The sequence below is a fragment of the Drosophila tropicalis genome, unplaced genomic scaffold (assembly GCF_018151085.1).
Source record: "Drosophila tropicalis isolate 14030-0801.00 unplaced genomic scaffold, ASM1815108v1 contig_694, whole genome shotgun sequence".
Taxonomy (NCBI): Eukaryota; Metazoa; Arthropoda; class Insecta; order Diptera; family Drosophilidae; genus Drosophila; species Drosophila tropicalis.
In genome coordinates this window covers 1,481,420-1,601,161 of record NW_027173176.1, presented here as the reverse complement: position 1 = coordinate 1,601,161, position 119,742 = coordinate 1,481,420, and the positions used below count along the sequence as shown (strand labels likewise).

At 36.9% G+C, this 119,742-nt stretch overlaps 3 protein-coding genes across 5 annotated transcripts; 2 read left to right on the top strand and 1 right to left on the bottom strand.

Annotated features, from left to right (window-relative positions):
- Nucleotides 1–8,588: 8,588 nt before the first annotated feature.
- On the bottom strand, nt 8,589–18,546 carry LOC137579215 (5,10-methylenetetrahydrofolate reductase). Its single transcript, XM_068292920.1, has 4 exons — nt 18,499–18,546; nt 9,649–10,294; nt 9,484–9,581; nt 8,589–9,420 (listed from the first exon to the last, which is right to left on the bottom strand). Exons 2-4 carry the CDS (start codon nt 10,139–10,141, stop codon nt 9,049–9,051), a joined length of 963 nt encoding a protein of 320 aa, XP_068149021.1. The 5' UTR covers nt 10,142–10,294; nt 18,499–18,546; the 3' UTR covers nt 8,589–9,048.
- A 22,942-nt stretch (nt 18,547–41,488) lies between these two features.
- On the top strand, nt 41,489–42,614 carry LOC137579288 (uncharacterized). Its single transcript, XM_068293005.1, has one exon. The coding sequence runs from the start codon at nt 41,518–41,520 to the stop codon at nt 42,568–42,570; it is 1,053 nt and encodes a 350-aa protein (XP_068149106.1). The 5' UTR covers nt 41,489–41,517; the 3' UTR covers nt 42,571–42,614.
- Nucleotides 42,615–49,335: 6,721 nt separating this feature from the next.
- Nucleotides 49,336–79,435, top strand: LOC137579290 (uncharacterized). 3 transcript variants are annotated; one of them, XM_068293010.1, is made up of 4 exons: nt 49,336–49,435; nt 77,176–77,513; nt 77,871–78,596; nt 78,676–79,435. In XM_068293010.1, the coding sequence occupies exons 2-4, from the start codon at nt 77,351–77,353 to the stop codon at nt 79,185–79,187; spliced, it is 1,401 nt and encodes a 466-aa protein (XP_068149111.1). In that variant the 5' UTR covers nt 49,336–49,435; nt 77,176–77,350; the 3' UTR covers nt 79,188–79,435. The 3 variants fall into 3 exon arrangements, with proteins under 3 accessions (XP_068149111.1, XP_068149110.1, XP_068149109.1); XM_068293009.1 differs by lacking the exon at nt 49,336–49,435 and adding an exon at nt 76,751–76,895; XM_068293008.1 differs by lacking the exon at nt 49,336–49,435 and having other exon boundaries at nt 77,053–77,513.
- The last annotated feature ends 40,307 nt before the right edge of the window (nt 79,436–119,742 follow it).

Sequence of the window (119,742 nt, the reverse complement as noted above, 5' to 3'; positions counted from 1 at the left end):
CAAGCAAACCACCCAACAGAGACCCTAAGCTAAGTGCAATGAATTCGTTGTTGTTCGATGTTGTTCTTCTTGCTGGTGTTATTGTTGTTGTTGCGCTTACGTAAGCGCAAAAGCGGCAAAATGAAATGAAATGAAATTGTTGTAATGGGCGATTTTCATTGCGGCATTACACGCCACCAAAAACTCTTGCAAAGACACACAAAACAGCAAACCGAAAAATAACCCGAAAACCAAGCAAAACACCGACTTAAACTACACCCTGTAGCCATTAAACAAAGTAACCATGTTAATTTCATGTTGTCCTTGTTCAGATAATTTCAACTACATATATCCAATTAATAAAGTCTAAGCTTTTGATTTAATGGGAAATGACTTTATATATTGATTTAGAAGAGTTTAAGTTAATCAAATCAAATTCGAACTGTTTAAAAAGTTAGCCACTCTAGTATGTTTTTGGCAGCAATTCCAATTGGTTTTTGGAAGTTCCTATTCGAAATATTCCTATTTACTACTCGAAAACAAAGTTTGAAGCATTTTTATTTCGTCTATGGTAACAGCTAATAGATATTTAAAAACAAAACTTCTTTTTATTTCCAGTTTAATTTGATGTTATCTGCTTTTCTCTCCTCATGGCTAATATTATTGTCAACTTATAAGGAGAATATTGAAAAAAGATTGAGTTCGTTGTGACGTAAACGTTTTAATGATAAAACTGAGAAAGGCAAACGATTTGTTTTAGAATCAAAAAGGGGAAAACAGTTTTAAAATGCGTTTTCCATCAAAATTCATTTGGAAGTGATCTGAAAACTTTATATTTCTAGGCATTTTTAGCATTTTTTAGCTGAAAGAATTTTAGGGTCATCTAATGTATTAGGGATCCAAATGCCCTACAAATACAGGGTATTAATATAGCGAAATATTGTTTTCTTTTTTTTTCTTTTTCCTTGTGTTTTTCTCTCAGTGTACTTAGTACTTGTATACATATGTACATACATATATGTCTGTATGTGTATTGTTTCTATAATTACAGCCTATTTGCGCTCTATTCTCAGTACACATGAAATTTTAATGGCGGCCCCAAAGCTGCTGCTGCTTCGCTGCCTGCGACCCCTTGCTGCCTCCCTATAATACGATGGACTTCTAGAGAAATGCCAAGTTTTCTTTAGCTCTGTGTGCGGTCTCCGGGATTTAGCCATTTGGATCGCTCTTGGTCTTTGTCATTAGACAAGACCTGTCTGCCCGTCTGATTGTCTTGGTTAGAAATTTATATCTACATATGTATGTGTGTGTATGTTATGTGTGCCAGTAATTCAAATGTTAGGTTCATTAAGGGTCTTGAGTCAGAGAGTTGGTTTTCTTTTGTGTTGCCACTCATTTTTGCTTATTTCTTTCCTAATATTTTATGTATGACTTTATCTTTGCGAAACTACATGAATCGCTGGAATAACAGTTTTAAAGTTTTCAAATCAAAATCTTTAACTAACCTAGTGAAACGGAGTATACCTTATCATGGATAGTCTCTTCTATCGATAAGGAGTCATAGTTGAAGCAAGTCTCCAAGCGTGTCCAAAATGTACATAATTCAGATACTTGTGCGTCATTCACTCATTGTGGATGAGTAATTCCGCTTCCTTTTGGTAATGACAATACTCCAAAAAAACGTTACTCATTTCTGTAATATATATAAGTGAATTTGACCTGAATATATCTTAGTTAATAGCCCTATAAAGAAATGACAGTTAAATCAAATAAAAGTGGATTTAAAAATCTATAACTTAATTTCCCACATCTTAGGTCCGACTGGACACCTTTTTTTTTACATTTTTATGATTCCCAACTGCTTCGGAAAAGGTAAAATTTGACAATTGTTGTTCTTAGATGCAAAAGCTTACTTGATGGACATAAAGAAGGCTGAAAAAAATGTTGAAAATTGAGCCTATGACAGACTGAAGGAATGTTCAGATGCCCCCGGACTTTCCTTCCCCTCCATCCTTCTATGGAGTTTGAATAAAACAGATGAACATGATTTAAATTTAAAATCGAATAAGACATCATATCTCTTTCATTTCCTATATTTTCCTTTAAATAATCACTCTCAAAACTCATTCGGCCATTAATTTTCTCAAAACCAATGAAAATGCTGAAAAACGAGGACTATGAGAGAACACAAACCACTAAATATATAAAATATATATCTAATTCATAAGGTCGCAGATACTTCCTTTTGGAGCAGCACACACTTATATACACACACACACACACACACTCTATGCTTAATGTGGTGTGGCCTTATCTTTGCTTTGCTCTTTATAAAGCTTTATTCTCAAGTACGTTTCATTTGACTATCATTTATCCACAGTGAACGCTCGCTAAAAGTGTTGCCAGTTTGATGATCTACATAATTTTTGAGAACAAGTGTTTGGACTTGCTCTCCCTCTCTCTCTCTCTCTCTGTTTGCCCTGAAATTGTGCATGAAATATTTATGTGTATATATAACTTATCTCTACTAAACTAGAGTCAAAGGAAGGAGGTGGTGAATAGGGGAAGAGACGAATGCTAGCGAGAGAGATCTCCTCACACGCACATATGTTTCATATAGTGGCATAATTTATGACCAAGTCGAGAGCGATCAAAAATAAAATGATTATTTTCAGAAAAAAAAAAAAAACGAAGAAGGAAAAGCAAATCAAATTATAAACAAATGTTTTACGTACATTGGAAGAGCGCACCACCAGCACCATCAGCACCACCACCACCACCGATAGAACCAACAACAACAAAAATAAAAGACCAAGAATAACAAATATTAAAAACAACAACAAAAAAGAAACACAAAAATCAAGTAGTATGTAGAAAGAAAGAAAAGTTAAGGCAAAAAAAAAAAAAAAAAAAAAAAAATTAAAATTAAAAATAAAGAATAAAAAGGAAAAATGTATTTCTGCCTCCCCCGCCCCGCACACATCGCCCCTTTGCACCCTTCCACCTCCACACTCTCTTATTGGGCCTCTTTTTCTTATACATGTATGTATGTTGTTGTTGTTGTTGTTTTTTTCTTGTTGCCCCGTTTCCCTGGCGATATCTTTTGATCTTTTGGCTTGCTTGCAGATTTCAGATTGTGGCCTGTCAACTGAAGAATTGTGAATGCCGCCGCACTGCCTCTAGGGTGGAGGACAGACGGACGAAAGGACGGACATACTCCTCTCCAACAACATGAGAGATGATGATGATGATGATGATGATGTTGGACTTAAGCGGGGGTTGGAGAGGGAGTGAGAGAGAAAGGGAGATTCGTATCCGAGAATTGGCAAACATCAACTGCAATTGCAAACACACAGTGCGCGCAAGAAACTAAAAAAAAAAGAAAAACCTGACAGATTGTTTTGAATTGAATAGCGTAAATTTCAAACCCATCGCACACAATTTTGTTTCGTTTCGTTTCGTTCATTGGCTTTTTGCGAGCACCTAAACTAAATAAGTTTTTGTATTTTCAATTTGACGCAAATTGCCTCAACTTTCAGTTTGTTTTCGCTTTTCTTTCTTGATTTTTTTCAATTTATGTTTTTATGATTTTGTTTTTCTCCTTTGGCTTTACGTTTTTCTGGCTTTACAAAGTAGCCCAATATTCCCAGAAAATGGTTTATAATTTATATACACACATACATACATATATGTATGTATTTTTGTTTCTTTGCAATTAATTCTAGCAGTCGGTCGTAGTGTAGTGTGCGGTGTGTGTGTGTGCGGTGTTCGTTGATTTGGCATATGCATTTCGCTTTGAGGCAGGTCGCTAAACTGGCACAAAACACATCTACCTACATACATACATACATACATAAGTATGTATGCACGTAAACAAAACGAAACGCACACTTTCATGCGGACAGTACGTGAACACGTATTAAACAACAACAACAACAACAATATACACACATCAAATTGCAAATTGTTTAAATTAACCAACTAACTTGAAAACCTTATGGAAATCGTATAAATATTGCATCATATCATTTGACGACGACATTATCTTTAGAAATTCCTCTTCCTTCGTTATGACTAATTTCATATTTCAAAATTTTTTTTATTTTTCTCTCCATATGATAACAAAAATTGATGAAATAAAATATGCTGGCTCAAAGACTATTTTAAGAGTTTTAATCATGAGCGGATGAGGAAAAATTTCTCTCCTAAAATCAAAAATTTACCTATGAAAATGATTGATTTTGAGCTAGATACATACATACATACATACGTCATTTCATTTCTTATTTTAAATACAAAAAAAGCCCTGGATGGCATTTAGTGTGAATCCATGTAGTCCTATGTAAATGTAAAGCAGGTGCACTTGATTTTCCGTTCATTCCTTTAACCAATTTTCATTAATCAACTAGTTTTTATATGGTTTGAGATGTTTTAAACTAAACTAAGTTTTAAATACCTATGTATGTATGTATGTATCTCTTGACTATGAACTACAAATGAAACTGAGTAAAATTCTTCATCGAATGAGTCGTTTTTGATTGAAATCGAATAAAAATTAGGTACAGTGAAAGCTCTAGTCGCGGACATCTCTCGTAACTGGGCGAATTTTAAAGGAAAAATGCAAATAACTACTAAAGTATTACTAAGTATTACTTAATTTTAAACGATTTTGAATAAAAAAAAAAACCTTTCCATTAAGAATTTACAAATTTTTGAGTAGAATTTGTTTTGTTTGTTATTTTTACACCTAATACAAGATGATTAGATAGTTTAAAACTAGATTTGGTTAAACAAATTTTAATTTTTCAGTGATTGCCAAAGTATTAATGATTGTATGTTAATTTTTGAATTGTTTTCCAAGTTTAAACTATAAATTCACAATAGACAAAGCTTCAACCCTTTTAAATGTCCAGCTAAAGAACTTTACAAAACTTTGTGATATTATTTAAGTACACTAAAATTTTGTATACATACTTCACACCGGTTTATTTACTCGTTATTATTGAATTGCTTGACTATTTACATACATACAAATTTACATATATATATGTTTATGTATATATGTATACATATCATAGAGATACGCGGTTTAAGCAATAAATTTACAAAAGGGTTTACATTTGAAACCCTTTGGGAATAGCCAAAAGAACTCGAACTGTATGTATGTACATCCATAAGTTTTATTCTAAGAGCCCAGCGCACTGTGTATACACATAGATACATACATACATATGTATGTATTTATGTAGTGCACTTGTATGTATATGCTGCTATATAGAATTTACAATGTGCCACATGCTGTTTTGCTGGGCTGCCGCCTCTGCTGCCGCGTGTCTATTAATGTTTTTTGTTTTTTTTTTTTCCTTTTTTTCTTTTTCGGTCGTAAACAATTTGATTTTCTTTAATGCATTTTGGTTTTCCGTTTGGTCTTTTTATGTTTTTTTTTTTTTCATCTCAACAACATCTCATAAAAGTCATTAAGTGTTTCTGCTCTTGAGTGTAACGATCTTTGATCTCTTTTAAGAGACAGAGAGAGAGAGACCGAGAGGGCGACTTATTGGTTCAGCTCTCTTGCACTCAAACTACTCAGCGATCGTTCAAATGTTGCTCTTGAGTGACAGAGCACAAGATACAAAGAGAGGCAAAGAGAGAGAGAGAGAGCAAAAAATGAGAGTCGTCTCTTAAAACAAATTCAACTCAAGTTGATCGATCGCTCTCTCTCGTTCTCTGAAACAGTTTTCCACTCCACCGATATAGACAGCTGGTTCTGCCAGCTGATTTAGATCCAACCCGGCTGCCTGCTGTTCGTCCGCCTTCCTACCCCTCCCTTACCCCGTTCCCCACTCTGTGTCAGTGACTCCTCCACCCACTGATTGTTTGGTGGATCGCGTAGCGTAGCAAACAAAACGTGAACGTGACTTGGATTGCCTCTCTTACATTTTCCTCGTCCACCATACTTTTTCCATACCCCTCTCTTCTTCTCTCTCTCTCTCCATCTGCACTCGATTTTCCCCCCTCTTCATATACATACATATATATTTTTTTTGTATGTCATAAATAAAAATATAAAAAAAAACAGCAACAACAACAAAATGCTTTTGCTAGTTTGCTGTGCTGCTGCTGCTGCTCCTTTGTTCGTACGATCATTTACCGGCCCCAGTTACAGCCTCCCAATCAACCTCCCCTTCCCTACTCTTCTCTGTATGCCACATCTTTTGCTGTGAGTCTCTTACTCTTTCCTTCTCATCTGATCTGTTTCTCTCTCTCTCTCTCTCTCTTTTTCTGTGTGTACCAGTGCAAACTTTTTTTCTTATACTCTTTCATAGAGGGAAAATTGAATATTAACTAAAGTTGGCAGCGATTAATATATTAAGTAGATCTATTAATCAATTATATTAGGTTATTCCCTTTAGCTTTCAATGCCTGCACCTCAATTCGCATGCCAAATATATTAAATTTCATAAAATTAATCAAAAGTCAAATTTTAAAAAATCATTACTCAAATATTAGCCTAATTTCTAAATTGGTGTCTAATTTAAAATTTATCATCTTTTACCGTAAGTAAATAAAAAGTAATCAGGTTAAAAATTTGTCTCTAAAATTATTTGAAATAGAAGAAATACATATTAAAATTTAAAGAAAATAACAAAAATCAAAATTTATTAAAGTAAAGAAAATATTCTTTGGACCATACTTTTAATAGTAAAACACATAGAAATTTAATTTGTAAATTTATAAAAATTCTTTTCAATAAATACATTTTTAAATTGTAAAAAGAACATTTCCTTTACAAATGTATGGGACATTTTCAAAGTTTTAAAAATTAAACAAAAGAATTCCTATAAAAACTTAAATTACAAACCTAAAAAATGTGTGTGTGTGTTTTTGTTTTAAACTATTACATAAATTTATAATTGTACAATTTCCAAACTAATTGCAACAAATAAGGGAAAAATTTTGAAAGTAATAGGTTGAATTTATAAGATTTCTATAGAATATAGTACATTATATTTGCAAGGGTATATAAACTACGGTTAAGGCTAAAAGTTGAGCCCCAAGCCCTCTGGTTTTTGATATTTCTTTTTTATTTTTATTTTTTTTTTTTAATTTTGTATTTTGTTCGTTTGTCTTTGTTTGTGGCCTGTCGGACAACTCTTCGTTAGTCTTCTTGGCATGGGGGCTTTGCCGTGTTGCTTGCTGTTGCTGTTGTTGTTGTTGTTGTTGATTTGCGCTCTTTGCTTTGTTGTTTTTCTTGCTGTGGATGCACACAAACACACACATACACACACACACACTCATATGTGGATACTTGTGCGCACACACAGATACGAAAATTCATAGGCCTGTTTGGTTTGCTTTTTGGTTTTATTTATCGTGAGTTTCCTCATTTTACGCTTATTTGTTTTGAAATAAAATTAAACGACGCATAACAAATCAAAGAAAAGAAAGAAAGAAAGAAATAAATAAAACAACAACAACAACATCAACATACAAAGCAAAAAAAGAAAGAACTGACATGAAAGTAATGCTGCAAAGACATCAAATGTATGTACATACATACAAGCATATGGTATACCCTAACCGGATCTTTTCCATATTACAACAAGAGGCACTTCAATCAATTTTTTCCCATTTATTCATTTTTCGTCAATTTAAATTGCAAAATCTCAAGTCAGTCAGTTTTGCAATGAGTCTGTGTGAAGAGCCCGGCTTTAAGTAACTAACTTTGAGAACTAGTTAGATTGATACAATTTTCTATGGTTAGTGTTTTCAAGATGTTAGAAAACTTCATTCTGCTTTAAGAGCTTTTTGATTCCCACTTTTGGCCAATTACATATATTATAAGTAATTATCTAGGTCAAGTAAGATCTGTCATCAAGGTCATTAGGAATTCGGGTTTTAAACATATTTTTAATGACAAAAACTCATCAGTTTGTTTCTTAGTTTTATACAGAATTCTCAAGAAACAATTATCAATCTGCCTCCAGCAAGAATATGATAAAGAGAGAAGCCTTTAATTAATTAAGCACCTAAAAACTTTAAAGAATCCTTTTAAATTTAGTATGTATATATCCAGTTTTATTGTAGATCTTAAAAGGCTATACGAACATTATTAATTAGAATCTTTTGTTAGATTCTTAAGGACTCTAGCTAGATGCTAGATGTAAGTTAATATATCTAACTATAAGACGACTTAACCATGCATAAGTTGAACCTTAAAAGAGAAAAGAATGAGCAAAGGATTTTCCATTTATAATTATTTTATATTTTTGTCAAAATAGTTTATTTATATTTTCTTTCAAATTTCAAACAGGTTCACAGAAGAGCAATGTTTGTTTGTTTTGCAGAGTGCGCACATACACATACAACATACACACATACATATGTATGTATGTACGTAGAGAGATATGTTTTGTGTGTTGCTCCCCAGGGAAATGTTAACGGGAAGATGCTCGATGTGATGAGAGGGAATACAGAGGCTGGATGGTGGAGCGGTGGGGAATATATTTTCGCAAATCATTTTTCAAGCTTTCAGCTAGCAGCTGCAAAAATAACTAGCCGGATTTGTTGGTGGCAATGATGAGGCGTAGCCCTTGCCCTAATGCGTCATCACCGGGTCTAGCAACCCCTTCATGATTTTATGTCACCGTCACCTTCTTTCTGAGTATGTCGTCTTCTGAGTTGTGTGTGTGTGTGTGTGTGGCATCAAGCAGCGTTTATCCTTTTCTTCATGGCTGATCAACCGCAAGTTACAAATGTCAAATGTTGTTTTTGTTAAAAGACCTTTTAGTGTGTGTGTGTGAGTGTGTTTCTTTGTGTTCGAGTGCAAAAGCAACCCTTGGTTAGAATCAGGGTTAGGGTTTAGGTTAGGAAAGAAGGAAGCAAAGAAAAGGTGGCCGCCCATGACTCAACAATTCTATTATTTCATCAAAAATATCTACGCATTTTCGCAAATTTTGAGTGACATTGATGACAATGACATATAAATGGCAAACTTGTCGAGAGAGCTTGCATTATTTCTTTTTTTCTTTTTTTTCTTATTATGATTATCCATTTTTTATTTTTATTTTATTGAAGTATCTTTAATGTGCGCAATTCATCGAGAACCATTTGCACTGGTCTAAAACGATTCATGGTGAAAAATTGTATACCTTGTATACCCAAATTAGCAGTGAATATATCACGTATATTACGTACAGTTAGATCTACAAAGAATTTTAATATATCATCGGCATTAACTCGTAAATCATTCACTTCATTGGGCAATTGAGCGCCTGTGATATTCTTCACAATATGATAATTCCTCACAGAATCGGGCACCATAATACCAATTATAATGGGCACTGTAACATTCGCTTCACGGCAATCGTTGATAAACTGAATAATCTTCTGAGAACTATAGCATGTCTGGGTTATGATGAATTCACCACCAGCAGAGATCTGAAAAGAAGAGCTAAGATATATGGCTGAATGGTTTTATATGTATTTCAGATTGTGTTTTACCTTTTCCTTCAAATATTGAATATTGAGTATGGGATCGTTTATGGGGTTTTTATGATAACCTTCAGGATAACCGGGCACACCAATCGATAGGTTATCTGCTAAGAAAGAGGACATCATGTAATAAATCAAAAGAACTACAACAAGGAACTCTTCTATTTCTTTTACCTTTACGTTGCTGTCTTGAATATTCAATCATCTCTCGACCGTAGGTAAATTTTTGACCCTCGTGTATCTCATCGCCACGTACAATCAGAACATTACGAAAGTTTTTAGCTAAAAATTCATTTAAACGCTCCTCAGTCATACGATAGGCCGACAAATGGGTCAAGACTGGTATATGTGGTTCCATATGCTTGGCCAATTGCAGCGAATAATTCTCATCCATGGGTATATTCCAGTAGCTAATGCCCAGCCAAACTAAGCTGACAAATGCTGGCAACGTTGGCAAAAATTCATTAAAATCCAAGCAGGTGGGTTGATTTGCTGTCAAAGCTGATATCTCAATGCCATAGAAGAACTCTTGACGTGCCGTAAGACTTTCAATCAATGATCCCAAACCAATATCTTTAGTTCTTCCCTCACTCGATGACGACAATTGACATGGTGCAAATTTTACACACGGCTCATAGCCTGAACTTGAATTAACTGGCGAAAGCATTGCAAGTATTTGCCGATCTGTTCAGATGGAAATCAACTTAGACACTGATCTCTGAGCATTAGTGTGTGCAGCAGCGACAGCGATTATCAGCAATGATGCTCTATGAACTTTTGAATGTGTGGTAAACAAAACCGGCGGATTTTTATTATAATGCTGCAAGTCATCAAGCATGAACAACATTTATATTAATAATTATATGTTTGCAAGTAAATTTTAGCAATAAATAATATAAAAAATCTTTGATTAGTTTAGTTGTGAATAAATTTAGCCAAATTCTCATTTAATTACAATTAAGGTTTATAAAGATAGGAAAAAGGTTGAAGCAAAAAGAGTTTAAGTCGTTGGACGATGATGCGTGTTTTCCCAATTATGCTCAAACAGTCACAATAAAACAAATTTCTTTCAATATTTAGTGCAAAACAAAAGAGGAAAGGAAATTTTAAAACAACTTTTACCCTTTCTAGTCAAGAAAAACATCTTAAAATGAAATGCCAATAAAAATTGTTACAAAGATTCATGTCTATATATAGTTAGGGGAAAGAAAACCATGTATCTCTTCATAATTTCTTTAATTTCTGTATCTTGAGCCCAACCCAAAAGTTCTTAGTTGAAAACCTTTGACCATTATTGATACAGATCGTTGGCATTTAATCTCATGTATTTTCAATTGAAACCCATAAAAGATTGTTGAAAGTTTTGAACTTGGATCCTTTTTTAAAGAATCTTTTCATGGCAATTCCCTTAAAATTGAAATTGTACTTATAGAAATCGAGTGGATTATTATTATACAACGGAAGAATCTCGAATGATGCAGATCCGTGTACAATAAATACATTTTGGGATGCATGGAATTTTCCATAGAGTTGTTCACTGAGTCGATATTGCTTTTATACGTGTTACTTTTTTTTGGGGGTTGAAAACAAAAATCTGAGGGTGCGATGCATCTATTCATCTATCCACCACCGTGGCCAGATGCGGTGCCCGTGATGTGAGTGCCGGGCGGAATTATTTTACCTATGTATGTATATACTATATAGGCAGCAGCAGAAAGAGAGGCGAAATTTATTGCTTGTTGCTAAGCGCATGGCACAAAGGACACTCGTAACTGGGTGAGTGGGCTGGCTTGGCAGCTCTATAGCTGTAGCTGTTGCTCAGCTTTCCCACTGACTCACTGATTGACTGCCTGACTGACTGACTCACTCACGGAATGGCGGCTGCGTTTTTGGTTTTACCCTGTTGGCAAAAAGAGGGTTGATAATTTTTTTTTTTTTTTTTCGGTTGTTGCTGCAGAAATCGCATCATTATAATAGCTGAAATCTGTTTAAAGAAATGAACGAATGAATGGGTGACGACGACAACGACGTAGCAGCGGCAGCAACAACCCTCATGTGTGTGGTTATGGGCTATAGACTAGAAGCTGGTCCTTCTGGATGTTGGACCACCTTTGTTGATCTGAAAATTGCGTCATCGCAATGCTCGTTCGCTCGCTCGCCCCCTGCCTGAGCTATAAGACTAAGCGAACGTGCCAGGCACGCATCCTTCTCTCACTTACTCACTCATTCAGTTCAGCTTGGGCCCGTGGCAGCAATCTCGTATGAGTAACTGACATAATTAGGACTTAACTGGAAGTCACGCGCAGCGCATTGGTAATCCGAATCCTGCCCTGCTGTGGAGGACTCACACTCATTTTTTGCTTGCCGATATGAAATTCAAGGTCACAATTCAATCTAGTTGCCAGGCAAAAAGGCTCAGCCATCAGTTTCGACCGACGAATTCGTTTCAATGAAAGTCCTTTAAATTTCAAACCAGAAACCAGAGAATGTAATCATTATCTCATACATAATGCACAATTACCGACCAAATAATTGAAACTTTGCAAATGCACAGCTGAATATTGTAAATCAATATTCTAAAAAGAAAGTTTTAATACCTTTGCACTAACAAATTTCTTATAACTTTTCTTTTTTCTAATTTACACTTGAAATTTCTTGTTGGTTTTTAAATGAATTAAAGTAAATTATAGAAAATTTATTGCAAGTCCTCCTCAAGAGTAATCATTTTGACTATTTTGTAAACATAATTACTTAAATAGCAAAAATAACAATTTTTGGGATGATGAAACATTTTCAATGGGAATATTTATTTTCACATTTCCATTGTCATTTTTGTCCGGATGTCGATGGAAAAACAACATGATGATGATGTGTATATGAGAGGAAGAGGGTGAATTGAGGCGGTGAAGGTTAGCCTTGAAAAAAAAAGAGTTCCGCCCGAAACAAATACATATAAGGGAAAAAGCAAGTCAGCCAAGCGCCAGGGCTGAAAAAACCCATAACATATGCCGACCTAATGATACCCTATGCATTATATTCTCTGATGTAAGGACTTTGCAATTGTCCTGTCAAAACCATTTTTTTTTTTTGATTCTTTCTTTTTGGCTATACAGGGTATAGAAGGGTATACATATATACGATACTGAAATATATTTGTACGTATGTAATTTAATTATGGGCCCCGTCCGGGTGACGCGTATGGCGGGTGGCAAATTGCCAAAAGAGAAAACAGGAAGAAATACACAAAAAAAAAAAAAAAACACACACAAAATGTACGCATATCCTGCTGTTTAAAAGTCCTTTCGGCCTGCCCATCCCCCCGGCGCGTCGCTTCACTCTTTCTCTGGGCTTTCGTTCTTTTTTCTGCGCCCCCTTTTTTTTTTTTCCTTTGTTGGTTTGGCTTCTTTCTTTCTTCCTTTTTTTTTTTTTCTTTGGGTGCGTGTGTTTGAGTCAAGCTGTGCACATTTTCGGTTTGATTATCGAACACAATATTTTTTCCGTTTTGTTGTTCCTTGTTGGTCATAATTGACGATTGCGCCATGAGTTGCTACAATTTTGCGCGGAGTTTTTTTTTTTTTGTTTTCTGTCCCACATTTTCCACGCTTTGTTCAACATCCTTCGTGGGCATCCCTCCCATGCCAGAAAAACAATTTTCAATATTTCAAAAATTAAATATTCTCAAGCCATTTGTCAGAAATTCAGAGAATTATGAAAACAATAAAAAACAACAAAAATTAACCCATTTTTTTTTTTTTTTTCATCCAAACTTTGATTTGATGTTTAAGATATCTTATAAATGTTTATATATGTACATATATGTATGTATGTATGTATTTTTTTCCATTTCGAGGTAAGCCAAACTATTTATCATCTGCTGAAAATGGAAAGAGCAGCGCGACAAAGTAACCGTTAAAGGTCTTAAAAACCCCGTTAATAGCACGAGCGACACCCACACAAAAAAAAAGAAAAGAAGGAAAAAAAAATGAAATGATAATAATAATAATAAAAAATATATATATATATTTTTATACATACATAGATATATCTTTAGTATATATGAGGCTAGTACAATGGAGACGACAGCAGCCCCATAAATGGCTTTCCATCCAAGCGACCAAAAAACAGAAAGAAAACAAAAAAAAACAACACCGAACAAAAAGATAAACTCAAGCTAAAGTTTGTCTCTCTTTTTTTATGGCCTATTGATTTGTGACGCCTGCCTAATCGAAAAGCAAAGTCAAGAAATATATATATATAAAAACAACAACAGCAACAGCAACAGCAAAAAAAAAGGTGTACAAAAAGTATTGAGGAAACAGCTCAACTCGAAAATCCCATCAAGCGAAGCGACAGAAGCACTTTACAGTCGAGAGATATGTATGTATACATACATATAATATCTTCTATATGTTGGCTGTTTGCTATAGTTAGAGAAGTGACGAGGCAAAGGGGGGATGAGGTGGTGAAGGGTATATACATACAACCGAAATAGATTTATTATTCAATTCCGTGGTGTCATAAAGCATGCTTTAAACTTGCCATTTTCTATTTCGGTTACCGATATAAACATTGCTTTGAAGACTTTTCTCTTTCTCTCTCTTTCTTTCCTTTCCATCTTTTTATACCATACACCCATAGGGTGAAATGGTATATTAAAGTCGCCAAAATGTATGTAACAGGCAGAAGGAAGCTTCTCCGACCCTATAAAGTATATATATTCTTGATCAGGATCAACAGCCGAGTCGATCTAGCCATGTCCGTCTGTCCGTCCGTCCGTCCGTCCGTCCGTCCGTCCGTCCGTCCGTCCGTCCGTCCGTCTGTATGAACACGCAGATCTCGGAGACTATAAGAGCTAGAGCCACCAAATTTGGTATGTATACTCGTGTAGTATGCACATGTTCAGAGTTACTTGGAATTTCGGCCACGCCCCCTTACGCCCCCAGGAATCACATAAAACTGTTTTTCTTAAAAAGTATGACAGCTAGAGACATCAAATTTAGTTTGTATACCCGATTAGTTAGTGCGCGGAAATTAACTGTTCAAACTTTTTGCCACGCCCCCTTACGCCCCCAGGAATCACACAAAACTGTTTTTCTTAAAAAGTATAATAGCTAGAGACATCAAATTTGGTTTATATGCTCGTTTAGTTAGCGCGCAGAAACTAATTGTTTAAACTTTTTGCCACGCCCCCTTCCGCCCCCGGAATTTACATAAAAGTGATTTCCTTAAAAACTATGATAGCTACCGACATCAAATTAAGTATGTAGACTAGCTTAATAGACGCGCAGATATTGGCTATTTAAACATTTTGCCACGCCCACTTCCGCCCCCGCAAATTAAACAAAACTGATTTTATCAAAAACTAACAAAGCTAAAGTCACCAAATTTAGTATGTATACTGGCATAGTATGCGCGGAGAATTTATATATTTTCACATTTTGCCACGCCCACTTCCGCCTCCATAATTTAGAAAAAACCGATTTCCTCCTGTAGTTTTTTGACTATCGCATTCAAATTCGGCAGACTATTTTATCTTATCTATTTCTACCAAACTACCAAATTTTATTGAAATCGGACTAGAAACATGTAAAATATGCGTATGAACGTATTTTACTACGCGGTCCACAAGGCCAGAATTGGACGTTGGCTAGTAGCGGCGCTAGAGTGCTCGTGTGTTTGTAGAGTGAGCGAGATAGCACATAGTATAAGACATGTAAAAACAATTTAATAGACATACATTTGGTCTTCGAAATTTGAAATATTTGTTTCACCAGGTGTATGGTATACCCAAGTCGACGAGTCGACTTACTTGCTTCATTGTTTTTCTAAATCGGCTAGAGTTATTTCATACCGTAACAACATTTGTTTCAATGGTGTCATAAAGCTAAAATAGTTTCATTACGGTTTTGTTTCGTTTACGTAAAGATTTATGATGGCAAAAAGTTTCGCCTCTAGCCTAGATTTACCGAAACAAGTTTAGTATTAAAATAAATATATTGATATACCGTATCCCCAATTGATCCAAAATTTGTACACAAAGGCTTGTAGGATAAGCAAAAAAACTTCATTTTTAGTTGAGGAAATTTTCGAAATCAAAATAAATCAGAGTATTTGGAAAACGAATCCCAAGAGAATCCAATCCAAGAAAAGAGTATAATATGGTCTCTGGGTTTGAGTTATGTTGTAAGATATTTCGAAATCTTTGCCAAAAAGTTTTTAAATTCGCTATTTATTCGTTTCGTTTATGTATTTTGATTCATTTTATTATTCAACTTTGATTTTGGTTGTGAATACTCTTCACAAAATATATTTTTTAGGCAAATTGACTGACGGAATGAACGAATGGCAGGCTGACGGAGTGACGGACTGACTGAGTGGCTGACTGACTGACTGATGGCATGACGAAACTAACGAATCAACGGACCAAACGACAACCAAAGACATAAGTACAAACAACAACAGCAGCAGAAACAACAACAACAACAGAAAGCGCGGCCTCCTATTAAAAGGCCTGGCATCGCTTGAAATACAATAATGGGGATCTCGAGACCGGGCCTAAGTTTACTTTGCCTTTTTCACTTTTGATATTTTGACATTTTCATTTGACAGCTGATTGAAGGGCCCGAACGAAAGGCAAAGACAAGAGGCCTCGGCATAGGAGGCAACGGTGTGTGTGATACGATTTTGGGATCTATGCGGTGGCGACGATGGACAGACTCGACCAAAGTGGCAGTCAGTCGGCACAATCGGCAGAGGGGTAAGAGTAGTGGGTAGGAGTAGAAACGAGAGTGTATAGTGGCAACTGGCCAGGAACCATCACTATATGTCAGCCTGTCCATCGATGGTAGTGCTAGCAGCACTGCCGGTGCTGTTGCTGGCTGCCGATGATGTCGATGCGGCGGGTGTCAAGTGCCGCCTAGCTGCAGCAGTGAGGCAAAAATTTTAAAAATTTTCCATATAACATGTATGTATGTATGTACATATATACATAGCATAGGGACACATACCCACACACAGATAGAAAAGGGATCACAAATGTTTCTGCATGTGTTTCTTAAAATTTTGATCTATTTTCTCTCTTTTGGCAATTGAATTGCCAAATTCAAATTAAATTAACCAAGTAGTTTCAAATTGCCAAATAGAAGCGACAGACTTCTCGAATTTCGGCCCACTGTCAATTTTGTGTGAGTGCAAGTGTGTGTGTGTGTGCGGAATGGTGTGGCAAAAAGGCGGCGGCGGCGGCTCTCAAGTAATCGCAAAAACCCAAAGCGTTGAGCATATGAATGTGAATGTGTGTGACATGTTTGTCGAAAATGCTCAAAGTTGTTTGAAGTTAGAGGGAAATAGAGGTTATGTGCCTGGCCCGTTGCAGGCCGCCGCCACCGCCATCGTCGCCTAATGGCATTGCGTGCGTTTACTTTCAGCGTCAAAGTGGCCCCGGGTCTCGGGTACCGGGTTTCTCGGGCTTGGAATTGGTGTTTGCTGTTTAGGTTATTTTTTTTTTGGGTCGGAGGTTCTTTTATCTCTTTCTCTCTCTCATGGGCTCTTGGGCCTTTTATTTGGGTGTGTGTGTGTGTGTGTGTGTATTTGTCTAACTGCACTTGACAGTTGACTGGTGGAAGAGATATGGAGATGGAGGTCGCCACGCATTAGCCTGATCCAATTTGGGACACGAAAGTCCAAAAATTATGCTCTCTGCTAATTAGGTGACGGACGAAGACGTTTTGCTTTCATTGACTTGGATAACAACACCACAACAACAACAAGTAAATAAATATTGTTTTTTAGGGCTGCCTTAGTTAAATGTGAGTTTCATGTTGTCCCAAAAGTGTTAAATAAATAATCGAAATCAAAACCAAATGAAGAAAAAAATCTACGAATATTTATATAAAAAAAAGACCAGACCTTTTGGAACGAATAAATATCAAGCGAAACATTATTTTCCATCGACTAAATTCAACTAAGTTCTAGATTTTGCTACTTTAGCATGTGGTGACCCCGACGCGTACAACTTACGCTGATTTGACGAACCTTCTGGTCGCTCTAATGCTGATTTTTTACTGCAGATTTTAGCAGTTTTTTTTTTTATTTTGTTTTGTAATGTAAAAATCCCATAGGTTACTGCAGCTGCAGACACCCAGGAGGAAAGAAAAAAATAATATATGTATATACATAGTCAGAATTTGCAAGTTTCCCCCTTTGGCTTCGAGGACTTTCTTAAGTGCTTGAAAGCAATGCTGGGTCCGAAAGTACGTACTACGTACACTACATACATACAAATGAACATACATATATGTATGTATATATAGTCGTCGTTGTCGTCGCATACGAGTAAGTATAATCAACGTGGATGGCGAACAATGGGCCCAGGGTCCTGGAGAGGCGTTCAAAACGAATTTGCCACAGCACTTGGGCGCTCAAAAAGCCGTCTCAGCACTGTACAGAGAATGCAAAGGATGAGAGAGAGATCGAGAGAGGGTGAGGCAGAAGGATGATGAGTGGATGAGATGAGTGAAGTGTAGAGCAGCAGCAACGGGCAACAGCAGCGATAATAATGACGGCGAAAACAATTGCAACAACGGTAAACAAGAATTTGCTCGACACGCTCTCGACACGAGGAGAGGTAACAGCAGAAACAGAGCAGAGCAGAGCAGAGGCAAAGCCAAAGCAAGGCAAGGACTGCAGCAGGACTAACACGCAATCACGCGCAATCTTTGCTGCCCTTGAAGGGTGGGCGATTGCCATGGAAGTTCTGCTATGTTGCCATGGGGCTTCACTCTCATTCTCCCTGGCTATATGTGTGTTTGTGTGTTTATGTGTGTTACCTATTCATCCCGAAAGTTGTTTTTGTTTATCTGTCAACATACACAGGCAACATCATCGTCCTGGCGGCTGATGTTGATGCTCTGAAGCTGCTGCTTCGCTTCTATATAAACAACTCAGAAACGTTTGAATTTTACCGTGGTTTGAGTTCAATGAAAATTTAATGTAAAGTTCCATCAATTCTGACACCATAATACTTACCGTTCTAGAATATAACGACTTCAACGACTAAACTGGTTGAGAATTACAACTAAATGCAACAGTAATAGAAATCATTTGAGCCGTGATCTTCTCAGACAATTCCAAAATATCATGTCTCTCTCTTGTTGAATTGTTTTTGAAATAAGTTTCAACAAACTTTGTTGCACTGTGATCCTTTGCTAACTCATTCTAATTTCCCTTCACCTTACCACCTACAACCCCCCGCCCAAAACCACCCAGGCAATCTCAAGAACGGTAAGGATGATGATGATGATGATGACGATGACGGCGTCTCTGCTGGGCCCATGTTACAGTGCGCGTGTGAGAAATCATCTTTTTAATTTTCACAATCAAATGTTTTTCGTTATTATTTTCGTTGCTTCTTTCATTTCATCCATTCAACCAACCAACAAACCAAGTCAGTCAGCCGCATTTTCCTGAGCTGAGTGGCAGCTGTACGAAATTGAATCGAGAGTGTCCACAGAGGGGGGTGAAGGTGGTGGTGGTGGTGGTGTTGGCGATGGCGATGGTTCTGATGATGATGGTGTTGGTAGATGGGGTGCAGGCCACTCGGTTTTCTTTTTTTTTTTTTCAAACAAAGTATGAACGGGGACGAAAACGAAGAGAGAGAGAGAAAGAGACACGAGTTTTGTTTTGTGGTTTATTACACGCAAATAAATTACATTTATGTTTGTTTGTTTCCATTTCCATTCCCATTTCCACACACTCATATAGAGTTGTTGTAGTTTTTCCTATGCGATTTTCCCACATTTTCCCCCTCTCCCATACCCTTGTTCATTGTCAGCTCTCAGCTAATCACCCCCTTTGGTATTACCAGTGCCGATCATGGCCGTGGCAAAGGGGTATTTTTGGCATTTATTTCAGTTATATTAGAACTTAAGAACATAATTTGCCTATATTCGGACTAAACCCTCTTTTCTAAACTATTCCAGGTCTACGCCCATGAAGGGGCTGTTATTGTCGTCGGCTGACGTTGTCCGTTTTATTTCGTTTCGTTTCTCGATTGTTTGCTGGCTCTTTATTAATTTGATCATTTCATGATTGCGGTTGGGTTTTAGGTTTGGGTTTGGGGTTCGTTCATTTGCTAGTTGTTGTTGTTGTTGTTGTTGCTGTTGTTGTAATTAACCTTTTGTCTTTGTCGTTTGTCATTGCTGCTCATTTGTCTGTCCATTTCTCTACCTTTCTCCTTGCTCTCTCACTCTTACCCTAACAGTGCTATATATACATATGTATGTATATTCTGCCTGTTCCTGGCAATGTCCATGTGTTAATGGCAGCAAACGGTTGAAAGGTCCAAAGGGTCGTCGGTCATAGCATTTTTGACTCTTTGTTGTTGTTGTTGCTGTTGTTATTGTTGATGGTGTACCTAGGAGGTACCTTTTTATAACTTTGGTAGTGGATAATTATGCACTTGACATTTGATGAGGGCGTGTTGTTCTCCATTTTAATTGCTCATCTGATTTTTAGTGGTTAAAATGGCACACGCACACATACACATAATCACCCGTTGATGGGTGAAAGAAAGTGTTATAATAATGCCTGATAATTGAGCACAGGAACCATTATGGGACACAGACATTGGTGGTGTTTTAGGTGTGACCAAGTTGCGCAAAAAACGAAAAGTTTCCACAATAGTCGTCCCAAGGGCACAACTTCGACAGGCTAACTAGAGTGGTTATCAATTGCAAAAGTCGAGAAAGGGTTGAAATTACCAACTTTGTTTCGGTTTCAAAAAATATTAACCAGAATTTAATGACTTTCGGTTTTGAGAAGCAGAAACCTACTCCTAATCTAAATCTAAATGTCAAGTGATTCTTTCTTTAGCTTTAGAGCCTAAGAAATTCGTTGTTAAATAACATAAAAATTGTGCTCTATAAATTTTTGATTTCTATTCGAATGCATAATATAATTCTCGGAATATTTGTCAAATTGAAATTACTTGGCGTCAGAGCTTTAGCTTAATTTCTTTATTTATACGAGCATTTATTACGATTCCTTCCCCACCTCCACCCACCATTTTGGTATATGTATGTATGTATATTTCTTCTCGTTCAGCGTATTATATTCCTATATAAATTTACATTAACATTTTTTCGCATCATTTGAGCGGAGAACAGAAAAATGAGGGGGGGGCCGAAATTATACACGTATAAAAATGGTAAAAGAGAAATGGGAAATGGGAATGAAACGGAAAAGCAAAAGGGAAACGCACATTAAAACCAAACCAAACCAAGACGAGCGAGCACAAGCGATGCTCAAGCAAACGAAACTCATTAAAATTTTACGAACTTTACGTTTTTGGGCGGCAGTTTTTCTCTTTTTATGACCTTCTTGCCATACAGAAGACCGACCAGCCCAGACCAGCCCAGCCCAGCCCAGCCACAGTCCCCAGCACTTTGCCTAATTTCACACAGCGAAAGAGAGAAGAGAGAAAGAGATGCGACAACCAAGTCAAGTCAAGGACTCGCCAGAAGAAGAAGGAAACAGAAAAAAAAATATATAAAATAAAATTAAGAAAAAGACATTCGAAATTTTGATCACGTTACATTTTTTAATTGTTCCCCTGCGGGGTGTGCTCTCATTAAAAACAGAAAACCAGAGAACCGTGCTAATTTCAAGATTGACGAATTTCCAATACCCTTAGATTTAACGATCTGCTGAGACATAAAAAAAACTAAAAATAATTCGAAATGTTATGATCCCTTAGTAAATAAACTCTAAAAGTCAAGAATATCGATAGTCAAGCGATCAATTAAAATCCTTGTCATGGTTAGGGTATTGAAAACAGTCAAGGAAGAAGGCAAATTTGACAATTTGTCCCATTCTGGGGTAATTGAGACCTAACCAAAGATCTCGGTGTATATATATATATGGATATTTCCCACATTCAAATTGAGCAGCAAATTATTTAAAAGTTTTATTGACTTTCATTTATTGAGAATAATTTTTACTTTTTTTTTGTGGTTTTTTTTTTGTCCTTGGTTCTTTTTCGTTTTCTCGTCATGTAATAATTTCCCCTAAACCATTTTCCTTTTTTTTTTTTTTTGGTTTTTTTGATGGGTGGAGTGTTATTTTTTTCTGCTGCCACGTCAGCAATTTAGAAATTAGCCTCCAGCAATTTAAATGTTGTAAAAAAAAAAAAAAAAAAAATTGGGAAAGAAAAAAAAAAAAAACATAAAAATAACATGACGAAAGGCGACACCAGAAAAGCTTTATGGCATTCGGCCTGGGGTTATTTGTTAGATTAAACGCAAGACGATTAAGTCGTTTGAAGAGCGAAAATCTCAGACAAGGACAAGGATATAATTATGCGTATTTGAATGGTCTATTAACTGAGGATATTTGGCTTAAGCTTGTAAGCATTAATAAACGCGCAAAGTGGTAAGAGAGAATTGGAGAGTGAGAGACAGATACAAACCGGAAACCGGAAGGGGAAATGATGAAAGCGAACCTTAACGCAAACTCCAACACAAACCGTCATAAGGCAGATGAATATACATACATATATTTATATATATTCTTTGTCATTTCTCCTAATTACATACATAGTTTAGAATACTATATAGTTAAACAATCTAACCTAAAAATAAAACGAATTGGAATAGTTTCTTCATATATTTACACTCTTTGAATTGACTTTAAGGTTTTTTAAATTATGGCTTCATTTCAATATTGATTGACTTATTTATTTGGAATTATCATAATTAAGAGACTATCTGGCTTATATGTATATATGTATTAATTTAAACATTTGAGCAAACCATTGAACAATTAAGCTCTTCTTAGAGATAGACAGACATCTGCTTAGTAGGTTTTGTGAGAATAATTTGTTTAATAATCATATTAGAAATGCCAATTTATAGAATTAATTTTGTCTGTCTGTCGAGGCTGTTGCTGCTGTTGCCGGCCGTAGGCTTTTTCTTAATCCAAGTCATTATTATTTAGCACTTTGAATTGGAATAAATGGAATGGGTTAAACCTGTTACCTAGTATTCTGTCTTCCTTACGCTTTCTCTCTCTCTCACACACTCTCTTTCAACTAATTACGCAAGATGGAATGGAAAGTTTCTTTCAAGAAGAACAGATGTTGCGGTGGAGCGAATAAAAGTTAAGTATGGCAAAACCATGTGGCATGTGGCATATTGTATGACACAAATAGTAGAAGTGGGGGAAAATGAAAATGGAAAATTATGCAGAATGCACGTGACCCAACTTCATTTTTGCGCAAAAGCCACGCCTTCCCACCCATCCAATGTGAATGCGAACACAAACACGAGCGCGATTTATTCGATTTTCATTAAAACAAACAAAAGCGTCCAGCACATTTAATTGCTTAATTTATTAATAAACCAACAACAACAACAACAGCAACAATAAGAACCAAAAAAAAAAAAAAGAGAGAAAAAAAGGGGAGACTGTGAACATAAGCAGAAAAGAGAACAGGAAACTGGTCGAGCAAATTAGTTTTTCATCACGAACGCGTCAAAATGTTGCCGAGAAACTGAACGCTGGGTGGGAGGTGGCCAAAAGGAGAAGGTGGACTGCCATAATGATGAGGGTACACAAAAACAAAAGTCCTTTGGGAAAATTAACACTCTTTGATTAGGGGGCTCCAGGCCGCCGCCGAGCTGCCGCTTCCTCTGATTCTAGCCGCCCCCCAATCTGCTTATTACGCATACGCCATGTTGTCAGTCAATCAATGGACACTTGAGCCACGCCTCCATTGAAAAGGATGCTGCCTGCTGCCTTCTGCCTGCTGTTGGTCCTGTTGTTGTCAGGCAGGCAGGCAGGCTGGCAGCAAAGTTACGCAATTTGTTTGGCTTATTATTTTCATAATCAATATTCAATTTAGGCGCACACACACACACACACACAGAAGAAAACATTTGGCCACAGTGAGATGAAAACTTATGAAATTGAATTGAATTTGCTGCGGCATAATGCGAAAGTTTTTCCATCATCAAATTGAAACCAAGGTGGTAGCAGCAGCATCAGTTGCTGGAAATTTCCCTTGAGGCGGCAACGTCGACGGCAACATTTTGCACTGAAGTTAGTTATAATTAAACATGGAAAACGTGGCCAGGATGACGCCCAAGCCAAGCCAAGCCAAGCAGACAGGCGTTCAAATTGAAAAACAAAAAACCACCAACTTTTCTGCCCTCCATCCGTTAGCCTTTTTTGCATTCGATTATTACTGTTACTATAACCATCTCTCATCTCATTCTGATCTGATCTCATCTCATTCGTTAGCCAAACCATTCCATCCTATACCATTCCGTCATCAATTCAGCCCACCCTGGGGGAATATTTTTGCAATTCTGTAGTATAATATTTTGCTCATTTACACTTCATTGCATAGTCGATGACCAATGCAGGCCAAATCCGGACCATGACAACGAGAAGGACCCTCGAACCATTTCATCACCGCCACCACCACACCACCTCCTGCCTTACCTTGTCCCTGTGGAGTTCTTTTATCATTGGGAGCGGTTAGGAAACTTTTGATTGCTAACAGATGAAGGCACAAATGATGAGAATCAAATGAAATGAAATGAATTGTAATGAAACGAAATGAATCCACCAACTTCTCCCCCTCTTGAGCCTAGGCATTAGTTGTTAGTTTTTCTTATTGTTGATTGCCTGCATATAGAAAAATATCTCCATTCGTATTAGCTTAAATAATTTAAAATCATAGAAAATTTTACAAGATTTTGGTAGATATTTTATCAATTGCATTTGTTTTATTTCAACAGTTTGCCCCTTCTATTGAGGAATAAGTTCTGGGAGGGGTGGAAGAGATTATCAAGATTTGGTTTTTGTAATTCTGTTAACTTGAAAGATAAATAACTTGAGTGAAATATTTGTTAGCGTATTAGCATCGCAATTACAAGAGGAGGGAAGGGGGGAACAAAAAGTCTGCCATACCCTATATAGAAAGCAGTTTGCTGTGCTCTGCTCTGGTCGGGGCATAAATCTCTTTTTCCTCCCACCCCACGGCCATCCTCCCTCCTCCCCCACACACCTCTCATGCCACTTGCTGCCCTGTTTCGCCTTTAGCTTTGCCCCATTGAAAGTGTCTTGTGTTTGTGTCTTCAATAAATTTCAACACCCAAAACACACACACACAGACACACACAAGTGTAATTAATATTTCAAAGCGCAACATTTATCAAACAAACATTTTTTTTTTTTTTTTTTTTTTTTGGAAAGTTGCCGGCGATGAGCAAACAAACAACAGACAAAACAAAAAAAAAAAAAAAACCCAACAAGCAATTAATGTGGCACACTCTAAAACTTGAAAGCGAAACAATAAAAAGAAGTTTGGTAAATTAAACAAAAACTTTTTGTTTTTTGTGTATGTGTGTGTGTGTGTGTGTGTGTAAATGGAGGCGTTGTCCCAAAGACCCAAAAGCCAGACAATCGCGGTAGCCGCCAGGGCAGGGCAGAGCCCCTTGGGCCATGAGCTTTCAGTCGATCGAAGACAATCACAAATTGACAAAAACAACATCGAACAAAACTAAAACGTCGTCGCGACATCGAGTAAGGTTTCCCCCACCTCCCCACTGCTCCTCTACCCATTCGTGTTAACCGAAATTGTTAGGCAATGGTAAAGGGAGAGGGTGGATGATATATGATTTAACTATGCAGGATTTAATTTTATTAATGGGCATTAAAGAGTTATATTAGCCTAAAGTATAAAAATAACTAATAATGGTAACTAAATGGTAGTTTATACAAATATGAACATATACATATGTACGCGTGTGTAGGTGTCTTTTAAAAATGTTATATGTACTATACGAAAATTCTAAATAAAAAAAAATAGAACATGTTCTTTTGGTAGAACTTCTTTTTAGCCTTAATAGCAGCAGTTACAAAGTTTTGGTCATAACATTTAAAGGTCTTTAATTTGCGCTAAGTATTGCCCCTTACTATATTATGCATATATATGTACGTATATTTAAAATACAAACTATCATAGTTTAACTGTGACCAAAGTGTGAGTTAACTTTATAAACGTTCTATTATTGGCCAAGTTCTGATAGCAGCAATGGAAATTTCTTTACGTTCAAACCGAATCAAAGTCAGGCAACCTTTTACAATTTTTGGTTTTCAAAAAGGGACATTTCCTTTCCCAAGAACGATGTTTTACCTCTGAAGTTGCTGAGATCTCGAATGGTTTTAGTTCAATTTTTTCCAATTTCCCCTCAAAGTTATCGAATCCTTATCATATCCGATTTCACACCTCGAAATTTATACCTAACATTCTATAATTGTAAACAATTCGAAATTTGAGTGAAATTGGAAAAACAAGTATTGAACATAATTATGAATAAAAAGTAATAGAATTTTTATGCTAGAAGTTTTACGAGGTTGAAGGCTTAATTTTAGATAGGATTAAATCTGGATGTATGTACATACATATACATATGTATATTATAATATACTATATATACCTCTAAATATGTTTGTTTGTATCTACCTTTTATTATTCTTTGCTTTGTTGTTGCGGCTGTGTCTCTTTCAATTCTGACACATTTCTTTTACTCCTACCACTGGGTACTTGATACTCAGCATAGACACGTACATACATACATACATTTATATATATGAGTATATGTATATACCTCTGTCTACATATATCTTTAATGGCATATTCATCAGTCATTTGTGATAAAAATCGCTGAGCAAAGGCGCTGTGTGTCTAAGCCAGACAGAACAGACCGAACAGAGAGAAGCACAGTCACAGTCACAGTCAGACTCTAAGCCGGAGTTTGAGTCTCCTCTTTTCCCCTACTCTCTCTCTCTCTTTCTCTGTGACGCTCCCCCCTCCCACCCCTTGACATCGCTGTCTCTTTTCATTTTTCTATCTTTGTATTTCTTTGTGTCTTTGAGTGTTGGGTTTAAGTCGTCGTCGTCGTCGTCGTCGTAGTCTCTTTGGTTTTGGTTTTGGTTTGGTTTGGGGTTCGCGGGTTTGGGGTATACGGAGTCTCGCACCGTCATTTAGTTAAGTGGCAGTTGATTGGAACCAGTCGCAGTCATCATCATCATTTAAATCTTGCTTGCTGGCATTTTCCTTCTCTGTCTTTTATTTCATTTCTTCGTTTTCTTCTCTTTCTGCTTCTTTTACTCTAGTGTATATACATACATCTATAAGGTTTTTTTTTTCTTTGGGTTGTTTTGATTTGGTTTATACCCTCTCCTATCATCCTCCTACAGATTTAGTTTTTAGCATACATAATTTTTCTATTTGGTATCCATCTTTAACTGCAAAGCTGTCTCTTTATCCATCTCTCTCACTCACTCTTTCGCAGTTTCTGTCTCTCTCTATCTCATTCCTTCCTATCTGTGTTACTCGCTGGGCCTTTAACTGCTGTCATTAATGAGTTACAGATATTACACATTTATAGCTGACAGACACGCTTATCCACTTTAATCGTGTTTGTTTCCCCTTCCCTTCTGCCGTCCCCCATGCCAACCCCCGCCTTAACCCTCTTACAGTTCCCTTTTGCCCTCTATTATGCACACTTTTCTGTCTAGCTCTTTTCTTAGCGGGCTACTGTTTTTTTTTTCTTCTTTGGTTTTTTTCTTTTTGGTTTATTCTTTTTTTTTTTTTTTTGTGTGTTGTTGTTAATGATGACTTGTTTTGTTGTTGCTATTGTTATATACCTCTAGGCCTGCAGGCAAAGGCTTCGTCATCACTTAACTCGCACAGTGGTCAAGGGTTTTTCGATACTTTTGAAAATGCTTACGAATTACCTTTAGAGAATCTTGTACAATTGATGTATTTCATTTAAATTACTTTTCAATCATATTTTCCCAAGAAGTCATCAACAGTCATCGAAAGAAATTTCAGGGTTTATTGATATTTTGCTATATAGCTTTAAAACTTGTTTATTTCTAAAAATTATGAAATATAAAAACTTTTTATTAAACATGCTTAAATATTTTGAAATTTAGCTTCACATTTATCTCGAAATTTGGTGACTTTTTCTTGAATTAAAACTATTAAAATAAGTGTTGTGTTATTAAAACATTATCGCTTTTCTATGGCCAAACATATTCCATGAAATGTACCACTGTGCATTCGTCTCTGTCTTCTGTCTTGGGTCTTTGGTCTACGTCTTCGTCATCTTCATCAACATCAACATCGAAATCGAACTCAAACTCGTCCACTCCAATCATCAAGTCTTTAGCTCTTCAATCGATTTCGTGGCTACCGTATTTCTTTCTTTTTTTTTTTTTTTTTTTTTTTTTTTTTCTTTCTAGTTCATCCAATTTTAAGTTTGTTGTTGTTGTTGTTGTTGCTTTTCGGCTGGTCTTCTAATAGGCTTCTTTTTTGTTGTTGTCTTTGTTTCTTTTTTTTTTTTTTTTTTTGTTGCTGTTGTCTGACTTTCTGCCTGATTGATTTTCAGCTTATGGATCTAGTTACTGGCCTCTGTGTTGCTTGCTAGCTGGCTGACTGGCTGGCTATCTGTCTGTCTAACTGACTGTCTGTCTGTCTGTTGGCTGGTTGTTCTTCGCGCATTATCTACATTGTGGCTGTCGTGGCCGATTCCTTTAAATTACTTTAATTGATGGCATGCAAGTGGCTCGGTCTTGGTTTTGGTCTTGGTCTCTCCAACTTGGACACGGACACTCTCGTATACATCTTCGATTTGGATTCAAAAGATTCAAAGCTACAGATTCGGACTCAATGATTTCTTTTCATCGCTCACCGATCGACAATCTGTCGTGCATGAAATCGCTCTACCAATTAGAGATGATGATCAAAGTTGAGATCGAACATCATTTTGTTGTGTTCCATTTTCCTTGCCTCTAAACAGAGATAGTGATGGCGAGGGCGAGGGGAAAACAGAGGCTCAGATGAAAGCATAAAATTATCAGCTAAAGCATCAAATGGAGCATAGCAATTCCATTAATTCCAAGGCTTTGGGGAGTGAGTTTTACGTTGATTCTTCTAGATTTTCAAATCTGTAATCAACACTTGAAATAAAATGCAAGTCTAAAATTTGCCTTGATTAACGTTCAATTAAAAAGTGCCAATTTTAAATGATTAGATGCATTAATAATTAAGGTGATTTCAAGAGAGTTAAGCAAAACTCAAGTCTATACCTTTATTTACATTGTCGTAGAAGTTTATGGAAAGGAATAAAATGTTGTACACTTAGGAAAACTGATATTAACCGTCCTAGGAGTTTTGACTGAGTCTCAAGTTGGATTCGGAAACTAAATCAAAAAATATTAATTTCTATTAGCTTTCAATTATCATTTAAAGTTTCCAGCTTTAATTTAAAGTAATGGTTGAAAATAAAAGCTAAGAAGCGCATATAAGGATTAGCTATAGCGAATCTCCATGTAAGGTGGGGGTTGGATATGAAAAGGTATAAAGGACGAAAAGACGCAGAAAGGATATTGGTTATTGAAACTTTGTTTCACTAGAGAGAAAACATTTCGGATTTTGATCATATAAATGATACCTCGGCAAAAGCAAATCAGTTTTCCAACTCATTACACACACACAACGTATGAATGTATGGATGGATGGTTCGATGGATAAATGGAGAAGCCCAGGACACGCAAGGACACGGCTCAATAGCCACCCAGCCAGCTGTCAATGCTGATGAGAAAAGCGAACAATGCTCTTGCCCTCTCTCTCTCTCTCACACTCTCTTTCTGTATGGCAGAAGTAACTCTACTCTTATGGCCATAAATCAGGAATTGTAGCCAATTCAATTCATTCATTCATTCAAACATACATACTTATTCACATTCACATTCGTATTCACATTCAATGCGCTGACAAGTCGCAAAAGGCATTGGCAAAAGTTAATAACATGCAGAGGGGCACTTCTAATTCGGCCATACCCTTTGTGTATGTGTGTGAATGTATTATGTGTGTGTGTGTGTGTGTGTGTGTTTGAAAGGGATAATAAAACTGGAACTGGGAAGTGGAAGGACAAAAGACGACTTGGCAGAACCGGAAATAGTCAAACCAAGTGCCGAGCAACCGACTGACGCACTGACACACATTTCGCAAACAAAAGGACCTGAAGCAAAAAAACAAAATAAAAAACCAGGAAAAAACACAAGAAACAGAGAGAAGAGAAGGAACAACAACGAAATTGAGTAAAATAAAAAGCTCAAATAAAAATGCTTTGTCCAGGGGCGGGCGGACACACACACACACACACAAAGAAGCTAACCTAACTAACCGCTGATGATGGAAACCACCCTTAATGGCAAAGGGACATGCAGGATATGCCCAGGTTCTTTTGGCGGCATGGCAACAGGCAAAGACACACGGCTGCTGCTAAAACCAAAGCACATCGAAAGATCATAATAATGTGTGTGCATGCGTGTGTATGTGTGTGTGTGTTAAACTTGAAACCAAAACCAAGGATACCCGACAGGATACCTGCCAACTGCCTCTCAAAACGAAAACAAAACAAAAAAAAAAAAAAAAACCGAAGAAACAAAAAATAAGCGAAGAAGAAGAAACCGGAATGCGCCCGGACAGGCGATTGCATCATAAATTTGAAGTGAATCATCGAGGCAAGAAGAAGAGAACTAGAGTAAAGTAAATCGTCGCACCGACTAATATATACCATGCTACTGAAACCTTTTTCTACCCATTTCATGGATTTTGACGACTTCAAAATACCATTTTACCCCACTCTTGGCTGCATGGTATAAAAAAAAGGCCAAAAAAAAACATGTTAGCAAATGCAAAATGGAAAAGATCCCAACTAAACAGCAAACACACACACAAGAAGGATATAAACTTATTTGCATATTTCAGTGTGTTGCTTGAACCTGTGGGTGAATGCTTGCCTCTGGCAGATAACCTCTTCTCGACCTCACTCCCACGGAAAAGTTATGGCAAATGGAATTGACAAAAATTTAATAATCTAATCTATTGTATATTGAACGATGGCAAAGAGATGGAAAAAAAAAACACCCACATAGACAGAGAGAGAGAGAGTCAGTGACAAAGACAGAATAAGAAACTAGAGAAGCGAAAAAGGTAAAGCCAACAAAACAGGCTATAAAATTCAGCAGAAAGTGGAGCTCAGAAAGAAATCCAAAGGAAATGGAAATTCCACCGTAAAGTGTTACAACAAAAGAGAAATGGATAAAGAAATAAACGCAAGGTTTAGGAAGAAAGAATCCCAAAAGAAATATAGAATGTACAGAAACCAAAATCTAAAACAGAAAAGATAATGAACATAATTCAAAGGATTCGAAGATTGGATGCCCTTAATTGAAAGTCTTAGACCTGAAGATTGGTTTGAGAAATTGCAAAAAGAAAATGTCCAAATAAAGCGTATTTATGTAAAAATGAAAACTAAGATTAGAAAGAGGATATTCAGAGTATTTAAACATATTCGAGATGTGAATATAATCCAAGTGAAGTTTCCTAGATGGATATTGGAGTAAACCTAAAAGGCGAATATTATGTGCCATATATTCTCTATACACTTTTATTGAGGTAGTGTTGCGTGTGTGTTGTGTGAGTGTGTGTGTGGTGGTGTGATTAAGTGATGGACGCGTATGGACACATGCAGCGTTATATTTAGCATACACAAGCAGGCAAATGGATGGCGAAGTAGAAGGACCTATGAATACGAGTGCAAGAGTCGTATGTAAATATATGTTTATATATATGTATATATATATATATATATAGATGAAGAGAATGAACACTGAACACTGGCAAGAGTCCTTGCGCTTTTAATCATAAATAACAAAAGGCCACATGGCGCGAGCGCTCGTTCGCATCAGCAACACACAGGGTGTACACACTGTACACACACAGTACACGTAAAGCATTTAGCATTTAGCTTCAGCCAACAAAAGCCTTCCGCCGACGCCGCTTTTCTACAGCCGCCCACCCCTCCCGTTCTCTCGCCACCAATGTAGCCCTTTGCACAGTTAGTGGCCATGTTGACCAAGGATATTTCTTCCATTCGGCGGTGTGTGTTTGCCTGTTGATAATCCAATCCACCACCACCACCACTACCACCAGAGCCACCCATAACTGACTGACTGACTGACTGACTACTACATATAGAAGCTGGCTATCCGCTGTTGCCATGCGCTTTACATTTCCGCCTCATGGACGCCAAACATGCCACACATAGGCTGACCTGGCCAGAACATAACCGAACCAAACAGAAAAGAACAGAACAGAAGAAGAAACGCCTGGAACGCCTAGCTGTTCTATTCGGCTAGTTCGTTATCCTGGCCACAGTTAGGAGCTAAGCAACTGCGCAGTTTTTTGCCCTATGTGTGTGTTTGCTTGTGTGTGTGTGTCTCTATTTCTCTCTATATATGTATGTATATATATTTGTGTGTGTGCAGAATTTTTTGATATTAATAGCTTTGGACAGTTTTATAAAGGCCTTTCGGGGTTAACATGTTCAAGTGGTATTCATATTTTCCACTGACCGGACCTGTCACTTCTACTCTACTTCTCTTTTGCACCCAACTTCTGCTCTCAATGTGTGACAGCTGCCGCCTCAGCATAAAATTTATATGTGTGGCAAAAAAAATTGAGTGTAGAAAGCCCACTCTCTAACTTTGTGGCAATTTCGCGACACCAATGGTGGTCTGAGTTGTGGTGATGGTGGCGGTGGTACATCCAAATTTCATGTAATTTTAAAACGAAATTGTGAAAAGAAAATCGGCAATATGAGCTGGAAAAAGTTGTAAGAATTCTAAAGTATGTATAAATACATGGAGTAAAAGGATTACATCTTCAATGATTAGTTGAAAATTTTGAACAATTTGAACTCTCATATTCTCTGATTTTTTACATAATTCAATAAAACATTATCTTTGCATGTTAATTTTTTGTAAATAGCCTTGAAGCAAAACACCAAGAACCAAGAATACTGTCTAAAATTATGCAATCATTCTTTTGGTCCTACTCTTATACTTATGTAGGTAAATCTGTTCTGTTTCATCAATAATATTCCAACACTGTATTGTACAAAATTGTAGTGTTAATCAACAGTTGATTTAAAAGGAAAAGTTTCCCTCACATTTCTGAACATTTGCTTAAACAAAATTTTAAGCCTATTCTGCGTCATCTTTATCTTTAAAACTTGCAGTGTTGGTTAAGAGTAAAAAATGTGGCACTTGGTCTTAGACTTTTTTACATTCCCATGCATTTTCTCGAACAAACTTTAATGCCTTTTCGTCATACTAATCAGCATCTTTATCAATCTTCAACACTGCATTTTTAAAGCTTGTAGTGTTGGTTAAGAAGCTATGGAATGAGAAGGGAAAATCCCTTAATAGTACAGTATGTGCAACTGGTTTTGAAGCCCCGTTAAGCGTGTGAAAGGATAAATTTGAATGAGATTTAATCAAGACTCATTGAAATATGTGTGAAACTCACACACACACATACATCTTCTTTTTCCGACACATATTGTATTTCTATTTTGATCAAATCAACCACAACAACATATGTGCAGCAACTCGTCAAGCTTCTTTCTTTCAATTCCATCTCTTTCTAACTCTATATAACATGTACCCGGTATATCTATCTATCTCTCGTTTGTATCGCACGACAATCCCATGGTGCTTTTCCTTGCTTTGATGAAATTTTCCTTCAAGCATTTTGATTGAATTTTAAAGACAATGGAAAACAAAAGGCCCAAAAACACAACCAGGAACAGCCAGGACCAAGGAAGGAGGACGGGAGAATGGGCGGACGAGTAGAGGAGGGTTGCGCGCAATCTATTGAATAAGACGCAATGCGCGCGCGGTACAGCCAACCATCCAGCCACATCACAGGAGTTTTTCCTTATTGCGTCTTTAGCCAAAAAAAAAAGAAGACTTCAAAGCAATGAGCCCAGTGCGTTGCGTTGCGTTCAGTTCAGTTCAGTTCAGCTGGGTCGTCGTTTTTCCCCATGTTTTGGATATGATTTTTGGGTTGGAAAACTGCAAGCTTCGCATTGAGTACAGTTACACAATAATCCCAGTCAAGGCTGAAGCAACAACCGGGTAGGTTTTCGGTTTGGTTGTGTTTTTTTTTTTTTTTTTTTGTTAGTATTATTGGGTTGCCTTTTACCGCTTTTACTGCTGCTGCTGTTGCTGTTGCTCCTCATCTTCTCTTGTTGCGCAGCATAAATTACGCATTTCATGTTGCTACGACGTAGTTCGCAGTTGCCGCTGCTGCTGCTGCTGCTGCTGCTGTTTATGATTTATGTGCCGCGTGTAGCGATGACACAGAGGACCAGGATGAGGACGCGGACGGAGAAGACACGGCGGTGGTAGAGTACAGTTGCAGCCGCCCGTTTTTGCGAGTTAAGTGAAGTGTGGTAGTGTAGTGTAGTCCTGGTGGCTCTGGCGGCTCTGGCACTGAAAATTGCACGCAACACGCAACAAAAGGCGACGGCTGCTGAAAAATTTCATATGGAAATGACGCGAAAATGCCACTCATGCGTTTCCTTGATGTGCCTGCCTGCCTGCCTGGTGCAGTTTTTTTTTTTTTTTTTTTTTTGTCACAGGTCCTGTGTATGCTTATTGCCCACAAGCCACCTACCATCTCCTCCGCGCCATTTTTAAGTTATGCGTCATCCTTATCCATGTCAAAGGAGGTAGAGGAGGAGAAACAGGAGAAACATGCGTGTAAGCCGGTTATCGTAACGTCGTTTCTCGGTTCCATTCTGGCCACTTTAAATATCTTTATACCAATCACTTGGTGGACTATGAGTCAAACGGTTGTGCAAGGGCTAAAAGGACTAACGATTGGGGTATAAGGACATTTTGCGGTTGTGCTAGACCAAGTGGAATAAAAAGATCGGTTTTCGAAAGAAAAACCACCGTAGATTACGTACATACATATATGTATGTATATGTATGTGTATATAATGGTTATATGCATGTAAATTAAGCCGATAAGCTTACTTACACTCACATTTTATATGGTCAAGTTGAACTTACTTGAGTATGATATCAACAATACAACAAGGATTAAGGCATCAAGAGTTTCGTTTATATCGTTGACCCATAACCATAATGATTCATATATAAAGATAATACAAAACATTTTTCTTTCTGTGTTTGTGCTTTGCTTCTCCCTTGGTAGCCCTTAAGTCCGACATTTTAGTTTCTTATTAATTAATTACTCTGATGCATATCCTTTTGCTTGGACATTTTGCTTTGTAAGTTGGCTTATTACCATGCACCAGCGAGCTTTTAAAAAGTCATCCACACTCCACAAGCCACCCCGTCTCAGATTCAGTCTGACTCAGACTGGCTAAACTACGAGTATATGTAAATATTTTAATAATCTTGTAAAATTTTCAGTTAATGTAATGAAAATTACACTAAAGTTAAGCTGTTTGCTTGCTAATAAACAAATCTATGGAAATTATGAAAAGTTTTTGTTTTTAAATTTAAATGACAGAGTTTATACTTAGGAAATGAAATTATTTCTTGTACCAAAAGCAATTTGTTTAAGAAAATTTAGTCCTTTACGCATTAATGTATTTGAAAAGTCTTTTAAAGTGTTAACTTAAGAGGGTGAAAATATATTCGGAGAGTAGCATGAGGACAGTTAACTACCTTTGGATCCATAAAACATGATAATCGAGCATTAATTTTCCAACAATTTAAGTAAGATTAACAAAATATCGAAGAATTTCTTTTATAAACATGTCCCAGAGTAATTCTTTTGTGATTTAACAGAAAACATTTATTCCCAAATATGTTGAAGATGGTTTGTCGAGTCGAGTTTTATTTCAAAAGCAGTTAAAGTAGATAGCTTCTTACTTTTTCAAATTTAATAATTTTAAAATACAAAATAGTTCACTGAAATCGGAAGCCAATATGGTAACAATGAACATATATTATATAACTGTCTATCTGTCTGTCTACAAACATAATATGCACAGAGCACATAAATCTAAATATGCAAATAATTCCCTTTACCTGTTCACTTCGACATCAGCTGGCGGCTTTTCATTAAATTTTTCTCATTCTCTGTCGATGTTGTAGTTGTTATTTTGACAACTTTATGGTCAGGACGGACAGAGAGAACGGAAAGCAGAAAAACAGAAAAAACGGAGAGCCATTTAATATATGGCACATTCGTCCTGGCCGCCACCGCCGCCGCCAGCCGCATCTCACTTTTTAATCACTTTTCATGAGCTTTTAATTACACATACGCATAGTTAGCCCCGGTGTCCATGTCGCGTCCTTCGGTGCACGGGACGACAGAGAGGGAGAGGGAAAGACAGACCAAAACCAAACAGGAGGCAAAATGAAATAAAATGAAATGAACAAAAAAACGATAGAGCCGAGTGGTGTGGGGTGTGTGGGGATGGGTGGGTAAAAAAAAAAATAGGAGAAATTCCCCACTCATTTCCGTTATAATAATGTGTGAAAGGATATTAATTATGAAACAAGCGAATGGCAGGAAGAGCTGGGCAATAAAAACAGCAAGCGACAGGAACACCATGCGTGACCAACAACAACAATAACAGCAACAACAACAGCAACAACAACAAAAGCGACAAGAAAAACAATCTTGTGTATATTGTATTTTATGCGAAATGGGTAGCCACATGGCACACAGGGTGTATGGTTGTGGAAGAGGTATGAGCAGAAAAGGGGAGGGGAGAACTGAAACTGAGAATGGGCATAGCACATGAATTGAAGGAGGAGTATCCCAGGTTTTGTGTGGCGCGACTATGGGTGGTAAGGTGGTGGTGGAGCAGTAGGCGGGACGCCATGTAAGTCGGTGAGTTGGCGGTTAGGTGGTGCGCAAAGCGGAAACGGGAGCAACATGTGCAACATGTCGAACGGAAGTGTCGGCCATATTTCGCATACACGTATCCCACATAGAAAACTCCTAAATAGGCTCACGTCACATGCACACACACACACACACACACACACACACACACACACACACACACACACACACACACACACACATGTAGAGACAAATTACGAGCCTGGGCCAAGTAGATTTTTATGTAATGCCGGTCGGTTATTGCTTTCATACATTTATTTTATTTCATTTGGCCATACACACACACACACACACATACACGTACATACGTAACACACAGGACACACACACGCAGGATACACATAGAAAATTTCCATAATTCCATTTCACATTTCAATTACCCTAACTAAGTAGAAAAAAATGCAATAGCAACAACAACAATAACAAAATATTCACATTTGTTTAATATATATTAAATTGGTCTTAAAACTTGATACTTTAAGGCCTGTTTTTGCCATTTATAACCCTGATTTGGGATATTCAAATTCTAAATAAAATAAAGGGAACAATTGCTAAGTTGTATACCCTTACTTGCTATAGGGTGTTTATCCAAACGGTATTTAAATGGTTTTTAGTTATTTTCGGTATCCCTCTTCTCTCAGTGACTCATCAGCCAAAAGAGAAGACAAGAGAAGAGAGCAGAATTGGGAATTTTGTGAGTTAAAGTAAGGGAGCCGTCTGCCAGTGACAGCAACAGCAGAAACATCAGTCCCAATGACGATGACGGGAACTGTCGTCCATCAGAAGAAGATGAGTGTGGACATGAGTCGGAGCGAAGTTGAAGTGGAGTGGAGCAGAGGGGAAGGACTCTGTGCATTGAGTTGATCACGTTGCCATTTCACGTGATGATGCTGACAAGCAAGGCGGGTGGAAAACGTACAACAACGACGGATATCCATTCTCTTTTACCCATCCTTTGTACCAGCTGTCCTCATGTCCTTTTTGGAGCTTTTGGCTCCTGGCTCCTGCTACTGGCTGACTGCCTGGCTGACTGCTGCGTGTAATTGCCGTTGTAATGTCGCCGAAACGCGAATATAATTGCTAAAAATGTGTTGCATCAAACCCAGAGAGACGTGCCAATGGCCACCACCAACCAACCAACTCGGAGAGATGAGACAGAAAACAGGACGAGAGACTTTTACCATTTCGTTAGCCCATCGCCCCCGCTTCCCCACTATCCACCATTCACTCTCAACGTTTTCCATTTGAATTTAATTTTAATTTACGCCCAACGGCCAACGGCCGTTTTGACGGAAATTGGCAATGGCAAATGCCAGAATGAACATTCCATTTCCAAAACGTTCGTTTGTTCGTTCATTCGTTCGTTCAGTTAATAAGTGAGAAAAGGAGAACGAGATAGCCACAGTTAGTCAGTCAGTCAGTCAGTCAGTCAGTCAGTCAGAGACAGACAGAGCAAGCGAGTGAGAGAAAAACCAAATTGTAAGTGGATGGTCTAATTGAAGCAGCCGTCCCTCAAGCAATTAGTCGATAAATTGAAGCTACAACAAAAATTGTAAGAATGGGGAATTGTAAATGAATGTGAAAAAAAGTTAAAACCAAAAACGAAAAAGCCAACCGGAATGAAAAGTTTTGAACTGAAGTGGCTCTCGAATTTTAAATGCAGCAGCATCTAACCAGCATCGGAGTTAACACATACGCAATATATTTAACAGGTCTTTTAGTTGAAAATCTATCTATCTATCAATTTTAGTTGCAAAGTTCCCCCCCCCACGATTCTTATCAATCACTTAATCGAGCTAATTGCGGCTAAAACAGTTATTACCCATCAAATTGGGGGGATTAGGAAAATTTTTAGGCACAAATATAAAGTGCAAATTGAATTTTTCATAGTCATAGTCAAACTTTTCCGTTCATCATTCCCTCTCTCTTTCTCTCTATTTATCTCTTGATTGTTTTCTTTCCTTATGCTGATGATTAGTCATCCACATTTGCTGGGAGACACACACACACTTCCACCCCCCCTCTCAATTCCACTTTTTTTTTGGATGGGTAGACATGTGTAATTTTCCACTAGCCAAAAATCGTGTCATTTAGGCCCTAAGCTTAAACGCCAACTCATTAATTGCAAAGAAAATTAACAAAGAAATAAAAAAAAAAAAAAACCAAACAAAAAAATTATAATAAATAAACGTAATGTGTATGAAAATAATTTTTCCTAAATTTAGCAAAACTATTAACCACGGTACGTTAATTTCATTAGCACGTCTCCACTGTCTGACTTACTTTCAAGATTTTGTTTTGTTTTTGTCTTTGTCTTTGTTTTTTTTTTGTTTGGATGGTTTTATCTGAATGTCGATGGCATTAATTGCACTAATTAGGTGGTCAATTAGCATATGCTTACTGGATTTTTGTCGAGACGAAGTCGCCGACTTGGTTGTCAACACACACACACACACATTGATACGACGCCGAACAATGGCCGCATTAATAAATCAGGCAAAAATTAATTTATTTCGACAGCTTTTAGTCATTAAGTTTTTGATAAATTATTTGTATCAACATAATGATGATGATCACATCAAAAAAAAGAAAAACAAATAAATAAAAAAAAGTGCAGCACCTGTTCTGGCCATTAACTTTTCTCCCCAAGACACTCTCTATTCTAAACAACTTTGGTGACCATTTTTATAATTTATAAAGGGAGCTAATTAGAATTTCTAGTTGCATCTAAAATTCCATGAGTGATTAAAAAATAAAATGGAAATCAATAGAAAAATAACTTTTCAATGGGTTTTTTTTTTCCTATCACCTATCAAAATCTTAATTTACATTAAACAATGTTTCGAAATGTATCAGAATATGTATTGAGCCTTTCTCAAGGCCAACACCTGACTTGCAATGAGTTTTTATATGTATGTAGATTCATTTCCTTAATTCAAATTGTTGTTTGTAGGTCTTTTTTTTTTTTTTTGGCAGTTTTGGTTTTTCGATTTTGTTGCTTGCGGGGAGTCTTTGCTTACTCTATGCCAAGTTAGGGTATATTAGTTGAAGAGGTTCTTCAAAAATTAACTAAAAGTAATTTAAAGACTTTTTAAGTAACTTTAAGTTGGTGGTTAGAAGCATTTGTTGAGTAACTTTTCCAAGCTTTGTAAACTAAGTTAGGGTATAGAAACTTTGTTAAAGCCAAAAATTAAGCTTGGTCTCTTTTTTTGGGTTTTATTTTATTTATTTATTATTTTTTTTTTGTTTGCTTGTGCTACATAATTTAAAGCTAATTAATTTTCCTGCCATCGAAGCTCATTTGAAAGACATCAATCAAAATCCAGTTGAGTTAATTGCATTTACCTGACGATGCTTTTCATTTCGCTGGTTTTCATTTTTGGTTGTTTGTTTTTGTTTTTTTTTCTTTCTTTTTTGCCCGCTCCTCCCCTTTATTTCCCCTTTCTGTGTTCTGGGCCTGTCCCTGTCAAATGGTGACAAATTATTCAGTCATTCGTGTGGAAAATTCCTCTTTTTTGTTGTATATGCTTTGGAAAATTCTTGTTAATAGGCTTTCAAATTAAAGGTTACAACTTAAAAGTATAAACTATAACTACCAAACAAAAAAAAACAGAAAGAGGAAAAATCTATTTGATTTTCTGGTTCTTTGGCAAGAAAATAATGTAATTTTCACACACCTTTCAATAGCTGGTGTGTCTATGTGTGTGTGTAGCACCTGCTTCATTAACTGTATCCAAACGAAAAGCAAATGCCAAGGTTCATCGATTAACAACAACAAATATAGCTCCAGCTCCAACTATCGGGCTTGGGCTATGGGGCTCTGAAAGCTAACTGGAAAATATCAAAAGTTCAGCAAACAAATGGCATAGAGACAACAGACAGAGAGACTAGAGACCGGCTCGATGGCTAATGCACGGATTGTGTTTGGTTTTTTGTTTTCCTTTTGTTTCTTTTGTGGGGCTCGTTTCGGCACACACACACACACACACACCAAACACACACACACACACACATACATACACACCCATTTTCCATAGAAAAATTGGGTGCGTTAGTCAAACATAAAGTAAAGTAAACTGATAAAAATCATAAGTCGACATGGTGTAGTATAGTAAAAGAGGTGGAAATAGATAAAGGAGGAGTGGCGGCTTTACAGGAGTTGGAGAAGAAGTCGAAGAAGTAGTAGTAAAAGAAGAAGAAGAAGGTGAAGATGAAGGTAAAGTTGTAGGCGGTTGAGGGGGTTATTACCAGATGAAGGTGGTCTCACGTAACACAAGAAAAATAAAAAAAATAAAATAAATATATTAGGCCAATTATATTTTGAAAATTTACATGTATTGTAGAGAGGTATATTCAAGTGGTCCCCATCCACTTGGTTGCCACAACATAATCTTGATGCTGATGAACGAACGAACGACTGAGGCGAACGAATAAAAAACGTATGTTTTCTTTTCTATTTTTTTTTTTTTTTTTTTTTTTTTTTTGTTAGGAACGAGAACGTGCAAAGGCATAAACCAAAAAACTGAAACCGATGTGATCCCAAAAACAAAAAACAAAAAAAAGCCCAGCTTGTTGTGTGGCCTGGTCTGACCTGGCCTGGGATTCATATCTTTACACCAGCATCGCCTTTATAATACTTTTATTTTGTTTCTTTCCTAGATTCTTTGCATCGACCAATACATTTAAAGACTTTAAAATACTCTAAAAGAAGTGAAAATAATATATGAGTTGAAATCTGAAGACATAGAAACCATTTAGGATTACCACAGCTTGGTAATAGAAAGATAAATATATTGATCCAGCTTTCAAAATTTAAAGCAAAGTTGAAGTTGATATGAATTGTTTTCCCTTTATGAGAATCAAGATTTCATTTCTTCAAACTCAATATAACCTAAGAACATATACCCTAACAATTTGAGGCTCTAACATTTTTTTATAGGGTATATAAAATTAGAAGGCACCCAAAGCAGCGTCAGCGCATGCAGCTAACATAATTAATTTTGGAGGAGGATTAGGACAGAGATTTCAGTTACGACGACGACGACGACGTGCTTTTTATTATGTGATTGTGTGTAGACTGACTACAACTACTGACCCCATCTTGATATTTATTATGTTTTCATTTATAATTGGAAATCAGATTAAACTAAAAAAGTACACAACAAAGTAAACTCTGCCTTTACCTTTTCAATTATCCAACATTAATATATGTATACACAAAGATGGCAGGCAATTTTCGAAATAAAATCATAAATAAAAAATCTTTATTGAAGCCAAAGGAGACTACGACAACGATGATGATGATGGCTTCAGCATCATCGTCTTCGTCATCGACTACTTCACTACACACAACTCGCCAAGAAGGGCATTTCAGTGATTTAATTAAAGTGACCCAATTGCTATCTAGTGCTGATACGACAATGACGACGACAACGGATGATAAAGATTATTATTATAATTATGATGACTGCAGCGATTTGAATAGTTTGAACGATCTGGATGATGAGTTTATAAATATACCAGATCAAGCATCGTATATGGTGCATATTAAGAATTTACCAAATGATGCCACTGTACAAGAGATACGTAAAATATTTGCAAATTATAATATACGATCTTTGAACTCAGCTGGCAGTTCGGCCTATATTGAGATTGAGAGTCGTGAGGAAGTAATTAAGCTTCTCAAACTCGATGAACCCATGTGCCGTGGTCGACGGCTTTTCATCAATATTATTGACAGATTTGCTGGCGGTGATTCATCAAAGACCGCAAATGAAAACAAAAATAACCAACACCATCACCACAACCAGATTGAACCAACCAACCAGATTGAAACCATTGACACCTACCAAACCGCAGACACACCCACACCAACTACAAACCCAATAGACACATCCACATCCACATGCAACTCCCAACTCCCGGCTTTTGTGGACTCCAACGACATGTGCAATAAATCCTGGATTGAGAATCACAAGTCGGAAACACCTCAATCCTCATTAGAAAAGCTCTCCATTGATGACAAGCCAAGCAGCATAGAGGAACTGGAGAAACGCATGCAATTGCGTTTGCAAAAATTGTGCGAATTCGAGAATGCCGAAACTTTGCGTATGGAGAAATTGTCAATGATGATGAAAAAAGCAAATGATTCAGCAGAGAACACAGCCCAGGAGGATGATGAACAGGAAATCGAAAAGGAACAGGAGCAGCAGCAACCGCAAGAACCAATAACTCCCATGTCCTGGCGAGATTTTTGTAAACAGCAAGGACTTTAATTACTTTTTCTTTGCATTGAATAAAACGCATATGAAGAGCATAATCAATTGATTTGCAAACATTTTTCCACAAACATAGGAGTCGAATATATAAAATCTATTATTTGTCTCTAGTCTCAATGATATATTTTAGCCTAAACCTTTCATGGACAAACAATAAATGCCTTAGGCTAGCCCGGAGAGAAGAAATTTGTGCACAAATTATGATAAAATTACCTGACCTCTGTTAGGCTTTGTTTTAGGTTTATAGTTTATACATGAAATTATTAATTGGAAATTAGAATCAAGATGGGCTTTGTGTTGATGAAAATTCGGCTATAGTAAATAGTAATATTAATTAATCTCCTAATCTAGGCTCTGTTTAGTCGCATCAGCTCTAGTTCTTGGGATACATGCAAGACATTAAGCCGATTTTCATTATTTATGGAGTTCTGTTGGCTCGAGATCAATTTGTAATTAGTTAGTACTTAATTGCGTACCAAAATATAGTAATACAAAGGGAAAGTGAAAAGCTTACTTAAAATGATTTTGGCCAGACACTTGAACAGGAGGCACTTCAAATAGCAAAAGAGTACCTAGAATAGCTATTGTAAATGCATTTTATGAAATTTACTAACTTATGCCAATTGTAATGCAATAATCGGCTTGCCTTATCTTCAGGGCCAGGGAAATAAAGTTCCCAGACGCGCCACCAATTGAAATTACGGATTTCGGGTAATAATTCTATTCACTAAACGAGAGAGAGAGAGAAGAAAAGATTTTGGGGGGACGAGAACAATTGACAAATGCTCATCATAAACATGGTTCAATATAAGATGAAATTTATCAAATCAAGAGGCCTATTCCTAGCTATATATAAAGTTATATACGGATGATTTCATGGTAAAAGTAGAAATGACTTTCGCAACGGTTATCAATAACCGGGTATCGATATTTTATGAAAATTGATACGGCACACTCATACCGCATTGCACCCCCCGCTGGAGAAGGGGTGTAGGTGTAGGGGAGGAGGTATGAAATATATAAAAATAAATAATAATAGCCATTATTACAGAGTTGATGCCACCCCTAAATAGTTTTTCCTTTTCTTTCCTTTTATTTTTTTTTTTTGGTATTTGCTGTGTTTTGTGTCCTTTTTGCCAATGCCAGTCATAAACGCACTAATCCGTCAAAATTTATTGCCCAGAACTGGGCAAATGCAGTAACACAGAGAAACAGAGAGAAAGAGATAGCAATTTTTTTCTTTTTTTCGAGAGGAAACAGAAGAGACTAGCAACCGGCGAGAAAAAAAAAAAAACACAAACACAAACCAAACCAAAGTGAGTAAGAGAAGTAGAAGTCCTCGAGCCAATTGATAACGTGCGTGTGAAATTTATCAAATAAATTGAGGCCATAAATGTCAAAGCTGCGCATGATTCATAGACAGAACACACAGAAAAATGAGAGAGAGAAAGAGAGAGGGGACAGGAGCGGGGAGAAGATGGTATGAGATGAGAAGAAATTGGGTATGGGCTAGGACAGGAAAAGGCGGCAACTTCCAGCTTCAGCTTTCAGTTTCCGTTTTGCCAATCAAACTGGATTTTCTATAGAAGCGACGTGGGGAAGTGTGTCTGAATACTCTTAACCTTCGTCCTCCCCACCTCCCACCATTCCACACCCACCATTAACACCCGTACTTCTAGCTGTGCAGACCAAGTCAAAGTCATTGACAAATTTGCGATTTGGGATATTGCAAGGGTGAGCAATTTATTAAAAACCCATCAAAAAGAATTAAGCTGCAAATTTTGGATTTTTGATTTGCATTTGCAATAATGACAAAGAGAAAAAGTGGGAGAGAGAGAGAGAAAGAGAGGAACAAGGAAGAGTGGGTCTATTGGTTGGTTATACGGGGTGGGGCAGGAGGGAGCTTTAAATTTTCTCTAAGCCATTACTTGGCAATTTTTGTTGTTGTTGGTGGTGTTTGGAGCCATAATCAGAAAGCGTAGAGAAAAATTGTAGAGTTATTGTTGCTGTTGCTGTTGCCGTTGTTGTTGTTGTTGGGTTCAGCACAGCGTGGCTATCATTATTTAGAATTTAGAAGTTGCTGCTGCTGCTGCCAGCAGAGCTCAATGGCTTTTCATTTTGTTTCGTTTTTTTTTTTTTTTTCGTTACTGTTATTGTTGCTATTATTAAATTTTAAAGCGGCTAATGACAATGCAGAAAATTTAAATATACACTGAGAGAATTAAACATAATAACAACTGGTATTTACCTTAGTAAAGTAGAAGACATCAAAAGGCCATTTTAATACTTTCCTGCTCTACAAATAGTTCTTTACTATGAAACGAAAGTGTCCTTTTCAGAAAAAAAATCTGACAAAGTGTTCTTTTTAGCTTTGTCGTTTTGACTTTGGATTTCTCTTGGCTCTGCTCAAAACCTTAAGTAACCCAAGGCATCGTAATCTTTTGCGTATATCACTTAGCAATTCAAATTCTAGAGAGATTCGTACTTTTCCTAAACCTTTCTAAATAGTACTTCTTTGTTTCTGAAAACAACGTAAATTGCTTAGCCAACAAAACAACAAGAAAAGGCTCAAAAGCAGCCCTAAGGCGCATACATTTATTCAAATATATTTAGCATTTGTTATACGCACTGCAGGAGCTGAAAGTTAGGTTCCCAATGCGCCATTGTTAAGTAACTATTCTGCACCCTTATCTACATATTTGCATATGTAGTTGTATGCATACTTTCACTCATTTCATTTTCTATTTTCTTCAAACACTCATCTATCAAAGCTGTTTAGAGACAGGCGCTCTCAAAAGGGACTTTTGGGCACTTCTGGCTTGGTCATTTGTTAGATTTTAATTTTCACAATTTCAACCATAATACGTTTTATGGATAACCATCAAATTAAGCCTTTCAAAATTCGATATCAAATACGAAAGAATCCCACAAAAACCTCATAAACCAAAACCAAAACCACAACCAACCAACAAAAACTAGAAAAAAACCATTAAAAACCAACCAATCAAAGTTTTGTTCTAACACCCCAAATAATATAATGCAACATTTTCCATGTCCATATATACATATACATATACATATATATATATATATTGTACAATTAATTTTCTAGTAAAAACTAAAAACTTGCAAAATACCAAGCCTCTAGGAGCATAATAAATAGCTTTAGCAATGCGACAGCAAAACCCAACCAAGACTCTTAATAAAAGTCAATTGCTGCCCACCCCCAAAAACCCCAAAGCCATCCCCTTCAACCTTCATCGGTTTGTCGGACCAACAACAACAACAACAACAGCAAACTAGAAATCTCCAAATGCTCATCTTCTCTCTCTCTCTCTTTCTCTGTCTCTCACTCCTCGTTTCTCTTTCTGCTTCTTTGGTTTTTGCAAAGCATTTTCAAATTTTAATAAAAAAGTCCTTTTATCGCACTTAGAAGGCCATTTAGTAAGCTAAATTATACCCGAGTATTATCTGGGTAACATTTTTTGGACCGGTGGCGGGGGAAGTATGGATGAAGGTGGAGGTGGAGAGAAGCAGTGAAGGGTAAGGGCGAGCGGTGACAACTGGAAATTCACTAGCAATGGCAATCCCTAAAAACCCAATCCCAAACCGAAAGAAAACGAGAAATACGAAAAAAAAAAAAACTCAAACCCAAAATCGTAGTCAAATTGGCCATGTTAAACCGCAGACTATTTGGCTATGTTGTTTTTGTTGACCCGACTTATCTCTTGGACTGGCAAACGGCAACGGCTACGGACAGCTACCGCTACGGCAACGTAAACTTGCCACAAATTGGCCAAACTTGCTGCCTCTGCCGCTGCTGCTGCTGCTTCTATGTTGTACGTAGTAGTTGGCTCTTGGCTGTTGCTGCATAAGTCCAATTTATTTTTGGTTTTTTACTTCAAAAGACAAAAAACAAAAAAAAAATAGCAAGCAAAACCAAATCGAATTAAGCTAAAATCTACATAAGGTTTTTCTTTCTGTGTGGCTGTATGATTACACTGGGACGAACGGCCACTTGCAAAGATTGTCACAATTAAAGAAAATTTAACTTTTGTTTTATATTAACTATGTCTAGAATACATACACATTAGTTATCTCTTTGAACCTACCTATCTATCTATCGGAATTAACAATTATAGGAAACAAATAAATAATAGTTTCTGTATAAGAACACTTTTTTGTTTTGTTAAAAAATTCAGTGTAATACTTTATCTTTATCTTTTTTTTTTTAATGCAAAGAGTTCTACTCTTTTTATAATGTAATTTATATTAACAATTTGTTTAAGGAAATTTCTTATAAAACATTTTTATTTTAAGCAAATTTAGTCTAACTCATTTAGAACACTTTTGATTTAAGTCAACAATTATTTATTTTATTGGTATTCCATAAAGTTTATATACTGAAACTCAGTCTTTTCTTTATGCAGAAATCAAATCTTAAATTAGTACAAAACACTTAAGTACTTAATACGAAGTCAATTTCACTTTTAACTTTAAGAAAACTGGTAAAAATTTCTATATTTCGGGTATACAATTAAAATGATTGTCAATCTAATTGAAATATTTGGTCTTTTTTTATAGCATTTTGAAGCACTGTGCCAATGGTTTGTTTCGATTGTTTCGTCCGCCTCCCGGTCCATTTGTTTCTTGCGCTTGGGCATGAATTACATTTCTCTTTTGCATTTGGCTTTGTTGTTGTTGTTATTGTTGCTGTTGCTGTTGCTGCTCTTTCCCATTTTTATTTCCATGTTGTTGTTGCTGTGTTGTATCGCTTCTTTTTCTTTTTTTTTTGTTGTTTTTGTTTTCTTTTTTTTCTAAATGCTAATTTATGGGCATGTGTTGCCATTTGGTTGCCGTTGGGTAATTTTAGTGCCCACCAAAAACAAAAAGAGAAATGAAACGGAAAAAAAGAGACCCCGAACTAGCAGCAGAGGGCTCGACTAACTTCAATTGTACCGCAGTTTTTTATACCCTATGCCAGAAATTGCATATTTATTTATTAGATTATTTCAATTAAATTGTCATTTGAATAAAAAGTTGAGAGCATTTTGTATTAGTTTAAACTTTAAAGCATTTACTTAAGAACTAAAATCGATTCTAATTTAAATTTTTTGGAATATTCCTAATATAACATGTTTTAAAGGGATTTGATGAGATTTCTACTTTGTTTCCATTTGTAAGGGAATGATTCCCAGTTGACTGGTACATAGGGTGTTGGGGGGGAAATCTAAAATTCTAACATTGTGTAACATTGTGATGATGAAAATGTTGTATATACCCCAACTTGGTTGGTTTGGTTGATGGGAGGGGGAGAAACATACAACATACATTGAGATACATCGGCAGCGAGAAATGAAAACAGAAACAGGAAATGCAGTAAGCGAAATAAAAAGTGAAGTAAATTGCATATTTATGAATCTGTCAATTGTTTATACTTTTATGCATTTGGCATTTGTGTATGTCCATACATGTGTGTGTGTAAGTGTGTGTGTGTGTGTGCATTTTCACAGAATTTCACAAGTTGTTATTTGTTGCAGTTGCTGTTGTTGTTGTTGTGGTTGCACTCACGCCCCCTTTTTTTTTTTTTTTTTGCATTCAACTTGGACTCTCGTAGCCATTGTTGCATGGAATTGCGCTGCGGTTCTGTTTTTTTTTTGTGTTTTGTATTATAATTTTCTTTCTTTTTGGTTGGACTAACGCCCTCATATCACTCCCTCCCACTCGTTCGCCTCGTCGGTTTGGCCATGAGTGCTGAAGTCCAGCAGACAAAACAAACGCATAATAAGGCAAAACTTACACCTACTTCCTGTGGATGTTTGTACAATTTGTACACTGAGAGAAAAACAAAAACATACACAGCCCAGTAAAAAGTCAAATACTTACATATGTACATACGTTCCCTCCAATGTCTGGAAGCAATAAATTGAAATCAATATACAAAATGGAAGCGCAACGAATTTGCTTTATACTCTTTAAAAAGTTTTGGATCTCTTCGAGCAAAGATCAAAATTTAGTTGCAGGGTATTACTTGATCTTCTTAAATATGTATGTACATATGTGCAGGGTATTAAGAATTCAAACTTTCATTGTGTATGGTCGCCCTTCTCGTCTGTCTGTCAGTCAGTCAGTCTGTCTATCTGTTCGTATTTCTATGTAGTTTGTATGTGTCTGTCTGTTGGCCTGTGTGCGAGTCGTTTCTTTGCTGTTTCCCATTTCAAGTGAAGGCATTAAATAAGTCGAAAGGTATAAACACAAACTGTCTCACACACACACACGCACACACACTTATGGAAAAACGGGCAAACAAATAAGACCCAGGGCGAAGGCGAAATGCGAATGCTTTTTGGCCATCGAAGGGAAATGGCCAAAAAAAAAAAAAAAGACTAAGAGTAGAAGAAGAAACAACATACACAATACACACACACACACACACACAGTTGAAATTCCTTCACAGAACATTTATTTTTCGGTCGCTTTTTCGTTACACACATTGATTTTTGAGGCCCAGGCCCGGACATACACACACACACAATAACAACAACAAAAAACCTACAAATAAACCGAATGCAATAAACTTACCTTGCAACAACAACAACAACAACAACACCAACTACAAAAAGGTAAATTGTTCAACATAATTTCTTTTCTTCTTCTGGTCTTCTTCTTTCAGAAACTTGGTTAGTTATGAAGAGGTGGTCAGGCCTATCAAAACAGCTGTAGCCTGTGGTGGGAAACAAATTTGTTGTCGATGTCTTTTAAGGAAGATGAAATAAAAATACCCCTAAAAGACAACCACGAGACCCCCAAAAAGAAAAACAGAGCGCGGGATGATGACCCTTGAAGTCAGCGAAAAAAACAGGTAAGCGGAACAGGTAGTCAGTCAGCACATCTAACCTTTCCTCATGACATTAAATACCATCAAATATAATATCGAAATGCAATCAAATATTCCATTTAAACAACTCAACATATGGCATTAACTCTCTACACTTGAATAAATAAACTAATTTAAAGACTTTTACCATTTAGCGAATTGGTGATGACAAATTTCAATTTGATAGGCACATAGTAATCGGTTAACCCTTTTGTGTGTAAAGAATACCATTTCCTTGCCTAACTTAAATGGGAGTGTGAGAATCTAATTGATTCTAATTCTAATTTTAAAGAATTTGGGATCTTTTGGTTGGACTTATGAGGATTGTTTCTATCCTGTTCATAGTTCCTGCTTTAATGACTGTTATGAATGAATCTTATATTGACAGCAATAACTTGGCTACTGTATTTTGGCCATAATGCCCTTACTTGTGGCTCATGAATAAAGAATTGTAACCCATTTGATTTGATTCAAAGTGTTTTGAGTGCCTACTCGTCGGCCACTTCATTTTCGGTTATTCCCTCCTGCCCCGGCAACCACATTAATGCTTAGGTCAATTTCAGTAGCCTTAGATCATTAGGCGATTTCCGGCTTAGCTCGGAATTGGACTATTAATTATAGTTTTTCCATAATTGCTTTTTTTTGGCTTAATTCATTTTCCAGGACCCTAGGACTTGACTCACTTTAATTCTAAACCTCTCTTCCCTCTTTACATTTGTAAATTTATTCAAATTAGTTTCTTTAGCAAATATTATAATTTCGACACATGAAATATTATTTCTATAGAAATATCAAAAATTCTTATTTCATTGTTTTAGGTTCTTAGATTTTACCTTTGATACATTTGCTATTTATTTTCACTGCATTTGCCGAGAGAGTTTTGTCTGCCATTGTGATGGCAACTTGAATTAAAATGTACTATGGAAAGTGCTTACAATGTGGATGATTGTATGTATGTAGATAGATACGTGTATTAACCAACCCCCTCCGGCTTCAACTCCTTCTTCCCCTTCTCCTGTGCAGTCATTGTCCTAACTATGTATTTATCTGCTTAGCAGGAATACAATCTGTTAGCATTTCACCTTTTGTTCCTCCGCAATGCAGCAAAAGCAGCGAAACACATTCACGTGACGTGATAAAAACTTGGGGACCACCGTTGTCAGTGGCCGTTGTAGTTGGTAGTCAGTAGTCAGTAGTTAGCGGACCCGCAGGAAGACAATCTACAATGGCAATTCATTGTGGCTTCTCATTAGCAGCAGGTAAACACATTTCTGGAACATTGCTTTTAATTAGTAAAACAGACGCAAAGTGACCAAAAAAAAACAAATGGAAAAACGGAAGGGCGGTTAGGTCAGCCGCCAGGTTTTTGGATAGTCGTCAGACAGTCAACCAAACGTCGTCGTCGTCGTCATCGTCACCCTGTGCCTTTTTAATTGCAGCCAACGTCAAAACATTTACCAAATTAACGCAATCCAAGCTCAACTAAATTGTTGGATACGAAAAAAAAGGGAAAACAAACTACCAAAAAGTAAGCAGAAGAACAACAGGCAAAAAAAAAAAAAAAAAATATTGTTGTTATAATGAAAAACAGAATGCGTGTGGTTGGTTGTGCAGTTCATTCGCGACTGACTTCTATTTGTCTCTCATCGAGTCATTGTTCTCTTTAACGCATCTCGAGAGAGAGCATACAAAGTTACATATATATATTCATGTGTGTGATCATGCATGCATTGAGTTGAGAGAGAATTATTTCAACACCCTTCCTCAATGCAAGTATGTCCACAAATTTATCTTATACTTAACAAATTCGTAAACTCTACATGCTTTTTCTTTGCAAGATTCTTGGTTAGGATATCAGCTATCATTTCATTAGTAGACTTATACTTTAAAATAATCTGACCATCATTAACTACTTGTCTAACAAAATGATATCTAATGTCCACGTGCTTCGTCCTTGAATGGTGTACCGGGTTCTTAGCCAATTGCTGCGCGCTGAGGTTATCGCCATACAAAACGGTAGATGTATCTTCCTCTCCGCAACCAATCTCGATGGTTAATCGACGCAATACAATGGCTTCTTTGCACGCTGTTGATAACGCCATGTATTCTGCTTCGGTGCTGCTAAGAGCAACACTCCGCTGCTTCTCCGATTTCCATGATATCGGTCCGCCAGCCAGAAAATATACATATCCTGTATAAGACTTGCGATCAATCCTATCGCCTGCCCAATCTGCGTCCACGAAACCAGTAAACGCCGCATCCGACTGCTTGTAATGAATCTTGAAGCCAACTGTCGAAGCCAAATATCTTAAAACATGCTTTATGGCTGCAAGGTGTTCATTATGGGGGGTCCTTGTTACGTTGAGCCAACTTCGATACTGAGTGGAGAATATCTGGTCTAGTAGTCAACGCAAGCCACATTAGCTCGCCTATCATTGACTGATAAAGAGTTGCATCAACCCTTTTACACTCCATTTTATCGCAGGCTACCTGATACCCTGCTTCTAACGGTGTTGCGGCTCTTCTGCACTGAGCATAGCCATATCGTTCCAGTAGATCCTTGATGTACTGTGAATGACCCAATGATATTTCGCCAAGCTCGCCATCACGGTCAACCTCCATGCCAAGGAACAAACGCACAGGTCCCTTGTCAACACATTCAAACGCTGCCATAATAGCTGACTTAATCCTGTCAAGATCCGATTTCTCCTGGCATCCTATGAGAAGATCGTCTACATAGACAAGGATTAGAGATAGGTTACCTTTTGCTTGCTGTTTGTATAGACATGGTTCATTGTCGCAAGGTATGAAACCATTAGCTCGCAAAACACTATCGAGTTTGGAGTTCCACTCCCGTCCCGACTGTTTGAGTCCATATAACGCCTTTTTTAACAGAAGTACCTTGCTTTTGTCTTCAGTTGCGTATCCTTCGGGCTGCCTCATGTATACGGTATCGCCCAAATCACTGTTTAAGTAAGCCGTGCATACATCCATCTGGTGTAAATACAATTTTAACTGCGCTGCTAGGGCCAAGATGAATCGAACACTCTCCAAGCGACATACAGGCGAGTATGTTTCATTGTAGTTCACTCCATAGCGCTGTGAACATCCTTTTGCTACTAGTCTCGCCTTAAAACGCTCGACTTCTCCCTTTGCATCACGCTTTACACTGTAGACCCACTTGCAGCCAACAGGTTTATACCCTTCCGGTAGCGTACTAAGCTGCCAAGTGTGATTTGACATCAAGGAGTCATACTCCTTTTGCATAGCCTCACGCCAATACGAAGCAAACGGACTACTAACCGCCTCATCATAGGTCTCTGGTATGATCACCTCACTTGTAATCAATGCGCTTAAAATGTTGAACTGCTTCTTTGGTCTACCAGGCCTTCCAGTTCGAATCAGCTTCGGCCTACCGGGTCCAACCCGTTGTTCAACCACAGGTTCTGCCACTTCTTGTTCAACTGCCATGTCGAAATCTTCGCTACTGCTGCCCTTCTCGGTAACCTCTGCATCAGACTCGTCTGTACTACTCAAGTGATCTGCTGCATCAACAAATACTGCATCCTGATCATCCGTATATGGAAAATCAAACTTGACGATATCACCATTTGAATCGCCATTGCCGAAACGCTCGTCGAACAAAACGTCTCGCTTCTCAACAACTTGCCTGGTTTCGGCGTCGTACAACCGATACCCTTTCGCATTTCGAGAATAACCAACCATTCGGTATTCTTTGCCCTTTGGATCAAACTTGCCCTTATGATGTCCTTTGTCCAGTGCCACTGCAATAGACCCAAAAACTTTTAAATGACTTATTGATGGTTTCTTACCATTCCATGCTTCCATTGGAGTCATGTTAACCAGGGCTCGAGTTGGTGACCTATTCCGCAGATAAGCAGCTGTATAAACTGCCTCAGCCCAAAGAGATTGATGTAGACCAGACTGGATGAGCAAGCATCTTGACATCTCCACAAGAGTTCTGTTAACTCTTTCTGCTACACCGTTCTGCTGCGGCGTGTATGGTACCGTGAGCTGCCGCAATATTCCATTGCCCTTGAGAAACTCGTCAAACGATTTATTGACGTACTCGCGACCATTGTCGCTCCGAATGCACTTTAGCTTCTTTCCAGTTTGACGCTCTGCCATGTTTTTAAACTCGACAAACTTTCCAAACACTTCATCCTTTCCCTTCAGGAAATATACAAATATGCGACGAGACCTGTCATCGATAAATGTCAAAAAGTATCTGCTGCCTCCAAGGCTTTTTGTATCAAACGGACCGCAAACATCTGAATGCACCAGCTCCAAGATTTCCTTAGCTCTGTTCTTGGTCGAATCTGGAAATGGCTGTACTGTGATCTTGCTTACCATGCAGATCTTGCAGGGTTCCAACGACGTTGAGTCAAACGTTCCCATGCCACAGGCCAAATCCTTTCGTGCAATTTCAGCTAAACTGCCATAGTTGAGATGTCCGTACCTTTTATGCCACAAATCTTCGTAAGTCTGTTCAATGGCATAGCATTCGCTCGGTGCTGTTCCAAAAATATACAAACGGCCAACTTTGTCCGCTTTCAAAATGCATTCGCCCTTTTGGATCACTCGTGCATACTTTAGTCCAAATTCAACGATGCTTCCATGTTCAACTGCTTTGCTCACCGACACGAAATTACCTCTCATTTTGGGTACATACAATACATTCTTTAATGTAAGTATACGTGAAACCATATTCAGCTTTACCTCGCCCTTTCCTTCAGCCTGAAGAAAGTTATTATCAGCCAAAACAATTTTTTCCGAATGTTTCTCAAATTTTGAAAACAAATTTCTGTTGCAACACATATGGCTGGTGGCGCCACTGTCCAGACACCAGTTCGATCGTTCCAAACATTTCGCGTCCAACGCGTTCAGCAAACCTAACGATGACTGTACTGCCTTATTCGGGTTCGATGCAACCTTCCGACCGTTTACACTGGGACAATTTGCTTTAAAATGGCCTTTGCCGCCACACGCAAAACAGTTCCAAACTTTTTGCTTTTTCTTCCAATTGTCTCTCTGCATCGATTGCTTTTCCACCACTGTAAATGCTTTTGCGCTCTCGATCGGTTTTTCGCTCTCTCTTTTGCGTTCTCCTTCTTCTCTCAGCTTTATGCATAACATGTCGAAACACGGTAAACTGTCGCGTGTCTCTATGGCGACAACGAAATTGTCGAATTCGTCTGGAAGACTGGAAAGCAAAATAATCGTCGTGAGCTCGTCCAATATTTCGATTCCAACGCCAGCAAGTTTGTCCAAGATTTCCTTGAAATCCGACAAATAACTCGATATGCTTTGACCCTCCTGAATACGTTTACTTAGCAATTTCTTGAAAAGTGCTACTTTTCTAACGGGTCCTCTGGGTTGATGAGCTTCCTGAAGCTTCTTCCAAGCCTCATGTGCACTTGTACAGTGCTTCACATGTCCCAACTGTGAAGTCTTGACGCTTAAGGTGATCATTGCCAATGCCTTCTGATCCAGCGTCGTCCATTCGGTGTTCTCCCCCGTAGTTGGCCTTGCCAATACGCCTGACGCCACATTCCACAAATCCGCATGCACCAGCACACTTTTCATCTGGATGCACCACGAGTCATAATTACTGTCCTCGAGTTTATCAATCTGATATAACGCCGACATTATACTTGTTCATATATACTTTGTGAAAAAAACCGTCTAGAACACAGCGCGAAAACTAATTTCTTCTAAAAATTACCACAGCAACCACATAGGCACGTTGCCTGGGCCCATAACCTATTGTTATAATGAAAAACAGAATGCGTGTGGTTGGTTGTGCAGTTCATTCGCGACTGACTTCTATTTGTCTCTCATCGAGTCATTGTTCTCTTTAACGCATCTCGAGAGAGAGCATACAAAGTTACATATATATATTCATGTGTGTGATCATGCATGCATTGAGTTGAGAGAGAATTATTTCAACATAAATAAATAAATGAAGAAAAAATTCTCCACCAAAAGCAAGTAGAAAAACGAAATGAACGTCAATAGATTGCAGGTCAACACAATATGCACCAAGGGGCGGGCGGAGAGCCCAAAAAGGAACAAAGAAATTACGGAATGGCACCAAGTGTAGCACAGTTCACCGCTTATCAGATAACAGACAAAAAAAAAAAAAAAAAAAAAACTTGCACTAATTTGTGTACACTTAGGACATGAATGGAAATGGCCATAGACGAAGTCGACGACGAATGGAAGGTGGATGAGGAAACGAACCATGAGTATGACCACAGAGCCAGATGAGAGAGAGAGTGACGTAAATTTTTTTTGGTGGACAAGACACATAAGAACATAATGTTGTACCCTGAAGAACTTAGACACACACATACATATACAAATGTCCTTTATATGCACAGCTAAACTCTTTCCGTATACCCTTTCTTTTCTTACAAATATGGACAAAGGATACGACAGCTTGTGTTCTATATTGTAATCGAATTTAAGTAGAAATTTCATTGATTATTGTTGTTCAAGATGCAAATCTATCTATTTGCCTTCATGCTATATTTAAAATAAGTTATTTAAACATTAGTTTTTTCATCTAAGTAAAGGGCAGAAATTGTCCAAAGACCAATGTTTTGTACTAAAATTGGTTTTTACTTTTCTATATACATTTTGTTGATGTTCACTTGTATGATATAAAAATATAAATACATACAAACATATGTACAAACATATGTATATATTTGGTGGATACATTGTAGCCGACAGATATAATTTAAAGTCATTCACTGCAGATATGCACAGACCAAGGGTATGCAATGGATGGAAAGGGGTAGTTAAGGGGAGCCGTGGGAAATGAGAAGAGAAGGCGCGAATTAACTACAAACGACTACACATTAATGCCACAAGTTAACAGCACCAGAAGCCGTGCAAGCGACAACCAAGAAACCAACAACAACAACAACGAGCCATTGCCGCCAAGGAAGGAACAAAAGAAAGGCCAACACACACACGCACGCATAAACTACGAAGAAAATACCAGAAGCTACATGCATGGATAGCATATATACATATACATATGTATATATATACATATATCTCGAGCGACATGTAAAATACAGAGAAACGGATATACGTACGACTGAAGCTGCGAAGGGGTTGCTCTTGGTCTTGCTGCTGTTTCTTTTTGGTGGTGGTCAACTGCAACACGTAAAAGAAAAGATACAGATACAAGATATGGCCCCATGGACATGGTCACGGACGTACGTATTTTAGAGTGTATATCTGTATATACCCTGTATATCGTGCCAACAAATTGAGTATATTGAACACAAGTCAACAGAAAATAAACACCAACTGACTCTTCTCCTAAAGGGTATCCATTAAGTTGACTAACACGTACGTTTAGCCCATATTTTGTGTTTTTGGGCTTGGCAACACACACACATACACACTCGCACACACATTGAAATTAACATACCAAAAAAAAAAAAAAAAGGTTGGAAAAATCAACCAAGCAAGGGAGCAAAAAACAAAAGAAGTTGTGTTGTTTTTTTACCTGGCCTGTTCAATGGAACGCCACATTTTGGAATTACATATGTACATACATATGTACATTTTGGACATGGTGTGAAAGTTATTATTATCTCTTAAATGCGTCAGGGAAACATTCAAGTTTCAGCTAACTGAATTCATTTCTCCCCCATCTGGTTGGTTAATACTAACAAATACCCCGACAAAAAGTCGTGTAGTAGTAGGCCCAAACAAGATCAAAATCTCTTCACATTCTCGCCATGTAATCCCCAGACGTAACCGTTCGCTGTTTTGAGACCGCAAAATGCTTTGACAACAAAATAGAACATACAACACATCCTTGGAACCAGATCATCCTTTTGCATCCTTCTTAAGGGTCCAACCAGACGGAGAAAGATATATTCATTCTGTCTCTCTCTCTCGCTGTGGCTTGTTGTGTGTTCAATTATAGAAAATTGCACAAATCCTTCAAAGTTTGCGTTGTTTTTTTTTCTTTGCCTACACAAAAGTTCAACAGCAACAATGGTTGAAAATCTCTTCAAGGAGAGAAACTTGTATCTTATTAGCGCTCTCTCAACTTGCTCTGACACTAATCCTCAAACGCCCTCGCACCCTTCCTTCACTCGACAGTTGCACTTCAGCTTCAACTTGGCTGCACATAAGCCAAAGCTGAAGCTAAAATCCCCCTCAAAAATACAAACAAAACAACAACAACAACAACGAAAAGTATAAGAAAAATCGGCATCTTCTAGTAATACAAATTTTTTGACAACGAATTCTAGATACTCTTTAGTCCCATATGCCGTTTCATTAATACATAGTTATAGCCATATTAGATTAGATTCCCCATAAAATAAACATTAATAAACTAAATTAAAAAACATGTTTCTTAACAATTTAAAATTCGCTAAAATCAACAAGTAATTTGTATATATTCTATTAGGGTTTAACTCTAAGAAATCCAAACGAAAAAGTTCCAATTCTAATCATTTGTCAAGATAAATGAAATAGTTGAAAGTTGAAGGGAATCTTTACCCTTCTTCGGTTATAGGGTATTAAAAAATAAGATAACAGGCAACAATGAGCAACAGCAGCAGCAACAACAAACAGGAGCCGATTTCGTTGTCAGAAAATGAAGGAGAGAGGAGGCAAAGGAAAGGGAAAGGGGACAAAGAGCAGAGTTGGAGCAGATTTAATTCCAAATTGTATTTTATGGCTCCGGCTACACGACTCTGGCTACGGCTTTTATTCGGGGGTTAAGAGGGGCGCGCACTGGCTTCGTCTCTGGCTCTGGCTTTGGTTCTGGTTCTGGCTCTGGCTCTGGCTAATTCCCGCATGCAATGAAAACAATTTTTCACTACAAGCGCGTTGATTTTTATCAAGCTTATTATATGGGTCGTGGTCGTGGTAGAGTCTCTTGTCTTTAGGATTGAGATGGTAGGGGAAATAGGGATATGCACACACACACACATACATACACTTACAGTCACATACTACAACAAGTACGCTTAACCGGGTGCAACCCTTTTGTTTTTTTGTGTGTTAACCATGGGCCTATCCCTGTACTGCCCGCATATCAACTGGTTACCCCAAAGTGCAACGCAGCGCGAAATTCCACTCATTCTTTTCTTTTTGTTTTTAACAAGTTCTTGACGCTCTTTTGTTGCGCACATACACACACACACACACACACACACACACACACACACACACACAACAATGCAAAAGGTTGGGAGTCGATCGTGGTCTTCCTTCTTATCCCCTTCACCTTTTGGCCATCGTCAACACTGTGAAGAGGTAACTTAAAACGCCGCCAGCATAGTTTTTGCCAGCGGCTACATTGTCAACGTCAGCGACGGATGATTACGATGATGATGATGACGACGACGATGATGATGACGATGACATTGACAGTCCATTCTCCTTCGCAAGCCGCAATCAGCTGTTGCTGAGGGCCCCTCTTGGATGGATGAATAGGAACTCATATGTATGAACAATGTGTACCTACGGGTATTTAGAATGTTTTGGCATAATTAAAGCTGCTGGCAGTCCACTCAGCTGATGTGCCTGATGTTTTCTTGTTGTTGTTGTTGTTCTTGTCATTTGCTGTACAATGGGACAAATTGTAAACTGCAGTACCACCAACTGAATAACCAGCTGTAAATTTTACAGTCAGCTAACCGAAATGTTGAATACATATTATTAACCTGAGTTTGCAGTGACTTCTTCTTTTAAGCTTGTTAATTTTAGATAAACAGAAAAAGATTTAGAAAAGGAAGAACAAAAATTGATTTCGCCTTGTCCTTTAGCTTTAATTGTGATTTTGACAAACCCTCAGGGAATATTTTTAGTTTTGCTATGGGATGGCAGCGAAAGGCGGGAGGTGATCAAGTTTAACAAAAGGCTTAATGTAGCCCATTGTGGAATTTCTTTGACAGTGCATTGTCCCATCGTCGTCGTCGTCATCATCATCATCCTCATCGTCGTAGTAGTTGTAGTAGTAATAGTAGTTGTTGTAGTAATAGTCGTTGTTTTTGTTGTCGTCGTTGTCGACATCATCAACGTTGGCTGTCATTATTGTTTGCTTTCTTGCTGTCGGTATTTTTTTTCTTTTTCTCTCGTTGTTGTGTTTTTTTTTTGTGTCTTATGTTGTGTTGTTGTAACCTTAGAACTTCTCAAGTTGTGGCTGCCTTTGTAAATGGGCATAATACCGGAAACCCACAACAAGAAGCGACCAACCGAACCGACCGACCGACCGACCAACCGACCGACTGACACCGACAACAATAACAGCTGAGCATTGGAGGCTCCATCTCTCTCTGTCCCTGTCCCTGTCCCTGTCCTCGTCTGTTGTTCCCTGTCTTTGGCTGGTGAGGAGGAGGAGCGTCTTGTGTTATTTTTGAGGTGGTTCAGGCGATGCGCGCTCCGCTGCCTCTCACTCATTTCATAACAAAACGCCACAAAACAACCAAAGACCCAAGACCAAGAGTGCAAAGAGTGCAAAGAGAGCAAAGGCAAAGGCAAAGGCAAGAACCAAAACGAATTCCAATTCCAATTCCAACATCAAGTCAAAGTCAAAGTATGAAAAACTTGCCGACAGTTCCGGTGAAAATCCGCTGCGCGTTTAGCCAAACAATTAAAATATATAGAATCCACTCGACAACTGCACAATTTACAGCATGTATTCATTCGGTTTGTTGTCTGGGTTGGTTTGGTTGGGTTGTTTGTTTGTTTGTTTGGTTGTTCGCTCACTCGCTGGCTGGCTAGGTGGCTGGCTGGCTGGCTGGCAGGCTGGATGGCTATGTTCGCTGTGTTGGCTTGTTCGGTTGTTTGGCTGTTTGTTTGCAGTCTGTGTAAGTGGCAGCATAATTACCACATATCTTTCTGTAAGTGGCACTCTGTGAAGTTCCCATTTAGACCAAGTTGAAGTTGTTGGCTAGCAAATGCTGCAAATGGTTAGAGTGGGGCACTTCCCAAGCTAAAGAGTAACCAGTACCAAGAGCAGCAGCAGCAGCGCGGAAATGAGATTCATTCTTTTGCCTTTTTGCCACACAAACATTAAAATTACTAGCCTCTTGATCACACTGGGAGTTCTGGCTAAACGATTCAGTTAAGTTATCTCCTCATTCTTGCCACAATTTCAATTGATAAACTGCATATAATCTATGTATATTAGGGTCATTTCCATTTAAGACAGATCTCTCTCCCATCACTGAAATAGATTTTAGCGCTTCAAGTGGATCAAGTGGATTTGCTTAAGTTTTAGTGGTTTAGCAAGAGCTAAACAATGTTAAAAATATCTTTGACTTTGTCCATGACCTTGTGAAGGATTCAAAACTAACAGACAAAGTTACACTTTTCTTCTGGTTTAAAACGTATTAGTTCCAGGCTACAATTGTAAAATGCTACGCTTAATTTATTGTAGAACCCTTTTTTGTTGTTGCCTCCGTGGGAGTCTAATGTGTTTCCTCCCTTTGTCTCTCTCTCTCGCAGATTATAATCTTAGTCTCTTTTGGTTTTGGGCCAGTTCTAATTAATTAGAAATTATCATTTCATCTATACCTCTGTGTGTGTGTAACGATTAATTAATGAGCGTGAAATCAAAAAATTTCGAACAAATTTCGTTAATTGTTGTTGTTCCTTTTGTTTTTACCATGGGGACCCACCGCTAGCATTACTAAACATCGATGAGATAAGATCTTTCAAAATGCCATAATTAATTTTCAGTTAATTTTATAGGGCGGCGACATCTACGAACTTCTGTTTTCTTTTTCTTCCATTTTTTTGGGTGAGGGGGGATTTAAGAATTATATTTTTTGACTAGTAGGTGGGCGGGGCGACGATTGCAGTTAAGTTAATTTACATAATTTCATAAGAAAGCGCCAAACACAGCAGCAACAGATCAGACGATAGAAGCCAGACCATGAGCTATTAAAAGTAAGCCAACAAATCAGCCGAACCGAGTTCCCCAACAAAAACAACAACAACTTTAACTGCACTGAAAATGTGTGTATACATATATAAATTGCAGATCGGTATCTTTTGATGCGTTATTAATAACATGGCAGGGCAATTATGCATGGACAGGCGGCGACGGCGGCGGTGGCGGTAGCTCATGAAGACCGGACCCAGCAGCATCATCTGATGGTGGACAGGGATAAAAATGGGAAGAGAGGGAAGCCGAGAGTAGAGTAGTGTGTACCGGGGTTCAGGTAAATCTCAACATCCTCATATCTGTAATGTCAGCGAGAGCGAGAGATAGAGAGAGCTCCACTCACCCTCCATCCCTGTGTGAACATAAGAAAAATCTAAGCCAGAAAGAAAAGAAAACTCGAAACCACAACAGCCGAGATGAAAATTCAATAGAAATCTTTTTTTTTTTTTCTTTTCTACAAAAGACAAAAACAAGTTATAAAGAAAAGTTGCCAAGCAGTATGTGTGTGTGTGTGTGTGTGTGTGTGTGTGTGTGTGTGAGTAAAGAAAGGCATTGTCAGAGACACTTTAGCGGGCAGCAGCGCGGGTAGGTGCTGAGTATATAGAGTGTGGAGGGTAGGGTTAAGGATAGAAGGGGAGGGAACAACATGGGTGAGATGGGGTTTGTAACTCAGTGGACAAAAAACAAAAAAAATTTGAGAAAAACCCTTCAGCGATTTCGTGAAAAATCCAATACCATCATCATCCATGGTGAACTCTCTAAGCCCTGTTGCACCTATTGTTCAAGTGCCCCTTTTGCTTACCTTAGCGTATTACTTTTTTTTCTAGGGGTGCCAGCAGCTTTTTTTTTTGTCATTCTTTCTCTTATTCTTTTCGCCCTTTTCATTCAGAGCTATTCCTCTTTCACTCTATTATTGATAGATTACAATTTCTCAACAAGTTTACAACAATTACCTTTTGTTGTCTCAAAATTCTAAAAAGGCAAAAATTTGCGTAACAATAATACAACAAAAAGAAACCCCCCAATGATTCCCTAGGTTAACTCAAATTGACGACTTCCATATACCCTATAATTGTACATATTTAGATAGAAAGCAAAATTTAAAAATGTTACAGAACAAAATGAATTGTTAAAAGAAAAAGAGAAAAAGTAGAAAAGTTAAAATTTGGACTTACAAGTTACTAGAACTTGTCTGCCTCTGGGAAAATTTTAGATTGGGATTTTAACTTAACTTGACCATATTTTTGATCAACTTTAACTTGTAGGGTATAAGAAAATATATATTCGCCATGCTGGATCTAAGTGCAACATTTATAGATAAGTATTTCCCAGGCTCGATACAAATTAATATATCATTTGCATGACAAAAACAAAAAAAAAAAAAAAAAAACAATCATAGAATATAGAGTTTCGCAATTCCCTTTCTTTTCCTTTTGATAGAAAGGGCCACCACCTCCTCTCCTTTATGCACTATCCCTTCGAGTATTTTTTGTTTCTTTTTTTATATTCTTCTTCTTCTTCTGCTTTTGGGTGTGTCCCTGGCAATAATAACAAGCATTGCCTGATTATCTCATGCAAGTTTTTCCACTATTTTCCTTTTTCGTTTCATTTATTTCATTTGTGTTTTGTTTACTTGCTGCCGCCTTTCGTCCTTAGCGAAAATTATGACGCAATTTATAGTTCTCGACTTTTACTCGGCCATTGTTAAGGGATTTTCGAAAAATGAAACGAAACGAAACGAAAAAAAAAAAAAAAGAAAGAAGAAAAGAAAAAAAGCATAACTAAGATTTATTTCCGGCTTTGTAAATTTTTGTTTACAACATATGCCGCGTAGATTTCTGCTGGCCCAGCTGGCCTGGTCTAAGTCCCGGTAACTTGGCCATCGGGGCGGGGCAGCAATTTACAGAAAGAAACAACCAAAAAACGAAAAAAAAAAAAAAAATAAATAAATAACGCGTTGTTTTGTTGTTTTATAACGTGAGAATCACAAACTTTAAAAACACGAGCGTGTGGGAAAAATATTAAAATTAAGTTGGTATAATTTTTTTTGTAATTTGCAAACTGGTTACAACTGGTGGTGGCAGAAACACAAACACACACGCACACACATACACACTCACGTATAGTGAGGTAATTCTCAAACAAAATGAAACCATCCAAAAGTGTCTCACAATTGATTGTGTATGAGAGAGGTAGATAGAAAATAAAAGGAAGCCCCATCTAACACAACAAAAACAAAAAAGGGCTTGTCGAAGGTTAAGTCACAACTAGTTCAATTAACTACATACATATGTACATATGTATGTATAGGTCGGTTATGATGATTGCTAAGATGAGGTAATACCATTAAAAAAGTGTGCCGAAATTGATTTTAAAAACAAAGTTAGACAGAAGAAAATAAAGGCTAGGCAAGTGCAATGGGCAAACAACAAACAAAATTTCAATATTTTGGCATTTTTTATGGCTCATAAAAACAATTGGCATTCAACAAATAGTTAGTTAACAATGACAAACTTTAAAGCACTTACCTAAACTTTGTTTAAAACAAAAAAAACACTTTACTTAGATATTAATAGAAACTGAAATTAGTGAAATATGAAAATTTAATTTAGTAAAGAAATAGATCCTAGCAAATATATACACGATCTCTGTTTATTTTCTTTACTTCCAAGAAGACCAAACAGAATTCAATAGAAATGATTTGATTCTGTTCGATCGTTCTTCTACAAAGTAATTCGATACCAAAACAAAAAAAAAAAAAAAAAAGACAAGAAATCTTATACTTGTAGAGGGAGTCTACTTCTTCTCATTAAAATTACTGGAAATTGAATCTACTTTCTATCAAAAAAAGAACAAAAAACCAGTATTAATAAGGTAACGTAAGACTTTTTGTTTAATACAAACATTAGAACATTATAAATATTTATACTTTCATCTTCGTTTCGTGAAACTATACAATTATGCAATGATATATGACCATAAGTTTATCTTAAAAATCATCGAAATCCTAAATCAAAGCCAGTCATGACATTTACCTACAAAAAATAAATAAAAACCTCCATTTATACATATATAATTTAAGTTCTTTTTTATATCCTACAGCGGCAATGTTATAACTTCTTACATCATTTCATTACTTTGGTTTTTTTTTTTATTTTGTCTCCGTATTTCATTTCCTCAATTCACCTTTTGACCCAGAGTCATATCTTTTAGCATCGGCCAGTGGGCAAATTTGCTGAGACTCCAAGACAAAAAGGCAAATAAATACGAGTATCTATAAACATAAGAAATATCAGAAAAGTTATAATTCATTTTGCAAATGTCTTAGGCCACATTGCCATCATTTTTGAAAATGATGAAACAATATTTCATCTCAATAAAATATGAAAAATTATGACACTATAACCCAAAAGTCAGTCTTTGAGTCTTTTTTTTTTTTGTTTTTCTTTTTATCGCCTTGCCATAATTCAAATGCCTATTTCGAACAAGTTGCTTTTGTCGTCGTTTCATTTCAAACATTTGTAATTCAATACCCAGAACATAAAGTGCAGAAGATATATGTATGAATATACATACATATATATATTGTATGAGTGTGTCAGTTGTTTCTATGTAAATATTATACAACAAATTTATGATTCTTGGCCCGATTTCTGATGTCAACAAAAAATTATAGTTTACAACTTGCCTGACCTTAGCGCGCCTGCTGTCAACCAAGGAGGGGGGCAATTTGTAATGTTGAAGGAGATGCTCATATATGTATGTATGTACAATATATACAATATTTGTATAAATGTATGTGTGGGCATACGTAATCATTTGACACAATGGTTGATCTTTGTATTTGCCGGATTTAGAGTCTGGCATACATATTGCGCTTGAATGTTCCTCATTAGAAAATCTTGTAAATTCAAGTGGAAATTGTACTTTAATTAGGGCGGAGCGGAGATCATGTACAAAGTATGAGAAATACTATTCAATGGCAAGCCATTTCTATAAGATCACTTAAATTCATCAAATTAACACTTGCTATCACACTTGTTAGGGCACTAAACCAAATGGATCAATCAACTTACCAAACTTACTTTGACCAGTGTCAAATTCCTTGATGGGACTGCTGCACTTAGAGAAAAAAAGTAATACTTTCGCCTTCTAGTATATCAAGATGTGCCGCTTATCGATAATAAAATCAACTAATTGAAATAGCCATTTTATTGATTGTTATCCACTTAAAGTCAACATTTTATAGTCTCTTTTGGTGTTCTATTTCCAAGAGTTGCAGTGGTTATCGATTAAGACAAGAAAATATTGTCGATTATAAAGCAGACTAAATAAACTAATTCCATAATCGATTTGATTGGATCTTAGCCACATAAGACAACATTATATATTCCATTTTACCGACCTATAATATATATTAGCTGATCTATGTAAAATTGAAACTTTGTACTCCATTTTCTTGATCTACTTCGATAAATATCGATTAATACTAATCAACATAAACGAACTTTCATGATAAATGAAACTTTGAAAAGACTTACCTAACATTAGATTAGAATTTGAAAAAAAAAAAACCATTCGCAACTTACATATATCGCTATTTATATCGATTTCAATTCTAATCAAGGTACCGTCGATATAAATCGAGCCGTTTTAGTCCTAAGCTCTAGAATTTTGTTTTTAAGCTTTTTCAATATGCTTTTTCTTTTCATATATTTAAGCTTTGAATGCAGTAAAGTTGCTTTGCTAAGCTCTTAAAAATTTGCAAGATTTTCATCAAATTCTAGGTAAAAAAAAGGATTCAGAATCATTCAATTCACAGAGCTGTAGAATGATTGGAACATAAACTTTAAATCTAATCAGATTCTGTATATGTATCTAGGTAGAATGCTATATATATTAATTTTCTACATAATTTCTCACTTAGTTAGTTAGCAAGTAGTTCCACTTGAGTGTAATAAATATGTTGCCAAGCGAATTGAAAATAAATATTATTTCAATTTTTATACGCCTCGATTGCCACTCATACTCCTCCACAATACTTGCTGGCCATCTCTTTGGTAGGAGAGTGTGCAGCACATGCTGTCGACAGACAGCCAGGACGGACAAACAGAGGGACGAATGGACAGATCAGACAGTCAGACAGACAGACAAACGCACAGGCAGTCTCTGACAGACAAACTGCATTATAAATCATCTTCAGTTGCAGCAGCTACAAGTTGCAGCGGAGCGCGTTGCCGCCGCGCACTTTGCCACATGCTGCCAAATGTTCACTTTCATATATACACAAACATATACATATATATAGAGAGAAAGAGAGAGAGATGAAGAGAAAATGAGATGAAGATTTTTCCTTATTCTTTGCCGCATTTTCCTCTATGCGCTTCACTGGCATATCCAAAAATATGAAATACCCGTTTTTCGGTTCTTTTGCTTCTGCCTTTTCGGTTTAGTTTTCTGGTATTGATGTTTGCCTACGCCTACACCCCCCACACCTACTTTTACATACACACACACACACACACACACACTCCAATTCCCCTCTGTCTCTTTGTCTCTTTGCCATCCTTTGATTTATGGGCCTAGTTTCCAATATATAATTATGTTGTTTCTATTTTCGAAAAGATTTCTGAACAAAAATTGAAATATGTACATATGTATATATTTGAGAAAAATTGTCACTCTCACTTTTTGAGAGGACTAAGCTAAACTGAAGCCAGCATTCTATTTTAATTAAAAGAACAAAATTTTAAGTCAAAGTGATTTATGTCTCAATCTCTCGATGATGCACCAGCCACAATGTATTGAATTGAAAAATTTGTTGAATGCAGGGCGGGGGAGCCATTGAAATTATTTTGGTTTTTGGCTAGAATTTTTACATAATCGTGCCTGTGAACTGACAAGTCATTGATTAGTTCAACAAATGAGAGACGCTACAAAGATGGAATAGAATGGTGGGCGAAGGAAACATATTTACTTTAGCTTTTGAGTTTAGATATATTGTTATTTAGATTAACCAAAGTGCTGAATTTATTTCTAGTGAATAAATTAATGAATGAGTGAAGGCCGCAAAGAAATATAACTTTAAGCTAGATGACCTAAATGAACGAATATTATCCCTGATGGAGCTAACTTTGAGTATTGCTTCTCAGAATTTATAGAGTACTTCAGGCATTGTGAGTATTTAAAGTAAACTGAGCTTAAATAAGTCCATTATCATGCATTGTTACAACAAACAAACGTTCGTCGAATGTGAATAAACATTCTTTTATTCTAATTTACATTACCTTTAATTGGTTTGTTTAAAGTTTATAAAAATTCATTAAAATGAGTACTTAGTTAAACAGTATTGAATCGTTTTGTCTAACTTTTGATGAGTTCTCGGAGTAATCGAAATTTTAAAAGTGCACTTTTCTATAGGATTATTATGGAACGCTAACACTGAATTTGAATTCGATTTCAAAACTGGTTTAGGTTGATTCTGGAAAATGTCGAAATCAGATCTAAGTGAAAATGCTGACTCAAAGACAGGTGAATTCCAAATACTGACAAACATTTCCCATTACAAAAGAAATTCTATTGCAATGTGAGAAGAAAAACAAATAATTAAGCGATTTTATAATCCCATCCAACTCTTAGTTAAGGAATTTATGAATTGAAGGAAGCACATTTAATGCAATTCCATGGCAAATGAGAACAGATCTTATCAAAAACAAAAAAAAAAAACTTCCTATGAAGATTAAAAGTTTGGGGGGCAATTATTGCGAGACACACAACGCAACACACACACACACAGAAAGAGAGGAGTGTGGCAAACATAACCTCACATAAATAAATCTGTGAAGTGTTGCGCATAAATATCTCGGCAACATGTTGTTATGCTTTGTTGCTGCCTCAGAGGATGTTGCTCTGGCTCTGGCTCTGGCTCTGACTCCGCTGTTTGCTGTTGCTTTAATTAAATGCTGCAATCAAGTGCGTAGCGCGATATTTCCAATGAAAAATATACGAAAAAGCAAAGGCAAGTGGAAAAAAAAGAAGACAACAACAACAACAACAAAAAAATGAGATATATACTATATAAAGTGGCAAAAGACGAAAACAACACAAAAATCAGAGTGATAGAGCGAGAGACGGAGAGAGAGAGAGAGAGGGGAGAGGAAAGAAGTAGTAGGATCATTTGGCCGCGGGCCCGGTCCGGTCCGGTTCGGCCTGGCCCCGGCACCGGCCCGGCTGTGCCTCATGTTTGTGCATTGAGAAAATTGTGTCCGTTGCACATTTGTTGACTTTGCCACTTGCCTGCGTGCGCCTTTCTCCTTCTCTACGTACCTCTCCTTGCCTTACATGTCATCTCTCTATCTCTCTCTCTCGTTCCCCCCTCTCGCTCTTCCTCTTCATTGGCTGTGTGCACCTCCTTTTCTGCACCTTCCCCCTAACCAAACGAGTGAGGCCCAAGTGAATTAAATTCATAATTAATGCGTTGCATGCACGCACACACACACACACACACACGCACACACACGTACACAAACATACTCGCAGCACGGACACGTAGCAGCTACCGTTGCCTCTTTGTTGCCTGACACGTTTATTAAAACTGATTTTCTTATTTTTTTTTACATTTTTCGTTTGCTTTGTTTTTTTTTTTTGCTTTTTATTTTGTATTTCTTTTGCCCCCTCTTGATATACATACATATACCTGCAGTCGATCCAACCGCTTGGTCATTCAATTTGCCTTAAAAAACTCAAAATTTAAGTTTTAAAATTAAGAATCTCTAGTTCGCTAGTCTTGGGAAAATTTCAGTTAGCTTCAGAGCTTTGTTTAGCTTTAGCTTTGTTTTCCAAAATGCTTTATAGTCGCTTATTTCATTAAAAAGAGCCCCTTAAAGTATGCAGTTATAAATAAAATTGTCTGAAACACTTTACAGAACTATCAAAATGTTTTTAAAACGACTTTATAGATTGTTTTAAGCGAAATTTTTGATTTCTAAGTGAAACTTTGTGGATCTGATCTACAATCTTCCAAAAAAAAAAAACCCAATCTGAGGCTTACAAATTCTATTGATCGATTGATTTTATATAGAGCATCAACTGTTCGTTATAGCGAGCTCTAAAGTTTGTTCTTTTTTTGTTTTTAATTTAATTTTTGGTTTTGTTTTGTTGCTGTTATGTTTTTGTTTTTAGTCATTGTTGTTTGGCTGCCTGCCTGCGCCTGCCTTTTTGTTGTGGCTCTTTTCGTTCATTTTGCTCCTTTACATTTCACATTTTTATAACGAATTTTGATTTTATGCCAAAAGCATGCAATTAGAATTTATTTCTTGTTTTCATTTTTTGATGCGTGTTTTGGGTCCCTCCCTCCTGTGTGTAATGCCAAGGCACGCAATACGAAAAACAACAATCACAACAACCTGAGAACGTACACGTCCACCTCTACCTCAACCAACCACCCACCCAGCCCGCCCATCCACTCAGTCAGCCCATGCATAAGATGTCATCCGGCAAAAACAAAAGCTCATCTAATCAAATTCTTTAAACGGAAAGTTTTTAAAAACAAAAGGATCTACTTCTAGAATGATAATCTACTTGAAGAATAGGCCCAAATGGGTCAAACTTGACCGCCAGGTGCGCTCAAGAGCACATCAGTTGACAAACAAAACAGCGAGAAGTCAAGAAAGAACGAAAATTTGATTGTCAGATAATCAATATACCCTAATGCAGGGTATATTAAAGATTATTATGATTATATAGTTTAGTTTGGACGGCCCCTACCCCCTTGTCATGATTTTCCATGGTCCAAAAGCATTTTATTAGTTGTGCAGCAGTTAAAACTCGATTAATGAATACAATTAGTTTTGTTTTTTTTTTTTGCACAAAGAAAATGAAGCGGAACACCAGAAGGGTGCAGCAAAAATAAAAAACTAAACCTAAGGCTAAAGATGATAAGCAAAAGGCAAAACAAAAACAGAAAAAAACAAACCCGGAGAGTTATTCCCAACGGGAAAACGACACGTAAAAATGCATTTAATTATAATTATTACGCTTTATATTTACTATATTTATCAACCTTCTTTCCACCTTCTCTTATGTTGCCTTTGGTCGCCTCCTCCTAGGTGGCAGCGGCTTACCTTGCTCCGTATTTTTATGCTCTCTTCGTTTGCATTTATTTTTTGTTCTTGTTTTTTTCATTTTTATTGCTGGTCAGCCGGGAAAATTATAGTAAATATAAATAATAAAACAAAGTGCATTAAAATGCACGCAAAGGCAGCCACGCCCACCGCCAACCGCAATTTAAATTGCATGGCACGCAACAGGACGCACGAGTCGATAAATTTTTCTTTTCTCTGTCCCTCTTTCTCTGGTGTCTCTCTGCCTCACTTTTGGTTGTACTTGTTTCTTTTTTTTTTGTTTTTTGTTTTTTGCGAGACTTTTCTATGGGTTCTACGAGTATTTGGTGCGTTGTCGTCGTCGTCATCATCATCATCTTCATCATCATCATCATTGAGGGAGGAGTAGAACGCGCGACGTAGGGGAAATGGCCACAGCCGCTTATTATCGCAAACTTAATTATTCAACAGGCTGACAAAATAGCAGAGAAAGGCACAGGATTGCTTCAGCCGATGTGTGGGGCGTTATGCAGTGGTTCAGAGGGGGTGGGGGTGTGGGGGAACTTGAAATATTCTATAATTTGTGCCTGGCAGACGGGTAAAAGTCATAAATTTTCCATACACTTTAGGCTACAACAGTCAAGAAGAAGAGACTAGTAAAAACCTACACGACTTACGTTGTTCTTCTTCATACCAAATGCGATGATATTCTTCATTCCACATACATATTTTACAACATTCAGTTATGCACGCTTTGAAGTGTCTTTAGTGAATCTCTGTACTCGCTTGTGTTGTTGGATTATCAATCATTCATAACAGATTATAGATTCACATTGCGAAAGTTTTATTCTTAGAACTCATGACATGACTCTTGACAATTAATTGGTAACAAGAGCATGGCCACTCCAGCAGCTTTCGCCAAGAGGTTTTCATTAGATTTGGGTGGGGCAGCAATTTCTTTATTTAATTTCTATTTTGATGTGAAATCACTAGGGGTTAAAACTCATTAATTCAAGCTGCTAAACATTAGTTAAACCCTTTTAATACTTGGGTTATAGTAATAAATTGATGTAAATTGAAACTTTTTTTTTTTTTATTGATTTTCACTGATTTTAGATTTAAGCTAAACAAAATTTGATATTTCTTAGTTTGATATTGAATCAAAGTTTAAGTAATAATTTAACGATGAGGCAAGAAGACTATTCGTTTTTATATTTTGTCATAAGAATTTTATGATGAATAAGTTTGTACATACATACATACATATAGGAGAAGCTGTTTTTATATCTCTTGCTGATATATGGGAATGGCGGCAATTAGTTATATACTTATATCCAATTTGGCTGAGGATATAATAAAAACCATCAACTAAACAATGAATTGGTCTAAGATTATATAGGATGACAATTTGGTGTACTGTTCAATTATTCAATGGCATGGACATTGAAAACTGTGATGGGTGACGGGGAGGGGGGTCAGGGTGGGGGTACAAATGGATAGATGGATGAGTAAGGCGGACCAAACGACGACGACCACCCACTGTACCAAAATGCCATATCTCTGCATTTCTAATGCGATTGTTAATGTTTTTAATGCCTGTCCTTTTATTGGCTACTGGAATCTGTATGTTAGTCGTCTCCCAATAGGCCACATAATGAACACAACACAATATAACAGCAACAGCAACAACAACAACAATACCAAGGACGGACCTTACCAAAACCAACTTTGTTATCTTCTTACTGGCGATGGTAGCAGAATGGAGTAGAGGAAGAGCTAGAGGGGTGCAGGCGGACCTCCTTTAATTTTTATGGCTGCATAAATGGTCCACTGTAATTTGCTAGATTAGAATTAATTTCAAGGCGCAGCAGGCTAGAGATACGCGTACTTACATTAGACAAAGTTCGACAGTAAAAAGTAATGTATCTCTCTGTGATGTTGGTTATAGTCATGGGCAGGGACGGTGGCGGTGGCGGTGTCGGTCACAGGGCCCATGTCAGGGGGCTCTCCACATCAATTGTCGTTGTTGTTTGTTGGTTTGGTTTTGGTATGGTATGGTATGGTTTGGGCTCTTTCTTAGTCTCCTCCAACCCATCCCATCCCTCTCTCACTCTCGCTCTGTCTCAGTCTGTTGTTTTGTGGGTCCAGGGGACTGGGCCTTTTGTTGGGATTTTATTTTCATTTATGCTTTTTAAGTGCTTCATTAAAATCGCGTATGGCAACCGGGGGCAGTCGGAGGAGACCTTTGTCAGCATCATCGCATAAAATAAAGAAAGAAAGAAAGAAAAACAAAAAAAACATCAAGCAAAAGAAGAAGCAAAAGAAGAAGCAAAAGAGAAGAAAAGCAGCAAAGAAGTATCTTTCAGATACATGTCCAAAACGCAAAGAAAGCAAACGAACCAATGTACGTATTTGTATATACAACGATGACGGTGAAAATAAATAAAAAGAATTAAATCCAAACATGTTTTTTACTCAGACCCCAAGTCGCAGCTTCAACTCCGGTTTTAAGCCCTCACTCAGTGTGTGTGTGTGTGCGTGGCAATAAGTGTGCCCCGTTCCTGAGGCAGTGCAAAAAAAAAAAAAAAAAGTTAAGTATCTTGTTGTTGTTACTGTTTTTTTTTTCTTTCTTTTTTTTTTTTTTTTAAGGTGCGCGTATAAAGAGGCCTTAACAGGCCATCCGAAGTCAGAGTCAAAGCCAGACCATGCAATCTCACTCACAGTGGGTTGAAAATCAAATATAATTTTATAAACTTCTCCTTGGAAATCAATGAAAACTGGAAGAAAAAACAAAGTTTTCTTTTAGTGCATTCGATTTGAGAAAACGTTTTATGGTTGCATTTCAAGGATGGAAACTATCATTCTATGCATTCTGTATGCTTTTGTCTGTGTCTTTAGACTGGTTAAACCAAATTATGCCTAAAATACATATATCAACTTTATCCAAGATTAGAAAAATAAAGAAATAGAGTGAAAATTTCAAAGTTTAATCAAAAAAACCTTCTTAAGGATTACAAAAACTGTAATAAAGAACAAATATCTTTGGAAAAATTTGGTTCGAAGCTTAACAAAGGTTCAAATAAAACCAAAGATGTTTTTCATTTAATCAAAAAACTTTGTTTAAGCGGGGCTTCAGGTCACTCTTACTGATTTATTTGTAAGATTTTAAATTCTAGGCAGCACAAAAGGTGAGCAGGTTGTCTGTATAGCTATTTCAAGAACCACCAAGTTCTATCATCAGCAGACTTCGCTAAAGAATCCACAATTGTAATGGCCATACCATATCTTCAACGCTAAAAGTAGTTGAGAATTCAAACTACATGAAGCGAAAAAAGAACGGCAATTTCATTTAGATAAAATTAAGTTCAATTTTGAACTACTGTACAGTGAGGCCAAAAGTTGCAACGACAAAGATAAAAAACAACAACAACAATGGCCAGAGAACAGCAACAAGACCCAAGACTGAAACAACTTCGGCACTTCCAAACTCCTCCAGCTCCTTTTGAACCGCATCTCCAAGCATACTCGTTGCCTCCAGTCCTCCAGTCTCCATGTCTTTTCAATGCCTGCCTGACTTTTCTGCCTGCCATGTGCAAATCACATACAGTAGCAAAAAATTTCGACAGTTATTTACGATTAGCACAAAAGATACGAGACATGGCATGCGCTGCGAGTTTGCCGGAGTTGGCGTTGGAGTTGGAGTTAGAGTTGGAATTGCTGCCAGTTGCCAGTTGTGGAGCTGGAGACGTAGTAGTTTTTAGCTAGAGAGAGAGAGAGAGATGGAGAGAGACATGAAGACCGATCAGCCAAACCGAGCCGTATGGACCCAGGGATATGCTACTGTTGAATCTTAGCCTCAGCGGGTGATGGCAACAAACAAAAAAAAAAAAGAAAAGAAAATAAAAGAAAAAAGATCTCGACCTGCATGCAGATACATACACAATGAGAGGCCAGAGAATTGACAATGGACAACTGCGACGAGCAGTTTGGAGTGGAGTGTTGGCGGTGTGGTTGGTCGGTAAGGGGAGAGGCCCCAGATTTATTTGTTTGCCTTTCTCTCTCTCCAGTGTTTCCCCTCGCCTCTCCCAACCCACCTGACATATTGTTGACCCATAAAAAGCAATCTTTTTTGCCTTAAATAGTGTTTTAGGTGTGTGACTAGTATCAAGACTGAAGAAACGATCGCTTTGCTTTTTCAGCTGTTCTACTTTCAATACAAAATCCGGCAGAGCTCAAAAGGAGTATACAGATATACAAGTTTATATATAATTTAACTGAATCGATAATATTGTCTTTTCTTTTTCCTATATTCTATAATTATTTGCGATTTAAAATATACATACTTACAATTTGCCCTCAATTTGAAATGAGGCCACTGTACTTAATGGGCGTTAAGCAAATGCAAGCCAAGAAGGGCAATAATTGTGGTGGCTAATCAATGGATGATAGTAATATAAGCAATCCTGATGTGGTCTAGAAGGAATTTTAGCATTATTTATTCAAATCTGTTATACTGAATCGTTCTATTTGATAAATTTTAAATTTTTCTCTTGTGTTTTGTTGACTTTTATTGTATTTTCGAAATATATTTTGGGATTTACAATCTAAAAGTACATATCTATGTAAATGTTTATATCGACCTATTAAATTTAGAATAATTTTCAACCTTTTTCATCTCTTTATACCCCCCAATTAGGGAATATTTGAGATGGTCAGCTAATTTATAAGACTCTTTGAGACTCTCTAATAAGACCAACACTACTTAATATACTTACTTTGCCATTGAAAGAGTCCAGTCAAAAGAATATGCATTTTCAATATATTCCATTTCTGCATCCCACAACCACAGCCTTGAACCAATCTAAAATTTGGGACTTAATTGAGTTGTTTGCATATTCATTTATTTTTATAAGTTAACCAGTTACACATTTCATGTCATCTAACACCCTATTAAAAACTGGACTTACCCTAACTTTGGCAATTGTCTATGTAGATATTTCATGGGTTTATGTTTTTTTTTTGTTTTTGTTAGGCGATTTTCTCGCCTACTAAAAGTGGATGGCTGTTTTTGGGGTTTTAGATTGGGTTAAGTTCGTTACAATGCTGTATAGTTGCAGTAGTAGTAGTTGTTGTTGATATACCTACATAGTTGCAGTCACAGTGTGTGTGTGTGTGTGTATAAATAGTGGGTTCATTGCACGTAGCAACACTGGGCAACCGGCATCAGCACCGACGCTGGCACTGGCACTGGCACCGGCACCCAAAACCAGCCGAACCCATTATAGCAGCTGCCCTCCCTCTCTACATTCACTCCATCCCTCAGGCCACGCCACCCCCTCTAAGCCACCCACCTTGTCTCCCATGCTCAACGAACTGGCTGGCTGGCTCGCTTCGCTTTGGTTGCGTGTTCGCTAGGCGATTTGATAGTTTTTGTAGTAGTAGTTGTTGCTGGTGGCTGGATTGCCTGGACAGGCCTCTCTAGCTCCCCACCAACAACCTAGCTGCCTGGCTGCCTGCCTGCCCCATGTGGCACCCTTGGGGCCACCCTTTTCTATATATTTTTTTTGCTATACTACGCTTCGTTTTCGTCGTCGTCGTTGTCGTTGTCGGTCATCGTGCATTTTGCTCTGTTTGCTGGCTTGCATTTTACTCTGCACTCGGTGCTGCTCTTTTGTTTCGTGTTCGTGGTCGTCGTCGCCGCCGCCGCCGCAGTCGCCGTCGCCTGCGTCGAGGAGAGTAAAGCTTCTAATGCGGCGCGTACACAACAATCCTCCCCTCCCTCGGTCACCATCCCCCCTTTGGGCCACCCTCATCTGGCTTGTCCATACCCCTTTTTGCCCGTGACCGATGCCGACCGGCTCCAAGTCAACCGATGCGACCCACCTCCACCGCACCACGCACACACACACACTTAGACAGAGTGTAGTGTAGTAGAAGAAACTCTCTGTCTGTGGCTCTGCCTCTGCTCTGTTCGTTTGGGGCAGCAGTCAACGTCGACGTCGCTGTAGTTTATCGTTGCCTTTCTTTTGTGCTGCCATCGTCGTCTCGTTTACTTTTTCTTTTTTCTTTCGCCTTCTTTCTTGTGCCTTCTTTCTGATTGTTGTCGTTGTTGCTGCTATTGCTGCTGCTTTTTTCGCTTTTTTCTTTTTGCATCTCACTGTCTCTTTTGCCTTGTTGCTTTTGTCTGTTTTGTTGTGTTTCTTATGGTAGAGCCCCACAGCTCCACAGTCGCCTCTGCCGGCGTTCACTTCGCCGCCCCCGCACCCTGCGCCCACCCGCATTACGGTTACGGACAGAGCCCTGCACCTCGTTCGCACCAGAGACACAGAGACTGACGTCGACGTCGACGTTAGCTGCTGTTGCCGAACTGTTCTTGTTGTTGCTGGTTGTTGCTTTTGCCTTGTTTTTTCTGTTTTTTTTGTGTTTTCTTCTTTGGCTCTGTTGCTTTGTTGCTGTTGTTTTGCACATTCTGTCTGGTTCTCTCTTCTCGCTTGCATTTTGTGTATCTCATCTCGTGTGCGCTTTCGCCGCCTTTTTCAATCTCTCGGCATCGTTGACGTCGCCGTTACCGTCGTCGTCGTCGTCGTCATCGTTTTCTCTATTTTCCCCAATCGCTTTTGCCTTTTCATTTTCAATTCGCATATTTTTGCAAACTCTACTTTCAGTTATTCGCCGATAATTGATGTCAAAGGACGCAGTTGGTTGAGTGCTCCGCCGCTGCCCAGAGACATTCTCATCTCGACGCCCTGCACCACCGCTGCACCACCACCACCACTAGCATCTTCTTATTCTTGTTCTTCTTCTTCGTCTTCATCTTCAACATAACCTGTCTCTCTTATCATGCCCAAAGAGGATCCATTTGTGAATCGGGCTCAACTATTGAAGGCCATCAAAAAGTATCCAGAGATATGGGATTCAAATAATAAGCTTCATATGTGCCGTAGCGTCACTTCGCCCATGTGGACAGAGATCGCTGAACAGTTTGGCGGTCATGTTCCTACAGGTGAGTGGTGGGATGATAGGAAGGGGAAGATGGGTTGGGTTCTACGTTAAGCTTCAGACTTGAGCGACGCTTTCGCTCGTTCACGTTTTCTCTCAGTCTCTGCCTCTCTCTCTTATCGGTTTTCGCACAATGCTTTCTTATTCTTTGGGCTTGAGTCTCTCTTTTGACCTTACTCTCTCTGCTTCTCATTCGTTGGCTCTCCATCTCTCATTCTAAACAATGCCAGAATTGATTTTAAGGTGGGATTCTTCTGACCTTCTCAAGGATCTGCTTTAAGTACATAGATCCTATTCAGATTAGAATCGTTTTACTATCCTTATGTCGTTTGTTTATTCCTGATTATGTTTTGTTTCTTAGTCAAACTCCAATCGATTTGGAGCCAGATGAAATATCACTACCATAATCTAGTACATCGCCAAATATTGCACAAGGAGCGCTTTAATACCAAATGGGAGCACTTTGAGCCAATGTCCTTTATGTACAACATAACCGTATCAAAGATTGTTGGTGCTCAAAGTAACTCTTCAGGCAATTCAAATGATTCAGCTGGCTCTTCTTTAGAGGATCAACATTCCACTGTTCAACCACAATCGCCAACAACAACTACATCATCATCAGCAGTAACAGCAGCGTCATCATCAGGAACAGGAACATCATCGGGACGTGGTCGGCCCAGTGGAAGTTTTAGTTGGCTGCCACAACCGCCGCCACAGCCGCCCACTGGCGGAAGTGGTGGTGGGGGAGGCGATGCTACGCAATTGCCCCATCTGATTGAGCAGCAATCACTGACGACGACGCCAACGACAACGGGTGGCGGCGGTGGTTATACCGCCTTTACTGGTCTGGTGCCTCCGGCAGCCATCATGGTGGTGGCAGCGGCAGCGGCGGCCTCCAATACGCCCATACGTAAGTTGGGACGGCCCAGTTCATTGCACAATAGCATGCGGGGACGGATCATTGATGCCATCAAGGCGCGACCAACCTTATGGGCGGGCAGGCAACAGCGCCCTGAAAAGGGTCAGGGTCAGAGTCGTACATCGGCCGTGTGGAAGGAGGTTGCCATTGAGATGGGTCTGACGGCGAGTGAGTTTTCAAAAACAAAACAACCAAAAAGAATTCACATAATTCATCTAGCACAACCGCAATACTTTACCCCTTTTAGCTCTCATGCAGACTCGCTGGTCGATCATTAAGCAACGTTATGTGGATGAGTTACAAAAGGAGCGACATTCACAAGCTGCCCATCAAGTCTTTCGCTCCAATTGGGAGCATTTCGATCGCATGTCCTTCATGCGTGACATTCTGCTCAAGAAGGTGGATGAACGTGAACAGACACGCGAACATATACAAGAGATGGTCAGTGAGCAGCAGCAACATCAACATCAGCAATTGCAACCATTGCCATTGCATTTGCAACATTATCGCCCACCACCAGGCCTAACAGGATTAGCCGATCATGCCCAGGATATGCCAATTGGCCTAGTGCAACATCAATTGTCATCCCAGCACCATCATGATATTCATCATCATCATCATCATCCATCATTAGGTCTGCAGCATTCACATGTTGGAGGCAGTACACGACGTCGTGTTAAACATGAATCTGATCTAGAATGGGATCCCTTTGAGATGATCCTTCACGTCCATGGCAATGGTGAGCCGGCTGCCAATTAAACTAAAGACTGATCAATGGATGAGAAAGAAAAAGAGAGAGAGAGAGAGAGAGTGACAAGACCGTGTCCCCCCATCATCCATGCAAACATAAAACGTCGAACTGCACTATAATATGTATACTTACCACATGAAAGTATGTCATAAAAAAAACCTAATTAATATCAAACATTTTTTTTTTTTTTGTTTTTTGTACTTGCAATAAAAATACTTGATATAAAGTTATTAAACTTACTTTTTTGCAATCAAAAGTCAATTCACATTTCAATTAGTCTCATGGGGGGGGCAACTAAAGGCACTTAAGTGATATAAAACGATGAAAAATCGGCTATATATAAAGATATAACTTTGTTTCCAAGCTGAATTCTTGAGAAATTGCGTTTGTGTGTGTCTATAAATAACCCCCAATGGATTTCAACTAAAGTTCTGGGACTTTTTATACCATACACCCATAGGGTGAAATGGTATATTAAAGTCGCCAAAATGTATGTAACAGGCAGAAGGAAGCTTCTCCGACCCTATAAAGTATATATATTCTTGATCAGGATGAATAGCCGAGTCGATCTAGCCATGTCCGTCTGTCCGTCCGTCCGTCCGTCCGTCCGTCCGTCCGTCCGTCCGTCCGTCCGTATGAACACGCAGATCTCGGAGACTATAAGAGCTAGAGCCACCAAATTTGGTATGTATACTCGTGTAGTATGCACATGTTCAGAGTTAATTGGAATTTCGGCCACGCCCCCTTACGCCCCCAGGAATCACATAAAACTGTTTTTCTTAAAAAGTATAACAGCTAGAGACATCAAATTTGGTTTATATACTCGTTTAGTTGGCGCGCAGAAACTAATTGCTTAAACTTTTTGCCACGCCCCCTTCCGCCCCCGGAATTTACATAAAACTGATTTTCTTAAAAACTATGACAGCTACCGACATCAAATTTGGTATGCAGACTAGTTTAATAGACGCGCAGAAACTGGCTATTTAAAAATTTTGCCACGCCCACTTCCGCCCCCGCAAATCAAACAAAATTGATTTTATCAAAAACAAACAAAGCTAAAGTCACCAAATTTAGTATGTATACTGGCTTAGTATTCGCGCAGAGTATATATATTTTCATATTTTGCCACGCCCACTTCCGCCTCCATAATTAAGAAAAAACCGATTTTCTCCTGTAGTTTTTTGACTATCGCATTCAAATTCGGCAGACTAATTATTCTTATCTATTTCTACAAAACTACCAAATTTTATTGAAATCGGACTAGAAACATGCAAAATATGCGTATCAACGTATTTTACTAAGCGGTCCACAAGGCCAGAATTGGCCGTTGGCTAGTAGCGGCGCTAGAGTGCTCGTGTGTTCGTAGAGTGAGCGAGATAGCACATACTATGAAACATGTAAAAACAATTTAATAGACATACATATGTACATTTGGTTTTCGAAATTTAAAAAAATTTGTTTCACCTGGTGTATGGTATACCCGAGTCGACGAGTCGACTTACTTGCTTCATTTTTTTTCTTATCAGCTTTTTCTTTTGTTTTTTTTTTGCTTGTAACAATTCTACAGATTTGAGTGCACTACTAAATTATGCTAATTTTCACTATGTGCGCCACATTTGTCGATTGCCAAAATCACAAACATGTTTCTACCTCCATTCACTCACTCACCCATTACGTTGACGACGACGACGACGACGTCGCCTCTCTATGAGAAGGGCTCTGCCAATGCCAGCAAATTCGTTTTTCGTGTAAATTTTACCCTGCTTTTGTGTGTGTGTATTAGTGTTGGTATGGAATATACCTAGAGTTCCGTAAGAGTTGGCGCGTAATTCCAATCACGTGCCACATAGTACACAGCAGAGCCGAAAACTTTTTACAAACTGTAAAACGTTTATCAAAATATCCTCCCAACCTTCAACCGACCAGCCAACCACCCATACACCCCCACATAATTGGTTGGCAAAAGGATTCTGGCTCACGATCCGCAACCGTGTCGTCTCCATCACCGTTTACATCTCCGCTACCGTCTCCGGGTTGGCATATCTTCAATAATAAATGCATTTCACTGTCGAATTTGCCGCATTCTGCACAACACACGTGCCTTAAATAATTCACATCGCATTTAGCAGCGTTTTTTTTTTTTTTTTTTTTTTTGCCTTCTTTGGTTCTTTTTCTCCTTCCATCCTTCTCTAATGGGCCCAGCGATTTGGGGTGTTGGTGGTTGGGGAGGCGTGGCACGCCGCCAGGTAAGTGGAAAGTAGTTGGCTACGTTTTTAGTTCTAGGCGAAAATTTGACTAAAAACTCAAGTAGTTTGTTCAAACTTTTTATGCTCTGTGGCATTTATCAACGCCCAAGCCCGGAACGACGACGACGACGACGATGGCAACTACTAGGCAACAGCAGCAGCAGCATCAGCCCTGAAGCAAAGCACTGAAGTGTGTGTATGTTTGTGTGTTGGGTAGGGGCAAAGTTACGGAACAGTAACGTAAAAAAAGGGGGAAGCTGTGGGGGTTTGGGTTTTTCTTTCTTCTTTTTTTTTTTTTTTTTTTTTGACTACCGTGTAAAAGTTTCTCTTGGCTCTCATTCAGTAGGTGTGTGTGTGTGTGTGTGTATGTGGGTAGGGTGTGTGCTAGATGATGAAGCGTTATTTAAATGGTTTTCAGATGCGTACGTGCGAAAATGTTAGTAATAAGTTGATGCCAAGGATTGTGCAGGCAAAAGACTAGGCACTAGAATTCGGAAATGCCAAAATAGCAGCATGGATAATGGCTAGCGAAGCGATTTACGATTTGTTTATTCAGTAAGAAATAAAGGGCGGGGAAAAAATCGGACAAATCGTATTTGATTGTTTTTATCGATATTCACATTCTCTTTATAAAGTATTACAGTATTATACAACTGTAACTTGTTTAATTCAATAGTAATGTTAATCTTGATTCCTGTAATTCATTGCCATATAGATCATTACTTTACAGATCATTACAGATTGGATTATGCCCTCTATAGATCATTACTTTATGGATCATTACATGATCATGTTCTCTATAAATCATTACTCTCTAGATCAAGTACCAGTAGATTGTTAAATTATTATTTAATAGCTTGAAAATTGAAGGCGTTTATATTATATGGCTATACTAATCGGGACTAATCGGTTTAACTAATGGTCTAAAGTGTAAGTGCTTAACGGTGAAAGGAAACTCGGGTAAAAGAGTTCCATTACTTAACCAAAATGTTGCGCTTTTTCATTTCCTACTAACATTTCTCTTTTGGTCTCTTGGTCGTTGTGTCTATCTCTTTCGCTCCCCTCTCTGTGTGTCACTTTATAACGCTTTCTCCGTCTCACTTCTTTTTCCTTAATAGCTTTCAAGTGAAACGTGCGCTAGTGAAAACTTTGCATGCCTAAATGTTAGGGAGGTGCTTGCTTTCCGCAGGAAACACGCGTACATACGCATATGCACACACACACAAACACTAATACATATGTATATATTCTGCGTTAAATCATTTTCCACGCCCACTCGCACACACACACACACACACACACAGTCACACGAACACACATGTGATAAGAATGCTTATGTGAATTATCGCACATTTTATACTATTGAGCTAGGAGGTAGAATGAACGCATCTTTCTCTCTTTGCAGTTGCGAAACAACAAAACGAAAAAGAGAAGAAAAACCAAGGAAAATCTAGAAAACTTGTCTAAAAGTGCGCGCTCTACTCATATCTTCTAAACGGACAGACGGACGGACCGCCATACGGACGGATTGGACGAAAAAGCGGACATACTCCGACAGTAGCGCATAAAAACTTTTAAATTTACTTTTGCTAAGAGTTTTTCCGGCCCCACGCCCATGCATATTCATTTCAACTCAAGAAAAAAAAATATATACATATATACGAAAAACAGAAAACCAACAACAAAAATCCACACAACATCCCGCCTTCTACACACACACACACACACACACAAACCATAGACACACATTGTGAACTTTTCTTGTAAAAGTTCGAGTGAAAAGGTAGTGCAAGTCCTGGGTTCCGGGCGGCGGCATCGCTTAATAGAGCTGCCAAAAAAAAAAAAAGGAAGAGGAAAAAAAATTGGTTTTTGTTCCTTATTTTTTTTTGTATTCCGCCTCAGGTTGCGAAGCGTCGACATTACATTTGCTCAAAATTGTTCACCACCCATTTCCAGCTTACAAAAAAAAAAAATAACCCAAACACCAAAAACCCGAGCCCAAGCCCTAGACCAAGACCAAGACCAAGCCCAAGCCAATTTCCCCAGCTGTTAGACAAGCTGGATATTCTTTTTTTTTCTGTGTTCGACTCTTGTCTATGGATTCTATGCCACCTTACAGTGGTTTAAAACTTCAAGAGACTTTTGATGATTGAACTTATATACATATCTATCAGTTTTTGTCAATGAATTGTCAACAGCCCTTTGAACTCTTTCACTTTTCATAGAAACCCCTGTACATACTTAATAGAAATACCCAAGGAATGAAAGATAAATAAAATTACTCCATAGATAATGAAATTAGTTCGAAATCCTTTCATAGTTGTTTTTGGTATTACCTGAGGGGGAAAAACTGGAAACTTTTAAATGGCTTTTTAACCACTGTAGCCTGGCATTCCTTTCTATTGTGAAAGTTCTCCTTTTTTAGACAACTTGTCCAATACAAAATGCCCCAGCTTGAGTACAAAAATATTTGCTGTAAAATGTTTTTCGGGGCCCACGTATCCTAGAGCAATTCGTAAACTAATTCTACATACGTGTCCGTGTCAGGTCCTCAGCGAAATTGTTACGTGCGTTGATCCAGCCAGCTAGCTAGCTGGGAATGCTAGCAGCTATAGGAGCTGCCCTGTGCCTTTGGCTTTGCCTGTGCGTGATGTTTTGATTGCCGTCATGCACACGGATGGATTTGTACTCGTCCGTTGTACCTACATACTCGTATGGGTTACATTTGCATTGCGGGGCTTCCAGTGTTTGAGTGTGTGTGTGTGTGTGTGGAGAGAGATACAAAAATTCAACTACCTTTCTAGGATTTTTTGTGTTTTCTTGTCCTCCTACATTTTGCTGCTCCTGTTTCGTTTTTCCATTTTTTTTTTTTTTTTTGTCTAATAAATAATTGCATTTTCACCTCAAGAAGTCGAAGTCGGCAAGGGTTTGTGCTAGGAGGTATGTAGTAGATGGGTGGCGGCAGGAAGGAGGAGCGGTAGGTAGATGGTTTGAAATGACACAATTCAATTTGGCCGCGTTTCCGTTTCGGTAGCAGTTCTCTTCTGATTTCATATTCTGCTGCTGCTGCCTGTCACTGTGAAATGATTCAATTTTGCAGATTTGTTGGGCGCCAAATAAAAGTTGATGGAATATTTGCATGTCGAGGATTTTTTATTTTCCATTTTCATTTTTTTTTTTTTTCATTTTTTTTGCTTGCTTCTTTGCTCCTGATTTGAGTTGAGTTGTCATCAATCAATGCGGCACAAAAAAAAAAAAAAAATAAATCAAATGCGAATTGTGCGCAAATTTTTGTGTTGCAAGAATTTGTTATATTGGATATGAAATTAATTTCCAGAGCCAATAACTTTTTCTCCCCCACACACTATTCGTGAGTCGTGATCCCATTAAGGATTCATCAATAATGCTTAAAGTAAAGTACAAAAACAAAAAAAAAAACACAATTTCATGCATATTTAATTTGTGATTTTTAGACAGTAAGCAATACATTACTGTATATTCAATTTAAAATTTAAGATCAAATTGTCAATTTGGATATTTATTTAGAGGAATATTGGAATAACTCTTTTTTAACTCCTTTAAAATCTAATTCTGCATTTAAAGTCGATTAAAAAATAGCAGAAAAACTCTAAAGGCTCCAAACTGAACTCAAATCCAATTAAGAACCAGCTATTTGTCCTTAGAGAAAACTCAACAGGTATTAAGGCTAAAAGTTTAGTTACGCAAAGGTCTCCATCTTAAATAATATCAATTTTCAAGGCGTTTGCATATGTATATGTATATGTATTTAAGTACTTAACAACAAGTTGATGACTAGTATGTCCCTCTCTACATACACAGAAAAGTATAATCTTTTGAAGGTTTATGTTACGATTTCTCTTTAGATTTACAATGTCAACTGTCCTTTTTCCCATGCTACTTCCCATTTTGAACGGAGTCGCCTATTGTATTATATACCTATATATGTACGTATATATGTATAATGGCAACTTAAAACTGAATAAAGTCATTTACATAATTTCCAACTAAGATGATTATGATAATGCTCGCATGTCCTTCAAGAAAATAGAGACGGAAAACGAACATAAAGAAGATGAGAAGGAAAAAGAAAGAAAAAAAAAAAAAAACTCTGAAATCTATTTCACAATGAATTATTTCCACAAAATTTTTGCTTTTGGGTAAACAGCCTTGTTATATGGGTTGTTAAGTAGCCCATCTCGTTTTTCTCAACTACACAATTTCAATGCAAATGCCCCTACACAACAACAACAACAATACAATGGGGTCTGTCTGTATGTCTCGGTCTCTGTCGATCCTTCGTTTGTTCGGTTGTAAAGTCACTTCCTAGATCTTGCTTTCTGTCTAGTAGTTACATCTCTCTTTTGGTCTCTTGCTTTTCGACATCCTTGAAGAGTCGTTAATGCCGGAAGTGTCCTTCGCAGAACTTGCACGTGTGCTAGCATAAAATAATGCGACATTTTTATAGCCAAAACGAGTGCCGTGTTAAAATTTATGAATGAATTTTACCGAGACACACACACACACACACACACAGACAGGACACGAGAAGGTGGCGGCAGAAGACCAGAGGAAGATGATGGTGGAGAGGTGGTGTTGGTGGTGGTGCTGCTGCTGCTAGCAGGTAGGAAGGGGGGAGGAGGACAGTCGGCAGGTAAGCAATAACTCAGTCTCGGCCAGGCTAGGCGTTTTTCTTCTTTCATTTTTTTTTTTTTTGGTTCCTTTTCTAATTTCAGTTTCGGTCTTTGCATAGTAAAAATGCCCTAAGATTTATGATGTGCTGGTTTTAGGCTATGGAAGGTAAATGGGAAGTGAGTAAGAGACCGTTTGAGCTAATCCTGAATGAATGAATGAGCGAAGGCATAGACGGTTTGTGTGTGTGTGTGTGAAGTGTGAAAATCCGTTGATTTAGAAATTCCATTAATATAGAGATGTTCTTTTATCCGTTTCCATTGAGTTGCACAGCAGCAGTGACTTAAAGTCATATACATACACACATACCTATATGAAGGAAATACGCTCATAAATGATGGAATTTGTAGCAATGTATTACATTATTTTAAAATTTTGGGTTTATGATTGGGTGTTGGTATCCATTACAAGAGCTGAGAGTATCTTTTTTGTTGAAATTTACCCCTTGAAGTATGCAATAGGCTGAAAATAGATGAAATCGCAATATAAAATTGTCAATAGTTTTTATCTACAAATATATTAAAATTCCTTAAATTAATTAATTATTGGATTGCTCATTGCATACTTTAGAGGGCAAAGTTCTCTTTTCAAAGCCCAAAATTCTTATTTTCATTCCATTTGCTAAAATTAAAAACATCTAAATGTAAACACAGTGTTGTGGTTGGAATTGAACTAGAAATTATTCTAATTATTCGATTTGTATCCGCAATTCCACCATTAGTATTTAACTATCGCATATTTCAATAGGCAGATAATGACAAAGAGAGAGGGAGAAAGAAAGAGAGAGAGACAATCAAGATAAACCTCATTTAATCACTAAAAGTTTCCACCTTCTATTCCTCCCATCCCCATACAATATCATCTTGCGTAAATATTTAAATAAAGGCTTACTTCATCATTTGGTTGAGCGGCTGCCATTGCAATTAGATATTAATCAAAATTTATGTACATACATTTTCTAAGAATAATTCCAGATATCCCTTCCCCATTATACTGATATCAATGTCAACTGACCGTCAAATTAGCATGTCGGTCAGTCATCATCATAAAGAAAAGAAAAACGAAATGCGGTCGGTGGTTGTTATTCGAGAGGGGAAAACTAAAAAAGTTTGCCGCAACTTCTTGGGAAAACTTTGCTTATGTTTGATTTAGCCTCCCCCCTTTGCCAACAACACCAACTTGTCATATACATAAACTAAATGTATATGTATGTCTGCTGCGTGTGTGTGTGTGTGTATATAATATATACATAAAAGTTGTCCAAACAATGTGCACTCGTAACTTTCTGTTTTGCTTATTGACACATTTTCTCCGAGTTGGTCAAATACAACAACCAACAGAAAGAAGAAGAAGGAAAAAAAAACAAAGAGAACTTCTCACAAGAAATTACATATAAGCGACTCTTTGAATACCCTGTATCTCAGTCATAAAACATACACAGAAAGCTAGAAAAACAATAAATTCTCTACCAAACAAAGTCTATATTTCACTTTTAACTGTTTTTTAATTGTTTTTAGTCTTCTTGGGGGTTTATAATTTGTGCTTTTGACTTCTTACAATATACCCTGTCACTTATGGTTAAAGCAGGGTATACAACAATATGAAACGACTACAAGAAAAATAAAGAAAAACGAAGAAAACAGCCCATGCAATTTGTAGGCGTGAGGGTTTTGTTTTGGTTGGTTTTTCGTAACTTCAATGGGTCTTGGTCAATTGCTGCCTAGTTTTTGTCTATCGCCATCTCTCACTCACTCTTGGTCTTTGCCTGTTTCTGTCTTGCTCGGTCATTCAGTTTATTTGCCTCTGACTGTCATTATTTTGTATAAATATTGACGCTCTTGTCTCATGCCCAGTAGCACTTTACGTTAATTGATTTCGTATTGGAAGCCACTTTAATAGGTATTATTGTTATTATAACAATTCCTCCATTACCATGTTGATTTCGAATTCGATTTCGATCAATTCCTGCCACCACCTTCAAACACACTCCTCGGCACCCATCAGTCGCACATGCATAAATAAACAAAAGGCATACACACACACACACACACACGCACACAAAAACGAAAAAAAACATACACTTGTATACATTTTCGATTATCTGCAATACCATAAACCATCATATACATACGTACATATGTATGTATATATATACGATATAGAGTCAAGTATTGCCTATTGTCTACCTCTGGCCAAGTACTTCCTCTATTTGCACGTATTGTACATATTATAGATATAGATATGTATGTTATGTTCTATATGTGTGTCTGAAGTGTAGGAATTTTAATTATTGTCGATCAGAGCAATCGTGTGCCCGTCCCGATTGTCATATAACACAACAAAGCAGCAACAAAAAAAAAAAGTGCTAAATTCAAAATTAAATGCAAATACATTTTCGAGAACTGAATTTCAATTTAATAGCACACTCAAATGGCAATAAGTTCTTGCCTTGCTCGTTGAGCATCTGAAACCAAGTTTTAGATTCAAATTGCTTTTTTCCACCTATATAATATACTTACTTAAGCTATCTCTCTAGACTTTTACGACATTAAGCGATATTATTCAATAAATTATTATCATAGTCTAGCAATGCCAGACACTTAGATAGATATTGGAATTGGAATGAGCTAGTTATATAGTATACAACCTATTTACTGCCTAGTTTCCTCAATGAATACATTTTGTATACATATTTGATATATTGTGCATATTATTATATAAAATAATATTACTAAATGAATAAAATTTAATTATTTGGTATTGTTTACCTATTTATACAAAGTTCCACTTGGTTTTAGCAATGAATTGATGTAAGTATGTATACTTATTTAACACATTGTTATATATAGAATAAAAAACTGCATTAATAGTTTGTAAAATTTAAAAGATAACTGTTTTTAGTTGTTAAATAAGCGAGAATTTTAAAGTTAGTTAAGTTCTACTTAAATGTTCAACCGATTAAACTTAGGACTTTAACTTTTACAATATGCAACGTTTGTATTCTAGTGGAACTAATCAAAATTATACGAATTGGAATAACAACTTTGTATTTCAGTTGAAAACTTTTGAATGCAGAATGCTTAAAACTAAAGACTTAAACTTTACATACACTCAGTATTATTCAAATCTAATTACTTTTTTAATTTAACTCTTGAAAAGTCATTGCAATTTGTAAATTAAACTTACGATTAGTTTTAACTTAATTGATGATCAAGAATTGGTATATTAACCTAATATTTATAACACGTTATGCTAATCACATTTTTAATTTATCGTTTAGTGAACTCCAATCCATGCTTCTCCTCTTCGAGCTTCTCCTTCTTCACCACAATGAAAGGTGCAGTGGTAAAAATTGTAATATTCATTTGATAAGGAAATAACCGTATTAAGTAATTCTATAAATACTTTTGTCCATAAACAAAAATAAAAACAAAAAAGTCAAGTCCCGGAGTCAACGAAAGCTAAAGAATTTCTTTATACTCATACATACATACATATATGGGGTGTGCATCAACAGAGGAGAGATACAGATACAGATACAGATACATTGTCTACAGATATAGATACAATTCAGATAGTAGGCGAATAAATAGGTGCATAAATATTTGTATATGTATGTTTTCACATGGCGCTTATCAGTGGGCAAACAACATGAAAGCCACTTCACTTCATTTCACTCCACTCCACATATAGCCATGGCCCGGGCACAGTTTCGCTTCGCTTTTTGCCATGTCTTTTCTCGGCTCTGCTCTGCTCTGCTCCGCTGTGCTGTGCCCTGTTCGGACTGTTTGTCTACGGTTTTTCGTTGTTGTAGTTGGTTCTGTGTTTTTTTTTTTTTTTGTTGTTTTCTGTTTTTATCTTATCGCTCGACAGCGTCGAGTGAGACTCCAAGCCGTGTCATGGCTGTGGCAGCAACAACTCTCTGTCTCTGTCTTTGTCTGTGTGTTGTTTGCTCAATTAATACGAACTTTAATTGAAAAACAATACAATTAACTAAATCAGTTAAGCGCGTCGTCGCCGTTGCCGTTGCTGTTGCTGTTGCCGTCGTACCCATTGTCGTGGCGCCCAATCCACAGCTGGGTCCTTCTCTGAAATGGAAATGCATTTTCCCTACCCCAACTTTAATTCCCAATGCCTCCCTCTACCACTTAGAAGTCTGCTGGTCTTACACCATCAGCCAAATGAGACAGTCAATTTTGCTACTTTGTTATGTCTCTCTCTGTGTGTGTGTGTGTGTGTGTGTGTGTGTGTATATATACTTACACATATATGTTTTTATCTAAATTACTTTTAATCGCCATTTAATGTTTTTGTTTTTCTTGTTTTATTGCGACGTCTTTTTTTCGGGTTTTCTAATCTAATTGCAAAATATATACATAGATATACATATGTATGTACATATATGTATGTACATTTATATGTTTATGTATAACGTAGGTATGTGTTTTTCTATGCAGGAGTGGATTAAGTTTGGGTTTTTGCTTAAGGGCTCTCTATTTGTCTTTTAACTACTACATACTTATTTAAATAGTTACTAAAAGTTTGAGAGAAGTTTGTAATTTTTATTCATTTTTATTTTGCTATCAATCTTGTTTTTGATTCGAAAGAAAATTCTTCGTATTAAATAAATTTGAAATTCAAGAGTTTTTTCATCTATAATTCTTAAGAAAAGTTTTTCGTTATAATAATCTGTTAAATCTATTAACTCAAAAAGTTATCAATATATGTATAAAGAAGATTGGAGATTGCGATAAAAGACTTTGTTCTATTAGTAATTCTTAGTTTAAAAACAAATTTTTATTCATTTTATTTCCTAGTATTGGAATTAAATTAAAGAGAGAATTAGTTCAATAAGTAAAACTAATATCAATAGGGATAAAAATTTAAACAATTTGTCAAGATGTACATATGTATGTTCATTATGGGTTTGATAAAAAACGAAAAGGTAAAAACTATTATAATTAATGTTCTTTAAAATATTATTGTTATTAAAACAATTCTCACAGATTCTTAGCCATGATATATTTCCTACACCAAGTTAAGATCATTTCTAACTTAGATTCAAACTTATATTGGCATAGTTTTTATGTTTTTAGATGAATTTTGAGAAAACAATCTTAGGCAAAATATGTTTTTAATGATTGAAGGTTTTGCTCTTATCACATCGACCCTGTCTGGGTTGTGTCTGTGTGTGTGTCTGTGTGTGTGTGTGTGAGTGTGCATGTGAGAGAGTTTCAAGGCCCCCCGCAGAAAACAAGCAAAACCCGAGCACCAACTGAATGACTGACTGACTATCTGCAAATTGTATAAACAATTATAAACAACGCACAAAAACTGGCAATCGTCGTATGACGTTTTTATCATGGCCTAGTTCTCTTTTATTGATATCATTAAAATCCTACCAAAAACAAAAAAAAAAAAAAAAAAAAAAAAAGAAAAAAAAAAAAAGCAAAACAAAACGTCGTATTCGTGCTTCGTCTTTGTCTTCTTCCTCTTTTTGCCCATCATCTATTCCTGTTGGACGCGTGCGAAACCAAAAGATACATTTGGTTGTTTGGGGCCGTAAACAAAGTCATTCATTATAAAAGAAGCCCTCATCCATATGTTCGATTTCCGATTGCGTCAAAATGTATGTAGACAATGACTTTTGTTGTTAGTTTTTAGTTTTTCAGTTTTCATTGACGTCGGCTTTTCTTTATTTTTATATTTAATTTGTTGTTTTTCTTCTACAGGCTATATACATACATACCTACTCATGTATGTATACATACATACATATATAATCATTCTTCTTTATTATTACTATTACTATTCCACTTTTATATGAGAAATTGTGTTGTATTGTTTTTTTTTTTTAGATTTTATCCAACTGACATTCACCTTGAATTACACAAAAAAAAACTCAATGGCTTACTCTACTACTACTCAGAAAATCAGCTGTCAAAAAACCACAACAATGGCTTTGGCCCAGAGTCCAACTCCCAGCATAGATAGATATAGACTCGTATCTACGTACACTTCATAGCCCAAGGTTACTCTTGAAACAAAACCAACAAAAAGCATAACAATAACAACAAACTATCTTGATCTAAAGAGGTTAAGAAAAAGTTTCTCCAACACGAAAAAATCAACAATCAAAATATATTCAGATTAAGATTTAGATATGGATATATAATCGTACAATCTTTGGACTAGAAAAATTGGCATAATCAAGAGACAATTTTCTGTAAATAAATACGATTTATCTGGGAAAACCGATTTATATATATTTATATGCCAAGTAAGTACTGAAAAATTGTGCAGAAATCTTTCAAAATATATAATTTTAAGTGTAAATCTTCAAAACGATCTATTCCTCCAAACAGATATAATACTGTTCTATTAAATCTCTCAGATTCTCTAAAAATACTTTTCAATACTGTGTATTATAAATATGAATCTCTACAAAGTTCAAACACTATGGAAAATATATTCTTTTTACACAGTCTTTCGATATACAAATCAATATATAATATGGCGAAATATATGGTACATTGTCTCTGGGCTTATATAGTCGACTTTTCTATAGGTTTATGAATTGCAACACGGTTCCCTTTCCCCGCTGCCCTTTCGCATTAAAATTAGTATATACAAGATTGTAAACAAAATATTGCAAATAATTTTTTCGGTGCATACACAAAATGTCAAATGTGAGGAAGGCCATTAATATAAATTTCTGAAAATAGACTTTTCGTTGGCCGCCCACTGAATTGTGGGTAACTCTCGTAGGTTGAAAACGAGAATATATATATGTATGTATATATATACACATCATATATATATGTACGTATGTATAGCATATCTATATAGTACGGAAAAGATAAATAATCAGAGAAATGCAAAAACGGAAAACTAAAAATGAAAACTAACAAGTGGAAATGCTCGCACATTTTGCAATCAAAACAAACGGGCAGATTGAGCAAAAGCGGCCAAAAAAGATGAAAAACTATTTTGCTCGTTTTTGATTAGACTTTACGCAAAACAAAAACAAAAGGGGAAAAACATCTCGCCATCTCGATGTTTAAATACTCTTTAAAGTTTTTGTTATCGCCGACAACAATTTGGTTATCTCGTTGATATATGTACATACATATATACTTAAATTAAACGAAAATGCATTTTACTATGCATTTCTTGCTCTTGACCCTACTTACCGTATCTCCATCTGTAAGTGTATAAAAACAACAGACATAGGAAAACAAAAAATAGAATTTCTGCATTGAGCCATTTTTTTTACCCCCTCCTTCCTTCTTCTGGGTCTCTGGGACTATGCTGAAATTTGTATACTCTTATCGAACAATATACACTCATGATGAATATAATAGGTACACCCTTTAAAATTTAATTTAAATTAGCACAACTTTTTTTCTTTTACCTTAATCACCAAAATTTAAATGCACATTTGTTTATTGAACATTTGTGTATTCTTTACCTTAATTTGGAAATAAAAAGTTATTTTATTCAAAAGTTACAACAAAAATATGAAATTTCAGAATTTCGTGCTTGATGAAAATAATAGGTACACTTTAATTCACTAAGTCATATTTAATTTTTTTTGTTTTCAAATCACTGAAAATCTATTTTTGTTTCATTATCTGATTAATATGGAATGTATCCACCTTAATATTACCGTTACTTTTCCCATCCGATTGGGGATACTCTTAATCAAAGCTTGGCAGGACTCTATCGAAATCTTCTTCGACGCACTCCCACAATTGTCGGTTGTTGCCACTTTTTTTCTGTTCTAGACTGATCCTATAGCTCACCCCACAAGTTATCGATGAGATTCAGATCACGAGACTAACTGGGTCAAGAGAAAACCACTCCTAACCTAGGAAATTCGGACACTTTCGAGTCCTTGAGAGCCATTGGATCCAAAATGGACAATGATATTAATGTTTTTCCAATTAGGATTTGACTACAAATGGCTAATCTATCAGTTCGTATCGCAAGAAGGGTTCCTTTGATGCGAACCAAAGATTTGATCATGTAGCAAAGATTTCTTAACGACTACTTCACATGGGCAGCATCTGAAGTTCAAAAAAACCGGCCTAATATCCTTCTTAGCAACGAAACTAAAATTTATCTTTTCGGAAATGACTGTTCCTAACATTTAAGGCGCCCTATAACCAAAAACTTTGATCACCGCTACAGTGGTGCATGGTGTTAAAAATATTATAGTGTGGGGTTGTTTGTCTTGGTCAGAACACTATCCAATATTCCTAATATCTGACATAATGGGAGCAGCTGACTATAGGGATGTCCTGGAAAATATTATGCTAGCATATTTAGAGGAAAAAAGTCCCTGTGGTGGGTTTATCAACAGGATAACGACGTAAAACACACCTCCAAAATTTTAAAAACTTGGTTAGAGGTCAATATAGTGGTCGCTCTTACCTAGCCCACTTAGTCTCCGGATCTGAATCTCATCGATAACTTGTGGGGTGAGCTATAGGATCAGTCTCGAACAGAAAAAAGTGGCAACAACCGACAATTGTGGGAGTGCGTCGAAGAAGACTTCGATAGAGTCCTGCCAAGCTTTGATTAAGAGTATTCCCAGTCGGATGAGAAAAGTAACGGTAAAATTAAGGTGGATACATTCCATATTAATCAGATAATGAAACAAAAATAGATTTTCAGTGATTTCAAAACCAAAAAAAAAAAAAAAAACTTAGTCAATTAAAGTGTACCTATTATTTTCATCAAGCACGAAATTGTGAAATTTCATATTTTTTGTTGTAACTTTTGAATAAAATAATTTTTCTTTTCCAAATTATGGTAAACAATACACAAATGTTCAATAAACAAATGTGCATTTAAATTTTGGTGATTAAGGTAAAAGAAAAAAAGTTGTGCTAATTTAAAGTCAAAAAAAATTAATTTTAAGGGGTGTACCTATTATATTCATCATGAGTGTATGTATTCTACTTTATATATAATCCAATGATATCGTAGCAAAGACTTTAAAAACCACAAACACTTTTGAAATTTGTCTTTTCTATTATGCGATTATCTTTTGGATTCTTTTTCTGGTTATATGAAAAAAGGATAATGTCTATGCGACTTATTGTCTGGAACGTTTTCTTAGATACTGGTCATAGGAGCGTGTATCAAGTGGACTCTCCTATTTTAGATGGTTTCAAAAAACTAATGGAAGGGCATAATATATACCCTTTTGGTCAGGGTATGGAAAAACTACTTTAGTGTGAATTTAAATTTATTCTAGTGGCGAGTTTTGTTGCTCACACCACCCACTTACCCTCCCTCTTGTTACGCCTCCCGGTTACGCCCTCATACATACCTCATACCACTCATTACCATATATCTCTGTCTATGTTTCTTGTTATTTTTGTACTTAAATAAAGCGCAATTGGCGTTTTTTTTTTTCTCTCACTCTCTGCCTTCTCTTCTCTGCTCTTTCTTGTTTTTCAACAGTTGAAATTTAATAGATTTGGCACACATTCGGACAGGCAGCAGCCAGCAGCAACAACAAAAGCAACAACACGACTAGGGCAAGTTGTAAAATGTGTGTATAAGAACTTATGGAAAACATAAAGATACAAAGAAATTATTAGCACTCTCCCACTCCTCAGTTTCTACTCTAAAGAAAGTAGAAGCCACCAAGGATAAACTAAAATATAGATAGAGCTACTTAAAAAAAACTCTTTGCAACCAAACTGCATATGCAAACACTGCAACAGAAAAGTTTTTGTACTCAGAAAGGTGTACCAGGATTCGAGATTCGCGTTTTGAAAGCTAGTTAGTCGTCAGTTATGATTAGATACATATATGTGATTCCCAATGAAATTAAATCTAATATAGGAATCAAAAATTTCGGTTTGTTTACTTTTTGTTGTGTTTTCGAATAATTTTTCAACTGGTGTATGCCGTAATTTGCATTCAAAACAACATTTATTTCTTTTTTGGGTTTGTTGTTGTGCTTTTTGCATAAATAAATAAAATTGGTAGAAAACAACAAAAAGGTAGCACATGTTTTAATAAACAAAAGCATATCGCAAAAAAATAGGTATACATATATACCGATATACATATACATATACAATATGAATGAGCAAATTGGAATGAATGAATGAAAATGCGAATACGAATACAAATGGGTATGGGAATGAGAATGAACACTGTCTGTCTGCAAGCGTCAACAACAACAACAACAACAACAATTCAAAATGACTCTCGTTTTGCTTCTCACCGATCAACAAATTTGTTGTTTCTTTTTTTTCTTCTTCTTCTTCTGTTTTTAATATAAAATCAGCATATACTCGATGCATTATAAATGTCCATGTATATATAGGTATGTATGTATATCTACTAGATAAATACAAAAACAAAATTCAACACAAAAACACAATAAACCCAGAAAAACAAAAAATGTTTTTGCCCATGGCCACAGCTAACGTGGTCGCAATGGAACGGAACTGAACCGATTTTTTTGTAGTCTATAGAGCTATAAATTGATCAATTCAATATTATAAAGACAATCAATAAGATGTACACAAATAAACAACTAAACAAAAATTTTTATAAAAGATCTTTTTAGACATTTGCTAAATAAATGAATCTAACAGTTGAGAAAATTTTCAAGCTATTAATTCCAAAAAGAAAATTTCAAAATCTATATTTAAAAAGTATTATATTGATTGAACATAGAGGAATTCAATTTAGAAATTAAAAAATAGTTATTTTAAAGATTTAATGCAACATTTTTCCATAACTAAAATAGAAAATATTTGTTTCTTAAACTAAGAACTGAAGTAATCCTAATCTTTTTGCTAATAAACAAAAACTCTACTTAGAATTTTAAGAATTTTAAAAAATTATTAATCCATCGTAAAGCTGCCAACAAGTTTTATAACCTCTTAACAACAAAAACGAAACTTTTCATTTAAAAAATTCTCATTTTTCATTAAATCATTGTATATAGTCGATGGGATAATCGTTGTATAGATTTATATGTTTATATGTATATTGACATTCATTAATCAAATACTGTTTGCCTGTGCGTATTGGATAAATTGCACACAAAACACTTACATACATTCGTACAATACACATACATATAAATCAAATAGTCGATTGTCCAATGGATATTGCAAACAAAAAGCAATCCCTAAAATCCAACAAACCAAACTTGTCTTAAATCAAACACTATTTTTCATCGGCCTAACCTTATTTGGCAGACTGGCGCCACTTAAATGGCAAAGTCAAAAATTAAATATTACTAATTAAAAGCAAACAGAGAGCAAAAATGCAAATCAAATATTAAATAAAAGACAATTTATGATATGCCGAGACAACTAAAAAAACAAAAAAAAAGCAAAAAATGAAAGAAAAAAATAACAACAGAAAGCTTGACCAAGGAAATTTAAATGGCATCGATTTGCAAATACTCTACAAATGAAGGAACGATACCAAAGAGAGGACAAAGTTGACAGGCGCAATTTTTATATTCATTAAGTTTTTATTTCTTTCGATATCAGAGGAATATAAGATGTTTATGACAGAATATAAGTATGTTATATACTTGCAATTTACTCTCTAAAGTCTATATTAATAGGGTATAATTATTATACAAGCAATTTGGAAATTGTTGTTCAAATCGAAGAAGTTGAAAATTTCAAATTCAAATGGCGTTCGAGCCGCATTTTGTTTACAAAATACAAGAACTAAGGGAAAGGGGCAATGTGTATAGCAGTCGGGCAAGGGGGGAGGAAGCCCCACTTCAATACATAGTGCTATATGCATATTAGATAAAATTATAAAAAAGAAAACAAAAAACAAAAAACAGACGAAAAATACAACATAAAAAAGGCGTCGCAATATGCGCGCCCTCTAAAAATTTGTCACGCCCGGACCCGGTTGCCACTTTACATCGCATCACAGGGAGTGGGAGAGAGAGCAAGAGTAGCACAGGGAGTAGGGTAAATATGGTGGATAGGAGTAGGTGGGGGCAGATCGCGCGGTTTGGTATTGTTGTCTTGCCAAAGCTGGGGGTCGACCTATTCAATATGCTGACACACGCGCCAAACACCTCCTACGCATAGAGCTTGAGGCCTCTATAGAGCTTGGAGGCTTCTACTACTATTACTACTACTACAACAACAGCAACAAAAACAATAATAACAACAACTTTACTTACTACATACTACGCCGCAAAGTCGCAATCGCTTTCTCGCTTGCTCTCACACACAAATGTATGAATATCGCCCAATACTTATTCGTGCTCTGCGCCGCGGCGTCCCACTCGATGAGTGCTAGTCCATTGTTTTCGAAACGAAAACGATCTGTTGAAGTTTTGCAAATGGTATACTCAGACCCCCAGACCCATACCCATACCCATTCCCATAACCATACCGAGAGACCCAAATGGTTGCCCCAGCCACACGGTCGTCGCATGATATTGAGAGACACATTTCGATGGCAGTCAAATGGAAATAAAAATGGAATGGGCAACCAACAGCTACCAACGCTAATAATGTGATTTGTATAGAGCAGCAAACAAAATAATACGGGAATATGCGAACTTTATGTGTCCTAGGTATTACATATGTATATATAGCATTATTATTGTTGACTGCTTAATGTGCTCTGCATTTATTTTATGATAGAGTGTATACAAAATACTTTTGAGACTTTGAAAATTGTAATAAGCTTTGCTTTTACCTTTAAAAACAATGTAAAAAAGGACTACGAAAAATTTAGAACGGGATATTCTATTGCATTCGTGTCATATGTGATCCTTAATTTGAAATTCATTAAAATCCATGGTAATCAAAGAGAATAAAACCATGAGACCTGGGACCTCAAAATTATTTTAATTTAATTTTGATTCGTTTCTAAAACAAAAATCATTATTTGAGTCCCATTATGAAAGGGGAAAAAGAGTATGCAATTCTCTGGCATATTGTAGTTCATGTTTTGGATGTTTTGGCCCATGAGTAAGAAGAAGGCATTGCATATGCGACTCGCAGGCAGTGGCAAAATACATTTAATCACTCATCATTTGGTTTCGTGTTGTTGTGTATTGTGTTTTCTATTTATTGTTGTAGTTGTTGCCATTGTCATTTCTCAGTATGGAGGTATTTGTTTTTGTAGCTGGTCGCCAACTAATTTGCATTTTAATACCCGCACACAGACACAGAATACACACGGAGCGCGACCAACTTATCTAATACACTGTAGTGTTGGGTCCACAGCTGCACCTATTTTAGAGCCGCTCTCTGTGGCCTGGACGATCGTTTCTTTTGTTTGTTTGTCGCCCTTTCTACCCTCCATCTCTCTTTCTCTCTCTTTTACTAGCACCCTAGATCAATTGTTGTTGATTCAAAAACAAAATAAAGCTAAACAACTGGCAAAGCTTCGACTATCGAATACCCTATACAAAGTAACTTAAGCGAACTTAACTTACTACAAGAAAAAAAAAAAACAAGTCATGATTAAAGTTTATAAGTAAAAAGTGGTGACCCCTACGAGACAAAAACTGGCAATATTTGAAATTGGTAACTCCGACGACATCACGCTTATGGAGTAAATTAGATTCGCGTGTGTATTCGTGTGTAGGAAGATATGTATATTAAGTGTGTGTTCTGGTGATGTCGAACAAGCTGCTGCTTCTGTTACATACATTTTGGAGATATTGATAAACTCGTTTTACCATATGAGTACGGGGTATAAAAAGAGAGAAAAAAAAGAGCTGCCGCTGGTGATGTCACAAGAATAACAAATGCTTTGGGCAGGGCACCTTCATGATCACAAAAAACACCTCTGTATACCCCCTTACACCCTCCACTCTGGATCACTTCACTACTATCTAACTACTGCCATCTCTTTCTGTTGTATGCTAATTTTTTGTTTTGTTTGCAATCTATTAAAAACATAGAATGTGAGAGAGATAGAGAGCCAGCGAGTGGAATACTTGAGAGTGATGGAGATGGATAATATAATTATAATTATAACCACTTTTTTGTTTTGAGAAATTAAAAACAACAATCCAAATTAATTCATCCACACCATGTTTGGCGCCCGTTTTCTAAACCAGCTTTTTGTCTCTGGTCTTGACGTGACATGACTTTGTTTTTTTTTTTTCTTTCCTATAAGTATGTGTTTACTCTTTTTAGTCTTTTTCTTTGGGATTTACCAATAGACATTAGTATATTTTGAGAACGGGTTAGTTGGTCTCACAGATTAAGGCAATTAATCAGTTCAATGATACGGCTAAAACTAGGTGAAATTTGCTTTTCGTTTGAAAATTAATTCAAATTGGTTGTCATAAAATAGAGGAGAAAAAAGATCGTCTTGTTTTCAAACTATTAAGTTAAAAAGTCAGCTGATATTGGAAAAGATATCTGGTTATGGCTTCAAGCTCTAGGAAATAAATATGATGTCAAGAGAAAGACCGATTAACTTAGAGACAGACAATTGATTCATTCGAAAACAAAAAGGTCTATCAATGTCGCTCTTACATATGTACATTTTTCTTCTTCTCATTAATGCTTAATTTTGATTTATAAGATCATATAGACTTAAAACCTACTTCTCGAGAGACCCTTGAAAAACTAGCTAATGACTCATCAACATTTCTGTTAAAATACTTTTAAGTTTCTATGATTGAATGGAAACTCATTTGTTATTCTTTCTAATTCAAAAACTTCCAACACAAATTTCAATTTTCGAAAGATCCCCAGAAAAGGCGCTATAATTCTTTTGCCAGTCTCATTACTTAATTTACATATTTTGAAATAGTGAAACTACTTTTCGATTATCTGATAAGCATCACAAGATCGATCGACTGATTTCCAAAATGTTGTTAGATCTTCTGAAACAATCTATTCATCAAATACAATGAGTGCAATAGTGTGTGCAAAAATTTCATTACTCTTTTTCTCTACCTCATCGTGTTCCTTTTTTTCTATTAGGGGATTGAATTGTTTTGAATGAATGTTTGAATGAAATTTAATATTATAGCGATTTAGATATTTTGTGCTCCCGCCGCCAACGTTAACCAGGAAACGTCAAACGGTGTAAAGTCGTTGATGGATAATCTGTCTTTAGACAGAGTTGTGTTTTGTTTTGTGTTATATATATGTACATATGTATATGTATATAACTCACTCCCGATTGTTCCCATTTTTGTTGAATGTAGGGAAAAATGTTCATTGCACATTTCCTGTGTTGTCTTCGACTTAGGATAGAGTAGATATGCCAATCCGATAGCCATCTTTTGCATGAGTGCCCAAGAAAAAGAAAAAAAAACATCCCAAGACCTTAACCCCTGAACCTAAATGCTGAAATACTTTCATACAAATCGTATCGGCTTTCGCTTATGGCCGCCTTGTGCATAGTGCACAGTGCTGCAAGTGCTTGGCAACCTGATCAAGGGCTTATCTCACCGATCGACAGGCTCAGTTAGTCAGTGCGCTCTCTCTTTCACTCTCTATCTGTTGGCCAGTGCATTTGTCATGGGTATCAAGTCCTACATAGGGCCCAAACATGACAATAGGAAGAAAAATGTTAAGGCCCTGTCATAGGGAAAGGCATTATCCGCGCAGGCGCAGGCCATTGTTGTCATAAATTACACTTCAATTGTTGGCCTGAGCCTGGTATTGGGATCGAGATTGAGAGAATTGTGTGATGGTTATTGGAATTGGGACTGAGACTGAGTTTGGGATTGGTAACTGGGCTTGCAATCGTTAGAGCGTGTATTTTCTAATTTACCGATCGATCCCCCTTGGCAAAAAGTGTCAAAAATATCAAATGTCCTTTTTGTGTGTGCGTGTGTACATATGTGTGTGGACAGACAGGTCCTTGTCTATGCCAAAGAAGACCTGCTGCAGTTTGCTTCACGCTCCCATGCAATTCTATGGGATCGTTAAGAGGATCTTCTTTTTACCTCTTCTCTACCTGCCAGACATAATTAATTTAATCATTGCTCATTGCACACATTCAACAAAGTAAAAAAAAAAAAAAAAAAAAAAAAAAGGCAAACAAAGGAAGAAGCTGGCTGCCCCTGCCACTGCCTTTGCCTCTGGGTCAGGCACAAGTGTGTGTGCATGCATTGACATGCCCCAGACCCACGATCGGCTGAGGGCCGGGCAGAGGGACAAACAACAATCTGTGCCTAACAAGCGAAAGAGACCCTCAACGCCAACCGGCATGACAGGCAAGATTTGTTAAAAAAAAAAACACACGAGAAGAAAAGGAAAAAACCTGATCAAGAACCCAAATCCCTAGGCAGCCCTCCATTGCCTGCCTGCCTGACTGACTGCCTGCCTGTTTGCTTGATGGAGTTGATCTTCTCTTATTCACATCGCAACGTCATCGCCATCATCAACTCTTCATTTGTGTGACAAACAAAGACAGCAACAACCAACAGCCAACAACCAACGGCCAGCAGGAGCAGCATCATCAACATCAGCAGCAGAAACCTTTGAAAGAATATCAAAAACACTAAGGGCTCATCAGGTCCCAATAGAGATGGGCGTGTAACGTGATTGATTGAAAAGATTCAGAGACAAAAAGTACTAACACTACACTACTGCACAGTGCATATTAGAAATGCCAATTGCAGTTTTTATCGCATACAATTACCGTAAAGTATTGAGATCAGCACGTTCTTCAATACCATTCAAAGGCAATTGTCATTTTGTTTTCATTATCACGATCTTTAGAGAAATTTTAGTTCTCATTTAACAGTTGTTGAAATTCACATAAAAAATAGGATTACCTATTCTCAGTTCTCTCTTGAGATCTGTTTTAGAACCAACGAAGAGATGTGAATTAGTTGTAAACTGTAAGGACTAAAACGCTTTTGTAGCATACTTTTGGGATCAACAAGATTTTATCATATTAAATGCTCAACTTTTAAATTCAATCATAAAAATTTATACTCTCAATTAAATAAAATATACAAAATATTAATATTTATGTGAACTATTTGAGAATTGTAAGGACTTAAGTTTTTGTATTGCCTACTTTTGGGAAACTGAAAGTAAAAAATTGTGAGGCAAGAAAAATTAACAAATTATAGAAAGAGCAATTAGAAAACCAAAAAGAAATCACTTGTACCTACTTCTTTGAAATTTGTAAAAAAAAAAAAAAAAGAAAGAAAAATTGACATTGTTATTTATATCGGTTGCAGTCTTTGTTTTCAATCTACTTGTTTTCGTTTTCTCCTTCTTATTTTGGGGTTCAATTTTGTTTGTTTGGTCACGTAATCACGTGACCATCTCTCTCTTTTATATGTACCTATGTATGTATGTATGTACATATACCCTGTGTGTGCCTGTGTTTTTATGATCTCCCCCACTGTGAGGGTCGAAATAAAGAAAAAGACAGAGCCTGCGACTAACTGACTGACTGATCGACGCACAGACAATATCTTGCGTGTGCTTACCAAGAAATCCAGTTCCTTCACGGGTTGAATCTTGGCGTATTTTGGTAGTTAAATTGCGGTACATTGTCTCTGGTTAAAAGATCTGGCTATTTGAACAGCAGTGAGAAAGAGAGAGAGACCCCAGTCAACATGCATAAAGTGTTGCTAATATATGATAGGCATATACACACTGGATACGTTTGTGTGTGTGTGTGTGTGTGTGGGTTATGGAGGTTTGGTTTTCACTCAGTTGGTTTTGCCACCTATCATCGCTCCCCGACAGCGTTCTTCAGAAATCGAAAAATATTATTGAGCAACGTCTCTCTTTGCCTCGCACTTTGCATATAAATCATTTTTATGACTTGTTATTTTTCACTATTTATTTAACTTTTTTTTTTTTCTTCTTCCATTTTCGATTTTTTTTTTTGTTTTTGTGTTTCTGTTTTGTTTATCGAAAGGAAAACAGAAACGTTTTTTTTTTTTTTTTTTTTTTTGCTTCAGCTCATTGTAAATTACAACATTATTTAGCTTGATTTGCTGTTGTGTTGATGCGGGATTGAATAATTAGACGCCATTTGGCCGGAGGTGATGGGGCTATATAGCTGTTCGGCTATATGTATGTATGCATGAAATTATATGGTAGGGGAAGTGGGGACCTGGAGCCGCATAATTAAAGGCCCAAATGAGAATTTTGTTTGTTTAGTGCCCCATGCCAGGCTATATGGCTCTAGGTACATATGTATAGAGACGAGAATGTTTGTTTAATTAACCAATTTTTGACCTTGTCCAATAGTTTTTTTTTTGTGTAAACAATTGCCTTGGATGTCGAGTGCTGAAAAGCAGTTCCTACCACACAGCTCTTAGATCTTTTTTTTTTTTTTTTTTTTTGTACAATTACACAAAATGTACAGATACAGATACAGACGGACGTCGACTCACAATCGGTTTGTGTTGTGTCGAATTGAAAAGCTATTGAGAATTCTTTCAAGTTTCATTTTGAACAAGGTCCACGGACAAAAATAAAAGAAACAAAAAGCCCTTCGACAAGAGTACCTTTTAAACCATGGGATGATGTTCAAAATTGAAACAAACGCAAAACCCTAGAAAAAAAAAAAACTGCTCCTCAAAGCATAATATGGTAACAAATTGTTCTTTTTTTTTTACAAATGGCTTACAGTTCACTTCTTGTTGTTAAATTTTATCTGTTTTTTTTTGTTTGCAGAATCATGTAAATTGAAGATTTTGTATAGAGCAAAGCTATTCCAGGTGTGCATTAAAAATCAATTTGGAGACTTTGTAGGCCAAGTTACTTAGGAGAAATCTATTAAAGCCCATTGCTTTGTCAAGTCAATGTAAAATTTGCTTCATTAAACTAAAGTGGCTCGTCATTTGCAAAGTTATTTGTTCTTTTCAGAACTATAAATAGATTTAAAGATTTGCATTATATTCCATAAGAACATTTAATTTACTAAACTAAAATTGAAGTTTTTGACATTTGAAGTTTTTTTTTTTTTAGAATCGACTGTAAGCCGCAAACATCTTAAGCTTTTTCCGTTATTTTTAATAATTCTTTGCAAAAGAATAATTATTTTAAAAGGGAATCAGAAAAGTAATGAGTTTTCTTCTGGAAGAGATTTGCAAAAGTTTCTTTGTTTATTGTTAATCGAGTTTACAAAGAAGTGAAAGATAATACCAAAATGTCTTAATCAATTGACCTTAAAGTCTCCTTTCGACTGCCTTGTTTAACCACATATCCTTGGGTTCTCGAAGAACGTTTTAGTGCCATAATTTTTATGCATTTTTTTATATTAAAGACAATTATACATATATATCGATATTGTTAGTTAAGATGATTAAAGCAATTGTCAGGAAAGTCTTCTCCATTGTCTAGAAAGTGTCTTTTGCTTAACTATCTCATTGGATCGTAAATGAAGAGAGAACTAAACCAGTTGTCAGTTCAATGGGCTAATAAGCAGTGAACTATGCTCTGAATATGTGAATAGTGTGTGGATAGTTGCATTAAATGACCTTCGTGTTCGGTTTTGTGAACACAGTAAAACAGTTCAATGGTTTGCCAATTTGGCTTTCATTTTCGATGTCCCGACATTAACATTAACACGAAAATCCACTAGCCCCCAAACAAAACACAAAAAAATGAGCCCCCATGACCTGCCCACCGCCCTCTCCTATTGCTAGACACGACAACTTACAAGTCCGCATAATCTGCCACAAAATGTTGTTACATTCTTCCCCCACTTCCACTTATGCTCGTTGGGTTCCTTGGGATTTTTTGTTTTATAATATAAAAAGTAAATGCTAAAATAAACAAAATTTGTGTATATGTAATATCAGAAATTTATGGCAATTGTACTAGGCCCAGCAAACATAAGTACAAAACGAAGAAGAAATGGGAGGTAAGAAGAATCAGTGGGTAACTCAGTGAGTTTAGCGAGTGAGAGAGTGAGTGAGTGAAAACGAGAGGCGTAGTGGGGGAAAAAGAAAGAACAAACAGAAAAACGATTTACAGAAAACCAAAATTACGCGACTTGCTTAAATTCTGAAAAGCCATTAAACGCAGCTGGGGCCGGCCCATGGGTAGAACAGGGCCCAGAACTGAACCGCAATTATCATGAACGCAGACGATAGAGCAAACACTTTGACGCAAAAAACAAAAAAAAAAAAAAAAACACAAAAAATAAAAGAAAAGAAACTTAAATCGTTAAATATTTATAAACGAGCTGAGAGAAATAAGAAGAATGAAGCGAAAAAAATAATAAAGGAATTCTGTATGCAAGTTTTTGTGGCAACGACTTAAAGATACTTTGTAGAAAGTTTTCACATTTCCCATTCCAATCGACATCCTTGAAAAAAAAAAAAAACAAACAGTGAATATCAAAAGAAAATGCATATCCTTTAACTAAATCATTATGAAAAACTCCGAAAAGGCTTCTAACCTCATTTAGATTTATTTTCAAATTTTGAAACAAATTTTTGTTTAATATCCAATTAGAAATATATGCAGTCAATTCAACATATTGTAGAAATATTCTGCTGCACAGGGTATTTAAAACAAAAAGCAAAATAAACATGAATGAGAGACAGAGAAGAGAAGTGAGAGAGACAGAGCACATAAGAAATTAGACAGCGGGGAGTTTTTGTTGCTTTTTTTTTTTTTTTTTTTGGCATAGAGAAGTGGTCAAGAAGTGGACACCAGCTGGCCAGCTGGGAGACAGCCATCAGCTCATGGTAAAAATGAGAAGAGGTGTAGTAGGACATGGAGATGGAGCAGGAGAGATGGAGGAGGGAAGTTGAGGAGGTGCGAGGGCTTTCGCTTCCACAGTGTTGTATATCAACACATCATAATCCCAAATGCATGGAAAAAGATAGAACGGGACAGGACAGGAGAGAAGACAGAAGACAAGCAGGCACACAGGAACAGGAAGAGTAAAGAGACATGTACATAAGCCCAAAAGAATAAAAATAAAATGAAAACAAAAAAAAGCAAAACAACGAACAAAAAACGCAAAAAAAGGCTGGCTGTTTATAAGGCTTAGACGTAATATGGCTTTAATGAGCTGTCTAGAGTTTTGGGTGCTGCTCTTTTCGGTTTTCCTTTTCACTGGTTTCCTTTTTTTTTTTTTTTTTTTTTTTTTTGTTGCTTTTGTTTTTAGGTTTTGGCAATTGCGGTTACAAGCCAGAGCATAGAAATTGCACTTAAACAAAAACAAAAACAACAACAACAACAGAAATTTAGTTGAAAACTAACTTAAAACAGATTTTCATTTAAGCCCTGTAATTGTTTACTTGGCTAACCGTAATATACAGGATAACGAAAGGCATCCAGTCTGAATGTATGCTGAAGCAGTTAATAAGATAAGAAAAAAGTAGAATGAAGTACACTATATACTATATCTATATATATGTGTATATATATCTATTATTTAACAAGTATCATGAATTCCCAAATATTACTGATCAGATTTAGTTGCTGTGTCTATGATATTTGCTAGATACTTGGTCAAGGGTTTTTTTATTTTGCTGAGTTACCTAATGGCTGCTGGCTGTTATTTCTCATTTTCATCTCAATACAAAAAAAAAAAATGGGAAAAAAAGAAGCCAATTTAATTGATTTTTATTTCAGTTTGAAGCCTCACTTGTCCTTTATTCGATTTTGGTCCAGCAACTAAAACTGCACACACTGCAAAATCGTAACACATAATCCAACTTGAATCTCTCCATTGGCCTTATTTCTCTTTTTTTTGCGTCCCAAAAAACTTTTTCTTCTCGGTTTTTTTTTTTTTTTTTTTTTTGTCATGGATTTATAGTGTGGCATGGCGGAGAAACGGGGGTTTCCATGGGTGGTGGCGGATGAGGTGAGGTGAGGTGTCGGGAGGCGCTTTGTGCCTGCTGCTGCAACAAGCACTACAATAGTTTAATTAACATTAACGCTGACGCCGAGGAACGATGACTCCTACTCCTCCTTTTGCTCCATGGACTATGTGGACTACGGACAATGGACTACGGACTACGGGCTATGGACTACGGACTACGGACTACGGACTACGGACTACTACTACTACTGATGGCAATAAAAAACCATTAAAAGGAATTTATTTTAAGGACCCGAACAGGCTATAAATCACATTACATGGCCCCGGCTATAAAAACAAAAAGCAACAAAACGCAGAAAAAAAAACACACACACACACATACAATATATAAATTCCTTTTGTGGCAAGAAATACCCTGTAATCAAAAAAAGGTAATAGAAATGGAGAAATCTGTTTACATATGGTGTAGAATCGAGAAGTTGTTCATCAAAATGATATACATATGTACATATATTAGCGTCTCTCTCACCCTGTAGATCCATCATTGTATATGTACATATACATATGTAGGTATATATGTATGTATGTAGATATGACTGATACATCGGGGGTATTATACCCTTACTGCGTTTTTGGTTACAAGGGTATAAAAAGCTCCATTGGAGAGGCCGTTAAATGCTCTTGCACTCACTTGCCACTAGCTTCTCCCTTCTCGCCCACACTTGCCCTACACTCTTTCCCCCTCACTGCCTCTCTCTCTCTCTATTTCTTGTTCTGTGTGTGGCAGGTGGTGCTGGATATGGGCGTGGCAACGGGCGTTGATTTTGTGGGCAATAAAACGGATAAAAATGTTTTGTATATCGAAAAATCAATGCGTCAATTTTAGCCAGCAAAAAGAGGAGAGGAAATAAGTGTCAAGAGGTGAGGAGAGAAATTTGGTGTGGGGGAGGACAAGGCAGGCAAAGGGTGACAATCCTGGGGGTGGCCAACACGAAAAGAACAACATGAACAACTATAGCAATAACAACTACACAACACAACAAAATAGTAGTAAACATTTTTTTATATCCATAGTTTGTTGCCGCTTTTATTTGAGTTATCACCGCCGAGTGGAAGCAACAAAACGCGTCATTAAAAATGATGACGATAGGATAACAAAAATGAAAATAAAATGGGCATGAAAAGTTTCGCTTTTATTATATGTATAAACTACACAAATATACATACATACATATATAGTTATCAACTATATATAAAATGTATGTAAAGCTATGCACACAAAAGTAATGTGATTATAGTTAGTAATGACAATTAATTGATAAGGCTTATTAGGAGTAAACATTTTGTTAATATCCCTTTAATGTCACATTAAAATGCGCCTAGCAATTTGTTTTATTTGCTTTATACGGGAAGCAATTCGAAGAATCAACACAGGATCCCACAGGATGGAAATTATTATGGAATTAAACTAGGAATTTGTGAAGGAATTGCTCTAGGAATTCATTAAGGATTTTGTATTTCAGGAATTCATCAAGGAATTTATTTAAAAATAGTAGGTATACTTAAATAAATTTAAATGTTAAGCCATTTTTCTTGATTGTAGCATAAAAAATGGTTGTAAATTACTTAAGATATGCTTCAAGTTAACAAATGTATCCAATTGATGGGGCTCTCTCTCGCTTTCTCTCTCTCTCTTTGTACTCTCATAACTCCATATTTGCCTGTGGACCAAAACAAATGTTAATACAATTTAAATGGATTATTTTTAGTGCCTCAGGTTTAAGGGCGACAAATAATTTGCCAAGAAGAAAATGCTAAGAATTTGTCATAACCAAAAGTAATATCATTGTTATGCAACAATTTCTGCCTTATCTATGTGTATCTTCATTCTCTTTCCCTTTCTCTCTCGCTCTGTCTCTGTCTCTGTCTCTTCCTTTTGAAGCACAATGCCTAAGCCTGTAATTAGTTAGATAACACAAATACCTAGGCCATTTGCCAAATCTTAATCCACCAACCATTTCACATCTACAAAGCTCCACCAACACCCCCTCGACAGCCCCACCACAACCAACCACTTTGCCACCATTCATTCATTCATTCCTTCTCGCTCATACCATACCACCAGCAAAAATTAGCAAATAAATGTGCTTGAAATTAAAACAAATTAACAACATTTATTTGCAACGGCAAAAACTTGGCCATTCCCGTTGTCCGTGTGGGTACGGGGAATTGAAAAACTTTTTCTCTATGTGTCTGTGTGTGTATGTTTGAATTGGTTAGTTGACAAGGGACGGCCGGGGGAGGGGGTTTTCATTCATCGCCATCAAGAATACCAACAGAATGGAAACGTAACAAAACCAAATCGAAGACACACGAGTGGCCAAAGCAAATGACACTTTTACTAGGGGAAACAGAGCATTCGAAAAAACAAAAAAAAAAAAAAAATGCAAATTTATTGGCATTTAATTTAAAAAGAGAGCAGGAGAAAAAAAAACAGGAAAAAAGATACAAAAAAAAAAAAAAAAATTGTTACAAAAGACATCAATTGAAAGCCACAACTTGGCCTACACCCTGTAGATAATGCTGCAACACTTTCTTAGGTCCACTTAGTGGCCAAGTCTTGTTATGTCCTTAACGTTTAGACTTCGCTTATATATTTCAGGTGATCATATATTGTTACCCTTTGGGTTACAGGGTATCAAAGAACGAAAAAAAGAAAAAACACAGAAACCGAAACAAAAGCAAGCATTGCCCGCATTTGGTGTTCCGGAACCCAAGAGAGAATCTCTTCACCTCTCTGCTCCCGCCATTCCGGAACCCTCATAATGTGCACAAAACTTTGCAACAAGCAACAACAGAGAATGAACTGAGGGGTGGTGGGGGTGCCAGGAGGAACCACATCAACAAATGCGGCATATAAACGAGCGCATAATGAGCTCAGTAGAAGAAGAACTTCCACTTCCTCGTAATGGATGGTTGGTTGGCAGGGCAAGCAAATCGCATTTAATGCCTAAAAATAGTAGATATACCCAAAGTGAAAGAGAAAGATACAGAGAGAGAGAGAGAGAGAGAGAGGGGAGAGAGTTAGCTCAGAGCCCTCTCGGAGCTCATATATATTAAAGAACCAACCGAGCAAGCGAACGGAGCGGAGCTACTGCCACGCCTTCCTATATAGCCAGGGCTCAGCCTTTTTATGCTCACGCTAACTCACACTCGCTCCTTCTTCGTCTGTCTCCTTCTCCTTCTCCTCTTTAGTCTTTCCAGTTTTCTGTGCATATCATGCAATTACTTTCCACTCAAATGTCAATTTAAATTGAAGTTTTATGCAAAAAAACATACTTGAAATTTTTCGCCTGCTTTGCCTCGCATCCTGTGTTCGCTCTGTTCGTTTGCTTTTCAAGTATTATCCAGAGGAACAAGAAGAAGTTGAGTTGAGTTGAGAACGAGACGAGCAAGCGAAATGAAGGAAGAAGAACAATTCACTGGGTCTCGGGGAAGAAGAAGATGAAGGGGTGTAATGGGTATCGGTATCGGCATAGGGGGTGCTGAAGGGTATTGGGGGTTTTTTATGTGTTAGTTGCACATTTCGGAAATTAAGTTGAAATTTATTAGCACATCTTTGTCGTCGTTCTGGATTGGTTTTTCGCATTTCCCAAACAGCAAGAAAAAATCCAAAAGAAAAGGCACTCAAAGGCTCCTTTTCTGCCATCACCATCATCTATGGGTATGGGTGGGGCGGGTGTGACGAATTTGAAAAGCCCCTTTATCCCTTTTTCTTATTCTCTTAATCGATTTGTTTTGCCAAAAAGGACGCCACATAAATTCTAAGCGTTTGAATACTTTTCAAAAGAAAAAAACTGCTAAGAGCAGCAAAAAAAAAAAAAAAATACAAAATTCAGCAAAGGGAAAACGCCAAGCAAAAGTTTCAATTCATTACAAAAATTGTTATAATTACATAAGAGTGAAAATGTACATATGAATTGATTACTAAAAAAAACAAAGTTTGAATAGTTTCCAATTAAAAAGCCAACACTCATTGACCTTATCAAGCGGATACGAAAAAAAAAAAAGTTCCCTTTTGCTTAGTCAACCGATATGCCCGGCTCAATGAAACGTAGTGCTTGACGATGCCAGCAGCAGTAAAGCACATTTGAAGGACCCTCCTTACCAAACAAGGACATACATACATATTCACACACAAATTTATTTGTACATGGCAAGGAGGGATACCCATACTCACACACACACTTAGTGTTGATGATGGTGTGTGTGTGTGTGTGTGTGTGTGTGTAGAGCGCCCCAATATTACACAATTTCCAATCGCATCAAGTCGTTAAAAGTTTGGATTACCCCAAACGCGTTTTACAATTGCCTGCAGGGTTATGGTTGGAGGGGAGAGGGCGGGCTTGGTGGGGGCGTATGCCGACACGGATATGCCGGCAATGAGTGTGTGTGTGTGTGTGTGTGTCTGTTTTTTTTCAGGGTGTGCAAAAACAAATATTGAAAGTGGCATTAAAAAAAATAAAAACAAACAGCAAAAAACAACACTAAAAACTTTTACACAACGCGGCGGCGCTGATTTTATTGCAATGAATTTGCGCTCAAATTGCAAATCAATGTGTTTCCTTCTGCCAGTCAATTTTATGCTTATTTTGTCAGGCATAAGCCAAAAACAAAAAACACAGTAAAGGGAGTGTGTGTGTGTGTAATGGAAGGATGGAGGGTATATGGGTTTGTGCCGTTTTTTAAGTTGCCACATAAAGAAAACTTAATGACATCATATAATTTGAAACGAATTTAAAACTACTTAAACTTATTACTCCAATGACCGAATTCTTTTTAGCCAATCACATAGAGTCAAATGGTTTATAGTATTCCGTTATTCCGTTTTATTCACTTTCACTACAAAACTTAGACAATCCAATATCTTAGATTACGGCCTGTTAAAGCTTAGGAATTTGTCAATTTATTTCATTTCCAAGTGTACATATTTAGTTCATTGTTTGAGCCTTACGGATAATTTCCCTTTTTTTTGTTTCTCATCCTACCCCTTTTGACTGCTGCTTTCTGGGTTTTGTTTGGTTTCGTTTATCTAGAGAAGAAAGTAATTTAAATTCCTTGCCAAATTGAATGAAAATTAATCTTTCATTGCCTGCTAAGTACTTGTATTTTCTTTATCCTAATTTTCATAAACACAATTGCTTGAACCTTGTTGTTTAAGTTTAAAAGCCTTTTAAATAGTTTAGTGGTGGAAATATGTTAGTTCCGCTTGAAAAGGCCGTGCACAGGTGAACTTGCATCCCCTGATGTTCGTTTAGTCAAAAGAATATTCATTCAAAACAATTCAAAGTTCAAAGCTATTCAGAAAAATTAATGAAGCAATTGTCATTGCCATTTGTAATAAATAATTTCGAAAATCATGAAGATAAGTTCAACGTTGTTCTCCCATAAACGATAAGATTAAAGATTCATTCATCACACGGAAATCTGGAATAGTTAGATTACATTTTTGAGAAAACGAATCTTATATACAAATACATACTTAAATCCCTCAAAAAACTGTCAAGATTTGTCCTTACTTCACAAAGTTGATACTTTCTATCTACACATTTGAAATTTATTCTCAGAATTTCCTCAGATATAAGTAAATGTTTCAACTCTTATGCATCCTAACATAATGGAAACGAATCTGGAATATTAAACACCTTAAGACTCTTGGCATAAACAAATTTATAGGCAGTTAATTGTTTTGACTACTAAATTCATCCGACAATTAAGTTAAACAATGATAATATTTAGAGGGCAGATTCTTTATGGTTTCTGGTCACATGGCATAAGATTAAAGAGAATTATGGCTTTTAACTACTTAATCCTTTTGATTAACCTCGTAAAAATGAAGGGAAACATCAATGAAATCCAATCAAAAAAGTTGCAACATTCAGATAATTATATTACATCACATATGTATGTATGTATGTATGTATGTATGTATGTATGTATATGAATCGAATCCGATGAGTTAATAATAAAATTTGTTTAATCTGCCAACAAAAGGAGATAAAAACTTGATGAAATCTCAATCGTTTGACTTTGTACATAATAGATATATATACATAATACATATATTCATTGAAAATAATAAAAGGTTGATTAAGATTTTGTTGAAAAGTTTTATATCCTTTTTTTGCTTTATTTTTTCTTCCTAATTTTCCTTTCGGTTATTTGAAAAGGGTCATCTTGCTGTAATTTTGCTAATTCAATTGCTTCCATTGTCTGGCTGGCTGGCTGTCTGACTGTCAGTCAGTCAGTTGGTCGGACGGTCTGCTTTTCTTCTGGCTTGGTGTTTGTCGGAGGGTTAAGAAAAAGGGCTGCGGAATATTAATAATAATTTTCCCTTTTATTTTTTAGCTCAAAGTTATTTGGCTAATGCAAACAGACAAAATACTTAAAAATATTGCAATTCGTTTTTTGGCTTGGTTCTGCTTCTGCTGCTGCTGCTTCTTCTTCATCTAAAGTCCCAATGTCCCCATGTTGTCCTGTTGTCCTCTTCTGCCGCACTCTTGTGTCTTGGCAGTACGTTTTTGTTTTTTTGTTTTTTTTGTCCATTTTCTTCGTTCATCAAGTAATTGAAATAACGTTATTTACATGCCAAATGTCAAATATTTGCAAGGATACAAATATTGATGCCGCGAGAAGACACATTTTTGAACATGGAAAGATAGCAAACAGACAGAAAGACGGACAGATGGTGGAGAAGGACAGTTCCGGATCTGTGTTGAAAGCAAGTCAGTGCCATGACCAAAACTCTCAAAAAGGATGAAGACATTTTGCACTTGCTTCAATTATGCGTAAAAAGGCCAAAAGCGGAGATAGATACATAGATAGATAGATGGATGGATAGATAGAACTGGGGAATGCCAAATAGAGAAATTGGTGAAATGGTAAAATGAAGAAATGGAAATGGGAATGGAATTGAAGTGAAACTAAAGCCTTTTGCAAATAGTTGTTAAAATATGTCAATAACCTTGCCATTTGCTCGACAAGCGGGCGACTGCTGGAACTGGCAACTAGCTAACCGGGGCGAGCAACTGGGAAACTGGGATCTAAGAAGTGCCATTGGGTGGTTCTGTCGTGTGGGGGGGGGAGGGTCAAAATCAATAGCCAAAGCAACCCTCTGACAAGAATTTTCGGACAGGACATTGGTTTAGTAGTCGTAGTAGTTGACTATGAGGCTAGTGCAGGATTCCGCCCACTGAGGGAAGGAAATAGAATGTGGTGGCGGTGGCGGCAGCGGCAGCGGCGGTGTAGGAGGATGACAAGGATGAGGAGAAGTGAAATGTAGTATACACGAGTAAGCGCAGAAAATGTTTAATTAAATTCCGGGACACATTTGGCATGTTACATTGCCAACCACAGCCGGGCAGAATGGCAAAAGGGAATGAAACTAAACTAGAGAAAGAACTAAAGCGGTCGTGGGGGACGGGTAAAGGGAGAATCTGGGTGGCATTGAAACCACACCAGTCCTGTATTCTATGTGTGTCCCCTTTGCTAACTCCAAAACAGAAATTGCAATAAAAATACCAAAACGTAACAGAAATTAAGCAAAGCAAATTATGTTGTCGCCTAAGCTATTGACATTTTTTCTTTTTTTTTTTTTTTTTTTTTTTTTGCTATGTTGTTTTCTCTTTCTCTTGCCCTTTATATATCTCTCTGCAGCAAAAACTGCGGTTGAGGTCACTCGGGGTGGCTGAGGTTTACCGACAGTTGACGAGATGCTGGAGAGACGGGCAAGGCTGACTGGACAGGCAGTGGAATTGCTTAGAACTTGTGTACGTAAGAATATGGTACAACATTTTGAATGCAACAAGATTGTCAAAGCGACAAACTAACCTTAATTGAAGTTCTTGAAATATTTCACTCACACCCTGTACAGAAAGGAAAGAAAACGAGAATATATCCAAGAGTTGTATGAGCTGATCAAAAATGTACTTAACAATGGATATATGTCAAAAGGAAAGTACTAATATTGGTAATTACTTACCTCCAAAATATCTAGTCCAAAAAAAATTACTAAAAGTTTACTCTTCATTTTCTTTTAAGTTTTTTAATCAGACTAAAACAAACTAAATGATTTTTATTTGTTGTATTTTTCTTAAAAGTGATTCTCAGCCTTAAAAAATTGTCTAGAGACTTAACAAAAGTTATTGAATCAAGAATACTTTTTCTATTAATACCTCTTTTTGCTGGGTCTACAAAATACATACATATGTACATATAATGAAATAAACAGACCAATTGCCCGTTTCTCTTGCATCTTCTTTTGGTACTTTTTTTTGTTGTTTTGTTGTTTATACCAAAGAAAAATAAAAAGTCCAAGTCGTCTATTAAATGTTATGGACCATGGAAAAATTTCGGTTACTTTAGTTTGACTTGTCTGGATAGATTTTTTTATCTTGCTTTTTTTTTTTTTGTTGTTTTTATGTGACGCCATTTATAAATCTAAAAGATGGGCATCTGGTGTAATGTGATGGCCTTTTAGAGGGTCAGAGTTAGAAAATTTTTACGAGCTCTACACGGTCACTTCTAATGATTGATAAACCGCACGGGACCAATCAACGCTAGCAACAACATCAACAACAACAACAACCATCAGCAACCTCTTGAAGAAATCTGCGTTGTCATCCTTCACTATCTCATCCTGTTTAGAGACGTCGTTTCTCCTATGCAAAAAAAAAAAAAAAAAAAAAAAAAGGGAGAAAAAAAAACCTAAAAACTCAAACTGCGGATCTGATTGAGGCACAGAGCCAGAGGCACAGGCACAAGGCACCAAGCACCAAGCACCAGGCAAGGCATTCGGAGTTTGGAGTAGGAGTAGAAAAAGGAGAATAAGAAGTAAGATGAGGATGTGGATGTGGATGAGGATGAAAAAGAGGACAAGAAGGATGAGAAGGAGGAGATGGAGATGCACATCAAATTGGCTAAATTGTCGTGAGGGACTCAATGTATGTAGTTGCCCGTTGTTGTTGCTGTTGGTATACCAGTTTCCAGTTTCTTTATTACAAAAAGGGGCTTGGGTCAAACAGCAACAGCATCGCGAGCATCGTAAAAGAAAACAATATTGTAAATAAAGTTTAGACTTTAAGCCAAAACTGGTTTTTCGGGGGAACAAACACCAAAACCAGCAACAGCAACAGCAACAACAAAACCGTCCAACCGACCAACCCAACATCGTGACTCTTGTTGTTGCTGTTGCTGTTGCTGTCTTGGTCTTTGATGATTTTTTAACAAAAGTCGCTGCGGTTGCCTGTTGTTATTGTTGTTGTTGCTTTTATTGTTGTTATTGCTGCTCTTACTGCCGATTTTATACACACTTTACAAAAGTGGATAGTTAAATTTCCCAATAATCTTTGCACTTTGCCTACAAAGTGTTTTTTACCCTCTCAACCAAAACTCCAACCAATCTATCACAGAAAATCAATCAAAGAATATCTTTCAATATGGCACAGGATATTGAAATTGATAAAAAAAAAAAAAAAAACCCTGAATTTTGGTAATTTCTTCCCAAAATGAAGCCAAGCAAGGCAAATTAAAAATAAAACCGATTTGGCCAAGAAATTCTTCATAAATTTGTCGTTTTTGTTTTAGTCATTAAGCAAGATGTAAGAGTATACATCTTTCGGCTTAACTAAGGCTCTTGTCATTTGTTTTCTAACTTGTTTTATTATACATAATTTTTGTTGTTGTTTTTTATACTTTTTATTTATTTATTTATTTTGTTTTTTTTTTTTTTTTTTGTGTGTGTGTTACCATAAAAGCAGTTGAACCACAAACCACATCCATAGCCGCAAAACTTCTTGTTCATAAACAACAACAACAACAACAGCAATAGCAACACCAGTAACAGGCAGCACCATCAGCAGGCTGGACTTTGGGACAGACTCTTTGGGTTGTTTGGCTGGCCGAACCACTTTGGTCCCGTCTTGGTCCGAGGCACCATAAACAAACCAAACAAAACAAATCTAAGCCACGAAACAGGTCTATCGCTATATCTACCTCTCCCTCTTCCTCTCGCTCTGTCTCTGTCTCTCTGATTCTTTGCCTTTGTCGCTCTACAGAGGATTCTACACTAAGAAAAATTATGAATTGCATCTGACAGAATGAATAAATGTCTCTCACGCTATTCGTTTCATCTAGTTGTGATTCCCAAAAAGTTTTAGCTTTGAAGTTGTGGGTGGTTCCAATTCTAAAGTGGTTAGCCAAGTTTTCTGATGGTAATAATGAATCAATTTTCATTCGCTTATGTAAATTTCTAATGCTTACTCCGAAATCTTCTATATTATCTTTGGGAAATAAACAATCAGAGGTGAAAGAAAATGTTTTACTTTAGCCAGGTTTAAGAATCCTTCAAAAATTGACTGAACTCATGAGCATCTGGGCTTTTCTCATAGTGTATTTATAAAAAAAATATATATATATACATATATGTATGTAGGGGTATATCTTTTTAAAATTGAGAGACGGACTTTGTTTTCGTTAAAAACAACAGCGAAAAAAAAAAAACAACAAAAAAAACCTGTGTCAAGAACTAACCTAGGTCTAGGAACTAGTTTCCAGTTAATGTTGTTGCTATTGCTGATGTTGTTGTTGTTGTTGCACATGTTTATGGATTTTAAGATAAAAACTATTATGATTGGTGAAACGTGCAAAAGCAGCAACAGTAACAACAACAACAACAACAAAAGAAACAATCTTGACAGCTCTGAAGATGGAGTACATTTGCACTCCAGCACACGACCGCGACTCTTGAGCCATAGGTACACATATATACCTATATATATATATATATATATATATATTCAAATATAAATCTACATATATATAAATTGAGATATATACATACTTACATATGTACATATAAATATATGTATGTATGTTTGGCCACAACGTGAAATTTATGCCCTGGCATAATTAACTTCAAACATGATCTCATAAATTCATGTCGCGTTCTTTTGGCCGCTCCACATGATATTGTTTATATTGTATTTGGCAGCGGGGTGGCGAAGAGAGAGACAGAGAGGTGGTGGGCCTAGGGATTCGGGTCGTTGGTTGGAGACTGGGGGCTGGCGGCTGGGGACTGGAGGAGGTTGTCCAATAGGCCTAACCTGATGCTGATGCTGTTGATGCTAAGATGTTGCTGAAGTAGAGCACAGGCAACTGGTATACATACATATGTATTTACACACACAAATATATACATATGTACATACATATATATGCATCTAGTTGATTCTCTGGGCCACGAGAGCTCTGGAGCTTGTGCGCTGGACTTTTGGACCAGCTCTCAAATGTCGCTACTCATTCGCTTCCTGTTTGGAAATTGAGTAGCATCGGGTTACACTCTAGCACTTTCTACCACAAACTTACAAACATATGTATACATATATATACATATGCGACTTAAATCCATTTTGACTTTAATGCAGGGATTAATGCCAAAGCGTACAGTTCATTAGTTATGTTTAGTGTTTGGTCAAGTGCATACATTTCGATTTATGGGGACATTTATAAAGTGATTAAGAATCCTTTTATTTTTTTTTTTTTTTGTTCTCTACTAAATCAACTCTAGGTCTTATTGTTAGTTACTTACAAGTAAATACATAGATTTTCTTATAGTTTTGTCTGAATTATGTTTAGTTTTAAAGAAAGAATCGTTTAGAGATGGACTACAGATACAGATTGAGGTATGTATGTCCTTGGATAATTCTCCAACAGAACTTTACAAAATTTTCCCAGTAGAGAATCTTCTTTGAAACTAAGGTATTTCTTAATATAAAAGTAGTTCCCAAAA

Excerpts from the sequence above, each read along its gene's own strand:
- LOC137579215 (XM_068292920.1), bottom strand. The coding sequence starts at position 10,141 with ATGCTTTCGCCAGTTAATTCAAGTTCAGGCTATGAGCCGTGTGTAAAA. Across the intron at positions 9,582-9,648 it reads TTCAAGACAGCAACGTAAAG|CAGATAACCTATCGATTGGT; the intron begins GTAAAAGAAATA and ends CCTCTTTCTTAG. Across the intron at positions 9,421-9,483 it reads TTCAATATTTGAAGGAAAAG|ATCTCTGCTGGTGGTGAATT; the intron begins GTAAAACACAAT and ends TCTTCTTTTCAG.
- LOC137579288 (XM_068293005.1), top strand. The coding sequence starts at position 41,518 with ATGGCAGGCAATTTTCGAAATAAAATCATAAATAAAAAATCTTTATTG.
- LOC137579290 (XM_068293010.1), top strand. The coding sequence starts at position 77,351 with ATGCCCAAAGAGGATCCATTTGTGAATCGGGCTCAACTATTGAAGGCC. Across the intron at positions 77,514-77,870 it reads TGGCGGTCATGTTCCTACAG|TCAAACTCCAATCGATTTGG; the intron begins GTGAGTGGTGGG and ends TTTGTTTCTTAG. Across the intron at positions 78,597-78,675 it reads TGAGATGGGTCTGACGGCGA|CTCTCATGCAGACTCGCTGG; the intron begins GTGAGTTTTCAA and ends TACCCCTTTTAG.